General features: G+C 43.8%; 2 protein-coding genes across 8 annotated transcripts; both read left to right on the forward strand.

Annotated features, from left to right (window-relative positions):
• Positions 1 to 11,837: 11,837 nt before the first annotated feature.
• BAHD1 (bromo adjacent homology domain containing 1) lies at positions 11,838 to 116,304 on the forward strand. Of its 7 annotated transcripts, none has more exons than XM_072115310.1 (7): positions 11,838 to 11,860; positions 97,045 to 98,646; positions 103,614 to 103,990; positions 104,461 to 104,620; positions 104,749 to 104,843; positions 106,964 to 107,055; positions 108,830 to 116,304. In XM_072115310.1, exons 2-7 carry the CDS (start codon positions 97,146 to 97,148, stop codon positions 109,017 to 109,019), a joined length of 2,415 nt encoding a protein of 804 aa, XP_071971411.1. In that variant the 5' UTR covers positions 11,838 to 11,860; positions 97,045 to 97,145; the 3' UTR covers positions 109,020 to 116,304. The 7 variants fall into 7 exon arrangements, with proteins under 7 accessions (XP_071971411.1, XP_071971407.1, XP_071971406.1 ...); XM_072115306.1 differs by lacking the exon at positions 11,838 to 11,860 and adding an exon at positions 16,364 to 16,520; XM_072115305.1 differs by lacking the exon at positions 11,838 to 11,860 and adding an exon at positions 69,732 to 69,932.
• A 16,985-nt stretch (positions 116,305 to 133,289) lies between these two features.
• Positions 133,290 to 136,749, forward strand: CHST14 (carbohydrate sulfotransferase 14). Its single transcript, XM_072115312.1, has one exon. It carries the CDS (start codon positions 133,403 to 133,405, stop codon positions 134,507 to 134,509), a length of 1,107 nt encoding a protein of 368 aa, XP_071971413.1. The 5' UTR covers positions 133,290 to 133,402; the 3' UTR covers positions 134,510 to 136,749.
• The last annotated feature ends 7,430 nt before the right edge of the window (positions 136,750 to 144,179 follow it).

Genomic DNA, 144,179 nt, shown 5'->3' on the forward strand with positions numbered 1-144,179 from the left:
AAATATTTCAGAACTGTCTAGACAGATGCAACACCCCTGCCAATAGATGGGTAGAGGAGTAGTTGCGAATAAGGCCCTCAACCTGTTAGAACCATCTAGTGAGTCTGATCAACTCATAAAGAGGGAATGCAGTAAGTCTCAGGTAATCAGCAGCTGTAGATTCTGCCTGAACAGGGAAGGGTTAAGTGGATGTGATTCTGTCTACCAACTGTATTGCACCATGTACACTGGAGTGTGATTGGAGAGTAAGCCACCATCTGAGCAGGGTAATAAAACCCCTGGACAGGATGGGGCTAGGTCAGTCTCTTACCAGCCACCTATTACCAGAGAGGTCAGATCTTAGAGCACATGCTCCTACCATAGGCCTCTTAGGCCTCAACTCTCACAATAGAGCACATCCTGTCACAGAGGAGAGATATAGTGTCTGTGCACCATCAGCACTAACGCACAGCTAAACCCAGGATAAAAGCTGCAGCTTCCACAACTGGATACAGCTCCATCCCAGCCTGTCTCTGCTACCAGGCTGGTAAACCTATTCCTGAGGACCACTCTCCGTGACCACTCCAGTAATCCAGAATCTGTTTCTAAATCGTTCAGGCCGTTGTCTGCAGTTTTTCTAATAAAGTGAGTTATTTTGCACTACGTTGCCTCCATCTGTTACCTGGACACGGCTGTACCACCAAGGGCTCCCCATCCATCACCCAGGGACATATCTTGCAGACACTCAGGGGCTGCCCCAGGGAGAACCAGTACATCAGCTTTTCCGTCCATATTTCTTGCACACACCACCTGCTGGAGACCTGCCAGACTGTAGGACAGCCCTCTGGTCCCCATAACAAGCGCCGTGACCACAGCGGGCCTAGGCCGCAACCGCCAGCCACTCTGGTATTCTGGGCCCCGGTGGGGGATGTTGCACAGAGCAAGTCTATAAATGAAGGCTTGGTCTAGGATTCATGGCATCTGTCCTGACTTGCTGACCTGGCTCCTGATTCCTAAGGTACTTCTAAATTCCTACTCCACAATAGAATCACCACAGCCAACCAATCCACCGCCTTGTGTGTGCCTACAAGAAGGACCATCATCAGCCCTTTACCTGCTGCTGTGTGGACTGTGTGGTTTAAAGAGACTGTGAGTTATTTAAAGATTTCCATTGTCATTGTCACCTACCAGACACCAGGAGTAGCCCAAGGGGATCCCTTCTCTACATTGCTGCCTTATATATAGTCAATTTCCCCAATCTAGAAACCACAATTTATTATAACTTATCATATTGACACTAATAACCTTGGCATTGGTATATGTGCCTACAGGAAGGCAGGAGAATGTCTTAACATCGAGACAGATAGACTGGTGATAGCGTCATGATAAGCACCGATTCTTCAGTATAGTAGGTAGGACCAGGTCCAAGAAATGCTTCAGTATATCTCCCAACTTTTGGAGTGGCGAAAGAGGGACAAAAGCTGACGTGCGCTATGAGCCGCAGTAAATTTTATGTTCCATAAGCCACACCTTTTACACCACCCCTTACTCCACCTCCACACAGTTTAGTGTCGCTCATCTCTCTCATTGTGGCTCCCTTATATTCTGGTCCCCCTCAAATTATAGCGCTCGCAGCAGTGCCTCTTCATACCAGGGCCCCCAGCAGCTCCGCTTCATACTGTGCTCTCTATCAGCATGCCCCCCAGCAGCTCCCCCATCACAGTGCCCCCCCCCCAGTAGTAGCTATTCATAATGTGCACCCCCAACAGCAGCTCCCCTCACAGTGCCCCCAGCAGCAACTCCCGCTCACAGTGGACCCCCCCACCCCACCCCCAGCAGAAGCTCCCCTTAATAATGTGCCCGCCAGCAGCAGCTTCTCCTCATACAGTGCCCCCATCAGCAGCTCCCCTCACAATGCCCCGCAGCAGCAGCTACCCCTCACAGTGCCCCCCAGGCCTGGAATTGCTTCAGCACAGTATGTAGGCCCAGATCCAGGGAAAGCTTCAGTATAGTGTATAGACCAGGGGCCAGGAAAGCTTCTATATAGCATGGAGCAAGGGGAAGCTTTAGTTTAGCATGTAGGACCAGGACCAGAGGATGCGTCAGTATAGTATGTAGACCCGGGTCCTTGGGATGTTTCAGTATATTATGTAGGCCTGGGTACTGGGGATGTTGCAGTGTAGTATGTAGCCTCGGGTCCTGAGGATACGTGATTATAGTATGTAGGCCCGGGTCGAGGGTTTGTTTCATTATAGTATGTAGGCCTGGGTCCTAGGGATGTTTCAATGTAGTATGTATGCTTGTGTCCAGGGGATGCTTCAGTATAGTGTGTAGGCCTGGGTCCAGTTGATGTTTCAGAGTAGTATGTAGGCCCGGATCCAGGAGATGCTTCAGTGTAGTGTATAGGCCTGGGTCCGGGGGATGCTTCAGTGTAGTATGTAGGCCCGGATCCAGGAGATGCTTCAGTATAGTGTGTAGGCCCGGGTCTGGGGGATGCTTCAGTGTAGTGTGTAGGCCTGGGTCCGGGGGATGCTTCAGTATAGTATATAGGTATGGATCCAGGAGATGCTTGACCTGGATTCAGGGGGTGTTTTAGTATTGTAGATAGGCCCAGGTCCAGGTGAAGCTTCAGAATAGTATGTAGGCCCGGGTCCGGGGGATGCTTCAGTGTAGTGTGTACATAGCTCCCAACCGTCCCGATTTTGCTGGGAAAGTCCCGTTTTTCTTACCTCTGCCCCGCATCACGGGCAGCTATGAGATTGTCACGGATTTTCTCCCCAGGTCCCGCTGTGTCCCCATAGTAGATACTTTGAAAGCCAGAACTGATAGTACAGAATGGCTTCTACAGACATCGGGCAGGGAATCCTTTTCAGAGAAGTGTCGGCTTAGCGGAGAGAGCAGGGACCACGTCATCAGGTTCAGATCTCTATCCATATATGGTCACTGCATCTCCTAGGGTTCCCCAGAGCAGACATCAGGCAGGGAATCCTTTTCAGAGAAGTGTCGGCTTAGCTGGAGAGCAGGGACCACGTCATCAGGTTCAGATCAGCATCTGTCCATATATGGTCTCCAGGGCTTCCCCAGACACAAGCTCTTTATTTAATTAAATAATGTTTTGCCCAGGCTGAGATTCAATCCTGGGAGCCTCTGCACTGTAGACATGAGCCTTAACTAACTGAGCTATAAGCCCAGTGATACAGAGCTGAGGATTTCTGGTAACTAAGAAGTGTTATCTGCCACTGTTACACTGTGAAACAGACTTACTGCACTGATCTATAGAGAGGGATCTTCTCAGAGATTATTATTGTAATTATTGAGACTATTATTATTATTATTATTACAAATTTTATTATTTTTTATTATTATGGAGATGATTATTAATAATAGTCTCAATAATAATAATCATCTCAATAATAATAATAATAATAGTCTCAATAATTACAATAATTTCTGAGAAGATCCCTCTCTATATGCCAAGGCATTAAATCTGTGTCACAGTGTAACAGTAGTCATAGTTCTTAGTTACCAAAATTCTACACCTAGATAATCACAGAGGTTATAGCTCAGTTGGTTGAAGTGCTGTGTAATTATTGTACATGGACACTGCAGGCTCTGGGTTCAAATCCCAATGAGGATAATTTTTTTTTTTTTTATTGAGATGATTTTTATTATTATAATATGGCAAACATTTGGGGCGTGGCCAGGGAGTGATTGGGGGTGTGGCTTAGGGGGATCATTTTGTGGCTCTTTCCCTTTCACAGATGTTGGGAGGTATGGTGTAGGCCTGGGTCCTGGTGTTGCTTCAGTGTAGTATGTAGGCCTGGGTCCGGGGGATGCTTCAGTATAGTGTGAAGGCCTGGGTCCTGATGATGCTTCAGTATAGTGTGTAGGCCTGGGTCCTGGTGATGTTTCATTATAGTATGTAGGCCACAATTCCCACTAATCACTATTCTCACTGGTCACTAATCCTATTATTCTGTATATACAGAGCTAATGGAATTAGAAATCGTCCTGCAGGACTAGCACATATGGCATCTCCCGATCAGCAAACGCAAAATACTAACACTCCACCAGTCCTCCTTCTGGTGTTTTACGTCTTATTTAATCTTTAGCATTATTTGCGTCTTTGGTGACTATGAACAGTTGTGTGGTGTTTCCCTTCCCTCATAGAGCTACTTCTGATATATGTACATTATCTGTCTGTCAATGTCAGGATTTTCTTTGATTTCACTCATAGACTGAAACTTCTTCACTACAAGCAATTATTTTTTACGCACAGCACTATGACATAAACCTGAAAATGACATGCAGGCGGCCATAATTGTCCTCTAGGTATGATTTGTAAAGACAGTACAAGCAAGGTCTCAGGAGGACACACACAGTGTTGGATGCAATGGTGAAGCAGGGAGCCGTCGGCTCCCCACTCGACCAATAAGGCTCTGGCAGGTTTGATTGGATGAGAAGTGTTACTGTGGGATGTTAGGGGTAGCCACATGAATGAAACATTATGGAATGATGCCAATTGAAGTGGGCACTATACATAACTGAAGACTTCTAACAAAAATAACATGTTAAGCTGAACTCTGCTTTTTGTATTTTTCTACCCCTGGGTGTATGGGGAAGGCTCTAGTATCCTGATTCTCCTGCCTTTCCCTTTTCCGTACACATTGGTACATATATAGGTGCACATGCAGCACTAATCTCTTTTATACATGTGTTGCTATCAAGGTCCGCTCCAGGTTTCAGTAGGCCCCTGGGCAACAGAGCCTCAGTGGGCCCCTTTGCAGTGAATTCACAGTCTGTTGCCTCAAATATTCCCTAATTTATCATACCAAACAGCCCACTCATGGTTATTTTATATAACCCCCTCCTTCACCCCAACAGATTCCTCATGTACAGCCTTCTGTGGACCCCCCAGAAGCCCTGGGCCCTGGGACTTGCCCGGGTATGCCCAATGCTGGCGCAGACCCTGGTTGTTATGATTATTGTTCTGTTTATACCTATGCTATTTATTTCTTGTCTGTAAATATCATTGATAGCGTTTCTATTGACACATGCCGTCTATGGAGAGTTTGAGGAATTCCCCAGGTAATTACATTTCGGGTAATCTAATCCTTGTACAGTAATTCACCCGCTATGATGATTCATAGAGAAACAAGTTCAGGATCTACTAAATATCATGGGTCTAACCAGGAGTATAACAAAGTATACTCCATAGATGCAAGTCATTATACTGGGAGCGAGTACATAGTCATGTGCGTTGTATGAAGCATTGTACATCATGTGGATGATACTTCAATTTAATGGGTTTTTCCATTTTAGCAAACATACAAACAATCACAGTAGATTAGACAGCACTCATATGGCACATGCTATGGAAATACTATCCTGCGCCATAAATAAATTATACTCCATATATAATGAGCTGATTAACCCCTTAACGCCGCAGCCCTTTTTCGTTTTTGCGTTTTCATTTTTCACAAAAACTGTAACTTTTTTATTTTTCCATGTACTGTCAGAGCTGTGTGACGGCTTATTTTCTGCGTAACAAATTACACTTCAAAATGTTGGTATTTAATATTCCATGCCATGTACTGGGAAGCGGGAAAAAAAATTCCAAATGCAGTGAAATTAGTAAAAAAACGCATTTGTGCCGTATTCTTGTGGGCTTGGATTTTACGGATTTCACTGTACGCCCCAAATGACACGTCTACTTTATTCTTTAGGTCGGTACAATTACGGGGATAACAAATTTATATAGTTTTTATAATGTTTTCATACAACCTCCTGTACAAAAATTTTGGAGGGGATTTGGCCGTCTTCTGCCGCTAATAACTTTTTTATACTTTGGTATATGGAGCTGTGGGTGGTGTAGTTTTTTTGTGGATTTTCATGACGTTTATAATGTAATGTTATCATTTTTAGGACTGTTCGACCTTTTGATCACTTTTTATAGAATTTTGATTTTTTTTTTAAACGGCAAAAAAGACTTTGGGCGCGATTTTCCGTTACGGGGTTAAACGCAGTGAAAAAACATTATATTTTGATAGATCGGGCATTTTCGGACACAGCGACACCTAATGTGTATATGATTTTTACTGGTTATTTATATCAGTTCTAGGGAAAGGGGGGTGATTTGAGTTTTTAGGTTTTTTTCATTATATATATTTTTTAAACTTTTTCAAACTCCCTAGGGTACATTAACCCTAGGTTGTCTGTAAGATCCTATCATATACTGCCATACTACAGTATGGCAGTATATGGGGATTTTACTCCTCCTACATTACAATGTGCTGATAGCACATTGTAATGCATGGGTTAACCCGAAGTATCCTCAGGTCTTCGTGAGACCCGAAGCTACCATGGCGACGGATCGGCGCTCCCCGATGACATCACGTGGAGCGACTATCCTCAGAAATATGCCGGCGCCCATGCGCTGCCATCTTTTTGAAGCCGCCGGCAGCTTTGCCGGTGGCGATCAGCAGGAAAGCACCTGCGATCGGTGCTGGCACTGATCGCGGGTGTTACCGGTAAGCCTTTGCTGCAATATGCAGCAAAGACTTACCGGCTATGGAGAGGGCTCGGCCCGCGAGCCCTCTCCAGGCTATGGAGAGGGCTCGGCCCGCGAGCCCTCTCCATGCATCAGGACCCGACATGTGAAGTAAAGGGAAGCTGTCATCAGCTATATGCTCTCCAAACCACAGGCAGATTCATACAGAACGTGCACCAGAAATCCAAATGTGCTAAAACGGCTTGCACAGGTATTTAAGAAATGTCTGCTGCTCGCCGCCATGCGACACAAATTAGGGGACGTGCTGTCGGTCAGTCCCACTAATTCGGACTGAGCGCCGTATTAAACTTGCAAATTGTGTTGCATGTCCTATGTTAAAGATGCAGCACAAGTGAGATGGTGAACTCTGTTGGGCACAGGGAGGGGTCTCTTCTGGTTCCCCACCCCTTTGGCTTCAGGTCTTTTCCTATAAGAAATTAGGCAGAGACCTCTCAGTCAAGCTGAAGGAAGCAAAGAGAAGCCAGAGGGGATCCATTCAGTGGACTGTGGGAAGATTGAAATAAAAAATTAAACTTTTTAGTGGTTTCAATAATTTTATTTAACTTAAATGGTCGTTAACTTCACAACAAACAAACAAACTTTGCATAAAAAATATTAGAAGAAATTCTGTAATATATGTCATAAGAGGTCCAGACAGAATGTTATATAGCAGGAGGAGCTGAGCAAATAGGACATAGTGTCCTATCTGCAGGCAGCATGTTATAGAGCAGGAGGAGCTGAGCAAATAGGACATAGTGTCCTATCTGCAGGCAGCATGTTATAGAGCAGGAGGGGCTGAGCACATTGTACATAGTGTCCTATCTGCAGGCAGCATGTTATAGAGCAGGAGGAGCTGAGCAAATAGGACATAGTGTCCTATCTGCAGGCAGCATGTTATAGAGCAGGAGGGGCTGAGCACATTGTACATAGTGGGGCACATTTACTAAGGGTCCACAGCCGCGAATCCGTCGGGTTTTTCCCGAATATTTCCTCTTTGCGCTGTATTTCACGGGATTGTGGCGCACGCGATCGATTTTTGGCGCTATCGCGCCGACTTTCGCGCGACAGAAATCGGGGGGCGTGGCCACCGGACAACCCGAAGGATTCGGAAAAACCGCAGAATTTAAAAAGCCATTTGTGTCGCAAGATCAAGCACTCACATACACCAGAAAAAAGCAGGTGAATCCCGGCAGAACCCGAATCAGCGTCGGAGAACCCGCCGCTGGATCGCGACTGGACCGGGTAAGTAAATGTGCCCCAGTGTGTTTTCTGCAGGCAGAATGTTATAGAGCAGGAGGAGCTGAGCAGCTTGTACATAGTGTCCTATCTGCAGGCAGCATGTTATAGAGCAGGAGGAGCCGAGCACATTGTACATAGTGCCCTATCTGCAGGCAGCATGTTAAATAGCAAGAGGGGCCGAGCACATTGTACATAGTGTCCTATCTGCAGGCAGCATGTTATAGAGAAGGAGGAGCTGAGCAGCTTGTACATAGTGTCCTTTCTGCAGGCAGAATGTTATAGAGCAGGAGGAGCTGAGCAGATTGTACATAGTGTCCTATCTACAGGTAGCAAGTTATAGAGCAGGAGGAGCTGAGCACATTGCACATAGTGCCCTATCTGCAAGCAGCATGTTATAGAGCAGGAGCAGATGAGCAGCTTGTACATAGTGGCCTATCTGCAGGCAGAATGTTATAGAGCAGGAGAAGCTGAACAGCTTGTACTGTACTTTGTGTCCTATCTGCAGGCAGCATATTATGCAGCAGATGGAGCTGTGCAGATTGTACTGTACATAGTGTCCTATCTGCAGGCAGCATATTTTGCAGCAGAAGGAGCTTTGCAGATTGTACATAGTGTCCGATATCCAGGCAGGAGGATCTCGAGCTATTAGATTCTTTTGCATTATAGATTAAAGTCAGTATTTGGATCCACGTGCCCTCATGGCTCAGTAGTATATTTTGGGAATTCTTCCCTCTGGAAAAGTAGATGCTGTTACTTACTAACTCCGGGGACAGGAATCAAATAACCACAATGGACACATAGATGTGATATTCTGGGCTAGGGCCCAAGTGTATAACGTGACCATAGGAATGGGATCGAGACCTGCAGTCCACAGAGATAGTATATAGTGTATAGTATATAGTGTATAGTATAGAAGAGCAGAGGACGCAATAGTCCTGTAGTTAGAGCTGGGTGAACATGTAGCTGACGCTCTAATTGCTGCACTTTGCATTTATAGATGATAACACGATAAAGCTCATTATTTTCACTCATTAGTGCAGATCTAGCAGAACCCTGAACCGGGGAAGAGGATTTAAGCTGAAGACCTGAATGTCCCTCCTCCAAAGGAAAGAGATTAGAAGTAGCTAAATAGAGATTTATATTGAAGGGGAATTTTAGTAAAATTAAAAGTCTGAAAATTAAAAACTCTATTCTCAGCACATAGACACTCCCACTTGTCTGTACTTGATGCTGCCCAATCACAGGACACTCTGTACTCTACAATGATGATCAATCACGAGCTATAATGTGATGGGCTACAATGATTGGCTGCAAAGAATACACGCCCATGTGTCGGGAATTCACACCCCTATATCAGATTGTATAGGGAATGGAATGAATCAGGGGGTCCCTAAGTGTGGATATTTAAGGTTTGTAGTTTTTTTTATAATTTTTAACTAGAAAACGTAATGATCAGTATGTAGACTGTGTTGATCTTCCTAATTTAGGAGAGACTGGTAAACCTATGAATATGTACAGAGAGTCCTTATTTCCCTTCAGTGGCAGAGCCCTCTTCATACAGCCGCCATCTTGGTACACCTCTAATTGTCTATAACAGAACAGGGAACTTATTGTTCCCTCGTTCTGCCATAAATTGTCTATGGGGGTACAAATTATTTTGGGTACCGCCCAGGGAGCCAGACCCAAATATACTTTGGGTGATTCTGGCGGTCATGCAACCACCTGAATCTCCCACATTTGGTGAAGGACCCTTTAAGGGCAAGGTGGGCCCCAGGTGCCCCAGATATAATCCATCCCTGGTTGAAAAGAGTCATATTTTCCTGATTTTTGGGGACATTTTTATAGGTAAACATGTGAGATGTCACATAAAAGAGACAATACTAGAAAGGACATTTCATCCTCTACCTGAGGGGACTAGTAGTTTTGTGGGGTATAAGGTTTTGTTGTTCTTTAAAGAGTTAAATGACCAATGGTCTGTGAGATACTATAAGTTATAGCGGTAGTCAATCTGGCAGTCTCACATCTCACCTCCCCCAGCTAATAAATTAGCTTGATTGGTCATATAAGCCTCATACAACAGCAAATATTGACACAGTTCAGGGCTACCTGTTCAGAAGCAATGACACAATGTGACATGTCTGTATGTGGAATATTACAATACAAGCATAGTAATTAAGTGCAAAGTAAAGGGGAAGTATCATCTATAATTTTACTAACTGAAACAAGGTATTAATACATATCCTTTTATTCTGTTTTTAGAGCAGCTCCATGTACCTGTAACTGTTATACATATAGGGGCACATTTACTTACCCGTTCCTGCATGATCCCCGATCCAGGGATGCACATCTGCCGTGATACAAGAAGATCTCTAGAAAACTGGAAGCATCAGTCTTTTATGAAACTGATTTGCCAAGCTCTATGCAGCGCTGCGTAGTCTGCTTGCATTTTAGTGTTTTTTTAATATAAATAATGACATGTAGGTTACTGCTGATAAGTGATCTCTACAAAACAGGAAGTATCAGTCTATTATGATACCCCAGTGAGAAAACTACAAGATTTCTGTAAAATAAATGACAGCTGAAAATGGATCTCTACAAAACAGAAAGTTTCAGTCTATTATGACACTTTGTAGTGAAAACTCAAATATTGCACTGTTTTTTTAATCTACGTAAAGATCCAAAAATGTATAATAAATACACATTAAACATATCTGTATAAAAAGTCATTTTCCCATGACACATTCCCTGGAAAGTGCACAATCATTGCTCAGTGTGGATAAATTACCTAAAAAATAATTTGTCATTGAAAGGACTGCTGAAAAAGGGATCTATGCAAAACAGGAATATCAGTCCATCAGGAGTCTCCAGAGTGAAAACTGCAAGATTATGTGTTTTTCATATAAATAATGACATTGTGATTACTGTTGAAAAGTGATCTCTACAAAACTGCAGGATCCAAAGTTCAACTACAAAGTTTTGGTGCTTTTTTATTTACATAATAATATTGAGGTTACTGCTGATTAGTGTTCAGTGCATATCAGTCTTTTATGAGATTCTGGTGTGAAATATTCAAGATTTCAGTGTTTTATTTTAAATAAATAATGACATTGAGAGGACTGCTGAAAAGGGATCTCTACAAAACTGGAAGTATCAGATTATTATGAGACTCCAAAGTAATACCTACAAGATTTTGGTGTTTTTTTTAAATAAATAATGCATTGAAGTGTCAGCCGAAACAATCAATCTCAGTCTTTTAGAAGACTTTAAAGTGAAAATTACAAGTTTTACAAGTTGTTTTTTTTTACATAAATAATGGCATTGAAGTGACTGTTGAAAAGTGAGCTAAACAAAACAGGACATCTCAATCTGCTTTGAGACTCCAGTGTGACAAGTACAAGATTTCACTGTTTTTTAAAAAATAAATAATGACATTGAGGTGACTGCTGAAAAGTGATCTCTACAAAACATGCAGTTTCAGACTATTATGAGACTTTGTAGTAAAAACAACAATATTTTAGTGTTTTTTTTGTAATGAATAATGAATTAAAAGGACAAGAAAAGGGATCACTACAAAACAAGCAGTATTAGACTTTGGAGTGAAATCTACAAGTTTTAGTGGTTTTTTTTCACATAATTAATGTAATTGAGGTTTCTTCTGAAGAGTGATCTGTACAGAACAGGACATTTCAGTGTATTATGAAACTCCAGCGTAAAAACTGCAAGATTTTAGTGGGGTTTTTTTACATAAAAAATAAACATTGAGATGACGACTGAAAAGTGATCTCTACAAAACATGAAGTATTAGTCTATTATGAGACTTTGTAGTGAAAAATACAAAATTTCAGTGTTTTTTTTTATCTAAATAAGGACATTTAAAATGGAAAACAGGTTAAAAATATCTGTATACAAATGTTAGGTCATTTTCTTATGACACATTCCCTGGAAAGTGCACAATCATTGCTCAGAGTGGATGAATCACTTATAAAATCATTCGTCATGTGACGTGTTTATCAGGACTGGATTTTACTTTGCTCATGAGACGTCCCCTGGTGAGACTCTCCTGCATCCTCATCACGCGTTGCCCTCTAGGAGGTAAGTACTGCCTGTATATAGCAGCGCAGTCCTGCCATTGAGTGTATACTGTGTATATTTGCTTTGTGAAGTTTGATTCCTCCTGTGCACACATGAGGCAGCCGCCACGCACGATGTGAACGCTCTGATGATTTGGCAGAGATTCAGTATTTTCCTGTTACGGGAATCATTGTGACTGTGATATCTGACTTTTATATAGGCAATTGATCAATGTGTGAGCGGAAACATATAGAGGGAGATTAATCATCAAGTTTCTGAGGTAAAACTGTTGTAGTTGCCCATGGAAACCAATCAGAGTTCAGCTTTCATTTTATAAACAGCTGTGGGGAAATGAAAGCTGAGCTCTGATTGGTTGCTATGGGAAACTAGAACAGTTCTGCTCTAAGAGACTTATGATAAATCTCCCCCATGGTCTCAGACACAATTGAGGAGATTTATCAAAAGTCTCTCAAAGCAGAACATGAGAACGAATCAGAGCTCAGCTTTCATTTTCCCCACAGATGTTTATAAAATGAAAGCTGAGCTCTGATTGGATTTCAGTTTTACCTCAGAAACTCAAGATAAATTTCTCCCAAATTGTTCTGAAAACAAATTCTACTACAATACCGTGACATAAGATTATTCTCATTTACATTATTTTCTTGCGCTCATACAGGAAAATGTAGAATTATACGTAAAGGGAGGAGCCAGGTGTCTGGCATAAAAAACGCTGTAATAACCTCACTGCAAGAAACTGTGATTATATTTGCAACTAAGCCACTTCCACTCCAAATGGCCACAGAGGGGGCGTATTGGGGGACGCCAGCCGACGTAGGAGTTGCGTACTTTCAGAAAAACCTCTGAACCCGTGTTTGCAGGTTTTTACGCCGAGTTTTGCGTGGTCACCCACTGATTGATCATATTTTTAAAGGGATACTCCAAGCTAAAAATATTGATGGCATATCCTTTGAATAGATCCTCTATTTCGTATTCCCGGAGGTCCAAGACACTCAGCGCCCACACAAATCAGCAGCTGATGATGGTGGTCAGATCAGGTTACTGCAGGTCAGCTCTCATTCATATGAGTAGGAGCTAAGTTGCAGAAACTCTGTTCAGCCACTACACAGAGAATGGAGCTGTATTCTTCATGTTCAATTCCTTCTTTTGTGTTGGGTCTGGGTGTCAAACTCCCACCCATTCCATATTTAGGGCCTATTATGTTATTAGTATTTTAACTCACAATACATCATTTAAGGATCAGTGTACAATGTTATTCCTATTTTATGCTTTAAGCCCCTGACTTCAGGGTTGATAGGTGATTTACCTGGCGTCAAAATGAATGGGTTATGTCCAGTATTGTGACTAAATAAAAATGAACTGCAGTACCACACATTGAACAGATGCTGTGCTGTTTTAGGAAAACAATAAAATATTCATTTCCTTTAAGGAAAGCCTGTCAGCAGGTTTTCCCCCCACCTCTCAGGTAGGGAATGAAATGTCCTTTCTAGAATTCCCTCTTTTATGTGAGACAAAAAAGGTAACAATTGACTCTTCAAGTCCATAATCATACCTGAATACCTCTATATAAATTGTTTCCCGCAGATAGGACACTATTTACAATCAGCTTGGCTCCTTTTGCTCTATAACATGCTGCCTACAAATAGGGCACTCTTTATAGGACACTGTTTATAATCTGCTCAGCTCCTCCTGCTCTATAACATGCTTCCTGCAGATAGGACACTATGTACAATCTGCTCAGCTCCTCCTGCTCTATAATATGCTGCCTCGAAATTGGGACAGTATGTACAATCAGCTCAGCTCCTCCTGCTCTATAACATGCTGCGTGCAGATCCCGAAAGTGCATTATCCGAAGACAGTGCACTGTGCCGCAATTCAATAAGATCGTGCAACCGATTTCCTGCATGTGTCGCTTCCCCGCTCAGGTCTGCCGAAGTTCACCTTCTTCTTCCTCCCGGTGCATGTAAGTGCATGGCTTGCGACACAATTTTTAAGTTAAATCCTGCAGTTTGTCCGAATGCGTCGGATCGTCCAGCGGCCCGCCCCCTGATTTCTGTTGCGTGAAAGTCGTGGCGATTGCGACTAAATCCGATCCCGTGCGACACAATCGCCTTCTAAATACCTGTCCCAGCGGCGCGATCCACGAAAACGTTGCAAAACCCAACGGAAATGCGGCCGCGGGACAATTTGTAAATAAGCCCCACTGTTTATAATCTGCCCAGCTCCTCCCGCTCTGTAACATGCTGCCTGCAGATAGGACACTATGTACAATATGCTCAGCTCCTCCTGCTCTATAATATACTGCTTGCAGATAGGACACTATGTACAATCTGCTCAGCTCCTCCTGCTCTATAACATGCTACCTGTATATATGACAATATGTACAATCTCCTCAGCTCCGCCTACTTTATAACATTGTGTCTGCAGATAGAACACTATGGGGCTTATTTACTAAGGGTCTGAACGCCGCACTCTCGTCGGGTTTCCCGAATATTTCCAATTTGTGCCGAATTGCCCCGGGATTTTGGGGCACGCGATCGCATTGTGTCGCATCGGCGACGGTTTTCATGCGACAGAAATCGGGGGGCGTGGCCATAGGACAACCCGACGGATTTGAAAAAAACGCGAAATTTTACAAAAAATTGTGTCGCAAGATCAGCACTCGCATTCACCGGGAAGAAGAAGGTGAACTGCGGCCGACCTCAGAGCAGTAGCGACACCTGCTGGATATCGGGCGCAGGATCTTAGTGAATCCCGGCAGACCCAAATCAGCGTCGGACAACGCGCCACGGGATCATGACTGGACCAGGTAAGTAAATGTGCCCCATTTGGAATACAATTAAACATCCATATCACATATAAATATATATATACATCCATATAGTAATGTTCCTTATGTGTCAGGCATGGTGATATATAACATTCTTCCATGGTTGGCTTCTGTGCCTCAATCTTTTTAAGAAAATTGGGGAAAGGGAATGGAAGAGGGGGGGACACTTCAAGACAGTTGGAAAGATGCCTTAATCTGACATTCACGTCTGTGTTTGACTTTGCTTGGCAAATGGGGTTGTATTTGGCCTTTAGGTCCTGTGTAGGGTCTTAGGCCCTTTTCACACTTGCGTTGCAGATCACGTCAGAGTTTGATCAGGGTGCGATCAGGGTTTGGTCAGTGAAAAACTGACATTTTGTATCAGAGTGCAATTAGTTTTCAGTCAGAGTTTGTTCAGTGTCTCAGTTTTTCTTGCGCGTTTTCAATGCAATTTCAATGCATTTTTCATGTGCAGAAAATGTGCGTGAAAGGACTCAGGGCTGAGCTCTATCTTTTCTATGGCAATTGATGGGTGAAAAACACATTGCACTTGCATTGGACTTGCATTTGTCTCAGAGTGCAATGCGTTTTTGATGTGTCTCCATAGACTTGTATGGTGCGTTTTTCACGCGCGTGACTTGCAAAAGTAGAGCATGTCGAGATTTAAATGCACGTTAAAAAAAAATGCAAGTCTGAAAAGACCCATTGATTACAATGGGTCAGAGTGCAATGCAAGTTCTGTGCGTCAAAAGGAATAAAGGAAATAAAGAATACATGTAAAGCAGAATCCCAAATAATAGCATCACATAACTCTCCTCCATGGTCTGCGTAGCTAACCTGGCGGATCATCTGATAGGACACTATGTACAATCTGCTCAGCTCCTCCTGCTCTATAACATGCTGCCTGCAGATAGGACACTATGTACAATCTGCTCAGCTCCTCCTGCTCTATAACATGCTGCCTGCAGATAGGACACTATGTACAATCTGCTCAGCTCCTCCTGCTCTATAACATGCTGCCTGCAGATAGGACACTATGTACAATCTGCTCAGCTCCCCTGCTCTATAACATTCTGCCTACAGATAGGACACTATGTACAATCTGCTCACCTCCCCCTGCTCTATAGCATGCTGCCTGCAGATAAGACACTATGTACAATATGCTCAGCTCCTCCTGCTCTATAACATTCTGTCTGCAGATAGGATACTATGTACAATCTGCTCAGATCCTCCTGCCCTATAACATGTTGCCTCAGGGTGCAGGAGGGGGATCAGCATCAATCAACTTTTGACATGTTACAGTAAGTGTCCTTTATACATTGTAACAATCCCGCCCTCCTATAGTTGTTGTTTGTTTCCTTCATACATGAGGCCAGTAATAGTATCACTCAGCACAGTCCTCTGTGTCCCATCGATCAGTGGCAGCTCCGGGACTCTCTGAGTGCTCTTCATCTGTACCGTCCAATACTAAGGAATATGTATGTTAAAGGGATGTGATAGAGTGTAATTCATCACATTATATATCATTCCTCGTCTTTCCACGTGTATATGTGAGGACGCATGCGACGAAGAATTTTTTGGGAATGTCCACAATTCTCCGCTGTCCTTTCCTTTTAGTAGACTGGAGCTGTCATTCCTTTCCGTATGTCCCCTCCCCTCGCCTGTAGCCACGGTCTCTCACTCCTCCTCCCCACAGATGGCTGCTGCTGCTGCTGCTGCTCTTCTCCTCCTCCTCTGCTCTTCCTATGTTTTCTTTTAATGCAAATTAAGACTCTGGAAAATCCAGGATCCCTGGAATTATGGCGCAAAGAGGCTGCCCCCCGGGATACGCTCCTGCCTCAGCCCCTGTGCCAGGTAAGAGCCTGGTGTTTTCTGCTGTGCTCATGTCTGTAGACTCCCCCCCTTCTCCTCTTCACCCTGGCACGTCGATGGCAGCTATGTAATATGTGGAATGTGAGGCTATGCTGGCGTGTTGTTATAAAGTGCATTTATCTTGTAATGGGTGCCTATTATTAGCTACGTTCCTGTTGGGTGGCTTCTTGTCACTCGGCGTGACCAAAGTGCCTCCTACATGATGGATGTGTCCTCCTTGGGTGCTGCACACCTGTTTGACATGATATGTGAATGTCTTCTTCTGCGTTATACCAGCTGGCTACCCATGAGATGGCATGGAGTAGCTTCACCCGTTACTTGGGCTTCTACTGCTTGGCACTGTACGCTACAGTCTTCGTAGAGCTCCCATCGGATACAGACATTACAATTATGAAGCTATTAGTGAAGTATATTTGATAGTCAGGGTGCCAATGTGGCTGGTATCATGGTAGTTGTGTCCGTAGAGGCTGGTATCAGGATGTACATATTAATAAATAGGTCAAGCCGAGCTTTTACTATGAAGGTTTTCAGGCCTGGGGCTTCCAGATATGAGTTTTGTAGAAAGTATCTGTTAAGGTCATGTTATGGGCTCCAATTAAGTGACCACACAAGTCCTCAGGTGGCACCAGGATGGAGGGAGAACATGATGACGTATAGGTTGGCACGACTCCTGAGGTCCATTCATACGCCGCCGCTGAGGTGATGCCTCCTGTCATTAAGGTGTGACAGGATCCATCCTTAGGACTTAGTCATCAAATTATTCTGCGCTCTTTGATGTCTATCCGAGATCTGAATGATGTCAAAGCAGTGGGAGAAGACATCATCCACATGCGGTGGATAGTCGGTGTAGTACAGATGCGTTTGTCATTTGTTAACCCCTTAAGAGTCAAATTCTGCGCTGATACATCTGTGTACAAAATTGTCACTGTATATGACCAGGGAGCAGAGCAATTCTCTGGTGGTGTACCCTCCTCACCATCTCATCATCTTCCACCACATGCTCCCGAATAGTTTAATCAGTACGGACGACTTGAGACAGTGCCAGCATCTGCTCTGGACACCAGCCGTTCATGTCTCTCCCAACCTTGATTAGCCGTTTACTTGTATTCCCCTGATTATAGGCCCCCAGAGCTGTGGGGCCTGATGGAGGTTCTCCCTTATGTTCTATTATCTGACCTTCACGAGATGAACAAGGGGTTAATAAGCATAAAGGAACATGTCAACGTATAGATCACAAACCAGATGTGATCACCTATTGTTTCCAGGGAACACTTCGAAATAGAGATTTTACACCCCACACAGACAGATGTAATTGGATTAGATTAGAATTATGTAACTTCTGCTAAGAGTTAGGAAATCTGATATCAATCATACAAATTATAGGCAATCCACCCAACAAGGGCACTCTACTTCTTCATCAGAGAACCTGCTCATGGAAGACCCCAAGGATTATCCTCAGTCCATTGGTAGAAAATTAAAGGAAAGAAAGATGGGACAGCTAATCAATACCTTGTAGATCCACCTGGCTCAGACCTTACCAGTCTTTCAATATCGTTTTGGACACTCTTCTGTATAACGTCTCCTCAGGTCGTTGAGGTTTGGGGGCTTTGGTTTCTGCACAACTCTCTATTTCAATTAGTTTGAGTTCTGGTTTATGACTGGAACATTGGAACGTCTTGATTCTTCTCTATTTCAGCAATTCTCCTGTAGATTTGCTGCTGTGTTTGGGATAATTGTCCTGTTTTTTGATCCAGTTTCGGCCAAGCTTTGGCAGTCGGATAGATGCCTCACATTCAACTCTAGAACACTTTGGTACATAGAGGAATTCTTGTGAAGAAGTCTTGTGGATTAACATGTTCTTTCTAGAAAGTAAAGGCTTTCTCTTGGTGGCCATTCCATCAAGTCTTTTGCAAATTGTTCTGTCATGAACTTGAACATGTATCATACCAACTGAGTTCTTTAAAATTTGTCATTTCTCTGACCATTGCACGTTCTAATCTTTGGGTAACTTAGTTGTTTCCTCCACTACCTGGACAATTGTCAGTTGTCTTGAAGGTTATTCACTTGTAAATATTCATTCTTACTCTAGAATGATGGACTTCAGATAGTATGCAAATGACCCTTTTAGAGTTGTGGGCAGCAACAATTGCTTCTCTATGATGATTGCTGATGTCTTTCCTCCTTGACATTGTATTAACACAAAATGCTCTAGTCTAAACTTCTGCTTTTATAGAGGCGGTCAGACTTGCTGATGATCAATTAATCAAAAGTATATGATTAGCAGCATCTAGAAATCACCAAAGGGGTCAGACTTGCTGATGATCAACTAATCGTGTGTTGTATGCAAATTACCCTTCTAGAGTTGTGGGCAGCAACAATTGCTTCTCTAAGATGATTGTTGATGTGTTTCCTCCTTGACATTGTATTAATACAAAATGCTCTAGTCTAAACTTCTGCTTTTATAGAGGCGGCCAGACTTGCTGATGATCAATTAATCAAAAGTATATGATTAGTAGCATCTAGAAATGACCAACGGGGTCAGACTTGCTGATGATCAACTAATCGTGTGTTGTATGCAAATTACCCTTTTAGAGTTGTGGGCAGCAACAACTGCTTCTCTATGATGATTGCTGATGTCTTTCCTCCTTGGCATTGTATTAACACAAAATGCTCTAGTCTAAACTTCTGCTTTTATGGAGGCGGTCAGACTTGCTGATGATCAATTAATCAGAAGTATATGATTAGTAGCATCTAGAAATGACCAAAGGGGTCAGACTTACTGATGATCAACTAATCGTGTGTTGTATGCAAATGACCCTTTTAGAGTTGTGGGCAGCAACAATTGCTTCTCTAAGATGATTGTTGATGTGTTTCCTCCTTGACAATGTATTAACACAAAATGCTCTAGTCTAAACTTCTGCTCTTATGGAGACGGTCAGACTTGCTGATGATCAATTAATCAAAAGTATATGATAAGCAGCATCTAGAAATGACCAAAGGGGTCAGACTTGCTGATGATCAACTAATCAAAACTATATGATTATCATCAGCATCTAGAAATGACCAAAGGGGCAAAAAACAGTGAGAGTATCAAATAAAGCCAATGCCAAATGCTGTTTTGGAGATGGAAATCGCTGCTGAAACCGAGAAGGATTCTGTTGTGCCATGGTCCAGGTTCGTCATCAAGGTCAGGGCTCCTCCTTACCTCTCTAATCCTTTATTAGAGGACCCACCAAGGCAGATAACAGTTGGACCTGTTAACACAAGATGTAATGCTGCATCGAATTTATTAAATAAGTTCACCATTTGTGCGCTTTGTATCTGACTGTCTGTTTCTATGACAGTCTCATGTTCCTAATCGATTAAATTAAAGGGGCTCTCTGGAGTTCATGAATGGAGCTCAGTTAACAGAGCACAAGACATGCTCTAATTTTCTTAATATACTCTGTTACCATTTGAGTCCCTGAGAGCTCATCCTAGTAATCAGCCACAGGGGGAACATGCGTATTTAGTCTTCATCTTGCCGATTGACATGAGATACATATATCCTGTAATCTGCATGCACAAGTGATGCCTATAGGCAGCCTAGCAGGGGTGCAGGGGTTACGGCTGGATCTAGGCTTTGACACCTGAGGGACTCCACAACTCCATCCTTTCCATAGATGAAATACATCAGGCCAGCGGTGCTCCGCAAATCTATGGCGTCGGATTGATTTTAACTATTGAGTGACATCTTCGCCGTACAAGATTGTATATAACACAAAGCATCCAATCGGCTGCTGTAGCTCAATAATCATGATCAACCTGCAGCGCTAGTCTAATATCCACATGAAAAAAGACAGACATCCGGTGTTGGTCCAGAAATAGGCAAAAAGCGAACAAACTCCAAATAAAACAGAATAATCTGTGGATCCATTACCCCATCACTAGAAATCTAGTAGCAGGATTTTGTTCTAGTTTAGGGGTGTTTTACAGATATCACATGAATACCCATAAGCTTCAAGTTTTATGGTTCTGAGGGCAAAAGTTATGTTCTACATAACTTTTATGTTCCTGCTCTACAGCTGAACTTATATGATGCTTTAAAGGAAATCTACCACCAGGATGAAGGATTGTAAACCACGCACACTGACATACTGGTGTGTGCCCCATCTAATAGGATCTGCTTTTCGTTTAGCTTCTTATGTCCTGGTTTTTATTAAAAAAGGCTTTTAAAATTATGCAAATGAGCCTCAGGGGCTCCCCTCAGGCTCATTGGCCTGATATTTAAAGCCCTTTTTTTCTTAAAAACAAATGCATAAAAGGCTAAAAGAAGAGCAGATCCTATTAGATGGGGCACACACCAGTATGCCAGTGTGCGTGGTTTACAATCCTTCATCCTGGTGGTAGATGTCCTTTAAGGGGTAATGGGATATGGCGGAATTTGGGAGTCAGTCTATCTCCATGTACATAAATTGTAGGAGATTGATGCAGTAGAGACACAGATTATGACTCCTCTGTATGTTCCTGGCATCACAGGGGATCCTATGACCTCACAGGTTTCTACAGTAACACCTTGAATGGGGAAATACATAGGCCGTGACCTCACTGCTCTGTACCACAGGTTTGTTTCCTCAGCTTCTTCCTCTTTGTTTCTGTTGCTATGATTCTACATAGAATGATTCAAGTTTCTTCTTAATATACCTTATTTCTATAAAGAAATTAATTATGTATAGGCTGGTGCTGTTACATAGAAATAAATAAAAAAAAACAGGTCCGACACGATAAATTTGCATAAATATAAAAATCTTCTATTCTCTGGAATTTTTTTTCATCATTTTTGCTTGTCTGTCAAATTTTGATGTACTGTGACATCACTGTGTGTATTATCCCTGGACTGTGACATCACTGTGTGTATTATCCCTGGACTGTGACATCACTGTGTGTATTATCCCTGTACTGTGACATCACTGTGTGTATTATCCCTGTACTGTGACATCACTGTGTGTATTATCTCTGTACTGTGACATCACTGTGTGTATTATCTCTGTACTGTGACATCACTGTGTGTATTATCCCTGTACTGTGACATCACTGTGTGTATTATCTCTGTACTGTGAACTCACTGGGGCAGATTTACTTACCCGGTCCATTCGCGATCCAGCGGCGCGTTCTCTGCTCTGGATTCGGGTCCGGCCGGGATTTATGAAGGTAGTTCTTCCGCCGTCCACCAGGTGGCGCTGCTGCGCTGAAAGTCATCTCATCGCGCCGGAATGCACCACCTCGGACCAGGTGAAGGTAAGCGCTCCCCAAGCGACACTTTTTCGGTTTTTAAATGCGACGGTTTTTCCGAATACGTCGGGTTTTCGTTCGGCCACGCCCCCCGATTTCCGGCGCCGATGCGCCACAATCCGATCGCGTGCGCCACAATCCCGGGGCGATTAAGGTACAATCGGCGCAAATTGGAAATATTCGGGTAACACGTCGGGAAAACGCGAATCGGGCCCTTAGTAAATGACCCCCACTGTGTGTATTATCCCTGTACTGTGACATCACTGTGTATTATCCATGTACTGTGACATCACTGTGTGTATTATCACAGTACTGTGACATCACTGTGTGTATTATCCCTGTGCTGTGACATCACTGTGTGTATTATCCCTGTACTGTGACATCACTGTGTGTATTATCCATGTACTGTGACATCACTGTGTATATTATCGGGGTACTGTGACATCACTGTGTGTATTATCCCTGTACTGTGACATCACTGTGTGTATTATGTCTGTACTGAGACATCACTGTGTGTATTATCCCTGTACTGTGATATCACTGTATGTATTATCCTTGTACTGTGACATCAATGTGTGTATTATCCTTGTACTGTGACATCACTGTGTGTATTATCCATGTACTGAGACATCACTGTGTGTATTATCACAGTACTGTGACATCACTGTGTGTATTATCCCTGTACTGTGACATCACTGTGTGTATTATCCCTGTACTGTGACATCACTGTGTGTATTATCCTGTACTGTGACATCACTGTGTGTATTATCCCTGTACTGTGACATCACTGTGTGTATTATCCCTGTGCTGTGACATCACTGTGTTTATTATCCCTGTACTGTGACATCACTGTGTGTATTATCCATGTACTGTGACATCACTGTGTATATTATCCCGGTACTGTGACATCACTGTGTGTATTATCCCTGTACTGTGACATCACTGTGTGTATTATGTCTGTACTGTGACATCACTGTGTGTATTATCCCTTTCCTGTGATATCACTGTATGTATTATCCTTGTACTGTGACATCAATGTGTGTATTATCCTTGTACTGTGACATCACTGTGTGTATTATCCCTGCACTGTGACATCACTGTGTGTATTATCCCTGTACTGTGACATCACTGTGTGTATTATCTCTGTACTGTGAACTCACTGTGTGTATTATCCCTGTACTGTGACATCACTGTGTGTATTATCCATGTACTGTGACATCACTGTGTGTATTATCACAGTACTGTGACATCACTGTGTGTATTATCCCTGTACTGTGACATCACTGTGTGTATTATCCCTGTACTGTGACATCACTGTGTGTATTATCCATGTACTGTGACATCACTGTGTATATTATCCCGGTACTGTGACATCACTGTGTGTATTATCCCTGTACTGTGACATCACTGTGTGTATTATGTCTGTACTGTGACATCACTGTGTGTATTATCCCTGTACTGTGATATCACTGTATGTATTATACTTGTACTGTGACATCAATGTGTGTATTATCCTTGTACTGTGACATCACTGTGTGTATTATCCCTGCACTGTGACATCACTGTGTGTATTATCCCTGTACTGTGACATCACTGTGTGTATTATCACTGTACTGTGACATTGCTGTGTGTATTATCCCTGTACTGTGACATCACTGTGTGTATTATCCCTGTACTGTGACATCACTGTGTGTATTATCTCTGTACTGTGACATCACTGTGTGTACTGTCCCTGTTCTGTGACATCACTGTGTGTATTATCCCTGTACTGTAACATCACTGTGTGTATTATTCCTGTACTGTGATATCACTGTGTGTATTATCCCTGTACTCTGACATCACTGTGTGTATTATCCATGTACTGTGACATCACTTTGTGTATTATCCTGTACTGTGACATCACTGTGTGTATTACCCCTGTACTGTGACATCACTGTGTGTATTATCCCTGTACTGTGACATCACTGTGTGTATTACCCCTGTACTGTGACATCACTGTGTGTATCATCTCTGTACTGTGACATCACTATGTGTATTATCTCTGTACTGTCACATCACTATGTGTATTATCTCTGTACTGTGACATCACTGTGTGTATTATCCTGTACTGTGACATCACTGTGTGTATTATCCCTGTACTGTGACATCACTGTGTGTATTACCCCTGTACTGTGACATCACTGTGTGTATTATCTCTGTACTGTGACATCACTGTGTGTATTATCCCTGTTCTGTGACATCACTGTGTGTATTATCCCTGTACTGTGACATCACTGTGTGTATTATCATGTACTGTGACATCACTGTGTGTATTATCCCTGTACTGTGACATCACTGTGTGTATTATCCCTGTACTGTGACATCACTGTGTGTATTATCCTTGTACTGTGACATCACTGTGTGTATTACCCCTGTACTGTGACATCACTGTGTGTATTATGCCTGTACTGTGACATCACTGTGTGTATTATCCCTGTACTGTGACATCACTGTGTGCATTATCCCTGTACTGTGACATCACTGTGTGCATTATCCCTGTACTGTGACATCACTGTGTGTATTATCCCTGTACTGTGACATCACTGTGTGTATTATCCCTGTACTGTGACATCACTGTGTGTATTATCTCTGTACTGTGACATCACTGTGTTTATTATCTCTGTACTGTGACATCACTGTGTGTATTATCCCTGTACTGTGACATCACTGTGTGTATTATCTCTGTACTGTGACATCACTGTGTGTATTATCCCTGTACTGTGACATCGCTGTGTGTATTATCCCTGTACTGTGACATCACTGTGTGTATTATCCCTGTACTGTGACATCACTGTGTGTATTATCTCTGTACTGTGACATCACTGTGTGTATTATCCATGTACTGTGACATCACTGTGTGTATTATCCCTGTACTGTGACATCACTGTGTGTATTATCCATGTACTGTGACATCACTGTGTATTATCCCTGTACTGTGACATCACTGTGTGTATTATCCCTGTACTGTGACATCACTGTGTGTATTATCCCTGTACTGTGACATCACTGTGTGTATTATCCCTGTACTGTGACATCACTGTGTGTATTATCCCTGTACTGTGACATCACTGTGTGTATTATCCCTGTACTGTGACATCGCTGTGTGTATTATCCCTGTACTGTGACATCACTGTGTGTATTATCCCTGTACTGTGACATCACTGTGTGTATTATCCCTGTACTGTGACATCACTGTGTGTATTATCCCTGTACTGTGACATCGCTGTGTGTATTATCCCTGTACTGTGACATCACTGTGTGTATTACCCCTGTACTGTGACATCACTGTGTGTATTATCTCTATGTGTGTATAATCTGAAGCTTCTTAGCAGCCTATTTCTCGGGGTAGTCTTGCCTTGATGGAGCAGGTTCTGCTATGGATCTCTATGATAACTTTCTACATGGAAGGATTCCCCTCGTCTCCTCTCAGTGTTACACTTTCCCAGGCTGTGGATAGAAGGTGTCCGTGTTGTTCCTGCAGGATATTAGTCTGTGAAATGTTTTATACATTCCTCTTCTTCACGAAAAATCAGTTTGGTATCTCTGGAAATGCGTCTGTTCCCTCCGTCCCTTGGTGACTCAGTGATTGGTGGTGCCACCATGCCACCTAAACCACCAGGCAGCTGTTCTCCTGCGTGCATGGGCTGCGCACACCACGACTATTATGTATCTAGGTATTGTTCCATTAATGACTGTGTTTTACGCTGTCAGGAGGAGGAAGTGATGAGTGTAGCAGGAGCAGAGTGTGCATCCAGTCATTATGGCACCGGGGAGTCATGGCGGGGTGCACACATAAGCCTCGCTCCCCTCCCCCCGCAGACAGACACATGAGATCATTGCCAGTGTAAATTGTGTAGTAGTGAGGGCGCTGAAAACAGTCTGGGTACATTGCAATCCTGTAGACGATACGACCGAGCTCCTGGATCGATGCGCTCTCTCCGCTCAACACTTCCTCTTTTCACCATGCAAAAGGAAACCTGTAGGATAAATGGCAGCGTGCCTACATCAAAGTACAGGATGCCGGAGCTTTAAAGAGGACCTAGTAAAAGTGGTCAATAGGGGGATCTCTGGGCATGCCACCCAGTAGCAGATTATAATTTGTATGGTTTGGGCGGCTGCCTGGGGCCCAAGGCTTCTCGGGGCCCGTGACCACCTGAACCAATCGCCAAGTTTGATACTGCCCTGTAGATATAATATATCGAAGGACCTCCAGCCATGAATCCTCAATCTCAAATCACATCTATATACATATACAAGGATCCTTCCAGGTCCTCCAAAGGTCCTCAAACTGCACAAGTAAAAGTGGACAGAAGAGACCCAAGTACCTTGAATTAAATGCCATCAAGTAATTAGACTTGTAATGACCCACAATTTTCATACAACTCCAGGCCTGTGGCCATTCGCCGCTGATCCAACCTCTAGGACCCCCAGAGGTCCTAGGGGTTGGATGGAAATGGGACGCCTAAAGTGGGGCACCGCGTTGCATGTGTGAATGGGTCTGTTTACCATATAAAGAGATCAGTACAGGCGGTCCCCTACTTAAGAACACCCGACTTACAGACGACCCCTAGTTACACACGGATCTCTGGATTTTGATAATTACTGTTCTTTTGCCTTAGGCTATAATAAACAGCTATAACAGTTATCACAGGTGTCTGTAATAAAGCTTTATTGGTAATTCTGATTCTTGTGACAACCCAACATTTTTAAAATACAATTGTCACAGAGACCAAAACATTTGGGCTGGAGTTACAATTATAAAGTATACAGTTCCGACTTACATACAAATTCAACTTAAGAACAAGCCTACAGAACCTATCCTGTATGTAACCCGGGGACTGCCTGTACACATTATAGTGTGGAGCCTGGTGCAGCTTTGGGTCCATACACCATACACCTTGCACCTTGCACTGAGCTCCATTCCCATTTTTGGGACTTTACAAACAGCTTTAGTATCTCCTGCATTACCATAGAAGTGAATGCAGTGTAGGTTGGACATGCACTTCTGGTATTTTTGGGTGAGTGGGGTTTTTTTTTTTGTTGACAAGTCGAATATTTATTCCCTATCTTGTGTATAGTAGATTAGCATCATAAGATTTTGAACCCCCTAGGTGTCCAAGCACTTTTTGTTTTTTAGATTTTTTAGATTTTATCAATAACTGTAGCTTCATATTTCCATTTTCAGTCATCTTAGCTGTAAGAGGGCTTGTTTCTTGCAGGTTGAGTTGATTTTTTTCATGTCACCTTTATGGAACTCATAGAATTTATTAATAATTTTTTTAATTGATTCTTAACTTGGGGGGGGGGGGGGATTGAAAAAAAATGCAATTTTGACTTTTTTTTTTTTTAGTTTTTAATTAATGCTATTCATCATTTGGTAAAAATAACACAATCGGGGATATTTATCAGGGCTTGTCCACCAGTTTCCTAGCATACAAACCATAAAAATATCACAAACTGCCAGTGCTAGTGCACTCGCTATAGCCTGCAGGGCCTGGCGTACAATTGTACGGTAGGTCAGTCCATTCTGAAAACACCAAAAATACTGTACAAAAAAGTTATAAAATTCATAAAATAATAATTTTATTTTTCTATCTATGGGGCTGTGTTTGGGTCTTATTTTTTGCATGACCAGATGTAGTTTAGTATTGGAACCATTTTGCGGTTTATTTTTTTTATACTTTCATTTCATTATTTGCACGGTGGATAATCAAAAATCAGTAATATGGCTGAAAGGGCTAAAATTCTCTGCTCATGTAACAGGAGACAAGGTAAAGAATGTGATCAATAAAAAAAAAGTGTAACAAAATCTGAACATACAATCAACTAGTATAAATATTATTGCATTAACATTAAAGGAAACCTGTCACCAGGGACCTAATTTTCACTAAAGACAGTTGTATAAGCTCAATACACCTGCAGTGCAAATCTGCCTTTCTGCTTTAAGTATTTGCATTACAATATAATTGTGTGCTATAACTTACCTTGCATCCTGACAGAATTCTCTGTGTAGTCCCAGGGGTTGGCTTTTTTGGATGCATTTCAAAAAACAACACGTGACTTGTCTGTGCTGCTCACTCCCAGTTCTCAGTCCTCCTGTACAGCTCCTCCCTCCCCCACTGATGTCAGGTCACCAGGCTCCTCTCTCTCTGACTGATGTCAGCTCACCAGGCTGTGAGCTCTGTGTGGGAGCAGGAGGAAGGAGCTGTACAGATGGACAAAGGTGGGGGCTGAGAGCTGAGGAATGAGCAGAACAGACAAGTCACCGTTTTTTTTTAAATAGATCCAAACCAAAGCCAAACCCCTGGGACTACACAGAAGATTCTGTCAGGGTGCAAGGTAAGTTACAACACACAATTATATTGTAATGCAAATGCTTAGAAAAGGCAGATGTGCACTGCAGCTGTTATGGACTTCTGCAACCTGTCTTTAGTGAAAATGAGGTCCCTGGTGACAGGTTCCCTTTAAATGAAACCTTATATCTTATCTTCACCTCTTACCTGGTGTTATAATCCTCTTGCCTTCTTAATCTGTTTTTTTACTGAAATTTCTGATGAATTACACAGAAGTCTATGGTGCACGGAGGGGGAGGAATGAGTCACATCAGCTCGGTCCCTTCCAGAAATTTAAAGTGGACTAAGAATTCACAGAAAATGTACAAAATGAAGCTTACATGTCACACAGTGACCAGAAATAGAGTTACTTATCATGTATACTCAAGGTTTGTTGAAAAGTGAGGTATGCTTTAACAGGCTTATATCAGGATAAGAAGAACACATCTTCCAGTAATAGCGCCCCCTGCCCCATAATAGTCAGTGTCTGGTATTGCAGGACAAGTCCATTAATTTCAGTAGAGCTGCAATACCAGACACAGCTCATAGACAGGAGTGGGGCTGTGCATTTGATTAAGCAGACATATTTCATTGGAAATCACTGATCTAGAAACGTACATATGACGTGTCAGGGTCTCTTGTCTGCTATTCCCACAGGTTTCTTTTGCTTACATAGGCTGATCTGGAAATGTGGGTTGGTTAGGGTCATTCTTTTTGGAGATGTCATCGTAGCAGCCATGTGTGAGACGACCCTAAATACATATTGTATGTACATAACGCTAGTTATCTTGGATATAGTAATCCTTATACACAGTACATAGCATCAGTATTCACCGAAGACAAATACTGCCCCCTGCTGGCCATCTTTTGCTCCTATTAGAATGTGACTTACTGTTGTGGATACGGTTTAGTGTCATCTAATAGGATACAAGGTTCCTGGTGTTTGCGTTGGGGGTTGCAATGTTACTCCATGTCCTCTCTGTATTGTGTGTTGCTACCATCTGCTTTACATGGCACGAGCCATCTGGGAGCAGCTCCGCATACGGTTTTATGTTGGGAATATGTCATATATACATATGCCGTGTTGTCTTGTGTTTGTTTCAGTTCTCACCTTCAGGCTACATTGTAGCACATACATCTAGATGATAATCAGTGAGGCGGCAGGGATGTGTGTAGGGTAGTGCCATAGGATTCTTCAGACAACCATAGGATGATCATGGTATATACAGGGCGCTTACAAAATCAAGGGGCGCTTACACCAGAGCCTGTGCTGTAGCTTCACAAGCTGTTACACTGTGCACAAGCACTTTCTCCCTCTCACTGTGTGCTGAAGCTTCCTCCGCTACAGATTATATTCGAGGGGGGGATGTGCTGAGGGAGCAGAAGGTGAGAAAGAACCCCCCCTGTAACCCTTCAAGCTCATTAGCATAATTTTGATATAAAAACCTTACACATAGATCCAGGCACTGTGACTGTAGTCATCTTCTTATATTTGTTATCCATGGTCTATTTCCTTTTCAAATTCTCAAATCAACTTTTACAATTATGCTAATGCATCTCGAGGGCTCCTGGGGTTGTTACCAGAGACCCTCCATGCTACAGTTTCAATGCTACTAATGGAATCTGACACATTGTGAAGAGGGAAGTGCTCCTGCACAGTGTAACAGTCTGTGAAGCTACAGCACAGAGGGCCGCAGGTAAGACTTCCAAGGACCCTCAAGCATAATATCATCATTTAAAGCTGATTTTAGAAGGAAGGAGGCCACTGATAACAAATATAAGAAGATTATAACAGTCCTGGGGCCACATTTATCACTCGTTTTTTTCTGTTGTTTTTGCGCCTTTTCATTCAGGCGCACCGTTTTTGTGCCATTTTTGCGATTAAACGCCAAACTAGCCGCGCAGCAAAAATAAGCAGCTTTCCCTCATCTATCTTACCAATCCAGATGTTTTGCTGCGCCTAATGATATTCATCACTTGCAACGTTTTCATTTAGGCGCAAAAACAGGCGCAAAAACACTCCAGCCCGAAGGTGGCGTTATCTGAGAAGAAAGCACTGAGCCCCTTTGCAGAAGAGCTCATTTCTAGCAGCAAAGCTCAGCCAGACACTAGAACATATAATAGATACATGAGATACACTGCAGACACTGGAACATATAATAGATACATTAGATACATTACAGACAGGAGCTGCAGACTCTATTTACAGTTCATCACCTTCTATTTACAAAATATTCTGCAAAACCTGAGCTCACAGCAAGAGCAAGAGAAGTTTGCACAAGTTTGCAGAAGCTTGCAAATACTACAAACAAGTGTCCCCCATGTAATTCTGCACAGTGTCTGAGGGGGATACTGTGCAGAATTACAGGGGTGCAGCAGGAGACCAGCACTGGGGGATCCCCTCCAGGAGAAGCCCCTGCTGAGGAGGTCACTGGGTGCAGGGTGTCACACACCTGGGTGCTGCTGTGAGTGTTATCTCCATTCTGGGCTATGGGAGAAGCAGAGAGGAGCTTGCAGCAGGATCACATGTAAGTGCCCGAATCTAACATTACGCCGAAACTGTGTTAAAGTAAAGTGATTAAAAAGAGGCATAAAATATACTTATCACAGATGGTTGTAGCTTGTGATAATTCTGGAAAACAGTGCGCCAGAATTTAGGCGCAACTACTACACTTAGGCGCACAAAAGTGATAAATGTGGCCCCTGGTGCCTGGATCTATGAGTAATGTCCCGGGTTTATCATGGTGGATTGTGATGGTAGATTTCCTTTATAGAGGTTATTTCACTGATCTTGGAAATGGCATAAATGTCTGATCTCTGGGGATCTGACATCAATAACCTTCACTGATTACGGTATCAAGAGTGGGTATTATCATGGCCTATAAGCCTGAATACTGGCATACAAGCCGTGATTTAGTCGCAATTCCTGGCGCAGAGCTCCCGTCCTCATTGTTGGTTGGGCATGAAGGGCGGTTTTGGGTCGTGCAGTGGGACAGGTTTGGGCACAGGTTATAGTTCATTTCTACTCCAGGAAGAACCTGGTACACGGCTTTGTATTTTGTACTTGCATTTGTTCTTGTTTTTATGTAATGTATGTAAACCCCTTACTGATTGTAGAGCACCATGGAATTAATGCTGCTCTATAAAGAAATAATAACAATGCAAGTAAAAAGTCACTTAAATACCGTACATGCATCACACCATAGTCTCATAGTCCTTTTGTGATCATAGATAGATAGATACGAGATATTGCAAGAGTATTTTGTAGTGCGTTTCTTTTACTTAGTTAGATAGATGATAGATAGATAAATATACATACCGTATACAGGCCCTACTTAAGAACACCCAACTTACAGACGACCCCTAGTTACAGCCGGACCTCTGGATGTTAGTAATTTATTGTACTTTATCCTTGGGCTACAATAATCAGCTGTAACAGTTATCACAGGCGTCTGTAATGAAGATTTATTGTTATTCCTGGTTCTTATGACAACCCAACATTTTTAAAATCCAATTGTCACAGAGACCAAAAAAATTTTGTCTGGAGTTACAGACAATCTTGTATGTAACCCGGGGACTGCCTGTATATGAGTGAGATATGAGGCAAATAGATAGACATAGATAAATAAATAGATACTGTAAAAAGATATATATGAGATATACAGATATGTAAGAAGAAGACAGGTAAGAGATAGATAGAAAGATAGATAATAGGTAGATGATTGATAGATAGATAGATAGATAGATAGATAGATAGATAGATAGATAGATAGATAGATAGATAGATAGATAGATAGATATGAGATAGATAGAAAGATAGATAATAGGTAGATGATAGATAGATAGATAGATAGATAGATAGATAGATAGATAGATAGATAGATAGATAGATAGATATGAGATAGATAGATAGATAGATAGATAGAAAGATAGATAATAGGTAGATGATAGATAGATAGATAGATAGATAGATAGAAAGATAGATAATAGGTAGATGATAGATAGATAGATAGATAGATAGATAGATAGATATTAGATAGATAGATAGATAGATAGATAGATAGATAGATAGATAGATAGATAGATAGATATTAGATAGATAGATAGATAGATATAATAGATGGAATATATAAACACATATATATGAGATAGATAGATGATAGAGATTGCTTAAACGTTACATATGAAGTAAAATAAAACCTTTGTTTTTCTACATGGGAGAGCTGCCTTTTTTCGATAGATACACGATAGATAGACAGATAGATAGATGATAGATAGATAGATAGATAATTGGCGCTTACATGTATATTTGTATATATGTACATTTATTTATTGGGGTTTATATGCCTGAAATCTGCCCCATTGTATAGAGCAGGTGCTGTGCTCTCCTGCCCCCTAGTGTTTGGGGCTTACAGTAGACGGTGGAGCGCTCCTGTCACACTGATATGGTTTTAAGCTCTGCTTCATAAACTGCGGAAAGTCAGTTTATGTGGTGAGTCAGTCATAATGACGGCTCGTGCAGTAATTACACGAGCTCCTCTCCACCTTCTCACAGGAGCGCGTACATCCGGCAGAGGAGCAGCCCCCCCAGCAGCGCTCTCACTCCCCAGGCCATGTCATTGTTTCCTTTGTGACTGTCTCTTCTGCTATAGTATGCAGCTCCGATGCTCTGTACATCTGTACATGTCACTCCTAGAAGGATATTTTAGCCAATTTCTTTTTGAGGACTCCTGGGGTCTTAGAATGGCCTCATAGGTAATGTTTTGTGAAGTTTACACATTTTTAATGAAATACCATAAATTCCTCCTTATTGCTATGTAGCTCATTTTGAAATACATGTAAGTATCATTCACACGAACCTATGCTCACGGCGGTAGTGAATTTTAACATAAAAAAATCTGGTATAAATACATTGATAAACCCACCATATTAAGTAAACATTGCCTGCATGCAGCCACCACTAGAGGGAGCTCCATTTGTAGGAACGGATACAGCTTCCAATGAACTCAGTGGAAGTGTTGAAAATCTCTTCTCATTGAGCTCCCCTATTGGCGGCTACCTGAATATATGGCAAGTAAGGTCGGAAAGCAGGATAAGCAGGATCATGGCCGGGTCCACTTTTTATATTGTAGGTATGTTGCATTTTTATTGCTTTAGATATTTGAGGAAATATTAAAAATGAAATCATTCAATGCACACAAAACACAGTCTGCGTAAGAGAGAAGGAGCATGAGACAACCCTATCTACCATGAACAAGACCTGTGATGAGATCATGATGGGGGGAAGCTAGAGCCATGTCCATACAAAGCTCAGTCTGCACTATAACAGGCATTATCTATAGTGATGAACACATCAGCCCAATATCATTTTCAGTTTCCTCTGTTCTAGATTTGATAGCCCGTAGGTGTCTAGAAGAGATTTCTCCGCCCTCTACGCCAAACAGGCAGGGAGGGGAGGTGCTGCGCTGGCGTGGGCCATTACTGCCCTGCACCTTCTATAGCCTATTCCGATTCATACTCAGGCTAAGGCGCAATTCTATACCAGGTCCAACCTGGCGTAGTACAGTTCCAGTGGTGCACACATCGATGATTTACCTGATGTGTACGATGATAAATGTGCTCCTTGTCAACCGCCAGGTATGTGCGATTATTATCCCCTTTACGCCACCTTCATGCCAAGTGGATATGAGGGGCCACCAGATACATCAAGAGCCCCAAGCCTCGCAGCACCGGCGACACCCGGAGTCTCCTGATGTTTCTGGTGGCACCCGGAGCCTCCTGATGTATCTGGCAGCACCCGGAGACTCCTGATGTATCTGGCGGCACCCGGAGCCTCCTGATGTATCTGGCAGCACCCGGAGCCTCCTGATGTATCTGGTGCCAACCAGAGCCTCCTGATGTATCTGGCGACACCCGGAGCCTCCTGATGTATCTGGCAGCACCCAGAGCCTCCTGATGTATCTGGCAGCACCCGGAGCCTCCTGATGTATCTGGCGGCACCTGGAGCCTCCTGATGTATCTGGCGCCAACCAGAGCCTCCTGATGTATCTGGCGACACCCGGAGCCTCCTGATGAATCTGGCGCCAACCAGAGCCTCCTGATGTATCTGGCAGCACCCAGAGCCTCCTGATGTATCTGGCAGCACCCAGAGCCTTCTGATGTATCTGGCGGCACCCGGAGCCTCCTGATGTATCTGGCACCAACCAGAGCCTCCTGATGTATCTGGCACCAACCAGAGCCTCCTGATGTATCTGGCGCCAACCAGAGCCTCCTGATGTATTTGGCGGCACCCGGAGCCTCCTGATGTATCTGGCGACACCCGGAGCCTCCTGATGTATCTGGCGCCAACCAGAGCCTCCTGATGTATCTGGCGGCACCCGAAGCCTCCTGATGTATCTGGCAGCACCCGGAGCCTCCTGATGTATCTGGCAGCACCCAGAGCCTCCTGATGTATCTGGCAGCACCCGGAGCCTCCTGATGTATCTGGCGGCACCCGGAGCCTCCTGATGTATCTGGCGCCAACCAGAGCCTCCTGATGTATCTGGCGGCACCCGGAGCCTCCTGATGTATCTGGCAGCACCCGGAGCCTCCTGATGTATCTGGCAGCACCCGGAGCCTCCTGATGTATCTGGCGGCACCCGGAGCCTCCGGAAGTATCTGGCGCCAACCAGAGCCTCCTGATGTATCTGGCGACACCCGGAGCCTCCTGATGTATCTGGCAGCACCCCAGGGGTGAGGACCTCCAGTGATTTCATTGATCATTGAATAAATCTTGTTTGTATCTGGGGTTCTCGGAAATGTTTATGAAAAACTATGCAAATTAGCTCTCCTCCAGAAAAACACAAACCCTCTTATATTAGTGTATAAATTATAAAAGTGTGTAATGTGACATAAGATTCCTTCCTTATGGAAATGTCTGTGTGTAGATTTGCTTTGCAGAAATACCATCATCGTTCCGGTAGTTCATGCAGTAATTAAAGGGTAAGTGATGTTCGGTCTTAAGGGAGTTGTGTTCAATAACCATAATAACCCTGATGTGTTCAAGACGTCTTGTTAAGAAGAAAGGTCATGTAAACATGTGATGATTAGGGATCGACACACAGCAGGGGCTTCCATGGTGACCTTGTCTCTGGACCATTGTCTTCTTCTGCTGGTTATCCAATCTAATGTATAGATGTGTATACGTTCAGGTTAATCTATTATTAATGGGGTTTATATTTTTTTGCGTGGGTGCATCCATCTTCCCAGCTGCTGTTCAGAATATAGAGGGGTTTTTTAACATTTGCTTTTTGATTCACTCTATTTTCTGACCCTGACAGGAAGTTGATGATTTCCCTGTATAAACCTGACTTAGGGCAGATGAATTATTCCTGTGGTGTTTAGCTCAAATCCTTCTGACCAACTTATTTGTCCATCAATGCCTTCTACAAGCTACAATTTTCTTTCACTATAACTGTATGGGGTCTTGTTTTTTGCTGGACAAATTGATTTGGAAAGCACTACGGAATAGGATGGAATATGGATATATGAATAAAGATTTTTAAGTAGCCCAATTCTGGGTTTCGTTTAGAGATGCCGATTTATTAACCCTTTCTGTATGGCTTATTTAAAAAAGAATGTAAATCTGAGGGGTTTTTTCCCAATCAAATTTTCTGCTAACTTAATTAAGATACGGTCAATATGAATACAGCAATGCCATGAAACATATTGGTTTTTTTTTATATGATCTACATTAGCACAATAACTTTTCAATGTTTTGTCAATGGAATTGTGTGAGGGCTTGTCTTTTGCATAAAGACCTGTAGTTTTCATGTATACATAAAACTACTTCATAACTTTTAAAAATGGATGATTTAAAATGGGAATTTTGGACATTGTTTTTCCTTTATTTTTTTAAAGTTTTTTTGTCATACTGAATACATACTATTATACTTTTATAGACTGGGTTGATACAGGTGTGGAAGTTCCAAAATGTGTGTGTTTTTCCATTTTTTGAAAGGGATAGGTGTTTTATGTGTATGGGCGACTTTATTTCCTTTTTTTCTACTTAAAATACCGAAATTTTTTGTGTAATTACTTTGTCCGACTGGCATGTGATCACTTGATCGCTTGTGTAATAATTATAATGTTACAACTGACCAATACAGGGCCTAATAGAAAGATACTTATTGTTCTTCAGAGGTGACATCTTCGGCAAACGGGGAGCACTTCGGCAGCCTCTTTCCCAGAGTGAGTCCATATTTGACCACATTATCTAAATGGTTAAAAATCTTGAGATTGGAGGTTTTCTGATCCAGGTGCCAGCCAAGCACCTGCAGCAGTAGGACACCATGGGGCACATTTACTTACCTGGTCCAGTCATGATCCCGTGGCGCGTTGTCCAACGCTGATTCGGGTCTGCCTGGATTCACTAAGGTCGTGAGCCCGAAATCCAGCAGGTGTCGCTACTGCGCTGAGGTCCGCCGGAGTTCACCTTCTTCTTCCTGGTGCATGTAAGTGCTGGTCTTGCGACATAAATTCTTTTTTAAATTCCGCGTTTTTCTAAATTCGTCGGGTTGTCCGATGGCAACGCCCCCAATTTCTGTTGCGTGAAAGCCGGCGCCGATGCACCACAATCCGATCGCGGGTGCCAGAGTCTCGTGGCAATTCGGCGTAAATTGGAAATATTCGGGAAACTGACGAAAGTGTGGCGTTCGGACCCTTAGTAAATGAGCCCCCATGTCCTGCAATCTTACAGATTTTAAGGCAGTGTACCTTAAGAAGTAGCTGTAAAAACTGGATAGGCTGCCACAAGTTAACTGGAACCAGGATGATCTTGTCCACCAAATCCAACCACTATCTTAGTAAGTTTTTAGGCCCATACCCCTTCCAATATACTAAGTACTGGAGTCAGGCCCGGTGCCAACACCAGGCTTACCCGGGCAAGTACCAGGGCCCAAGGGTGATAGCGGGGCCCATTCAAAAAAATTTCAGCCCCAGATCATTCCTACCAGTGTTGCTTTAAGACATCTGCAACATCCCCCACCGGGGCCTAGCCTTTTCTTGGGGCCTGGAGACAGCCGGGCCCGCAGTACCTGAGTGGCTGGCGGTTGCGGCCTAGGCACGCTAGTGTCACAGTGCTTGGTATGGGGAACCGGAGGGCTGTCCTACAGCCTGGCAAGTCTCCAGCAGGGTGGTATTGGCAAGATATGATGAGGGAGAGGCTGCTATAGGGGTTCTCCCTGGGGCAACCCTTTGGTGTCTAGAGTATGAGTCTCTGTGTGGTGGACAGGGTGCCTGTGATGGTGGCAGCCGTAGTAGCAGGGACCAGACGGAGGAAGACGTTGAACAAAAACAACTTACAGTTCTTTATTGGAACCGACAGGAACAGTAGCAACGTGCCTTAACAGGATGGTGGAATGCTGGAGATGTAGTTGGAGGGAGCCACAGGATGTAGATCATCAGCCTGGATGCAATGGCAGGCTGGGAGATAGCTGTGTCCTGGAAGGATGCTTCAGCTTGTTCTGGGTTGCTTCAGGTATCACCCTTGAAGGTAGGATAATACCTCTTTCCTCTCACTATCTAACTCACTACACTCAGGCAGGGAGCTGGGCTCACCTGCTTTGGTCTGGTGTGCTGGCTGCACTGACTTGCATAGCTGTACTGAGCTGTGTCAGCTCTAGCCTAAGACTGACTTCTTCTTCTGAACGCTAGAAGTTTCCTGACCAGGGGTTTTGTTACTCCCCACTGGTCAGGTGGTGGCTACTCCTCCAATTACATCTCAGCTCACAGAAACAGAGTGTAACACGTGATTGGCTGCTGGAATTGCATCATATAAAACAATTAACTCCTGCCTTCCCAGGCAGACTCCACCGCTGCAGTGTTCCCCTGTGCTTATGTAGTGACTATGTAGTGACATGCTGTGGGGCCGATCAGACCCTACACAGGCTGCAAGCTACATGATGGAACGTATTCGCAACAACCACTCTGCCTTGCATCGGCGAGGGTGTTGCACATCACATTCTGGATCTTGTTTTCTAAAACTTTTTTTTCTCATTTTGGGTGAATGAGGACACTGTGGCTACCGGGGCAGGGCTTATAAGGACACCGTGGCCACCGGGGCAGGACTTATGAGGACACTGTGGCCACTGGGGGGAGGGGGTAGGAATAATGGAAAATGTGGCAACAGGGTTGGAGGAGGAATGAGGACACTGTGACTTATGGGAGGCTTATGAGGGCACTGTTGCAATGGGGGGGGGGGGGTGAGGACACTATGGCTACTGGGGAAAGGGGGTTTAGGACAGTGTGACTTATGTAGGGGGGCCGAGTGGCTTATGGGGGGTGGTGAAGACAGTGTGGCTACTGGAGAAGGGGGACAGTGTGGCTATGGATGGGGGGGGGGGGCAGTGTGGACCAGAATGTCAGTTTACTGAAAAGGAGCCCACTAAGGCTATGTCGCCCAGGTCCTACTCAAACCTGGAGCTGGTCCTGACTGGAGTCTTCCTCTAACCATTCTAGAATCCTCTTCCAACTTAAGAGGCCGAGAAGGATTCTTAAGTTGTAGATTCTTCGTTAAGAGACTGAAATACTCTTAAAGGAAAACAGAAGGCACAAATGTATAGTCGGAGAACAATATTGGGCGAAATTTATCAAAAGTGACTGAGAGCAGAATTGGTCTGGTTGCCTGTGGTAAATTGAAAGCTGAGCTGTGATTGGTTGCCAACTAGAACAGTTCTGCTCTCAGAAACCTCTGATAAATATCCCCTAATGTATCTAGGACACAGTGTATGAGATGGTTTAGACTACATCTGATTTTACTTCTGCTTCTGGGTTTCCTGTAGTGGAAAAAAAAACATAATGGGGCACATTGAGTATAAAGCCCATTATAATAGTAAAATACAGTATTCATTAAATTAACAGAGGATTCAGTTTATGGAAGATACGGCAGGTTCCCTATTCTGAACACCATGTCATTTTTGTCTGGGGCTCTGTAATATTTATTACCTGGTCCAGTGCCTATATTTATTGTGTCTGGGGACTGTATTATTATTTATTGCCTTGTCTATAGATCTGTATTATTTATTATCTTGTCTTTGGTCTATATTATTTATTGTCAGGGTGGGGTCTCCATTATATATGGTCTGGGGTATGCATTATCTATAGTCTGGTGTTTGTATTATTATTTTCTTGCCTGGGGTCTGTAATATTATCTATAATCAGGCCTGGGGTCTGTATTATTATTTATAATGAGGTCCGGCTTATATATTATTTATAGACTGGTGTTTGTATTATCATTTTCTTGTCTGGGGTCTGTAATATTATCTATAATCAGGCCTGGGGTCTGTATTACCGTATTATTTATAATCAGGCCTGGGGTCTGTATTACCGTATTATTTATAATCAGGCCTGGGGTCTGTATTATTATTTATAATGAGGTCTGGGTTATGTAGTATTTATAGTCTGGTGTTTGTTTTATTATTGTATTGTCTTTGGTCTGTATTATTATTAATTAACTAAGACAAGACTATTTTTGTAGATGCGATTCCTGGATGACCTCATAAAACAGAATCAGGAAACTCACTCAACCTTCTGACCCCAACTTGAAGGGGAAGATATAATTTCTAGCAGAAGTGATCTTTCATTTTTTATTTAGCAAAGCAAGGCCAAAATAGAGAAGCAGTAAGTACGCCGTAGATTTAGGCGGGATATTTGACACGAAGTGTACAGCATTTTTCTGGCGTACAAGCCCTGATATAATTGCAATTCCTTGTGAACCGCCAGTTTTGATTATTTTCTTCATTGCGCCACCTTCACGCTAAGTGGGATTAGAGGGGTGTGAAGTCAGGTGGAACAAACGCAAGTAATAACGCAATTCTACGCCGGGCCAGTGCCGGACATATCAGGAGCTAGATTTCCTTTAATAAACGGGGAGCAAGGCATTTTAAAAAGTTATTTTGGTACAAATTAAAACAGAATTCTGTCCCATAATATGCAATGAGGGATAAGCATAAACCAAGGTCCACAAACCGAAGGGGGCACATTTACTAAGGACTTTGTGCCACTTTTCTGTCTGACTTTGCATGTTCTTTTAGTTGTAAACTGCTTGCACAGGTATGCAAAAAGTGTCTGCACCACATGTGTCGCACGTAACCTTTTGTGGCTGCACAAATTATGGACCGTGCACCGGATTTAACATGCAAAGTCTGTTGCATGCCCTATGTTAATAATAATAATAATAATTCCTTTATTTATATATCGCGCACACAGATTACACAGTGCAGTAAATCAGTCCCTGTCCCCACGGGGCTCACAATCGAATCAACCTACCAGTATGTTTCGGAGTGTGGGATGAAACCGGAGGACCCGGAGGAAACCCACGCAAACACGGAGAGAACATACAAACTCTTTGCAGAGGTTGACCTGGATGGGACTTGAACCCAGGTCCTCAGCACTGCAAGGCTGTAGTGCTAACAACACCGAGCCATTGTGCTACCCATAGGATTATGCTATGCACCACAGAAAAGTTGGTGAAATCCGTTGGGCCAGTGCGGGGCAGTGACACATTCATGATTTCTGGCGCACGTTCTTAATAAATCTGGCGCACCAAGCATTATACACGGGCAGAGCACCTTTAGCGCAGCTTCTCACAGTCTTAGTAAATGTCTCCCAATGTTGTAATGAAGAGCGTCCAATACAATCTGATACAGTCCTCAAGGAGTGGCAGCGGATCAATAAGGAATGTATGACTCCTTTAATACTTTCCACACTCAGTAGTGTATTTCAATTCTGGAAGATCCCTTTTAACCCAGTCCCCAATACATGACCTGTAAAGAGCTACATTAGGGTCAGAGTTGGTAAGCGCTGCCCTGTGTGAGTAACACATCTACCTATGTACCTGTACACCTATAGATTTAGTCTGCCCTGAGTCAGGCAGCAGCACAGCCCTCTGTGCGGAGGAGTTCTGCAGGTGTGCGATACACGACGCATGTCTTCGCAGATCCCCCGCGACACGAGGATGGCACTGAGCTTTGTACTTTGACCTACCTCACTGCTGGCGGGTGTAGTTCAATCTGGATTTACCAGGAAGTAGGAAAGCAATGAAAGGGGATGTAGCACAGAGAGCAGCTTCCATAGTGACGCAGGATTACGTGTGGAAATGCAATGAAAGCGTCATTTACAGCTTCTTTTTAACCCTATAATTGCAACCAGAGCACTGTACAATAGAATCTTATACATATTTGTACGGTTTTGATATCTCACACAAACACATATAATATGTAATGTACTTTTTGACTGTTTTCTGCCATCAGAGTGAGATGTTAAAGGGTTTATCTGGCAGATATGTAAATGATCAATACAGGACACTCTGTAATATATCTTATCAGAGGAAAGTGCTTCCTTCTCCAGTAACTTTGGCTCTTATCATTCTACTTTCTTTGCTCGTCATCTAGTTATTACTCTTAAGGGACATCTACCACCAGGATGAAGGATTGTAAACCAAGCACACGGACATACTGCAGTGTGACCCCTCTGGCAGGATGAGCTTTGAGCTTCTTATGCCATTGTCTTTAAGAAAAAAAGGTTTTAAAAATTACACAAAAGGGCCTGAGGGGGACCTGGAGCCCCTGAGGCTCTTTTCCATCATTTTAAATTTTTTTGGTAAAAACCAGGGGATAAAAACTAATAGAAGAGCAGTTGATGCCAGAGGGGACACACACCAGTATGTCAGTGTGCTTGGTTTACAATTCTTCAATGTCCTTTAAATCTCTGCAGAATACAGACAGAAAGAAGCTGACTGAGATGTTAGTTTACATAAGAAGCTCTATGGAGAGGGGAGGGGGAACCGTGAGTCACAGCAGCTAGATTTACACTCTTTCAAAAGACTGCAGTGAAAAAAGCTGTGGGAATTTTAAAATCTATTACATGTAAATGCTTTGTGCAGAATTGTAATGTAGCTTTTCATCTATTCTAATAAGAGGTGTCAAATTCACAGCAGCAATCTGTGTAAGATCAACAAGCGGATTGCTGTACTTTTAAGGATTTTGATGCAGATTTTCAGCAAAGAAAATACTGCGAAGCCCTTGGAGGGATTATCCACAATTTTCTTACTGATGGCCTAACCTCAGGGTATCTGGCATGGCCTAGCATACTGCAAAGCATAGAGTTGGAAGTAGATACAATGGGAACAAGGCATGCAAGTTGGTATCCATTCTCTATGTTATGCTGGTCAGTGGTGGATTAAGGCTTCCATGGGCCCTGGGCTGTATGAATATTATAGCCCCTACAAGTCTGGAATCACTTCCTACATCTGGTACTAGAATCAGCTTCTTGTGGAATGGAGGATGTGTCCCTTCTGCATTCTTTCAATATGTTTTTTCAGGACCTTTGGAGGACCTTCAGAGGTCCTGAATGGCTCTTGTGTACTTGTGTATTGAAGCAGGAACAGATGGGCAAAGATTTCACTGAGAAGGTCCTTCTCAATATAAAATTTGGTGAGTGGTTTGGGTGGCCATAGACCCCCTAGAAGGGCTGCTACTTATGCTGGTGACAGGTCAATTATAATTATATAAGTATATATATATTATATACTTGAGTATAAGCCTAGTTTTTCAGCACAAAAAAATGTGCTGAAACCCCAAACTCGGCTTATACTCGAGTAAAAAAAATATTGGTTTTATCAGGTTTTTGTGGTAAAATTCGGGGCCTCGGCTTATACTTGGGTTGGCTTATACTCGAGTATATACGGTATATATTGATGACCTGTCCTGACTGAGCACTACTTTTTCTGTATTGTTCTTTTTTAGTATCAGACCATTCTCCACTTTCTGTGTGCAGTATATGGGAGACCACATTGCAACCTGCGCTGAAGGAAACTGCTAAAAACGCAGATACGAGTTGTATAATAGCCAGAAATAATATTATAATTGTAAAGTAAAAATAGGAATATCTCCAAACTATCCGTGGTAGACTCCCTTCCCCTCTGAACCCAGACCTGGATATGGGGTAATAAAACCGGCATATCCAAGTCTAAGTAGGAACTGGTCATTATTTTGTGATTCCTAGTGGATAGATTGATCCCTTACTTCTGCTTCCCCAGGCACCGGACATACATCATCACACAATATATTAAATTATGGTTTTATCCCTTTTATTTTACCAAACTGTTAATTTTTTTGCATTGTATCATCAGCCTTATTTTTGATGAGTGATGGCAGCTAAAATCCACTCTGGCTCTAGAGGACCGAGACCTGGCCCAGCGTGACCCGATAGACCCCATTCCTGAACAGGGCCTCCTGGGGCTCAAGCCCGGGGCCCCCACCACTTTCACTTTTTAAGGGGACCCCACCAGTTTCCAACAGTCAGCTCAGCTGAGTCGCTGACGGTCTCTGTGTGCAATGCGCAGTGGCCCGTGGCCGCCCGCAACGCACATAGGAGTCTAGGATGTCAGCTGTGTCAGTAAGACACAGCTGCCTTCGCTGGGGGAGATCGCCGAGATCACCATTTTCTACAGGGGACTGACAAGCTACATACTACAGGGGGCTGTCAGGCTATATACTACAGGGGGCTGGCAGGCTATATACCTCCAAAAACATTGTTAGAAGGGCCCCCACCAGTTTGCGCCCAGGGGCCCCCACCACCCTTAATCTGACCCTGTTCCTGAACCTAAGGCCGTGATCTTGAACAATTACGTGAGTTTATCATAAAATTTATCCAAAAGTTTAGGCACTTTATAGTGCGAGGGTACAGGCGGCAGTAAGGGAAGGGTTAAGCGCTCATACCTGGTATGCTCATAAATGTAAGAATGTGATGAATTGATAGGTATAAAAAATCCTGTGGGTGGTGAAGTCTTTTCCGCGTTGTTGTATATACTGGACTCCATGTATATGTATGGCTTATTAGTAACAGCACTAGAGTGATATGAAGGTGGAATATTTCCTTTAACCTTCTTTCTATCAATGATGTAGAAGTAAAATAACATTTACACAGGAAGTCAAAGGATATTTTTCTTTTCCCTATATACAGGCAGCCTCCGGGTTACATACAAGATCAGTTCCATAGGTTTGTTCTTAAGTTTCATTACAGACACCTTACAGCTGATCATTGCACCCTGGGACTATAGTAACATCCAGAGACTTCACCAGAGGTCAGAGGGGGCATCTGTAAGTCGAGTGTCCTTAAGTAGGGGACCGCCTGTACTTGGATTATGGATCTAGCTGGCAGCATAGGACATGGCAGATGGATTGTATTGTTGCTGGATGTACAGTAAAGAACTTATATCATATATAAAACAGGATAACATTTGGATAATAGAACAAGAGAAAGACTCGGGTGTTCTGGTCATACAAAGTGCGCCTCAAGGTCAGGCTGCAGCTGCAAAAGCAAGTCGGATTTCATCATAAATGATGGCGATTTCTTATTATTTCAGGGGAGAACTAACCGGTCATGTCAGGAGAGGCGATGGCTTCTCCATAAGCTTTATATAGATGAATGGAAGGGAAATCCAGGATTGCCACGGCTATGCTTGTGGACCGCAGCTACGATACAGCTATGTTTGTACATGTTTGTAATCTCTGTGTACGTAGCTGACCACAAGTATGGATGCAACTTTGTACACAAACACCCTCTTGGCTACAAATGCTTACTCTATACAGTGTAATCCCAGCCATAAACATCTTTAAAGCGAACCTGTCATCAGGAATATCATTTTTAGCTGGTTACAAGTTCCAATAAATTATGCTGATTTTTCAAATTCCTTTGTCAGAATTCTAAATCATTTCAGTATTTTATAAAAGTTTATTTCACAGTACCTGGCTTCCTGAACAGCAGCATTTTTCACTTTAAATGTAGGTTTGACGTTGAATCTAGGTTTGATTCTGATCAATTTGAGTTCAATTGGGTTCAATGATGACATGTCCATTCATCAAGTGGCCTAAGTAGAGCTTATTCATATTAAAAGTGAATAAGGCCGAGCTGCCGGACCAAGCACAGCCGCCATACTAAGTGACCGTAACACTCATCCAAGATCACATCCTATTTATATATAGTATCTATCTATAGTCAACCCTACACCCGGCTCCAATATTCAGTCCCTCTTACTATATAGAGGTATGTTGAAGTAAATCTATGCCTGTACGCTGAAACACCATCCTGTATCAATGACCAAACGTCTTCACCCTAATTTATAGCCCTGTGCTTCTCCCGTCCACAGGAGTGGGAAAACAAAGGCTAATGGATGATGTCACCGTACTACGGCTAAAGAAACAATAATCCTTTGGGTCCTTTGGTCCAGGGATACAATATTAATGTTTACCAATAGTCCCAACCTTGATAAAACTGTTTCAGGAAAGAGACAATTTGGGAAAAATTTGGTCTGAAAAGGGGCAACGTTTGTGCAATACTCGCCCAAGGACTGATCAATCCCAACGGAATTGGAGTTAATAGTCTTTAACTTGTCCATAAAACTTTACATAAATGAATAGTATCTGTAGTGGATCATAATATGTAATTATAATAGACGGGGGTAAAGGTAGGGTTTGTGAGATTGATTTCAGTGCAGACTCTGTAGCAATATCCAAGTCCGTTCCAATGATATCGGATCCATGAGAATGGAGTTTTGTTCCTTCATAGAGTAAAAATTCACAAAGAATTTTGCATTCAATGAGAAAAAAAATAAATCTGTGAGTAGATAAGAAAGCATAAATATGCTGGAATAATCCCACATTATTAGAACTATTTAATGAGGCTAATCCAAATGCGGATCCACAGAACATCAAAAAACATATCTGCAGCAGATTCCCAGATGTGTAGCAATACAGGGAATCTGACTTAAGTATAATTCTCAACTGGCATCTATAAAGGGAAAGCTACTATTACATGGCGGCCATTCTGGCGGAAATCTGCAATCAATCATAATAAACCAGGGGAACTTACTAATAGATCCAGGCTCCATTAATGTGGTGATCTTCTTATATATGTTATCCATGGCCTCCTTCCTTCTACAATCAACTTTTAAATTTACGCTAATGACCCATAAGGGTTCTGGGGGTGTTACCAGAGCTCCTCTGTGCTGTTGCTTCACAGGAACACTTCCACCCTCCTCACTGTGAGCTAAAACTCCCTGCTGCCATGAGATTAAGCCTGTGAAGCTACGGCACAAGGGAGCTCTGGTAATGCCCCCCAGTGCCCGTCAGGCTCAATAGCATAATTTTAAAAGTTGAAAAGTTTTAGAAGGGAGTAGGCCATGGTTAACACATATAAGAAGATACCACAGTCAAGGTGTCTGGATCTATGAGTAATGTCCCAGGTTTATCATGATGGATTTTCATGGTAGATTTCCATTACACTATTTTAGATAGTGGTCTGCTACAGATTACAGATAACTTGAGTGGAACTGTAAATCCCCCGTGAATGGAGGACTAGTGCCCACGTGTGACCAGATCCTATTCAATTCTGTGTCTTTCCGGGACATTGGGGCACATTTACTTACCCGGTCCAGTCGCGAACCAGCGGAGCGTTCTCTGACACTGATTCGGGTTCTGCCGGGATTCACTAAGGTCGTGCGCCCGATGTCCACTAGGTGTCGCTGCTGTGCTGAAGTCCGCCGTATTTCACCTCCCCCTTGTCGCGGTGTATGTGAGTGCTATTTTTGCGTCACAAATATTTTTTTCAATTCCACGGTTTTTTCGAATCCGTCCAGGCCCCCCTGATTTATGTTGCGTGAAAGCCGATCACGTGTGCCAAAATCCCGGGGACAATTCGGCGCAAATCGAAAAAATTCTGGAAACCCGACGGAAAAAACGCAATTCGGACCCTTAGTAAATGTGCCCCAGTGTCCTGCACGGTGCCATTAAAGTGAATACACCACATGAACTCCGATGCTTCGCTCAAAGATGGTCTTTGTATATTGTGGATTGGGGATCAGTTACAATAGCTGGACAACACCTCTGCAGCCTCTAAATAATACTCAGGCGTCTTCCATGGTATACAAGACGCTGTCCTAGAGCAAGGACAATGCTCCAAGTGCATCCGCAGAAGTGAAATATGAAAGACCTATGGTATATGTTATCTGAATATTGTCATTTTTTTGTTTTTTGACCCACATATAAATCGAATCTATAAGAACCGCAGATCACCTATGTTACACATATTTACTGAACAGGTGGGGCCTGGGGATAAGGAGCTGCTAGATGAAGGTATATCAGAGGAGTAATGGTCGTCCTATGTATTTACAATCTCAGTCCAGGAATGTTGTCAGGAATGCGCCGAGTATCAGCATCTCCTACTTTACTGACTCTCAGATAACAACCGCTGATGGAATATACAGAGTTGTCCGGATTTTACCATTACAATCTCTTCTGTGGTCTCACGGACAGCGTACACATTGAGACGTAATGGCGCGCAGGTCAGGTGATGAGCGGGGGGTGATAGTGAGACTGCACTATTGTATACATCAGTGATGGCAAACCTTTTTGACACCAAGTGCCCAAACTACAACCAAAACCCATGTATTTTTTGCAAAGTGCCAATGCGACAATTTAAGCAGTAACTTATTAATACCTGCTCTTAAATTGTATAGGCACCTGAGGACACCAATACAGTAGAAAGGAGGAGAAGAAGTTTGGATTATCATTGTAGCTTCCTTCTGGGGTCCTGGACTTCCTGGGACTGCAAGAGGCCTGGAGTCCTGTCTGGCAAACTGTACCCTGGGGTGATGGCACGGATGCCCATATAGAGGGCTCTGAGTGCCACCTCTGGCACCCGTGCCATAGGTTCGCCACCACTGGTATAGACCATGGTAGGTTCATCACAAATGATCATCTTTATCTCACCCTAAAACTAATAAAAATACACATCTAAACTAATATAGACGACATGTAAACTAATACAGACCCCCTCAACATATACAGACCACATGTAATACGCCCTAAGCAAATGCAGACCACAATCCAGACCCCTAAACTAATGTCATTACATATATCAGCCCCAGTCAACTAATAAAGACCACACACACACACACTAGACCCCTAAACAAATACAAACCACACACCAGACCAGGTAAACTAATACAGACCATACACCAGAATGTATTATAAGCTGCTGGGCACCAATGAAAATCTCTTCCAGGCCCCAATTATCACGTATCATTAATAGTACTTATCTCCTAATACGTTGAAAAAAACGTATACCATTTCCCATCTATTACTGCACCCACCGCAAGACAATGGAAAACCACTTTGGGGCCAGGGCCACGGTAAAGAAAGCACATACTGAATTCATACCTGGTACCTTGTACATATGTTTTAAGGACACGTCGGGAGTTACAGACATATCCTCCTATATACTCATAGAGTGGAATATGTCACTATTGCCTCCTCCTCCCCCCAAATGCAGGGTGTTTCCTCAGTGATGTCAGTGTCATTTTATGGAAAGTGACGTCACTGGGGTTATCCCTCCTGTATATACACTCAGCAGAGGCCGGTGGATGCAGTACTGCTGCATCTATCCCCCTGTCCTGCTAGACTTCAGTGGCTTCCGCTGAACGTATATGTCACTCAGCAGGAGGCAGCAACATATATATCGGGAGATTTACTGGCGTATACGCTCAGCCTAAATGTGATATGGACCCAGCCTCTGGTTGCTCCTGTGTTGCACTTTTTTTTTTTTTTTGCACCGTTTTTGGACCTGTGTGTGCCTAAAAAGGTCTTGAGTGTCAAAGACAGTAGTGGATTATAAAATAGGCGGTTTGTGAGGACCTTCTCAGTGAAATCTTTTCCCATCTGTTCCTGCTTTCAATACACAAGTACACAAGAGCCATTCAGGACCTTTGAAGGTCCTACAATGGTCCTGAAACCACAGATTGAAAGCAGCAGAAGGGACACATCCTCCATTCCACAAGAAGCTGATTCTTGTACCAGATGTATGAAGTGACTCCACGTTATAATATTCATACAGCCAAGGGATCATGGCAGTCTTCATCCGCCCGGTCTAAGAACCTGATTTTTCCAGGGGAGTTCCCTTCTGTTGGTTTCCCATGTTCCGAGGAGGTCACTCATTGGATGAAGTGGGTCCTGTGTCCCTCTTAAACACCCCATTGGATGCAGCTTCTAGCTCCCTGGGGTTATTCCATATAATAATGGAAAATCTCTTTCACTTTTCTGTTTCTAAATTATTACAGGCCGCACACGAGGCCCCCTTAAAGGGGTTTTCCCACAGGATAGGGCCGAACTTGCTCATCAGTGGAGGCCTCAGCGCGCCACACGGTAATTTCCCTCAGCTCCATAAAGATGAATGGAGAAGAACTGTCATGCGCGGCTGTCTGCTCCATTCATCTCCCAGAGCGACGAGGGGTCCGACTGAGGTACCTGGGACCCCATCAGACCCCTCATTCTTGTGGTCTGTGATCATTGAGACCCCCACCGATCAGCAAGTTAGGCCCTATACTTCAATTAACTCACTGTAAACTGTGGCTGGCATTAGCGACGCACCTACTACTGGCACCTTACACTCTTAGGGCCAACTTTGGCAAGGGGTTATCTGTGTCTGACACTAAGGGGCGCATTTACTTACCTGTCCGGAGGAATTCCCGAAAGTGCATTGTCCAAAGATTCACTAAGGTCGTTCACTGTGCCGATATCCTGCATGTGTCACTTCCCGGCTCAGATCCGCCGGAGTTCACCTTCTTCTTCCCGGTGCATGTAAGTGCATTGGTTGCGACACAATTTTAATTTTAAATCCTGTGCTCAGTCTGAATCAGTCAGATCGTCTGATGGCCCACCCCCCGATTTTTGTCGCATGAAAGCCGGCGCCGATGCGGCAGCATCCGATCCCGTGCGACACAATCCTCTTCTAAATACCTGTCACAGCAGCAGAAATCCCGAAAAGTCGGGAAGTATGACGTAAATGTGATCCAGGGATCCTTAGTAAATAAGCCCCTAAACGGGCATCTGTAGGCAGTGTTATACTTTGGGATTCTGCAAAATGAAACAAAATTCTCTGCCCATCTAAAACAATGTAAATAAAAGTAACATTGTTACGAAATAAGCCATCGGTGATACATGTGGGGCCATATATCCGTGAAGATACAGTGGGGGAGGGGGCGGGGGTAAAGGATTTAGTCAGCCACCAATTGGGCACTTTCTCCCACTTATGGGAGAAGAGAGACCTATAAGTGACATCATAGGGAGAACCTCAACTATGAGAGACAAAAAGAGAAGACGAATCCGGAAAATCACATTGTCTGATTTTTTAATAATTTATTAGCCAATTATGGTGGGAAAAAAGTATTTGGTCAATAACAAAAGTTCATCTCAATACTTTGTTATTTTATTTCTTTGAGTTGAGCTCTTCCTCGGAGTGATCACATCACAGCTTGTCCTGCCTTCTGATCTTGATGATGTTTTTCCACTGATATGTATATAGATACAACATGTGAACCACGTCATTGTGCTATAGTGATACTGGTTTCCATTGAGGAACTTCTACAAACATTCCCTACACTTTCCTCAATAAGACAAACAAACAGGTTGCAGCATGCGGAAAATCCTCCTGAATGTTACATTCACTGTCACTCTTGGAGTTTTTTGGGGCAACAGTGATGAAACCTCCTTCTACCATGTTTATCCTTCATTTGCAGTTAAAGGGAACCTACCACCACAAATCTACCTATAAAGGTAGATCGGGTGGTAGGTGGATCAATGGGACGTGAGGATAGCGCTTTTAAGGGCTAATCCTCACGTCCCCGCACTCACGTCCCCGTCCCCGCACGGTCACTGCTCCGAAGCCGGGGCTGCACAGGCGCGGGCCTGCTGTTCTGCGCATGCGCAGACTGCAGGATCGTCGGATGAGGGCGCGCAGCTACGAGCAGCTGCGCGCCGAAGATGGTGAGTAGGAGGAGAAAAGAGGCTACCGGGGCGTGGAGTAGCCGCGCCATGTAACCTCAGATGCGGCTACTCCACGCCCCAGTAGCCGCATAATAAAAGTTTAATAAAAGTTAGTTTAAAAGTGTGGGGACGTGAGGATTAGCCCTTAAAAGGGCTATCCTCATGTCCCATTGATCCACCTACCACCCGATCTACCTTTATAGGTAGATTTGTGGTGGTAGGTTCCCTTTAAAGGAATCCACCATCACAATCCATCATGATAAACCAGGGACATTACTCGTAGATCCAGGCACCGGGACTGTGGTCATCTTCTTATATTTATTATCCATGGCCTCCTTCCTTCTAAAATCAACTTTTAGAATTATGCTAATGAGTCATACGAGCTCTGGGGGGCCTTATCAGAGCCCCTCCTTGCTGTAGCTTCACAGGCTGTTACACTTCCTCCCACTGTGTGAGATTACAGCAGGCATAGGGAGTGGGAATGTCTTAAGGAGACTGGTGGGAGAGTGTTAGTTTAACAGCCTGGGAAGACATAGCATGGAGGGGATGTGGTAACACCCTACAGAGACCTTCTGGCTCATTAGCATCATTTTAAGAGAATGGTATGGTATCCTGGTTTCTGGATCTATGAGTAAGGCCGCACAGTAACGCACAGGGGGCGCAAGTGTCCCTGGTTTATCATGATGGATTTGAATGTTAGATTCCCATTACACTATTTTAGATAGTTGTCTGCTGTGCTAGCTGTCTCCTATAAACACATGCACACTCAGCTTTACTGAGGGAGATGCAGTGAAATCGGTAGCTGCCTGGTTATTATTATACCTCCAGATGCCCAACCCACCAAATATGGCAGGTCACGCAGATACTTATCTGACATATATGGCTACGTTTATTGCAGATTTAATTGCTGAAGTTTTATTAATCTGAATAAAACTGGTTTGGAAGCTGCAGAAAATGTTTACCTGTGAATAGGGGGATACAATCTGATCAGAGAATGGGGGTCCCGTTCCCACTAATTGACGGATCGTAAGGTCAAGCAAGCATCCTCCCTCTATGACTATGCTGATTAGATTGCAATCCCCTTTAAAGAAAATCCCATGTAGGTTCTTATTCAGTGACAGCAAGCAGATCTCCTGAAAAGTACACAGACTAAATGTATATTTGCTTCCTCATCTCTGAGCAGTGACGATGACAAGTCACCGAAATAAATGCAAATTTGTAATAATAGACGACATCATTTCCAGTGGAAGCTGTGGTGAAGAAAGCTGTTACTGGCACTGAAAGAAATTTGCATCAGTGCACAACACTTCTCATTCACTTCTCATTCACTTCTCATTCACTTCTCATTATGGATTGTTTTTAACTAGTTAGTAGCTTTTATGTTATTATGAACACAGTTGTCCTATAGGGTGCAGTATTTGGTGCAGAGTGTAGGTCACCCTATGCCAGCCTGTAGTCTGGTGCTGACCCAATATGCACTCAAAGACATGTATCCCTAATTGACCACCATAACCACGTGACCACTGACACTTCTGCCAAAACTGGTAGTGTCAACAAAGTGACTAGAGTTCATATAATGGAAACAGGGACACAAAGCAAAGTAGGTCCATTTTATCTTTCCCCCCCATTCCCTTTCAACTGGAAGGACCTTGGGAAAGCTGGGTGCTCCTGGCTGCCGTTCATAAACACAGTACATGGAGCTTCCTGATCTTTCCAGACAGGACTAATCAACCTGAGCTTATGACTCATACACAGCAGCTGGGGGATGATGCAGCGATTGATTAATTCTGCCTGTCAGGGACAACACAGTGAATGCAGCGTTCTCTGAAGCAGTGCATAATTAGGGTGAGGAGAAGCGCCCGGGCAACCACTGGAGAGACAGAGTATAATTTGTATAATCTTATAATCAATTTTTTGCAGAGAACGCTTACTTAAAGTACAAGCCAAGATCAGTCCCTGCATCATACTAAGCCCCATACTAAGTGGTAGATTTCCTTTAATCCTATTTATATGTTGGGTAGGAGGTAGGAGAAACTGTAAGGTAGGAGAAACTGGACGAGTACTTTTTTCTGATACTGCCTTTTATAGCGAAGCTGTCACTAGGAATGTAATTTTTAGCTGGTGACAGGTTCCAATAGCCTATGCTATGCTGATTATAAAAATGCCTTTGTCTGTATTCTGAATCATTTCAGTACTTTATAATAGTTTATTTCACATTACCTTGTTTAGTGGCGTGTGATGAGTCTCGGGGAAAGGGAGCAGCTGCAGCCTGTGTGTGCCTGTGTCTCAGTCTCCTCATGCATTCTTCATCCCCTCCACAGCTGGATGAGTGTGGAGGAGAAGGGACTGACATAGGCTGCAGCTGCATAATGCACAAACTTTCCAGCCTAGGAGAGAGCCCCATCAGCCCTCTTACTCCAATTCGCCATGTATGTCTCTATTAGTGATGTCTCATTCCGGAACGAGCCGGCTATAAGAGTTCATGAACGACGGGAGCCGGCTCCCCTCAGTGAGCCGATGCCTCACTTAACCCCGTACTGTACTCCTCAGCCCGCCACCAGAATTTTAAAAGTGGACAACCCCTTTAATAGAGATGCTGGTTTTGTTTGCCTTGCTGAAGAGAATTCCTGAGGAAGGGGGGAATGAGGGAGCTGAGCCGAGTTACACAGTGACCTGTTGAAGAGAAAACACGACCCTTGTGACCAGGTGAGCGTCTTAGGGAGGAGCCAGCAACTTTTATCTATGGATTTTTATTGAAAAAGAAATCATGGGGCACGGTATGAAGACTTCTATGGGAAACTGTGATTAAGTTTAATGGGGAAAACCTGATGACAGGTTCCCTTTAAGCTTTGCAGCTTTCAACCTTTGCACGGCATAGTTGCATAGAGTCATCGTAGTCATCTACAGACTTAACCACCTCCTACATAATGACTCTAGTTAGTCACTTGTGATATAGTAGAATATTCTGGCAGCCTTTCTACACCAGCTTGTATGTCGGCATTATGTTTGTGTATCTTCCCACAATCCTCCTCCGTTATATTCTCTAAGCAACAACAAAGATTAGAATTCAGAATTTTGATGTGTCCTGCCATAAACCTCCGAAAAATAGTATTTTCGATTTTGTAATTTTATGCAAGGTTTTATGTAACTTTATGATTTTTATGGATACATCCAAGGTATGTAAAATGTATATTTTACATATACATTTCCTTGTTTTAGCAAATGTCCACATTTTCTTAAATATCAGTAGGGGCTGTTGTAGGTCCACAGGTAAGTACCCTCATGGGTGCTATAGAGTGGGCTGGGGGATGACATTAAGAAATAATGTGGGGGCAACAAGAATTGGGCAAAAGTTTTTGGACTGTGTCAAGTTGTGGAGGATTTGGACTGTGGAGGTGTCAAGTTATCTTTTTGTGGTGGCCCTAAAGTGGATTTTCATTTGGCTAAAATTACATATGAAGGGACCATATAGCGGACCACTGAATTAAAAAAATAGTTACTCACTACTTAATGCTCTCCCAACACTCTGGTACCACTTGTCCCACTTTTTTCATATCCTCTGACCACAGTAGTGATGTGTCGTTTGCAAACGAGCTGGCTCTAAGAGCTGGCTTTTGTAGATGAACAATGTGAGCCGGCTCACCTCAGTGAGCTGATGGCTCACTTAACCCCGCCCCTAACTGGCTCAACATGCCCCCTTTGACCCGATACAATCGGGTTAAAAGTGGAGTGGTGTGGGGTGATTGACTGGTCTGTGGCTCCCTATTATATATTTAATAGGGAGCCGTTCAGGAGCCAGAAGAGCCGGCTCTTCATAGTGAGCGAAGCCTAATTAGCCAGATCACTAAGAAGAGCCGGAATTCCCATCACTAGACGACAGGAAGTCCTAGAAGAGGCCAGGCAGCCAATCAGTGACTGTGCAATGCTCTCCGCTTACTAAACCTTTTTTGTATTTTCATTGCAAAGTTACAAACTTGTCCTGGGCTTGACAAATAATTTTTTGTAATTTATTTATCCATTCTTTTACATTATTATGGGAAGTGACCATCTTAACTTCTTCTGTTACGGTAACTGCATTACAGCTACCACATGGACTATGGGAACCTGTAGTCTGAGATGACTCACTCATTTCTATGGGAGAAAGTTGTGGGCATGCTCTGTGACCTGTGCAGAGGTCATAGTGGAGGCGGTGAGATGTGATCAGACTAATACCAGTCTTAGTCTGGGCGACTTCTGTTCCTTTTTTTCATATGGAATATATAAACACAGAAAATATAAAAATAAAACTCTCTAAAATTGTCTAAAAATACACAAAACTCAATGAATACATTGGCCTGTTCTCTGACAGCGCATTCCTTTTGAGGAATATTACCACATCCGGAATCTTTGATGGTTTGAAGAACCTGTTTGGTCCAGATCCATCATCCCCTGGGTGTGGTTGACAAGCGGCTTATTAAATGAAGAGCTAATTAACGGTTAAATAAAGGTTATCTGGGTGGATTGTTATGTTAAGATGTCTTCAAGGATGCTCCAAAGTGTTAAGCTGGGATGTTCTTAAAAGTGGCACCAACCTGCCCTCCTGCCTTTATAATGGAGTTAGGGAATATGTATGAGTTCTGATTGGCTTTGCCAGGTTGGTTAAATAATCTTTGGCTGCTCCTAGAATGAACCCAAAAGTTTAAAGGGGTCTTCCTACAAAACAAGCCTTATCCACAGGGTAGATAGTGTCTCTCCTTCAACAATTGGATCCAATAATTAAATTGTCATAAGAAAGATATAATAAACCATAAGATTACAATCAGGTAATAGCCATATATGCAATAAGGTAAAAAAAAAAAACATAGATAAGGCGGAGTTAATAATTAATAAGAGGGTAACTTAATAATGTATTCACCCTGTATGGAGTCTCAATAATATAGATTTGTAGGGATTGTGTGTATCAATACAGGTGTATGGGATATGAGCCCTGAATAGGCGCAGGACTCAGGGACCTTTTTCTATATAGGGTGAACCGTAATTGGGTGCCCTGGTACTGATTTTGCAATAGGACCCAACAGACCCAAGTTATGCCTCAGCGTTAAAGGGTGTGTCTTACTCAAACGCAAAAGAAATATATCTGACCACATTTTTTCTAGCACTAATGACTCAGTAACGACTACTTAATGGGGTTGGCACTCTTTTACGCGAGTTCTCCATGTGCCTTTATGGCATTAATAATAAATCCTGAATGCTCATCAAGTGATTCAGCATTCCTGCTATTTAGTTTAGTGCTGTCTGCAAACTCTCCATGGATCCTTGTTTACATGTCTGTGCACTGATGAATAGGAGGAGCTGCAACAGCAGAGTTATGACTCATCCTGCTTTCCCCTCTCCCTGTGTCTGTCAGTGAGAGAAAGAGGCACAGTGGCTGACGCAATTAGGATGGATTGAAGGAAACAGGAACCTGTGTATATATGCAGAGGGCATTATGCAGAGACATGTGTAATGGAAGAGATTTATTGAAGAGTTTCCAACCCCTTTAAGCTCCTACTTGGCAGTTTTCATGTGCTAGGACCTGGGAGGTCAGCATTATAGCTAATGACTCCCTGCAGAGGTCAATCGCATTGGCAGTTTAACTCGCATAATAAGGGGGAATTTAGAATCATATAGGGCGGCACGGTGGCCGAGTGGGTAGCATTTCTGCCTTGCAGCGCTGGGGTCCTGGGTTCTAATCCCACCCAGGTCAACATCTGCAAAGTTTGTGCTTGTGTGGGTTTCCTCCGGGTCCTCCAGTTTCCTCCCACACTCCAAAAACATACTGGTAGGCTGATTAGATTGTGAGCTCCATGGGGACTGGGACCAATTTGCCATGCTTTGTGCAGCGCTGCGTAATCTGTAGGTGCTATATAAATAAAGAATTATTATTATTTATTATAAGAATTGTTCAAATACTACCAAAATTTCCTATGCCCGGTTGTGTTAAAATCCTGAACCTGGAGTCTTTTGTGGAGGTGTTATGTATTAGAGGAGAATTCCGGATAATTGCTATGACTCCAAGGAGGAATGTTTTCCTCAAAAGTAACTTTCACACTCTTTTAGTTGAGAAGACGTCTTAGAAAATGCAATAGTAATGGTAACAGTAACCCAAGACAGGATTTTCACGTCTTTACTATGTGTCACCCCGGATAAGTGTGAAGGCTGATGTGATACGGAGGAGAGGAGGGAACTCGTCTCACACTAGATCTTTCGATAATTGGGCTACTTAACACAAGCTGAATTAATAACCAGATCAGAGCCGGCATTCCCGCGGAAGTCACGCAACCCTTCGCTCTCCAGACCGTGACCTCCTTCTACTACGAGAACCCGGCAATTAAAGCAAGTCGTGCGCCAGACAACACCGTTCCAGGCAGATTTTTTTTATTTTTTTTTTATAACATAATTCGAACCATCAGGCCATGAAGAACAAATGTGAGGAATCCAATATTTGTGATTGTAACGCTGAAGGAATAATGACACTGAGAAGATACTTAGGGAGTCAATGAAGTGCGCAGAGGAAATGAGCAGCAGCTTCATTAGTGTTCGGGGTTTGTAGGACTATCCCTAATGCGCTCCTGTTGTGGGATGCTGTTCCCATAATGTGCTCACGTGGATTGTCTGAGTGTGGAAATCGTCTGAAGTCATTGGGGGGTTCTTTACAGTAAAGGCGGTGATGCTGTGACAAGTTCTTAGTCAAAATAGAGGCAAAGAAATTCACTGGGAGAACTAAATGATCAGAACTAATGACGTCTGCGGTTATGGGGCTGGAAATATTTTTCAGCGATGTACCATATATACTCAAGTATAAGCCTAGTTTTTCAGCACACAAAAAATGTGCTCAAAACCCAAACTCGGCTTATACTCGAGTAAAATATCAAAACTCACCTTTCTGGCTTCCCCCGCTGCTGGCTATATACTGGGGCAGGGGGCTGGCTATATACTGGGGGATATGGGCTGTCAGGCTATATACTGGGGGGCAGGTGCTGACTATATACTATGGGCCAGGGTCCGGCAGGCTACATAATGGGGAGGCTGTGACCAATGCATTTCCCACCCTCGGCTTATACTCGAGTCAATAGGTTTTCCCAGGTTTTGTGGTAAAATTAGGGGCCTCAGCTTATACTTGGGTCGGCTTATACTCAAGTATATAGGGATAAAGATGAAAAAGATTATTACCAAGATCTGAGCGAGATTGGATGCGAATGCGGATCAGTCATAACAGTGAAATACTCCGACCACCCTTGATTTAACCCCTTATATTCTACAGTCATCTTATGACAATGGCATTTAAGAGGTTTAAGCAGAGGGCAGGAGCGCTTCCCTCTTAGCTCATCCCATAACAGGAGTGCAGTGTATTATACAAGCAATCATATCACATTTCTTAGTATAATAATCTCATAATGGTTTTAAAAAGATAAAGAATGAAAATTAACCCCTCAAATTTTCTTTAATCTCTAAAACCTGACCCTATAGCCTATCCTTCTTACATTATTTTTTAGGCAGACCCTGCTGGTGTCTTATTCATTTTTAATGGCCTACAAGGAGCTGAGATATCTTATATTTTCTCTTGGCTCATTATGTTGTGATTTTATGATTTATTATTTTCATTAATTTATTGGTTTTAAATGGAACCTGTCACTAGGGACCTCATTTTCACTAAAGACATGTTGTAGAAGCCCCTCACACCTGGAGTAGAAATATGCCTTTCTGCTTTCTCTAAGCATTTGCATTACAATATAATTGTGTGTTATAACTTACCTTGTAGCCTGTCAGAATCCTCTGTGTAGTCCCAGGAGTTGGGTTTTGGTTTAGATACATTTAAAAAAACATGTGATTTGTCTGTGCTGCAGACTCCTCAGCTCTCAGCTCTTCCTCCTTCTCCTTCACAGAGCTCACAGCCTGGTGAGCTATTATCTATTTATACACACAAAGAATTGCACCATTGAAAACTATAAAACAGTGACAATTGAGATTTTTGTGCAGGGTGTCATAGAAGTAACTAGTTGTCATTGTGAAACACAGAAAATCAGCCACTGCCAGTCTTCGGGCTGCCAAAGATTGTACACTATGCAGAATGCTGCTTAAAAGCAATATTTAGTGATATTGAGAGGAGTTCTGCTCTTTGTACAGTTCTTATGTATTGGAAGGGTCATGTAAATTTAGATAAGGCAGTTCTCGGGTTACGTACAAGATGGGTTCTGTAGGTTTGTTCTTAAGTTGAATTAGTATGTAAGTCGGAACTGTATATTTTATAATTGTAACCCAGGAAAAATCTTTTTTGGTCTCTGTGACCAAAAATGTTGGATTGTCATAAGAACCAGGATTAATAATAAATCTTCATTACAGACGCCTGTGATAACTGTTACAGCTGATTATTGTAGCCTAGGTCTAAAGTACAGTAATTACTAACATCCAGAGGTCCGTTTGTAACTAGGGGTCGTCTGTAAGTCAGGTGTTCTTAAGTAGGGGACCGCTTGTATCCTTCTTCTAGCAATTAGTTGTAATCTGTGGGGAAACTGGTAGTAAGTGTTGAATTTACCTGCAGCACCTCCACTGGAGTAATGAAGGTGTAATGTAAGTGCAGCATCTCGACTTCAGCAATGAAATTTTATGTATCTTGAGCACTTCCACTGGAGAAATGAAAGTCTAATTAACTTGCAGCATCTACACTGGAAAAAAAAAAACTTTAACAACAGTACAGGTGATAAATGTAATATACTTTATTCGAGAAATCTGTGGCCTTCTTTTTGTGTATTTAAAGTACACCTGTCATCAGGTCTGTGTCACTTGTCCTGTCACCTCTACCTGTTGGAGCAGCTCACAAGGATCCATCCGAGCCTTTATCTAGTTATTTCATACATTATTCATTGTAAAATCATCTATTCTTTATTATGTAAATGAGGCTGGTCACATGGTCAGAGGCAGTGATGTCACCCCTGTTATCCCTCCCCTCTCCTCCCCCTGCTCATGTCTGTGTGTAATGTATAGTAAAGCATTGCTGGTGTCTGTGCCTTATCTGCTGACATGCTGCATCCTCCTAATACACATGTGTGAGACACAGACATCAGCTACACAAGTACCTGACATGTTCTGCTATAACATGGCTGCCTGGAGCTGTTGTATCTCTCCTATACACACACAGGCTGTCGGGGGCGCCAGCACAAGGGAAGCACATGGAGGAGCCATTACGCCATTATACAGGCTGTCAGTCATGCACTGGGGGGTGTGGCTGTGCCTCCCACTCATGAATAAGCAGGACAGCTCGAATATGCTAATGACTCATTGGACATCTCAAAGGTCATTTCCATACAGCTTTAGGACCTCATTGCTTAAGTTTACAGGCATGTAGAGGGACAATGAAGGGATAGAGGCAATGCTCTCTAATAGCAGTTTATGAAAATATATTTAGTTTAGGGGGTTAATTTGCCTGACGGGTTCTCTTTAAGCAGTGTGTATAAATCAGCTTTGTGTTCTGTTCTCCACTGACAGCTGAGAGATAAAGGAATCTGATAAAGTATGTAATGACTTAAATCCTTACAGACAGATGATCTAATCTCATAAAAGAGATACCGTATATACTCGTTTATAAGCCAAGTTTTTCAGCACAAAAAATGTGCTGAAAAAACTCCCCTCGGCTTATACACGAGTCAAGTAAAAAATAAAAAACTTAATACTCACCCTCCGGTGTCCGGATCGTTGGCGCGGGTCCCGATGTTCAGCGCGAGGCTCCCGATCTTCGGCGCGGGTCCCGGCGGCTCTTCTTCTTCTTTCTTCTCTGTTCTACCGCCGGCAGAGTCGCGTCCATGCGATCTGCGGCGGGTGCACACTATGTTGCGGCGGTGTCGCCGCTGATGACGTAATCAGCGGCGACACCGCCGTATCATAGTGTGCGCCCGCCGCAGATCGCATGGAAGTGACTCTGCCGGCGAGAGAGCAGAGACAAAAGAAGAGAGAAGAGGAGACGCCGGGAGCCTCGCGTTGAACATCGGGACCCGCGCCAACGATCCGGACACCGTAGGGTGAGTATTAAGTTTTTTATTTTTTTTGGCAGGGGGCTGCCTGTATACTACATTGGGGGGGGGGGGCTGCCTGGCTGTATACTATATTGGGGGGGTGGCTGCCTGTCTGTATAGTACATTGGGGGGGCTGCCTGGCGTATACTACATTGGGGGGCTGCCTGGCTGTATACTACATTGGGGGGGCTGCCTGGCTGTATACTACATTGGGGGGGCTGCCTGGCTGTATACTACATTGGGGGGGGGGCTGGCTGTATGCTACATGGGGCTGGCTGGCTGTATGCTACATGGGGCTGGCTGTATACTACAAGGGGGGGGGGGTGGCTGTATACTACACCCACAGCTTATACTCGAGTCAATAGGTTTTCCCAGTTTTTGGTGGTAAAATTAGGGGTCTCGGCTTATACTCGGGTCGGCTTATACTCGAGTATATACGGTACGTCAAGGTAAGTGATCTCTAGGTAAAGAACAAGGTGATCTTTAGCCTCCTTTCCTTATCTATGTGCTGTATATGGTACTTTATATACACTGCTCACTGCAGGAGAAAGAAGGACCAAAAAACAGACACAGAGAGGCTGTTTTCCTTAAGTTTAGCTTTGCTTTCAACATTACATATTGTCTATTCAAATAAAAAATACAAAATAAATTCACTCAAGACTTTCCTTTTATTCACGCCACATACAGGATTTTACAGTCAAGAATATCACCTATATCAATGTCAGATCAATAAATACATCCTATATTCTCATCCCTCGCTATAAGTAGCAATGATGATAAAAATGTAATAACAGCTTCTCCAAAAATGGCTCAGATTTTGGCAAAGATTTGACACTTTCTGAGGTGTTGATTAATACAGCAGGAGTCAAAAGCATCCTGGGGAATATTCCATATCTACATGAACCCGTTTATAAAGTGTTCACCCGGATGCCATCTTTCTTTGCTAAAAATATGTTTTTGTAATTTTTTTTTTTTTTTTTTGGGGGGGGGGGGTCATTTTGATTAAATTAGTATCAGGTCCCAGAGTGCCCTGTGTTAATGGACTGGTAGTTCAAAACCTCAACATATCTTGTTTAATCCCTGAGCTGAGGGGTTTTGCTGAAAAAACTATTATAAAATTTGCATAATGAAGCTCTGTTGCTTCTGTGCCTGGGCTCTGGGCTTTTTCTTTTACATTAAAGTGAACCTACCACCACGATTCTACCTATAAAGGTAGAAGGGGTGGTAGGTGGATGAATGGGACGTGAGTATAGCCCTTTTTAGAGCTAATCCTCACATCCCGGCTATCTTTTAGAAAACTTTATTAGGCTAATGTGTAAATTTTGTTAAGTGGCTACTGGGGCGTGGAGTAGCCGCACATGAGGCTACACGTCGCGGCTACTCCACTCCCCAGTAGCCTCTTTTCTCCTCCTACCCTAACATCTTTGTCGTGCAGCTCCTCATAGCTGTGCCCCCTTGTCCAAAAGGCCGGTGTTCTGTGCACGCGCAGGACTCCGGCTTTTCGGACAAGGGCGCGCAGATACGAGGAGCTGCGCGCCGAAGATGTAGGGTTAGGACGAGAAAAGAGGCTACTGGGGTGTGGACACGGAGCTGGGACAACCCCATCCAGTGCGGGACCTTGAAGGAATATCCGGGACAACTCCCAGCTGCCCGTGACAGCGGGACAGAGTTGAACAAAACTGGACTGTTTCACCAAATCTGGGACGGTTGGGAGCTATGCTTTATTTTACATTAACAAGCTCCTGAGTCCCGGGAGGGAGGATGGTTGCAGCCTGTGTGTTCCTGATTCAGCCTCCTCTCCTTCACACTCATGCATCTCACTCCCCCCTCCCCTCTTCCTGCCATGTGCATTGAGCAGGCAGGGGAGGGAGGGTAATCTGAATGCATGAGAAGACACAGGCTGCAGCTGACCTCCTTTGGGACTCACACCATGCTGCTGGAAGTAGTATTTATGCAAAATAAAGATTTATAAAGTACTGAAATGATTCAGAATGCTGATAAATAGTTAAGTTGGCGGCAACAACGGGAACCGGCTCCCTGAAGGGAGTCGACAGTTTACTTAACCCCACCCCTAAGTGGCTCACCACGCCCCCTTTAACCCAATAAAATTATGGTAAAAGTAGAGTGAAGGAGGTGACTGCTTGGACTGAGGCTCCCTATTATATATTTAGTAGGGAGTCGTTCAGGAACCAGAACAGCCGGCTCTGCTTAGTGACCGGAGCTTAATGATCCAGCTCACTAAGAAGAGGCGGACTTCCCATCACTAATGACAAAGGCATTTTTTAAATCAGCACTCTAAAAGTGACATTCCTGATGACAGGTTCCCTTTAATGTTGTTTGCTCTTTTATGGTAATACATTGTAATCCTATTTAAAAAAAAACATGTTGAAAACCTTCTACAATAGAAATCACAGATCCGCAGATTTTTGCTGTGGAACGTTGGTTACATTCTCACATCTCCTGCGCCTCTAAAACATCTCCAAAATATGCCCTTATCTCCGTCTAGACACATCCAAACCTCTCATTGTGGCCCTGATTCATTATCACCTGGGGCAGCCAGGCTAATCTATCTGTGCACCCATTGTCCATTGTGTTCGCACAATGTGGAGCAGAGCAGTGCATTAATCACGCCACAAGTGCCAGATCAAAAAGTTGAAGAATTGTTTGCAAAAAAAAATCTTTATTTTTACATTTCTGCTCGAATTTCGGAACATTTCACTTTCAGAGAGCCAGTGTGGTCAGAAAGACGAGCCAAAGGTATCAGACGCAACTTTGCCAAAATGTTGCAAAACTTGTCAAAACCCGCGCCAGTGGCGTGTTGTAGACACTAGAGGATGGTGGAAGGAGAGGGCTATTGTCTTGTATAGACTTAAAGGTGCTACAAATTTATGCTTGATACATTTGATACAAAATACTGGAATGTACAGGACTCCAATAAAGCTAAAGCTGCCCCTCATGATAAGTCCTACCCCCCCACAAGTGAGGGAATATGGTTTGTCACAGACGTCGGCCACGCCTGGGCTCCCTTACTGTTTTGCTTTTTGTTCTTTATGTTTTCGGAGAAGTGATCCTACTATCGCTTCTAAGGAAAACCACAGATTGTCTGTACACAACGTATTTCCCCCAGATATGTCTGTGCGGGAATAAGATCATGTCACACAGACCTGCGCTGGATCACTAGGATCCTTCTTTATAACACATATGGACACTGATCATAAAAGAGTGGGGTGAAGCAGGAGGAGCTGGATGAACACTTTCCCTGGGGTGCAGTGAGGTAGTGATGTAGTGGAAGGAGCCACAGTCTGAAAAAAGTTAGAAAACGTTCCTGATACAAGCAATGTAAAAGATGTAAAATATCTGAGATACCAAAAATCCTTTAAGTTACAGCAGTCAACGCTTCATGACAGCTGCAGTAACCTGATATGAGCTTCACTGTGGGAACATAGAGGGGGATTTTGTCAGCGCGTCTACGTTTCTGCAAGAAATTGTAATTATATTTGCAGCTACGCCACCTCTACGCCATGTGGGCATGGGAGCACGCCTGCCAGTGATGTGGGTGGGCTCCGGGCATCCCTGCCCCGTGCATGTGTAATTCCACAAAACCTGCCCGCCTGGTGTAGTTTAGCCCGACAGATACATCAAGAGTCCTGTGACCTCTAGTGGGCGTGACCTCTACTATACGCAGGTGCACGAGTATAAAATGTAGAGTGTGTGTAGTGTGTAGAGTGTGTGTAATGTGTAGAGTGTGTGTAGTGTGTAGAGTGTGTGTAATGTGTAGTGTGTGTGTAATGTGTAGGGTGTGTGTAATGTGTAGGGTGTGTGTAATGTGTAGTGTGTGTGTAATGTGTAGAGTGTGTGTAGTGTGTGTGTAACGTGTAGAGTGTGTGTAATGTGTAGTGTGTGTGTAATGTGTAGAGTGTGTGTAATGTGTAGTGTGTGTGTAATGTGTAGAGTGTGTGTAATGTGTAGTGTGTGTGTAATGTGTAGAGTGTGTGTAATGTGTAGGGTGTGTGTAATGTGTAGAGTGTGTGTAATGTGTAGAGTGTGTGTAATGTGTAGGGTCTGTGTAATGTGTAGGGTGTGTGTAATGTGTAGGGTCTGTGTAATGTGTAGGGTCTGTGTAATGTGTAGGGTCTGTGTAATGTGTAGGGTGTGTGTAATGTGTAGGGTGTGTGTAATGTGTAGGGTGTGTGTAATGTGTAGAGTGTGTGTAATGTGTAGGGTGTGTGTAATGTGTAGGGTGTGTGTAATGTGTAGGGTGTGTGTAATGTGTAGGGTGTGTGTAATGTGTAGGGTGTGTGTAATGTGTAGGGTGTGTGTAATGTGTAGGGTGTGTGTAATGTGTAGGGTGTGTGTAATGTGTAGGGTGTGTGTAATGTGTAGGGTGTGTGTAATGTGTAGGGTCTGTGTAATGTGTAGTGTGTGTGTAATGTGTAGAGTGTGTGTAGTGTGTGTGTAACGTGTAGAGTGTGTGTAATGTGTAGTGTGTGTGTAATGTGTAGAGTGTGTGTAATGTGTAGTGTGTGTGTAATGTGTAGAGTGTGTGTAATGTGTAGTGTGTGTGTAATGTGTAGAGTGTGTGTAATGTGTAGGGTGTGTGTAATGTGTAGAGTGTGTGTAATGTGTAGAGTGTGTGTAATGTGTAGGGTCTGTGTAATGTGTAGGGTGTGTGTAATGTGTAGGGTGTGTGTAATGTGTAGGGTCTGTGTAATGTGTAGGGTCTGTGTAATGTGTAGGGTCTGTGTAATGTGTAGGGTGTGTGTAATGTGTAGGGTGTGTGTAATGTGTAGGGTGTGTGTAATGTGTAGAGTGTGTGTAATGTGTAGAGTGTGTGTAATGTGTAGGGTGTGTGTAATGTGTAGGGTGTGTGTAATGTGTAGGGTGTGTGTAATGTGTAGGGTGTGTGTAATGTGTAGGGTGTGTGTAATGTGTAGGGTGTGTGTAATGTGTAGGGTGTGTGTAATGTGTAGGGTCTGTGTAATGTGTAGGGCAGTGATGGCGAACCTTTTAGAGACCGAGTGCCCAAACTACAACCAAGACCCACTTATTTATCGAAAAGTGCCAACACAGAAATTTTATTTGTGATTTATTCTCCCTTCTCTGTCACAGCTTTCATTGATACCAGCCCCTGAGGACACCAGTAAAGTAACAAATAGAAGAAATTTGGATGATCGTTGTAGCTTCCCTCCAGGGTCCCATAAAAAGGAAGAATTGTCGGGGCCGGAGCAGGAGCTACAATGATAATCCAGATCTGTCCACACCTTCCCACTCCTCCAGTAGTCCCAGGTAACACTGTCGCTTTATAATAGCTTTGTACACAGCAAGTCCTTAGCGGTCTGGGACTGCAGGAAGATACCTGGTTTCCTCTCTGGTGATGGCCTGAGTGCCCACAGGAAGGGCTCTGAGTGCCACCTCTGGCACCAGTGCCATAGGTTAGCCATCACTGCACTAAGAATTAACTACAAAGGGTTCAGTCTTTGTCTCATCAGACCAGAGAATCTTATTTCTCATAGTCCGGGAGTCCTTCATGTGTTTTGCACACTGTATGCAGCTTTAATAAGTCTTGCACTGAGGAGAGGCTTCCATCGGCAGACTCTGTTATAAAGCTTTGACTGGTGGAGGCTAAAGTGATAAGTGACTTTGTGGAGCTTTCTCCCATCTCCTTACTGCATATCTTCCCCCGCAATTGCTTAGTTTGGCCGGATGGTCAGGTTGAGGAAGATTTGTGGTTGTTCCAAACTTCTTCCATTTAAGGATTATAGAGGCCACTGTGCTCTTAGGAACCTTGAGTGCTGCAGAAATTCTTTTGTAACATTGGCCAGATCTGTGCCTTGCATCAATTCTGTCTCTGACATTGGGCAGTTCCTTAGATCTCATGATTCTGACATGTACTGTGAGTTATGAGGTCTTATATAAACAGGTGTTTACCTTTTCTAATAAAGTCCAATCAGTTTACTTAAACACAGTTGGACTCTAATGAAGGAGTAGAACCACATCAAGGAGGATCAGAAGGAAATGGACAGCGTATGAGTTAAATATGAGTGTCATAGCAAAGGTTCTGAATACTTATGACCAGATGATATTTAAGTTTTTCTTGCTTAATAAATTAGCATAATATCTACATTTCTGTAGGGTACATTAATGAGCAAAAAATAATACTTTCTTGATGTTATGAATTGACTGCAATGAAACAAAGAGCGGAAATTTTAAAGGGGGTCTAAATACCTTTAGTACCCACTGTATGTAATGTGTATGTGTGCAATTTGTGTGCAGTGGGTATGTTAGTAATGTATATGTATAATGAGTGTGTATATGTATATATATATATATATGTATATATATATATATATATATATGTGTGTGTGTGTGTGCAATGGGTATAAGTAATGTTCAGGTGTGTAACCTACATACAATTGTGTTGTGGGTATGTGAGTGTGATGTATATACAGTATGTGCAATGTGTATGTAATGTGCATACATGTGTGTGGTGGGTATGTGTAATATTCATGTGTGTAGTGGGTATGTGTGAGTAATGTATATGTATGCAATGTGCATATTTGTATAGTATAAATATATATATAATATATATAGTTTGTAATGAGTCTATAAAGTGTATACATTTGTGTAGTGGATATGTGTAAGGAACATACATGTGTGTAATGTGCATAAATTTGTGTAGTGGGTATGTGTAATGTACATGTGTGTAATGTGCATATATGTGTGTAGTGGGTAGGTGTGTAATGTATTTATGTGCAATGTATATAATGTACAAAATTCAACTTGACAGCTTATGGTTTAAGTGTAAAAATGTTTAAGCCAAATTGCAGAAATAAACAGTGCAGATGAAAATAGTAAACTTCGTAATATACTTGTACATTATTAAAGGAAAATATGTATTTGTCCTGTTTTACACTCCTGGCCTTAGCAGTGTGTATAATCAGCTTTCCTCCTGTACCCCACTGACAGCTGATAGATAAGGGGAGGTTTCTAATGTCTCCTTACACTCACAACTCCTTACAGACAGTCACTGAATGGTCTAATCTCCTTACAGAGCTGAATAATCAAGTGAAATATTATTTAGGTATGTAAGGAGTTAAAGGGAAGTTCCCATTTCAGGAAATAAATGTTATTGTTTGAATAATGAAAAGTTATAGAATTTTCCAATATACTTTCTGTATCAATTCCTTGTGGTTTTCTAGACCTCTGCTTGCTGTCATTCTATAGGAAGCTTCTATGTTTACTTCCAGTGGATAGAAATCTGAGCATGGTCACACAGGTGCACAGCTCGTTATATCACACAGCTCTGATTACTCTCTGTGATATAACTGTGTATAACTCTGGGTATATTGGAAAACTGTATAATTTTTCATCATACAAAAAATAACATTAATTTGCTGAAATGGGAACAGCCCTTTCACCTTTAGTCTCCTCACTTTAACTACAAACTTTGTACAGACAGCTACACTGCTCACTGCAGGAGAAGAAAGGAGCAAAAAAAATGGGATAGAGAAGCTTTTTTCCTAAATGAAGTATATTTAAAAGTTTACTATTATCACTGCAAAATAAATTTCTGAAATTTAGAACTATTACAGGCTGTCCCCTACTTAAGAACATCCGACTTACAGACGACCCCTAGTTAAAACCGGTCCTCTGGATGTTGGTAATTTCCTGTACTTTAGTCTTAGGCTACAATAATCAGCTGTAACAGTTATCACAGGTGTCTGTAATGAAGATTTATTGATAATCCTGGTTCTTATGACAACCCAACATTTTTTAAATCCAATTGTCACAGAGACCAAAAAAATTCTGTCTGGAGTTACAATTATAAAATATACAGTTCCGACTTACATACAAATTCAACTTAAGAACAAACCTACAGAACCTATCCTGTACGTAACCCGGGGACTGCTTGTATCTTCAAAGCCTTATTTATGGATGTAGTAGGTCTACATTTGTATAAAGTGTATATGATGTATATGTAGTGGATGTGAACATTTTAATGTTTTTTCAGTATTTTCTGTATTATATATATATTACCACAGAGCTGTACTTTTGCTGATTTTAGCTGTGTTTTCGGTTTGTGAGGGGTATTGCAATGAATTTCTGAAGTGTCTACAGCTCTGGCAGGGGCATAACTTCCCAGGGTCCTATGAAGAGTCCATTATTAATACAATACAGTATAACTGGGGGTCCTTGTGTTACTCCTGGTATTATAGGTATGTGCACTATAGGGCGGGATATTAGTGGTGTATGAGCACTGTATGGCAGCATTATTACACGTGCTGTATCCCTGGGCTAGCTCTCTGGTGACACTCCCATCACTCCATGGGACCCTGGTACCAGTGTGGTACGTGCACGCCCGGCTGCCAGGAGTGGAGGGGCACCGTGTGTCCTATGTGATGCCATGAAGGACGGTGGGTATCAGTGTGAAGCAGCGCACTCCCCGTCCCCATCTCCTGGGTGTGTGTGAGGCAGAGCCCCGCGTGTTATTGGAGCGCTATCACCCTCCGCTGCCCTCACAATTGGCCCTCCACCACTGTCCGCTCTGTCATTGGCTTCGGCGGACCGTTCTTTTCTGTGATTGGTCAGTAGGCAGCAGCCCGTTCTTCGGTGATTGGGCGGCGGGGTGAGACGAGCGCTGGCGCCGGATTGGTCAGCGCCGCTCGGAGCTCAGCCATTGGCCGCGGGGGGCGTAGCAGGAAGACGGAGTCAGCGCGAGCTGCGGCGTAGCGGATCCCGGAGGCTTGGAAGCGCCCTCCCTCCGCTGTCACCCGGAGCCCCTCCCACCAGCAGCAGCAGCCGCGCGTCACCGCGGACACCCGCCCCCTCCGGAGCTGCGCCCTGTGGAGTGCCCCCGGGTGACAGGTAAAAAGCGGGTGACAGCCGCGTGTGGGCGGGAATGCGGTGACAACACGAGGGGCCCACGGAGCGGGTGTCACTTACCCCTGATGATGATGATGGTGGTGATGTGCGTCATGTACCTGCACTCACAGCTGCTGGAAAGTTCTGGGGGGCAGGGACGTGACATGATGGGGGTGGTAGTGCTGCAGGTGGATGCTGCCCCACCTGTATAGCATCACGATGGCCACTACTCACAAATGCCTGAGCATGATGGGAGTTGTAGTCATCACCACTCTCTGACCCCTGTGCCCTAGAAATGCTCCTTCTTGGAGGAATTGTCTACTTTGTACCCCCAATGGTTTTTTTTCCCTAACTTTTAAGGTTGTTTTGCGATAAAGAGAGTGATAATTTTAATCATTGGCCACTAAATGGCTGAATATTTGGGGTTGTGCTCGCACTTTACAGGTTAGATCTGAGCTGGGAGTAGGGGATGGGTGAAGCTTCAGCGTCCATCACAGCAGGGTAAGGACACGCCTGGTAACGCCCTCTTGGCAATTTATCCCTAGGTTTCCAGGAGAAATAACAGAGGAATGGCACAGCTTGTGAGGAGAGGGGATAGTGACAGGTGACATGGGGATCATCCGTCCTGGAGAGGGGAAAGCTCCTCTGTATTTGGGAGTCTCCACGGGAGCAGCCTCCTGTAAAGGACAGATGTTCATGACACTATTGTACATTGCTATGGAATATGTGGGTGCCTTATAGTTAGAATGAGCAGGGGCTCGGGAGAAGTGACAGCCAGGTATGTACGGATGCTTATCCCAGGAATGAATAGAACTGGATAGTTTCTATCTAAGCTGTCCAGTCACCATGGCGATCTGCGGGCTTATATCTATGGCCCAGTTTATATGTTACTTTATCTTTTCACAGGTATCTTATATTTATATATACTGCTCTATACCATACTGGATATATGGTATATAGCGATGGGCTGAGGGCTCTATATGGCTGTTCGCTGTATGTGGCGATCTGCTGAGGGCTGTATATAGCGATCTGCTGAGGGCTGTATATAGCGATCTGCTGAGGGCTGTATATAGCGATCTGCTGAGGGCTGTATATAGCGATCTGCTGAGGGCTGTATATAGCGATCTGCTGAGGGCTGTATATAGCGATCTGCTGAGGGCTGTATATAGCGATCTGCTGAGGGCTGTATATAGCGATCTGCTGAGGGCTGTATATAGCGATCTGCTGTATATAGTGTTGGGCTTAGGGCTCTCTATACCACCGATGGGCTGAGAGCTCTCTATACTGTTGTGCTGTATATATACCGCTGGCCTGAGGGCTGTATATACCGATGGCTTGGGGCTCTATACACTGAGGGCTTTGTATACTCTTTAGAATGATCGCTTGGAGACTGTATATACTGTTGGGCTAAGGGCTTTATACACTGATGGCTTGGGGACTGTATATGCTCTATACACTGATGGCTTGGGGACGGTATATGCTCTATACACTGATGGCTTGGGGACGGTATATACTCTATACACTGATGGCTTGGAGACTGTATATACTCTTTACACTGAGGTTTTTCAGTGCGTTTCTTACATGTCAGTGGATGATTTGATCTAATATTCAGAGTCCTGGGGACGGCTGTCATTATACCGGAATCCTGCAGGTTACATCATTGTTACCTTGTTGTGTTGATGGATGAGTTAAGTAACAATGTATCACCCCGTCCTGTACATCCTCCAGGTTACTCCGGGAGATTGTGCGTCTCCTCCTAATTGACAGCTTATTGCTGATGATTTCCTGTGGTTTGTCTTGTACTGTAAGTCACACGGGGGTATATTGGAGAAATGTCAGACACACGTCCCCCTCCCCCATTGTGTAGCATTATATAGAGAGGTTATGTTAATCTTGGCTGTGGATAGTGACCCATGGGGTGCAATTATTTTATTTTTAGGATACATTATAATATTCTCTCGGTCAACTAAATCCATATATAACAGAGTCCAAAATGGGTTTAATCTTCAGCCCTGGGAGAGATACTCAGATATATCCTCCATGGAGTTTCATGTATACAATATCATGACTATCCTGGTCTAGTTTTGTATGTTGTGTGCTGTGTAATTTGGACCCTGGTTCCCTGGCTGTTGTGACACTATAGCTCCAAGCATGCTGGGATTTGGACCCTGGTTCCCTGGCTGTTGTGACACTACAGCTCCAAGCATGCTGGGATTTGGACCCTGGTTCACTGGCTGTTGTGACACTACAGCTCCAAGCATGCTGGGATTTGGACCCTGGTTCACTGGCTGTTGTGACACTACAGCTCCAAGCATGCTGGGATTTGGACCCTGGTTCACTGGCTGTTGTGGAACTATAGCTCCAAGCATGCTGGGATTTGGACCCTGGTTCCCTGGCTGTTGTGATACCACAGCTCCAAGCATGCTGTGTTTGGACCCTTGTTCTCTGGCTGTTGTGACACTACAGCTACGAGCATGCTGGGATTTGGACCCTGGTTCCCTGGCTGTTGTGATACCACAGCTCCAAGCATGCTGGGTTTGGACCCTTGTTCTCTGGCTGTTGTGACACTACAGCTCCAAGCATGCTGGGATTTGGACCCTGGTTCTCTGGCTGTTGTGATACCACAGCTCCAAGCATGCTGGGTTTGGACCATGGTTCTCTGGCTGTTGTGACACTACAGCTCCAAGCATGCTGGGATTTGGACCCTGGTTCCCTGGCTGTTGTGATACCACAGCTCCAAGCATGCTGGGTTTGGACCCTGGTTCTCTGGCTGTTGTGACACTACAGCTCCAAGCATGCTGGGATTTGGACCCTGGTTCTCTGGCTGTTGTGACACTATAGCTCCAAGCATGCTGGGATTTGGACCCTGGTTCTGTGACTGTTGTGGCACTACAGCTCCGAAAATGCTGGGAGTTGATGTCACTCCATTGATTTCCATGGTTTTGGATTTTGTCCCCAATACCCAGTGTTCCCAAGCATTGAGTTCCATTAATTTTTGCACCAGATATGGTTTTAGGTTCTCTAGTGTCAGGTAGGTAGTACCAGTATGTCTTCTCCTGTTCAGTACCGCCCACCTGACAGTAGATGACAAATTTTACATATCTGATACACATTTGCATATCTGGCACTGGTTGCTCGGAAATGGTGTGGGCTACAGAAAAAATCCCAACCATGCTGGAATCCGTGCAGTGAAACCTATCAAAGGAGGGAAAGAATTGGTGACAGTAGGTGAAAGGTTCTCTAAATTGTTTGAATGTAAAAAGTCAGTTTTTGATCTAGGTATCTGAAACATAGTCTGTAGCGCTGTACATGTGAATATCGCACGGCAGAAATGGGTCAGCTCTAGTATAGTTCTCCAAGGTCTGTCTGCGTGAAGATCTCAAAGATAGAACATTGATGTCATTCAGTGTCAGCAAGCAGAGGATTCTAAGAATTTATATGGGATAATACTATGTAGTTCAGTGGTATCTTATTACAGTTATTGTGTAACAGTGTAGTAAGGTAATGGAGATCCCTTTCCCTTTATTTTTAGGACAAATTGTAATATTTGGCTGATTCTGTCATTAGATAAGTTTTTGTGCTCCACAATATTCCCATTGTCATTAATCTGTATGGCTAGAATCACTTTGTTACATTATCCACAGGATAGGGGATAAGGGATTAGTGAGGGTCGGACTGCTTGGACCTGTAGTGATCACTAGATTGGGGGTCCCCTGTTTGGTAATAAGCATACACCCTCCGATATTACAGAGCAGTATTGGATTGTGTGTGGTCACCAGATGAATGGACAAGTGTTGTCTCCCAAAACTCCGGAATGTCCCAGGATTCCCCAATCAGTAAAGTCGCCTTCAGGTTTCATGATCTGGCAGTTTCCGTGCTGAAAGCAGATTATCAGATGCTGGATTATAGGATCTTCACAGCACTAGATGGATCTTGTGATTTGGCTCTTATCTGCGGGACATGAAGTACAATGGAAAGTCTAGTAAAAAGGAATGTTCTCATTTTGCTTTATTTTATTAGATATGTTTATTTTCTTGCATTTTGTTTACTATTAGGTTGATACAGTTTTTAGTTGTTTACAATAAAACATGCAACATGGTAATTAAATGTAGAGAAACTGCACAGTGTGTGCATATGTGTGTGTGAATGGAGTCTTATACTGCATGTAAAGGATTATGTATAAGCTAAAATGCATTGGAAGATTGTTTTTGGCCAGGTGCTGTGCGTTTTTGTTTTTTTGTTGTTGAAGACAAGCTGACATATTAAAGGAAATCTACCATTTGTTTTTATACATTGTTAACCAAACATACTCTACAAATGCTGTAGTGAAACTGATGCAGAAACATTTCTTGTTTATCCCTGATCCGAGTGTTTTTTTTTTTTTTTAAATAACAATTAGAAAAATCAGGAACTTAGGAAAGCTGGGTTGCATGCTGGCTGCCATTCATAAACACTTTACACAGAGCTTCCTGAACTGTCCAGACAGGACTAATCAACCTGAGCTGGATGACTCATACACAGCAGCTGGGGGATGGAGCAGCGATTGATTACTTCTGGCTGTCAGAGACAACACAGTGAATATATTGTTCTCTAAAGCAGTTCATAATTAGGGGAAGAGGAGAAGTGCCGAGCCACAGGAACTACAGAGCCTCATTATCATAAGTGTTTTTGCAGCAAAACCACTGAATTCAGGGATTAAACAAGATATGTTTCTGTATCAAAATCCAGCATGATAAAACAGAGACACTTACTCCTAGATCCAGGCACCATGACTGTGATAATCTTCTTATATGTGTTATCCATGGCCTCCTTCCGTCTAACATCAACTTTTAAAATTATGCTAATGAGTCAGAAGGGCTCTGGGGGTCCTTCTGTGCTGCAGCTTCACCAGCTGTCAAATTGTTTCCCCTGCTCCCTCTGTACTCCCCCTTCCAGGCAGAGGGAAGTTGAGACAGTATAACAACCTGTGAAGCCAGAGCACGGAGGGGCTCTGGTAACACCTGCAGAGCCTTCCTGGCTCATTAGCATAATTTAAAAATCGGTTTTTAGTAAATATAAGATGATTACCACAGTCAGGGTGCCTGGATCTATGAGTAAGTGTCCTGGCTTGATTTTGATGTTAGATTTATTTTCTTTTCAATCTACTCAATATTTGAATACAATTTGTGGTGACTGTAGAAATCTATTCCTGCCTGTGTTTGTAACTTCCAGGGAACAATGGCTTTAATAGGTTTAGGTTTGACCACCCCAGCTCTCTGTAGTGTGAGGCATCAGCTGGACTCATGGTTTTGGCTCAGTCGGAGCCCCTGCCTTGAGTCTGCGGAGCTGCGACATCTCATAAATACACGTGCGGTGTTATTCTCCGCTCCCATGATTCTCACTTTAGTGCAGTACATTAGTGGTGTTAGCGAAGCTGCTATAATCTAAAAGCTGACAAGATCCGCTGACACGTTGCGACGCACTAGAGGCGCTGAGCTGCGCTCATTTATCTCTAGCACTCTCCAGTGTAGGGGGGCAGGCAGACAGGTTACACCCTGTAGTACGTGCAACATTGGCTTGAAATTCACATTTTCATTGACTGTAAGTGAGAGAATTTCTCTGACCCCATTGAGCATCCGCAGCAGAAATTTTGACACATTTCTGATACAAAAATCGGTGCAGTTTTTGTAAATTTCTATGCGGAAAAGCTGAGTATTGTGAAGAGATTCCTAAAATTATATAGAAGACCCGAGTATTGTAATTCATGTATAAAACTAAGGGATTAACTTTACTGTCACATCCTAAGAGCCGGTGATATCAGGTCTTATCCCGTATCATCAACATTTCTAGAAAATGTGAGAAGTTCTTTGGTTCCTACTCAACCCTCCTAGGGTTATTATCACCCAGATAATAGAAAAATCAGGGCTTTGTTCCCCTCTGGTGTAATAAGAGGATGACCCCTCCCAATATTGGGCTAAATTATCCCAGTTCCTCAGAAGAGGAGATGAAAGGAGAGGGAGGATATGACTGTATAGTAACACTGCCCTGGTGAGCTTGTGTATCCCTGGTTTACAGTCACATAAAATATAACTTTTATTAGATAGTTGGGACTAACTCTAAATCTCCTTTCTTGCATGTCGAGGTCCCATCCCTTTAAATGTGATCCCATTATTCGTATGTGTCCGGGGTCTTTCAGTGTATTCTTTGAGTGAATACACTTAAATCTGTGAGCCAGAGCACCCTTCCTTAAAGGGATCATACTTAAAGGGATAAGACCCCAGCTTGCAAGAAGGGACATTTGCTCTGTGTTTTTTTTTTTTTTTTGGTGTGTGTGTGTGTGGGGGGGTTTCTTGTTATCAAGGAATGAGTGTCCTGGCCAGCCCTAAACTGTATGTGATGGTGACACCTATGTGTGTATCACAACTTATCCAGTGGATCCCAGTGAGCAATCTGCCGGTTCGTCCGATGGGTGTTGTATGTGTCATCACTTGTACTGTGTCGTGTCATCCCTTTAATCCGGTATTCGCTAATCTGAAAAGCAGGAAGAATTTCTTATCAGGCTTCTCTGATGTAGAAAAGTAACTACCGCCATATAGTCCTGTAACTCCAGCGTGCTGTCATCATTTATACGGATGCAGAGAGGCCATGGAAAGGATCCGCAGGCGTCTCCTTGTATCTGCGCTATGGAAGCCTTTACCTTTGACCTCCGTTATGTCACTCACTTTTTATGATGACGTTGGATCCTATGGCAGTGAAATAGATTTGGAGCAATGGGAAGCGGGTATGGGACAGACACTATAAGCAGTGAAAGAATAGAGCTCCAGTGCCATTACTGATTGTATCAGAGCCGCACCTGACCCCACGCTCTGCAGCTGTGCTCCGGGGGCCCAACATAGTCTGTAGGTGTCCATATCCCAGGGGAGTCAGACAAGCGACATGTGCAGTATGGGAGGGCTCTTATATAGGAGGGATACTGTAATATAGGTAATATATAGGAGGGATACTATAATATTGGGTATTTATAGGAACAATATAGCTCTTATATAGGAGGGATACTATAATATAGGGAATATATAGGAACAATAGAGCTCTTATATAGGAGGGATACTATAATATAGGGAATATATAGGAACAATATAGCTCTTATATAGGAGGGATACTATAATATAGGATATTTATAGGAACAATATAGCTCTTATATAGGAGGGATACTATAGTATAGGGTATTTATAGGAACAATATAGCTCTTATATAGGAAGGATACTGTAATATAGGGAATATATAGGAACAATATAGCTCTTATATAGGAGGGATACTGTAATATAGGGAATATATAGGAGGGATACTATAATATTGGGTATTTATAGGAACAATATAGCTCTTATATAGGAGGGATACTATAATATAGGGAATATATAGGAACAATATAGCTCTTATATAGGAGGCATACTATAATATAGGATATTTATAGGAACAATATAGCTCTTATATAGGAGGGATACTGTAATATAGGGAATATATAGGAACAATATAGCTCTTATATAGGAGGGATACTATAATATAGGGAATATATAGGAACAATAGAGCTCTTATATAGGAGGGATACTATAATATAGGGTATTTATAGGAACAATATAGCTCTTATATAGGAGGGATACTGTAATATAGGGAATATATAGGAACAATACAGCTCTTCTAAAGGAGGGATATTATAATATAGGGAATATATAGGAACAATACAGCTCTTCTATAGGAGGGATGCTATAATATAGGGAATATATAGGAGGGATACTATAATATTGGGTATTTATAGGAACAATATAGCTCTTATATAGGAGGGATACTATAATATAGGGAATATATAGGAACAATAGAGCTCTTATATAGGAGGGATACTATAATATAGGATATTTATAGGAACAATATAGCTCTTATATAGGAGGGATACTATAATATAGGGTATTTATAGGAACAATATAGCTCTTATATAGGAGGGATACTATAATATAGGGTATTTATAGGAACAATATAGCTCTTATATAGGAGGGATACTGTAATATAGGGAATATATAGGAACAATACAGCTCTTCTATAGGAGGGATACTATAATATAGGGAATATATAGGAACAATACAGCTCTTATATAGGAGGGATACTATAATATAGGGAATATATAGGAACAATGCAGCTCTTATATAGGAGGGATACTATAATATAGGGAATATATAGGAACAATACAGCTCTTCCATAGGAGGGATGCTATAATATAGGGAATATATAGGAACAATACAGCTCTTATATAGGAGGGATACTATAATATAGGGAATATATAGGAACAATAGAGCTCTTATATAGGAGGGATACTATAATTAAGTACTGGCCATATGTACAAACATTTCTATAGTAATGCGGGTATTTATAGGAACAGTACAACACTCAAATAGGAGGGATACTATAATATATGGTATATATAGGAACAATACTGGCCATATATACGAACATTTCTATAGTAATGGGATCTACATATAAACCTTCATTAAATAGTAAGCATGCAATTAATTGTGTGATTCCATAATATGTGGTTTGTATAGAAATATATATATTAGAACATTGCTATAGTAATATGATATTTACTATAAAACTCATCATGTATAGGAAGTATTCTATTAATTAAGGAATTATATAGACTGTACAGTATAACTAGGCATAAATAGTAATACTGGAAATTTATATGAACTAAAGAGTCAAAGAAACAATAATGTAACAACATGTGTAAATATAGAGGCCATACAGTATCATAGAATGAAACAAATGTTTTTTCTCCATAACCTGTGATTATTTTTTCTCTCCATAGGAGCTATACTGTATTACTGTATGTGTGTATACTGGTCATATATAATAAATGTACATTTACTGGATTTATATAGGATCTTCCCAGTATTACTGGGCATATGGGATTTATATGTATAAATTCTATACAGTATTACTGGACTTGTATGGGATCTGTGCTATATTACTGGACTTGAGTATAGGATCTGTATGGTATCACTGGGCATATATAAGATGTGTACAGTATTGCTGTTTATATACATAAGGATCTATACAGTATTACTGGACTTGTATAGGATCTGTACGGTATTACTCGTCATATATAGGACCTATACAGGATCGCTGGTATTGCTGGTTATATATATAGGATATATACAGTATTTCTGGGCCTATAATATGGTTATGTCAATGAAGTGTATAGTAATACTATGGATATATAGAAACCTTATGGTAACACATATATAGGAGACATACGGTATTATGGGTAATACTGGTCATGTATATAAGATGAATACTGTATTACGGTGCACATAGAGGATCTATACCTTATTGCTGGGTCACCTATAGGCTGCATAGTTTGTCATTCTCATGTATGGGGAGGATTTCCTAAGCCGACTCTCCTTGTTATCTTCTTATCTGTGAATTTCCAATTGTGAAAATAGAAACCTGGCTGATGTTACCCGAGGAGGAAACACAACTGAAAGGAATGGAGAAGTGTATGGCCCCTCACAGCTGATAACTGCATGCCCTCTCCCATGTCCGCCAGACAGAAAGAAGACTTTACCATTAGTTTATTGTATCAGAAGTGGATGCATTAGAGGTTCACATGGAGCCTATAGGATGTGATTGGTGGGTGTCCATATGTGTAGCAGCGCCACTATTACCTCGCTGGCTCACACCAGGAAGGAGTTAATTCTTGACTGAGGAGGATTGGGCCTTGGAGGCAGAAGGTTTCGGACTTTCCTTTGGATGTTTTTGTGTTGCTATTAGTCATATGTGATCTCCCAGGGCCCGAGCTGTGATACTGGATGACATTGTCACTTGTGGTCTGTTTACTCCGGGATTTTGGACACTTGGATCACTATGTCATCCCCTTACTACCACATAATGTATAATGCAGGCGTATTGATCTGCTCTATGGTTGATGGGCCATCACGAACACTCACAGACATCACCATTACATGCGTATTCACGAGAGGCAGCACTGTGGCTACAGCCGTGTTCTGCATTGTATACAGTGCGATTATATCATGTTCTGCAGGTGGACTCGTAATCTGAGCTGCATGTAAAGATCCAGTACCTTCCCATTTCTCTAACTACCTCTCTCTCTGATCCTGTAGCTCACAGAATCACAAGGCTGATGTGATCTGAATATGACACCAGAAGCATTTTTCTAGGTGCTATAAAACCGTAGATAGGGGCGTCGGATATCACTCTACCCCTGCAACCACTAAACTTTTTGCCCCAGCCCTTACTTCACCCAACACAGTATAAGTGCCGTTATGCTTCTGTTGGCTCACCCTAACATTGTGTCCCCCTCTGATATCCCCCCCCAGCAGTTCCCCCTTGCGCCCTCAGCAGCTCCCCCTCTTATTAGTCCCCTCAGCAGCTCCCCCTCTTATTAGTCCCCTCAGGAGCTCCCTTTCTTATTAGTCCCCTCATCAGTTCCCCCTCTTATTAGTCCCCTCAGCAGCTCCCCCTCTTATTAGTCCCCTCAGGAGCTCCCTTTCTTATTAGTCCCCTCATCAGTTCCCCCTCTTATTAGTCCCCTCAGCAGTTCCCCCTCTTATTAGTCCCCTCAGCAGTTCCCCCTCTTATTAGTCCCCTCAGCAGTTCCCCCTCTTATTAGTCCCCTCAGCAGTTCCCCCTCTTATTAGTCCCCTCAGCAGTTCCCCCTCTTATTAGTCCCCTCAGCAGTTCCCCCTCTTATTAGTCCCCTCAGCAGTTCCCCCTCTTATTAGTCCCCTCAGCAGTTCCCCCTCTTATTAGTCCCCTCAGCAGTTCCCCCTCTTATTAGTCCCCTCAGCAGTTCCCCCTCTTATTAGTCCCCTCAGCAGTTCCCCCTCTTATTAGTCCCCTCAGCAGTTCCCCCTCTTATTAGTCCCCTCAGCAGTTCCCCCTCTTATTAGTCCCCTCATCAGTTCCCCCTCTTATTAGTCCCCTCAGCAGTTCCCCCTCTTATTAGTCCCCTCATCAGTTCCCCCTCTTATTAGTCCCCTCATCAGTTCCCCCTCTTATTAGTCCCCTCATCAGTTCCCCCTCTTATTAGTCCCCTCATCAGTTCCCCCTCTTATTAGTCCCCTCAGCAGTTCCCCCTCTTATTAGTCCCCTCAGCAGTTCCCCCTCTTATTAGTCCCCTCAGCAGTTCCCCCTCTTATTAGTCCCCTCACCAGTTCCCCCTCTTATTAGTCCCCTCAGGAGCTCCCCCTCTTATTAGTCCCCTCAGGAGCGCCCCCTCTTATTAGTCCCCTCAGGAGCGCCCCCTCTTATTAGTCCCCTCAGGAGCGCCCCCTCTTATTAGTCCCCTCAGGAGCTCCCCCTCTTATTAGTCCCCTCAGGAGCTCCCCCTCTTATTAGTCCCCTCAGGAGCTCCCCCTCTTATTAGTCCCCTCAGGAGCTCCCCCTCTTATTAGTCCCCTCAGGAGCTCCCCCTCTTATTAGTCCCCTCAGGAGCTCCCCCTCTTATTAGTCCCCTCAGGAGCTCCCCCTCTTATTAGTCCCCTCAGGAGCTCCCCCTATTATTAGTCCCCTCAGAAGCTCCCTTTCTTATTAGTCCCCTCAGAAGATCCCTTTCTTATTAGTCCCCTCATCAGTTCCCCCTCTTATTAGTCCCCTCATCAGTTCCCCCTCTTATTAGTCCCCTCATCAGTTCCCCCTCTTATTAGTCCCCTCATCAGTTCCCCCTCTTATTAGTCCCCTCATCAGTTCCCCCTCTTATTAGTCCCCTCATCAGTTCCCCCTCTTATTAGTCCCCTCATCAGTTCCCCCTCTTATTAGTCCCCTCATCAGTTCCCCCTCTTATTAGTCCCCTCATCAGTTCCCCCTCTTATTAGTCCCCTCATCAGTTCCCCCTCTTATTAGTCCCCTCATCAGTTCCCCCTCTTATTAGTCCCCTCATCAGTTCCCCCTCTTATTAGTCCCCTCATCAGTTCCCCCTCTTATTAGTCCCCTCATCAGTTCCCCCTCTTATTAGTCCCCTCATCAGTTCCCCCTCTTATTAGTCCCCTCATCAGTTCCCCCTCTTATTAGTCCCCTCATCAGTTCCCCCTCTTATTAGTCCCCTCAGAAGTTCCCCCTCTTATTAGTCCCCTCACCATTTCCCCCTCTTATTAGTTCCCCCTCATATTAGTTCCCCTCAGCAGTTCCCCCTCATATTAGTTCCCCTCAGCAGTTCCCCCTCATATTAGTTCCCCTCAGCAGCTCCCCCTTATATTAGTTCCCCTCGGCAGCTCCCCCTCATATTACTGGTAGTCCCCTCAGCAGCTGCCTCTCTTATTGGTCCCCTCAGCAGCTCCCCTTCTTCTTAGTCTGCCCCCCCCCCCCCCCCCCGGCTACCAGCTCCTCCTTTTATTAGTAGGCACAGATAATCTCTCCTGCTGTGTACAGCTCTGAAGCTGGCAGGTGGAATGACATCTTCAGATCACGCCTGTCGGTCTCTGCTACACACAGCAGCAGCAGAGGCACAGTAATAGTGCAGGGAGCTGACGGCTCTCTTGTCTTGGGACATACTTCCCCACCGGTCGGGGCAGAGCACGAAATCTAGGACTGAACCGCTGGACCCTGACTGTTGGGAAGTACCTACATTATTGGACATTGTATTCATCCATTCACAGAGCAGATCAGTGATACCCCGCGATTACTAGGGGTCCCGTCGCCTCTCTGTTCCTCCTCACTGTAGGACCTGTATGGATGTGTAATGGATAGAGGTTCTTCTTGGACAAGTAATGTGGGTTGCAGCTATCAGCCATGTATCACTTATCCCAGTGGTGGCGAACCTATGGCACGGGTGCCAGTGGTGGCACTCAGAGCCATTTCTGTGGGCACTCAGACCATCACCCCAGGACAAAGTTCACCAAATAGGACCAAATCCACCAAATCTTCCTGCAGTCCAAGGCAACTTAAGAGATGCTTTAAATATAAAGATATTTTAAAGCGACACTTCATTGGCTGTTTGGAACTGCAGAAAAAGTGAGAAGGTGTGGACAGGGCTGCATTATCTTTGGAGGTCCTCCTGCTGGACCCTTCATTCTTCCTCTACAGAGAGACCCTGGACCCTACAATTATGTTATTTCAACTGTATTGGTGGCCTCAGGGGGTCGATATGATTGAAACATGTGGAAGAACAGGTAGCAATAAGTTACTGCTTAAAATCCCATGTTGGCCCCTTATGGTAAATAAGTGGATTTTGGTTGTGGCTTGGGAACTCTGTCTCCAAAAGGTTTGCCATCACTGACTTATCCTATGCATTATGTACCTATTATCCTATGCATATGTATGACACCGATAAGGAACTTTGGATTTTTGCTAGGATCCCCCTTTTTGCCACTTTGTCTTGTGAGTGACACATATAACGTCTTCTCCCTCTTATCTCGGGGAGATTTACAACTAAGGTCTATTTTTGGTTTCGCTTTGTGCCGTGGTGTTGTGGATTCTTGGAGAGTGAGTATACACGCGGGCGGTTATGTAATATGTCTGTGTATTATCCTAGGTATTACATATTACATCTCAGTGCCAAGACGTGTGCAGCCTGTTTTCTAGCAATGTCTTGAAGTTTTCGACAAGTAGAAGGTGCAGGAGGCGGATGTTCCTCCATAGCGATACACTCAGCACCTGCTCCTTCATGTCTTTCCTTAGCCTCCGTTCTTGTGTTTTATATTCTCTTTTGCGTCTCCACACTTGATGTTATGTTGTTGATGTAGAAAGCAAAGTTCAGTCTTGTAGGAATCGGCTGCTGTGTACTTTATTTTAAGCAGATTGTTACCACCGGGAGACATGTTTTTCCTGTGCCTCCCTTTGTTTGCACTCTCTCAGCCATAGCTTTATGGATGCCGAGGCGGACGCTGTCACACGAGCCTCTAGTACTGTCCTACGATGATACTATGGGATGTGACCTGTATGAGGCAGAGACGGTCTGCACATAGGGAGATGATATGTAATGATACAAGGTATAAAGGCTCAATAAGATGGAAAAAGAGAATTTCAGAAGTATATAAAATGTAATAAATATACCACATGTACATGTTCCCCCTCTTATCTCTTTATGCCCTCTCCTCTGTGTTGCCCCCTCTTTATGCCCTCTCCTCTGTGTTGCCCTCTCCTCTGTGTTCCCCCCTCCTATCTCTTTATGCCCTCTCCTCTGTGTTCCCCCCTCCTATCTCTTTATCCCCCCTCTGTGTTGCCCCCTCCTATCTCTTTATGCCCTCTCCTCTGTGTTGCCTCCTCTTATCTCTTTATGCCCTCTCCTCTGTGTTGCCTCCTCTTATCTCTTTATGCCCTCTCCTCTGTGTTGCCTCTTTATGCCCTCTCCTCTGTGTTGCCCCCTCCTATCTCTCTATCCCCCCTCTGTGTTGCCTCCTCTCATCTGTTAATGCTCTCCTCTGTGTTGCCTCTTTATGCCCTCTCCTCTGTGTTGCCTCTTTATGCCCTCTCCTCTGTGTTGCCTCTTTATGCCCTCTCCTCTGTGTTGCCTCTTTATGCCCTCTCCTCTGTGTTGCCCCCTCCTATCTCTCTATCCCCCCTCTGTGTTGCCTCCTCTCATCTGTTTATGCCCTCTCCTGTGTTGCCTCCTCTTTATCTGTTTATGCCCTCTCTTCTTTGTTGCCCCCAACTATCTCTCTATCCCCCCTCTGTGTTGCCTCCTCTTACCTGTTTATGCCCTCTCCTCTGTGTTGCCTCCTCTTTATCTCTTTATGCCCTCTCCTCTGTGTTGCCTCCTCTTTATCTCTTTATGCCCTCTCCTCTGTGTTGCCTCTTTATGCCCTCTCCTCTGTGTTGCCTCTTTATGCCCTCTCCTCTGTGTTGCCTCTTTATGCCCTCTCCTCTGTGTTGCCCCCTCCTATCTCTTTATCCCCCCTCTGTGTTGCCTCCTCTTACCTGTTTATGCCCTCTCCTCTGTGTTGCCTCCTCTTACCTGTTTATGCCCTCTCCTCTGTGTTGCCTCCTCTTTATCTGTTTATGCCCTCTCTTCTGTGTTGCCCCCTCCTATCTCTCTATCCCCCCTCTGTGTTGCCTCCTCTTACCTGTTTATGCCCTCTCCTCTGTGTTGCCTCCTCTTTATCTGTTTATGCCCTCTCTTCTGTGTTGCCCCCTCCTATCTCTCTATCCCCCCTCTGTGTTGCCTCCTCTTACCTGTTTATGCCCTCTCCTCTGTGTTGCCTCCTCTTTACCTGTTTATGCCCTCTCCTCTGTGTTGCCTCCTCTTACCTGTTTATGCCCTCTCCTCTGTGTTGCCTCCTCTTTACCTGTTTATGCCCTCTCCTCTGTGTTGCCTCCTCTTATCTCTTTATGCCCTCTCCTCTGTGTAGCCCCCTCCTATCTCTCTATCCCCCCCCCCCCTGTGTTGCCTCCTCTTCCCTGTTTATGCCCTCTCTTTTTCCATTATTGCTATACAGACGGGGGAGAGCGGCAGCGGCTCCCTGGCTTTGGGGATCCTCCGCAGGGAAGGCTTTCCAGGCAGGAGCAGGGGATGTAGTATCCGGCTGCTGGAGGAAGCCTCCTGAGCCTGGCAATCATTCCGGAGCGCAGCTTGTATCTGGGAAGATAAGGCAGCGCAGTGACCTGGGAAATGTTCAGAGAAGCCACAAGCAATCAGTGGGGTATCTGTCCTGACAGCATCCTAGTGTCTCCAGAATTGTATCTCCAGCGCTGCCTCTCATTCATCTGCTCTCACATAAAGTGTCACATAGAAAGCGAAGCCCCATGCGTCTCACAGCGCAAGAACTGCCCATTATCCTCAATTATTACCTCCTAGTGTACAGGGGGGCGGCCTGATGCATGGCCTCAGCTCATTCATAAACCTTAGCATTTTTTTTTTCCCCTTATTTTTTTTTTATTTTTCAGCATTTATTATTTTATTCATTCATTTTCTTATGTGTTTTAATGTTTTATTTATTTTTATATTTTGTGCTTGATCATGATACACCAACCTTTCATTCAGTTTTACTTCATTTTATTCACTTATTCCTTTATGATTTATTACATTTTTCTGTATTAATGTGGGTACATTTGTTATTTATCTTTTTTTATGAATTCTACAACATCCAAACAAAACTTCAACCCCGTTTTTATTATTTTATTTACTTTGTATTTTGTGCCTGATCGTTTCTTGGCAGTTTATTCGCAAACTCTTTATTCGGTTTTATTTTATTTGATTCATGATGTATTCATTTTTTTCTGTATTTATTTATTAATTCATTTGTTGTTTATTTTTTTTTGGGGTCAAATATTGTTTATATTAATATTTTGTTATGAATACTAAAACATCCAAACAAAACTCCAACCCCATTTTTCTTATTTTATTTCTTTTTTTTTTTTTCTTTTATTTATGATAATTTCGTGGCTGTTCATTCGCGAACCCTTTTATTTGGTTTTTATTTCTGGTATTTTATTTTGCTTAAAAGTATAGCTGACTCAATCTTTATAATAAATAGCGCCATCATATTCCGCAGCGTTGTACAGATCATGGGGGACGTATACAATTAAAATAAGACATTGCAGAGTAATAACATAGTCAGCTACAACAGTAGAAGGAAGTTCCCTACTTCTATTCTATGAGAATTATTTCCTTAATTTTTTATTTATTTCTCTGTATTTATTATTTTAATTATTCATTTATTTAGCAATTTAATATACAGGCAGTCCCCGGGTTACGTACAAGATCGGTTCCATAGGTTTTTTTCTTAAGTCGAATTTGTATGTAAGTCGAAACTGTATAATTTATAATTGTAGTTCTAGACAAATTTTTTTTTTGTCCCAGTGACAATTGGAGTTTCAAAATTTTTTTGCTGTAATTGGACCAAGGATTATCAATAAAGCTTCATTACAGACACCTTACAGCTGATCATTGCAGTCTGGGACAATAGTAAAGCATTCAGAAAGCTTCACCAGAGGTCACAGTGGTCAGAGGGGCCCGTCTGTAACTAGGGGTCGTCTGTACGTCGGGTGTCCTTAAGTAGGAGACCACCTGTATTGTGCTTGATGTCATTTCTTAATTCAGTTTTATTTCTAGCATTTTAAAAATAAATAATAAAACTTATATAGCGCCACCATATTCCGCAGCACTGTACAGATAATAAATATATACCGTATATATTTAGCCCTTACAGAGTAATCTGTAATAATCAGATGAAACCATAGAAAAGAGTGCGCCGCTGCTTGCGAGAGCTTACATTGTATGACATTATTTATTTTGTTCATTTAGTTATTTTATTATTATTTTATTGCTTTTTTTTGTTATTTTTCATATTTTATGTTTAGATTATTATTATAGTATTTCTTTTAGTTCTGCATGAATTGATTTAGTTTTTAGTTTATTTTATTCAAGCTTGTTAATATTTAGATTCAGCGCGTTGACATCCATCCTCCTATTTCTGCAACTTTATTCATTTATTTTTTTGTTTATTTTATATGTTTCAATCATTATTTATGATAGAGAACTTGGAGGAGAACTTGGTCATCACAACAATGGGGACCGATTTACACAAATTAATGTAGCGGCAGGTTGAACATGTGTACGAGCTTTTACTTGTATACAATTGGTGATTGCCGAACACAGTGCTCAGGTATCTCCTACATTCTGTGGAGGGGCAAGAGCGCTGACTAATGATGGAAGCCCTGCCCCTCCAGCACAGCCAAGAGGCTTGGACCTCCGGATGTATCTAGTTGTCCGATCTGCCACAGGCCACGCCCCCTTCACGCCTCACCACACCTCCTTAGCATGGAGCTGATGTAATGGTGATAATAATTGCAATGCCTGGGGGTTATTTCAGGGCATGCATGCCAGTTTTCAGTCGTGGAAGCCCTAATAACTGCCCCCCAATGTCTATATGAGTGCCAGAGATACCTGAGCGCTGTGCTCCACATTTATGTGACACTCCTATCCTATACTCACCTACTGCTCCATCATTCAGTGAATATGGGACCCCTGTTAAACAGCTTGCTGGGGGTCCATTCTGATAATCTGCAGTTGGATTCCCACAAATGAGATTGTTATTATTCATTATGCAAATTTGTTGCAACCCCTTTAAGACAAGATAAAATTGAAATCTCTTTCGCTTTTAGTAAATATCTGCATTTTCTGTGGAACAATAACCCATCTTTTCCCATAACTCTGCACTCAATTATTTCTCCTCCAACTGTATAAATAAATTGACAAATGGGTGTTGCCATTCCTTATGTCAAAGGGGCGGGACTTCACAGTCTGGTAATGTCAGTCTATCGATTCCTAGGAGGGATAAGAGAGTAACAGCACAACAAAGCAATATTAAGGGGCCGCAGGTCTTTCATATAACAGACTTGTCAGACGACCGGTCATCCTTAAAATTAAAGCTGAGGCTTTGTGGCGACGTTTTTCAGCGCTAAAAATTGATTTTTGAGTTATTACGCTTGTAATCCCGAGGAATATATTTTGTGTCATAATATTGTTGCTGTCACTCAGTCATTAACCTCTTCAAGCCCCATGACGTACCGCTATGCCATGGATGCCAAGGCACCAGGACTTGACGGTGACTGACAGCCAATGGTGGCTTTTTAACCCTTAAGAGGCCACAGTGGCATCTTAAGAGCTGTACAGCAGAGGGCTCATTCTGTCTGCTAGTTAGTCTGAATAAGCCCTGCTATTAGTGGACTGCTTATACCGACTATTGGGGTTAAAAAAAATGTATTAATCCTTTTTCTGCCCCTTTTTAAAAGAATTAAAGCACAATAAAAAAAAAAAAAGCTAGGGATATAGAAGAACTTTGCCTATTACCTTGATAACTTATATGCAACCGTTTCTTTGCTATCCTCCTCAGTTTAGCCTGGTCTGCAGCAGCTGTGTTTCCTGGCTGTGCTGATTTCTCTTATGATCCATAAAGTTGTTAGAGATACGGACTCACAAAGGAGGAAGGAGGTCACGCGTGTGTGTGTGTGTCTCTGAGACGAGTAGCAAAGCTGAATTTGTGTTGCTCTGTGGATGCAGAAGTCTCATACAGAATAGTGAGGTACAAATCTTCCCTAAATCAGTCCTTCCATCCTAGTCTGTCGTTTTACAATCCACCCCCCCCCCCTTCTACTCTCAGCACAGTGCAGAGAAGCTATTAACCTTTAGTACTCCCGCAGCGCACATACTATTCACTTCATGTTACTGTATCACTGCTGGTTTCTACTATTTGTAACATGGTCAATGCTCCTCCATGTGATGGAAGCTGTCACCCAAGTCACCATATGGATCCTGTATGTACAATATGCAGAGTTCAGTGGATTTACTTGAAGGGATGTCACTGGATTAAATCCTGAATGAGAGTACACAAGTCGTTGTTGGAGTAAGGGCAACCTCAATTTGTCCCCAACTTCAGGGCAGATACAGGAAGAGGTTAGTCTCCGCCCACTGCTGGAGAGAGAGATTTTTGACATGTATCTTCAGAATAGAAAATGCCAAGGAAAAGGAGCGAGGAACACACTATGGGCATGGTTCTGTGTGTTGTCATATGACAATGTGGTAAAAATCATTATAACAGCGAAGTTACACTTAAACAGTATTCAGCAAATGTTATGTACCTTAAAGCAATAAGCTACTGTACTCCCGGAGATGAGCTGATCCGAACTTTAGGTTTGGTTCCTCCATTTGGCTTCTTTGCTGCTTCTTGATGCTAATCGGGCAGCTTTATGCTCCTAGAAACTAGACGTCGCTGTGATTGGCCAAGGGCTTGCACAAGTTTCTTTTTTTTTTGGTATGTTAATAATCATTTTAAAAAAATAAGTAAAATATATTCTGGAAATATTATATATTTAATATATAAACTGTGATAAAAAAGATGTTCTGCAGGAAGTGATTTTTTTTTCACTAAACCAGACAAGTTTGGGGTTTGAGGATGTATCATTTTCGCTATGTCTGTAGCGTAGTCATTGGGTGACAGTGGTCATTGGAGAGGAAATACCAAGATAAAAACTTCATTCCCGCAGACGGAGCGGCAACAATGTCAGCAACATCCTGTCACCAGTGTCCCTCCTCGTGTCACCAAATTCTAGAGCACAGCAGGTGGGTAAGTAGGCGACCAGGAAGCCGCACAGTACTACAACTCCTCCTCTGGCCATAGTGATGCACTACATCCCCTACAATGAGGATACAATGTAACCAAAAGAAGGGAAGTGCCTGTCACATTGTATCTGCATTGTGGCAGCTCTGCCTGACTGTACGCTGCAGGGGTTACTCCTGCTTTAGGCTCCGCAGTCAGGTAGGTGTTAGCTGGGATGGCCTCAGAAGCCGTATAATTACAGGTTACAGGGGAATAATAGGTCAGGGAACTCGTCTAACTGGGTCTAGAGTCAGGATCACTCGTCGCTGAAGCTCAGGGATGACACGGCGTCCTGGTATCCGGTGTGAGAACGTGCCATGCTTCCATCCAGACTCTGATCTTGTTTGTACTGGAACCTGCCAAAGGCCAGGAGGTCAGTGGCGCTTTCCCAAGAATATTTGCAGAGCGCGCAGCTCCTGGAGGGTTACAGACGCCTGAAGTATCATCCGTTATTTGTTATGGATCATATGCCGCTGCTCCGGTCTTTAAGCTGGCACCAGCACTGATCAGCAGGGTGAAGGAGTATACTGTAGGATAGACAGGACACGTAAATGGACATCTGTAGTCTAGAGTCGTCCAGTAGGCCAGGAGGACATGTCAGTATGGGGGCGACTTTTTTAATACCGGATGGGTTTCCCTGTACCTGCATGTTACTGGTCACCAGAAGGAGAGGGATATATTGTCATCGATAGATCAGACCATGGATAAAATGAGAGCTTAAATTTCGGATTTTCTAAAATTTGGCGTTATGTTATTTTCACTCCTTACTTGATAGAACCTGCCTGTAGATTTTGGGCCCCTAAACCACAAGCTGGGATATAGGGTCCTAAATCTGCTTAATTTACTTGTGGCTGGGTTTTCTAGTTATGGCAGTGAAGCAATGTTGGGGGTCCGGACGCTAAACCCCTATAAATTCTATTAACGTCTATTAAAAGATTAAGGCACATGAGTCTTTTCTCCGTGAAAACCAGACCATGCACTGGTGGGGGTTCCAGGAACTAATGCTGTCCCGCTGTCAAGTCAGCATGATAGCAGAGACTGCTAGTATCATATATCACTATGATGCAAGGAGTCTCAGCTTCTCCACTGTCATTACAAGTCAGCAGGATAGCAAGGACTGCTAGTATCATATATCACTATGATGCAAGGAGTCTCTGCTTCTCCACTGTTATTATAAGTCAGCAGGATAGCAGGCACTGCTAGTATCATATATCACTATGATGCAAGGAGTCCCGACACTGCTTGGGCTGTGATTTGGGGACCAAGGACTCATGTGCCTCTGGCCTTCGTGGAGATGATGAGAGTTCTTCTTTAACTGAAGTATTGCTTTATTCCATGTCAATTCTGCACTGTCATTTTATGAGGGTCCGCGAAAAGTAACTAAATAGTCAAGTAGGTTGGGTTATGCTACAAGTGAATGAGGACAGTGTAGGGATCTGTAATTCAGTGTTACTGTCCTTCCCATCTCCCCCTTATGGGAGATACAGGGAGGGTACAGCACCACCCGCTCATTGGTTTCTGTTATTCCTGTCCCCTGGGGCTGCACATTCAGATGCATATTCATTATCATCTTCACTGTCACTGACAATGGGAATATCCCTTTAAAATCCATCCTGATAAACCAAGGACACTTGCTCATAGATCCAGGCACCAGGACTGTGGTAATCTTCTTATATGTGTTATCCATGGCCTCTTCCTTCTAAAATCATCTTTTATAATTATGATAATTAGCCAGAAGGGGTATTGGGGGTGTTACCAGAGCCCCTTTGTGCTGTAGCTTCACAGGCTGTTACACTGTCAATGAGTGTGCATCTTGTGACAGTGTATTATGCTACAATATCCATGGTGCCCCTTCACTCATCACTTTTGTGACATGGCCGGGATAGTGCCCGTCTCTTCTTGATCCAAGTTGTTGGTTTTTAGATGGCCAATGTTTCCTTTATTTTCAGGAAAGTTTCATTATTTTTGCTACTTCAGATGTTAGAATAACTGGTCTGTAGTTACCAGCTTCTCTTTTACTTCCCTACTTGAGGAGTTGTGCTGTGTTTAGCGAAGAAATCCCACACATCAGTGCACTCCAAGTCTAACCCTGGAATAAATATTTTTCACAGTCCTACTAACCGCACAAACAGAGCTAAGATTACACATACCTCACTAATTGGTCCCATTCTTACTATTTGATGGTAGTGTCGGAAATAGCTGAACACAATGCTCAGGTATCTCTGGCACTCGTATTCATTGACTACAAGAGTAACGCATACCTGAGCCCTGTGTTCAGCAACTTTTGACCCTTTTAGATTTTAATGAAGCAACAGATTCATGATCAACCTGCCGCTCTATTAGTGATAAGGGAAGTGTTGACAATCTCGTTGATAGGGGATAACAATCAAGCTTGGTACAACCCCTTTAACTAACACAGACGTATCAGGAGAGGTGAAAAGGTAATTTTTGAGAGATATATTTTAATTTCTTCTGATATTATACTTTGTATTATTCAAATGTTCCTATTACTGCGTTATATATAATCTAGTCAGCTACACTGCTGTATCTATATTATACTTTTCACAGCAGACATGTTTTATAATAACACTTTACTGGAAACCACTGCGGTTTCTTCTGCTTTTTACTTTTATTACCAATCAGCTGTGACATCAGCATCACCGACAAGTGAAGTCATTTATTATCTCATGGCAATGGCTGCTGTCAGTGTGCGGGATATGTCAGACAGCAAGTGATCTGTCATTTCTTGATGCGTAAGATGCAGGAAAAATGTACAAAAATAGGGATACTGCTGTGCTGTGAGATTGTGCATTGAACTGCTCCCCTCTATTCTGAGTGGCTGCTTGTTAAAGGGGTTGGCCATTCTTACATAAGTTGCCCATGTGCCTTCACTGTCTTGGGGGTAATCCCTGAATGTCATCAAGTGATTCAGCAGTCCTTCTACTCACTTTGTACTGTATGCAGACACTCTGTGATTCTTTGTTTGTTTAACTGAGCTCTGAAGAATAGGGAGGAGCTGTAGCAGGGGAGTTATGACTCATCCCCTTCCTGCCTCTGTCAGGGAGGATAGACTGTGAGAAGAAAGACACAGCGGGAGACGCCATGAGGTCGGCCTAGAGCAGTGAGAGAGCGGAAGCTGTGTGTGTATGCAGAGGGCAGCAGGGTGAGAACAGGGAAAGGCTTAAACTTTTAAAAAAGGCAAAGACAAAGCTACATATACATGCAGAGCCATTAAAAGTGGCCAACCCCTTTAAACATGATACAGTTTTTACTTAGTGCAGGGGGGCTGGGCATAAAGAAGAGAGCTAAGAGCACAGCAGTGTGAGGCACTGCCTCAGTACTACAATCCTTAAATATACATCTTTTTTCACAGTGCTGCTGCTACTAACAATACACATAAGTATGGTTCCACAGGACTCCAGGGCCAATGCCTAACGCTGTCTGCAGCTTTACAGGCCGGGATTTCTAGTAATGTGAATGTCACGGTCTCTTTCCGTCCATGTACATAGATCGGCCTCTCTGTACATGTTGGTGAGGGTTCACAAGCCGGCGTCCTCCGTCATGAAATATTTAATGCGCAGCATCAGGCGGACGGGTTACTGCTGGTGTCTCTCCCGGAGCTGCACATCATTAGGTCTAATGTGTCCTCTGCAGACATCATTATGGAGCGCACTGCCATCTGTAATGTACCCGCGCCATTTATATCTGATGTGTGATGGGGTGTAGTAGTGTGCGGATGTACTGCGTCTAGTACGTGCGGTAACATTCCCTCCCCCCATCGTGGAGCAGCAGGTAATGTAACACAGCGGGGCTGCTGCCTGTATTACTGACTGTACATATCACATCACATAGCCCTGGCACGACGCATCCGATATAGTGCACCACTGCTTATATGCCGCATGTCCATTCCCAGCAACTATCCCAAATCTGGTCCGAAAATAAAAAAAAAAAAAAAATTTAATCCTACACAAAAATTCCCCCTTTTTTCTATGCGTGGGGTGTGTTAAAGGGGCAAGGTCCAGGGTAAAACGAAAAAAGGCACTTATACTTATCCCACTCCAGTTCCCGGATCCTGCATTGCTCCAGTATTTCCGCTTTTTGCCCTTTGACCTACCAGAAGTTCTAGTAGATTAGTCATTGGAAGAACTGGGTCTTGTTACCCCCAGGAAGTGCTGCCCAGTTGCAAAGCCCAAAACCAGAAATTCTGGAGTCAGGGTTCTTTTTTTTTTAACCCTCTTTAAAGGAGTTTTCCAGTCCATAATTGATGACTTTTCCTAGGGATAGGTCAGTAATATGTGATTGGTGGGGTCAAAACATCTTGACCCCCCCCCCCCCCATACACACACAGATGAGTAGTTGGTACACAGAGAATGGGACAGGAAGCAGAAAGCTCCATTCTCTGTGTAGTGGCTAAATATGGTCACTACAGTTTTAGCTTTTATTCAAATGAATGGGAGCTGAATTGCAGTATCTTGGTCTGACCTCTATACTGAGGATGGAGCTGTTTGTTATCAGTGCCGTTGTTGAGAACAGTCCTTCTGAGGGGACGGGGGTAACTGCTTTTTATTTCTCAAATCTTGGTGCTTTGCTGCTAGTTTTTAGCTCGGTTCCAAAATGGTGAAGCAATGATCTGTGACTTCTACTTGATAAAGCGTCTGTAGGGGTCTGAGGTAGTCCGAGACACACCCCCTGTTTTATCATAGCTCAAATATCGGATCAGATGAGGAAGCCGAGAACGTGATCTTTCCTTACGGTTTAAGGCCATCTCATACAAATTTAAAGGGGGTGAACACTATATTTCATGTCTTTTCTGTATAAAGTGGGGGGGATAGGATATGGAAATACCAATATACATCTAGTAATAGTTCTGCTCCGCTTTCCTGATATGTGAAGTGACGCCTCCTGTCTGTTACCTCATCAGCCAGAGATTCCTGCCTATAACATGGCCGCAGATGGAGGGTCATGTGATCCCTGTCCATGGACAATCACCAGGGCAGGGTGATTGCTCATGGACACATAGAGATCACATGACCCTCAATCTGTGGCCATTTTATGGTCAGGAATCTCTGGCTGATGAGGTAAAAGACAGAGCAGAACTAATACTAGATGTGTATTGGTAAATTCCCTCATATCCTGCACCCCCCCCCCCCCCCCACACACATTACAAAATTCATGAGGTAAAGTGACCAACCCCTTTAATCTGTAAAATTACTCAGACTGGTCAGGAATCTGTGTGCAGTCCTAGCTTTAGCCATTGACAGAAATGTTTAATGGATTGTGAATGATAGGAGAAGCACGGCTGCTTCCTTTGTAAAACAGCGCCACACCTGTCTGTGTCTGGTATTGCAGCTTATCAGTAAAGTATTTTGGGCTGATGTGCAGCAGCGCACACATGTATTTTATTATCAAGGACTATCCCTTTAATTTTCCTAGCGTCTGGATTTCTCCTGCTGATTCGTCTGCATCATCACTTACTACTATCTCCGTATCAGATTGTAGGAAGACGTCTCATTCATGGGGTTGAGGACAGACAGGGCTTTCTGGGTATTAGAGGATGACGGGCACTAGTTCCTGGAACAAGGGCACACAATGGCAGGACTAGCACTTCTTCTTATAAGCTGCGGACAGATGTTGGGCTGTGAATCCTGCCGGGTATGTGCAGAAAGCCCGTGCTGCTCCGATTAGTCACAGCAGATTTCCAGGGAAGTCACAACATAGGAAAAGGGAGGGCAGGGGATCGGACCGGAGGCTGCAGAGGATTGATTCATGTTCAGCACCAGAGCAGCTGCCAGAGCCCCGCGTGCTGTACCCCTGCTCCATGCTGTACCTAGTGCTTAGTCCCAGGATTTTCATTTTTGTTATTACTGAAACAATTGTTGTTTTTATTTTTGCCTTTGAAAAAAAAAAAAAATTCTAAAATTTTAATTTTGGTGTCTCACTTTGGTTGCTTAGTAGTAGGGCCGAGGAGTCGGTAAGCCAGGCTTTCGACTCAAAGGGTGCATTCGCCTGCCAAATGCAGGTGTTGATCGTAATGGGTCATAATATATGAGATCATAAAATTGAGAGGTGCTACTACTCCTTTTTTTTTCACTCCACTCCTGGTTTGGATATCCGAAAAGACATCTAAAAAACTGAACGTGTGAATGCACCCATACTCGGACCCCACAGCCCTGCCTCAGGTCACACTACATCTCACAAGCTTCAGATCCCCCTGTATGATGGACTGTACCAAACAGACTCTCCACAAGGGTCAGCTACTAATAATAACAGGACAGGCTCCTGTCGCACAGCTAGGCCTCATGCACGCAGCCCTGTGCTGAAAAGGGGACACAAACAGCGGGAGGTGTGCGTCCCATTTTGGCCGGGCAAAGATGGGCGGGGTGAGCGATCACCACAACGTGGCCGTACATAATAGACATCATTGGCGGCTGTGAGTTAGCCATTGATTTTGTTCTTAGATCATGGCCACTATACACAGTCGTATACATGAAGCCTTATAAATAAGAGGCTCACAGCTGGGCCTCCCTGACTGTATTCTTATGCTATCTAGGCTCATTTAGGAGAATTCAGTTGGGAAGTATAATCAAAGTGAACTCTCTAAATCAGGAGAGATGGTTTTGTCTATTACTGGTTATGTGATAATGCGCTGAGGCATCATGGGACTGTTAGCGAAAAACAGAATAGGAGAAAAAGTAGGTAGTCCTTTTTTTTTTTTAAACAAAAAACAAGTATTTGCTGTAAATATATAATAAATGTACAGTGCGATAAACAATCAGGTGTGGGGCAATGATAGAAAGTAGTGTTTCCAACTGAGGTGTTTTTTTTAAGGGTTTACTAGCATCAGGTGTCCAAAACCAGCGGTTTAAGAGAAGACTGTGGTATAGTGCGGTACTGAAGGGCAAGGCAGTGATTGTTGTAAATTTGTAGATCCCTACAAATTAGTCTTTTCATTGTTATATTTAAAAGAAAAATTAATTTTTGTGTTGTTTATATGATCTATTATAGATGCACTTACCGGTTTCTTCTCTCCACAGGTACTCAAAATGATGACCACGTTTGAAGAGGATCATCTTCTCTGCTGAACAAGTCACCATAACTCAGTTTCCATCGACCCAAGTGTCATGCGGCAGACTTTATGATGGATACTACCCAAACGAGCTACACCGGCCAGATTTTTTTCAAGGACTTAACTTGTCATGGACGGGCTCCCAATAGGGTAACGACAAACAAGGACATGAGAAAACCCTACCAAATGCGTGGACTCCTCTCACCAAATATGAACGAGAAGACGTGCACCGTTGTTCTCACGCGACTGGAAGATGTCACCGGGTCCCGCATTCTCGAAGGTCAGGGCAGGACATCGTCCAATATCTCTTGTTGGGTAGATGAATTTGGGACTCTGAAAGTTCATACCGGGCTTCCTTCCGAACCGAGAAGAATGAGTTCAAAAGGACAACTTTATCCAGGGGCTTCTAACGGAGACGGCTCTATAAAGGAGTTACCCGAACCCCGAAAGCGGAGACTAGCTTCTCTAAATGCTGAAGCGGTAAATAATTTACTCTTCGAGAGGGACGATGGTTGTTCTTCCAGGAAACTTAAAGATTTAAGCAAAGTCGGTGAAAACCGCAAATCAGTCGTAGACTGGACTTCCTTAAAAAGGCTGGATGGCCAACCTGCCAGCAAAAAAAGCAAGCAGAGGTGCATAGCCCAGCAAAGGTCACCTTCAGATGATGTATTCGACAACGGCTTAAAGAGAGATTCTAGTGAAGTGTCTTATCCTCCGGCTCCAAAGAGGTTGGCAAGTTTGAATGCTGTGGCGTTTCTGAAGCTCACCAACGAAAAGGGCCATTCTCTGAAACAAAGGAGCAAATCCACCGGTGACGGAGGGCGCTCTGTCAACGCTTGCTCCAAATCCAAACTAAAAGTAACAAAATCACACAAAAAGAACTGCATAAAACCTAAAAAAGACTTCCTTCTTCAGAAAAACCAGGACCACCACAGCTGGCACGGAGGTTCCGACGTTGGGTTTTTACAACCAGAACGTCGCGAGCCAGCTAAGTCTTTGGGTAAAGTGGAAGGTGTTTATGTGGAGCAGTCTTCCAAGAGACACAATGGCTCCCAACCTTTATACCACAGACTGCCTTTGTTAATGGGAGGGCAGGCTTCTATGAAGCCGGAGTATGGGAGACCAGGGGAAAAGTCTCCCACCCCCAAGCAAGACTTCCAACAGCCTTCATTTCCAGTACAACAGCTTCATCACTTACCTGTTCCGGGGAGTCACAAGGATTGTACCTGTGCGTGTGACTCCTCGAACCTAGCGCCTCTGGATGGTAGCTACATTTCTTATGGCCAAAGTGGATTATCATGTAATGGGTATTCGGATTACTCGGCGTATTCGAAGGAAGAAGGGTTTTCACAGCCGGTGCGCTGTCAGGAACTTCTAGTATCACAGAGCTCTTTACATCCTAGTGCAATGTGTGAGCATCTTCCATGGTGCGCGTCTCGCTATGCCTATGGAGAAGACACAGGCACTAACACAGATAGTCTTTGTGGACTGATACGGCTGCCGCTTGGCAGGGTTAGCGGCACTCACATGGGACCTAATACTTATCCATATAAAAAGCCTTTAACAACAGGTACGTTACAGATGATTCAACCATTAACCTAGAATACGCCTTCATAGATGGAACGGAGAATAAATCCATAAGCAGCGCCAATTTAGTGTAGTGGCTGAGCTGAGTTACTACAGGATAGTTCCTATGCAAATGAATGGGAGCTGATATGTAGTAGCCTGTTCTGACCACTACACAGAGAACGGAGCTGTCTGCTTTTCAGCTACTGAGGACAACTGATCTGTGGCTGCAGTTGGACCCCAGCAATCTTAATATTGAGGACATATTGTATGTTAATTCTGGTATATCTTTTCTTAGAACTCTTAAAGCGCACCTGCAACCAGGAATGTGATTTTTAGCTGGTGACAGCCTATGCTATACTGATTATAAAATGCATTTGTCAGCATTCTGAATCATTTCAGTACTTTATATAAGTTTAATTCACATTACCTGGCTCCCTGCCAGCAGCATGTGGTGAGTCCCATGGGTGGGGGAAACAGCTGCAATCTGTGTGTGTCCTATTTCTCCTCATGCATTTTTCCTCTCCCCCACACCACCCCTTCCCTCCTTTCCCTGCTCAATGCACATGACAGGAGTGGGGAGGGAGCTGCATGAGTGTGGAGGAGAGGAGACTGACACAGGCTGAAGCTGCCCCTCCCCGGAGACTCGCCACATGCTGCTGGCAGGGAGCCAGGTAATGTGAATTTATATAAAGTACTGAAATGATTCAGAATGCTGACAGGGTTACATGTCCAGCACTGATTGGACAGTGTCGGACTGTGAAGGAGGGCAGACACAAAGCTGTCCATTGATTCCTAAATTTCTAGGCGGAATAAGAAAAGATGCAGCAGAATTGTTATGGCTCATTATAATAGTCATCACCGGAAGGGGAGAGCAGGTCACCTTTTAAAATATTCTGAATGGTGTATTCTCCCCTTGTATTAAAGGTTCTCCTGTGACTATAGAGGTGTGGTCCTTAAAGGTTATGACTCAAAATGCGTAATGGATCTTACATGTCATTCTCTCCATAAGAAAGGAAGTGTAGCCTATAGACAATGAGAACTGTGTGGTTATCCCCTGGGGCTTAGCATCTCCTCTGCCGTCCAGACTCAAAACTTGTGGTCAAACCTGTGGCCGTACCCATAAGTAAGTGAGATAATGAACTGGGAAATTCCTAAGCGGGAGGAACTTTCCTTCACGGTAGACATATAGGTGTCCTAGTGGAGGTCCTAGAGAAGACGACTATTTCACCAGATAGGAAGTGTCAGAGCCAAGTGATAAGCCGAGGTAAGCAATTTGGGAAGACAAACGGATGGGATGGTCTGAAGATGTCACCTAGGGGAATGTGGGACAAGGATCTGAAGGTCAACTTGGAATGGAAAAACTGAGTAGTCTGTCTGTTTGTCTATATACTCTGAGATAGGCTACATTCACACTGCCGCAAGGGATACGGCCGATAGACGGCAATGGGCGCACGGCGGCACATGTGCGGCACCGTACCGCTCTGTACCCGGAAAAAAGATAGGACATGTCCTATCTTTTCCCGTATTACAGCGCCGTGCGCCATACATCCCTAAGGAGAGGGGCAGGGGTGAGGCGAGATGTTGTAGACAGCAAGTCCTATATGCAAATAATTTCGATTGTAATCAGATTAATCGTTATGCCCCATTATCCATAGAGGATCCTGACGGATAAAAACATGAGGTAACATCATAACTTTACCCTCCTCATCATCCCCGTGTCCTGGCACTATCCTCCATTAGGTGATGCTGTTTATAGCATTGCCCTGTTGCCATGGCAGCACAGGCTCCGGCCTAGTTGGGGACAGCAGGAGATATCAGTCACATCGCTGGTCGGGTCAATGAAACCGAAGGATTTCCAACTTTTTCCTGCCACCCAATATTTTACAGAACCATTCATTCATCAACAATTAAAAAATCCCTTGACCCCTTAAAGGCCAGGCCATTTTATCTTTTTTGCGTATCTGTTTTTACCTTCCATCTTATAAAAAATCCATATTCTTTTTCTGTTTACTTCCTAGTATTCCATGCCATGTACCGGAAAGCTGGAAACAAATTCCAAATGCAATTGGCTAAAACTTACCGTATGCCATGTTATTACTGGCCCTGCTGTTATTTCTATCACTGTGCGCTCCAAATCACACTCCCCCTTTACTCTTTGGGTCAGTACTATCACAATGTCACGTGATACCAAATTTATAAACCATATTTTTTTGGACTATAAGACACTTATTATTATAAGACGCACAGCAGATTTAGTCATTAAGAAAAGGAAAAATATATTTAAAATCTCAGCAGTGCTGCATATACATATACACACAGCGATGTTACATCTATTCACTCACACATACAGCTCTGCTACATCCATCCTCTTACACACACAGTGCTGCTACATCCATCCTCTCACACTCAAAGCTCTGCTATATCCATCCACTCACACACACAGCAATGCTAGATCTATTCACTCACACGAACAGCTCTGCTACAGCCATCCTCTTACACACAGTGCTGCTACATCCATCCTCTCACACACACATCTCTGCTATATCCATCCACTCACACACATCTCTGCTACATCCATCCACTCACACACAGCTCTGCTACATCCATCCACTCACACACAGCTCTGCTACATCCATCCCCTAACACACACACACAGCTCTTCTGCATCCATCCCCTAACACACACACACAGCTCTTCTACATCCATCCCCTAACACAAACACAGCTCTGCTACATCCATCCCCTAACACACACACACAGCTCTGCTACATCCATCCCCTAACACACACACACAGATTTGCTACATCCATTCACTCACACACAAACAGTTCTGCTACATCAATTCACTCACACACAAACAGTTCTGCTACATCCATTCACTCACACACAAACAGTTCTGCTACATCCATTCACTCACACACAAACAGTTCTGCTACATCCATCCACTCGCACACAAACAGTTCTGCTACATCCATCCACACACATAGAGCACTTCCTCATCCACCCACTCACACACATTGCACTGCTAGATCTATCCTCCTGGCCTTCAGACTATAAGACGCAGGTACTTTTCAGCCTGCACTTTTTAGGCTTTTTTTTTTTTTTTTTTGCTAACAAGTGCGCCTTATAGTCTGAAAAATACAGTAGGTTTTGTTTACGTTTACATAACTTTTTAAAATGTAAATCTTCTGCCAAAAATTTTTTTCACTGTATTGTCATATCCACCTGTGTTAGGTGTATTTTTTTTCTAGAAAGAGATGACTTTTTCATTGATATCATTTTAGAATTCTTACAACTTTTTCAACACAATTCAAATTTGGCGAAGTGGCGAAAAAGTGTTGCAACAGTTGCATGTTTTTTTTTTTCTGCTATGGGGCTCACTACATAGAATAATCATTTTTACATATCATTTTAATATTTTGGGATGCAGTGATACTTGTTTTATGATTGTTGTTTTTGTTTACATTTTTCAGGCCCCTAAGGTACTTAAACCCTAGGGCAGTGATGGCGAACCTTTTGGAGACCGAGTGCCCAAATTACAACCAAAATCCACTTATTTTCCTGTGAAGTGCCAACATGGCATTTTAAGCAGTAACTTATTGCTGCCTGTTCTTCCACCTCTCTCAATTGTATCGCCCCCCTGAGGCCACCAGCACAGTTTAAACAAGGACTCTCACTGTAGCTTCTCTCCAGGGTCTCTCTGTAGAGCAAAAATGGTTGGTCAAGCAGGATGACCTCAAAAGATAATGCAGTTAATTTCAACACCTTCTCACTTTTCCCGCAGTTCCTAACAGCCAATGAAGTGTTGCTTTAAAATAGCGCTGAGAGCAGCATCTCATAAGTTGCCTGGGACTTAGCGGATTTGGTCCTATTTGGTGAACTTTGTCCTGGGGTGATGGTCTGAGTGCCCACAGAAATGGCTCCGAGTGCCACCTCTGGCACCCGTGCCATAGGTTCGCCACCACTGCTGATCACTAAAACAGTATACATTAGTACAATACTTTTGCAGTACAGGCAGTCCCCTACTTAAGGACACCCGACTTACAGACAACCCATAGTTACAGACAGACCCCTCTGCCTACTGTGACCTCTGGGAAAGCTCTCTGGAAGCTTTACTTTAGTCCCAGACTGCAATGATCAGCTGTAAGGTGTCTGTAATGAAGCTTTATTGATAATCCTTGGTCCAATTACAGCAAAAATTTTGAAACTCCAATTGTCACTGGGACAAAAGAAAAAAATTGGTCTAGAACTTCAATTATAAAATATACAGTTTCGACTTACATACAAATTCAACTTAAGAACAAACCTCCGGACCCTATCTTGTACGTAACCCGGGGACTGCCTGTATATCAATCGATCAGCGCCCCACAAAGATGTCCATCCGACTCATAATGACGTTTATTAAGTGTTTTGCGTTAACTGGTTAAAGTGAGACCTGTTTTAATACCCACATTTCCTATCTGGTAACAATTCAGGAACGTCTTTTCTTAAAACTCTGTGCTGTGCTGTTCCTCTGTTATTCCTCCTAGAAATATATGAGAGTTATCACTATTCCGCCATGTGAAAGAGGTATTACAGTCTGGACATGAGGGCCCTGATTGGATAGTGTCAAGGACACGCCTCAGACTGGTAACGCCTTGTTGTTAATTTTATGTATAAATTTCTAAGAGGAATAACAGAGGAACATGCCAAGCCTTGTACATTTGGGCCTATATTATATATTTTGTGATAATCAAACCACCCTCTTAAAGGACATCTTCCACCAGGATAAAAGACTGCATGCAAAAGAGCCTGAGGGGCTCCATGCTCCATTAACACCTGTGGAGTCTGGAGCCCCTCAGGCTCATTTGCATACAGTCCTTCACCCTGGTGGTAGCTGCTATGGTAGTACTGCCTACATATTGGTATCCAGTAAGTATCTTGTACTCCTAAATGTTACATTTTGTTTCCTCCCCCCCCCCCCCCTCAGATGGATACAAATCACTCGACCAGCTGAGTTTAGCAATCCCAACAGCAGGTCACCCCGTGTCTCCTGCTCACCCACTCTCAGGATGCCCAGTTCCAAGTGTCCCACCTGCTGCTGAGCCTGTCCCCTACCTACAGACACCCAACTCAGAACCTCAGACAATGGCCATGCTGAAAACCGCACGCGAATGCCCGCAGGGCTCGAAACCCCCAAGTGGCTCCAAGTCAGGGGTCAGGAACACGTCGGGGTGCGTCCACGCAGCAGACAGCAAAACAAGCAAAGGTCACAGTCATCCCAAGCAACAAAGAATCAGTAGAAGAAGAGCCACAAACGGATGGATGCCTCTAGGGACAGCGTGTGAGAAGGCCGTGTATGTGGTGGTAAGTGTCAGAGGAAAACGCCTCTTTCTCTACTTATCTGGCTCTCTCTACTGTCACTCTAACATTTCTAATCCATAATCTGTTTTACAAGACAGGATAGTAATTCACAGAGGGGACAGATTACAGCTCTCCATAGAAGTCTATGGAGAGGGGTTAAGAGAGAGAGAACGACACAGGCCTAGGAGCCTCTGCAGATAATATGATCATATCGAGTTATATATATATATATACATTATAATATATAATGTTCTGTACATTCCCTCTCCTGTAGATTTAGGGAATAGAATCTGAATTAAAGCACTGACAGGTAGTAATATCTGTCATCTTATAACTTCTGTGGAAGTAGCTCAGCACTATAACTCCAATACAATGGTAAAAGGGAAAAAAAATAGAACATCAAGGGTTAATGTTCTAGAACGTGAATTAATGAGCGATCAATACTAAAATTTTACAAATTTGTCTTTCCACAGAACGAGCCGGAACCTGCCCTCCGAAGGAGTTACCAAGCGGTGGAGAGGAACGGAGAGATCATCCGGGTCCGAGATACTGTCCTTCTTAAGTCTGGTCCTAGGAAAAAGTCCATGCCATACGTGGCCAAAATATCCGCTCTGTGGGAGGAGCCCAAAACTGGTACGGGGCTTTTCTTTGTGAGCGTTTTACATGATGTATTTTGTGTGTGACTGTAGATCCTGCCCGTCATGTAAGGTGTTGATATGATATTGTATGAGTGATGGACATGTCCATTCATTTTCCGCTAGGTGAGCTGATGATGAGTCTCTTCTGGTACTACCGGCCAGAGCACACTCAGGGAGGACGAAATCCCAGTATGCACCAGGTCAGTGGCGAGAAGAAGGTAGGAAGAATGGAACTTCTCATGTCTCAGGGTCTTGGGTCCCATTTTTGAATAGAGTCGAGCAGCTACCACTTGTTTAAATCTAGCATAACCGCACATAAGATATGAACTGGGCTAAGGCAAACAAAGCAAAGCAGATTTATCCAGCTGTCTAAAAGTCAGAATATTCTTAGTTGCCCATGGCAACCAATCACAGCTCCCCATGAGCAATGGTAGAATGAAAGCTGAGTTGTACTTGGTTGCCATGGACAACTAAGAATATTCTGACTTTTAGACAGCTTGATAAATCTGCCCCAGCAGGTGCTGCCTCCTGTAGAGTTTTGGATCGGAGCCAAATTCTAACCCTTCAGATGCCATGGACCCACCTCACAGCTAGTGGGCCGAAATCTAGCTTCTGCGACTCACTGCTGCTTTGTATTCTGACACCTTGGCGGCTTCAGTCCCCACTGCTGGAAGTTCAGCAGAGATTTCATAGTGAAAAGCAGATTAGGAAGGATGGGGGGGGGGATGATAAGAGCCAAAGTAAGCGGAGAAGGAAGCACTTTCCTCCGATAAGATAAATTACAGAGTTTCTTGTAGTCATTTGTGCAACTGATTTATGCAAAGTTGGTGGAAAGTTACTATTTCACAATAAAGGAACTTTCAGAGGTAAAACATTTGACTAAATTAGTCAGTAACTTTTCAAGATACTTTGCATAAAGCGGTAGTACTGGCCAATATAGAAAACATTGTAATATATGTTAACAGCAGAATATTTATTCTCCACTTGTGTGATTTATTCCCCTGTTCCCTACACTCTCTACTTACTTTGTCTCCTGCGATGGATTTTCGCCTCACAGAGAGATCAGATGACATATGCCTATAGAAGTCTGTATAGGAGAAACCCATTGGGGGGAGTTTATCATTGCAGTTGCAGCATTTATATATGTGACTTTTGTGACTTTTCCTAACCTGCTCCACTTTTCCCTTCTGACTACTAATCCCAGATTAATCCAGGTAATCCAGATGTGCATGTCAGATTTATGATGTGACACTTTTTAAAAAAAGTTACCAATTTTTGTAAAAAAAGAAAGAAAAGTCCCCATCCTGGCGTAGGAAATTAGTTCAGAACTGTTTGCTCAAAACTGTTTTTCACATAAAAAGTTGCAACTACAATGCAAACCCTAACACCTCATATGCCAAATGTATCAAGTAATCTAGGCCACTATGATAAACCTGATGTGCACATGACTAAAACCTGGGAAAAACAGTGGGGCAGATTTACTTACCCGGTCCATTCACGATCCAGCGGCGCGTTCTCTGCGGTGGATTCGGGTCTTCCGGTGATAAACTAAGGCAGTTCCTCCGACGTCCACCAGGTGTCGCTGCTGCGCTGAATGCACTGAAGTTCCCCAAGCCGGGCTGAGTGAAGGTAAGCGTGTGTCCAGCGACACTTTTTTAAAAAAAAAATGCGGCTGTTTTTCCGAATCCGTCAGGTTTTTTTTTTACGGCCACGCCCCCCGACTTATGTCGCGTGCATGTCGGCGCCGATGCGCCACAATCCGCTCGCGTGCGCCAAAATCCCGGGGAAAAATTGGCGCAAATCGGTAACATGTCGGGAAACCGCAAATCGGGCCCTTAGTAAATGACCCCCAATGTCTCCTTAATGTTAAATACCCTCCCTCCCCATGAAAAAGAGAGCAGCAGAACACACAGTAAACTAATGCCACAGCTAATAGTAAGTTATCTATCTAACCATAAGAGATTTAGTTACATTAATACTAGTCACCACATGGAGATCTCCTGACTGACCATGTGTGGTCTATAGGAAACCTCGTAGGAGCTACTTTTAAACTACTAGACAGATTATTAAAGATAATTATTATTATTATTATTAGGGATGGAGCCTTTAGAGGGGAAGACTGCTAAAATCTGCAGAATTCATGTAAATGTAATGGCCTGAAATACTGTAAATCCGTGATATAAACACACAACTTCTTAGCCTGATGATCGTGTATAGACACCTGAGTATATTGTGCGTGTTCTGCAGTTGTGTTGATGACGCAGGGTCTGGTACGTCAGTCTTATATGGTTTTCTTATATATCACAGTAAATAATATCCTCCTATTATCTCCTTGCAGAACGAGATATTTGCATCCCGTCATCAGGATGAGAACAGTATTGCCTGCATTGAGGAAAAGTGCTACGTCTTGACATTTGCAGAGTACTGCAGGTAGGGGGCAGTCTTGTACCGCACAAGTTTTGTGTATCTTGTAAGTAAAATGGTATAATAGGAGATGTCATACATTACACAGTACCTGGTGCTGTAGTGTGTGCAGTGTCCTGCCTGTCTGTATAGCCATGTACTGGTTTGATGGACTTTTAATGCAGCTGCCGTGTTTGTATGACCGGGGGGTTTCTCATTACCAGTTGGGGTCTAGTAGATACTCATCGCCTATAACAGAGGTGGAGTGCCCAGACTACTACAAATTATAACCCACTTATTTATCACAGAGCCCCAACACAGTGATTTAAGAAGTTATTTACCGTTGTTAGTTATCATTGAGAAATTTGGACTGTCATTATAGCTTCCCTTTAGGGCAGTTCTCAACCTTCTCAACCTGTGGGTCATGACCTCTTTGGAGCTCAAATGGCAGTTTCACACGAGTCGCTTAAGACCATCGGAAATATGTAGGGAAACATCCCTACAGTTACTACTGGGGGCAACCCTGCTGTGACTAAAGGGGGGCATCCCTGCTGTGCCTGCTACCTACTGAGGGCATCCCTGCTGTGACTAAAGGGGGCATCCCTGCTGTGCCTGCTACCTACTGGGGGCATCCCTGCTGTGCCTGCTACCTACTGGGGGCATCCCTGCTGTGGCTGCTACCTACTGGGGGCATCCCTGCTGTGGCTGCTGCCTACTAGGGGCATCCCAGCTGTGGCTGCTACCTACTGGGGGCATCCCTGCTGTGACTAAAGGGGGCATCCCTGCTGTGCCTGCTACCTACTGGGGGCATCCCTGCTGTGCCTGCTACCTACTGGGGGCATCCCTGCTGTGGCTGCTGCCTACTGGGGGCATCCCTGCTGTGGCTGCTGCCTACTGGGGGCATCGCTGCTGTGGCTGCTGCCTACTGGGGGCATCGCTGCTGTGGCTGCTGCCTACTGGGGGCATCGCTGCTGTGGCTGCTGCCTACTGGGGGCATCGCTGCTGTGGCTGCTGCCTACTGGGGGCATCGCTGCTTTGGCTGCTGCCTACTGGGGGCATCGCTGCTTTGGCTGCTGCCTACTGGGGGCATCCCTGCTTTGGCTGCTGCCTACTGGGGGCATCCCTGCTGTGGCTGCTGCCTACTGGGGGCATCCCTGCTGTGGCTGCTGCCTACTGGGGGCATCCCTGCTGTGGCTGCTGCCTACTGGGGGCATCCCTGCTGTGGCTGCTGCCTACTGGGGGCATCCCTGCTGTGGCTGCTGCCTACTGGGGGCATCCCTGCTGTGGCTGCTGCCTACTGGGGGCATCCCTGCTGTGGCTGCTGCCTACTGGGGGCATCCCTGCTGTGGTTGCTGGTTACTGAGGGAAACCCTGCTGTGACTAGTGGCTACTGGAGGCATCGCTGCTGTGGTTGCTGCCTACTGGGGGCATCGCTGCTGTGGTTGCTGGTTACTGGGGGAACCCTGCTGTGACTAGTGGCCACTAGGGGGCTTCCCTTCTGTGGCTGCTGGGGGCATCCCTGCTGACTACTGGAGGACTCTTAGTGCCAACTCTGGTACCAGTGCCATAGATCCACCACCACTTACCTGTGTATGGAGCTCTATTCACTTCAACACCCTTCAGAGCCTCCTAGAAGTAAATGAAGCGGCTGTAATATGCTTATTGTGCCGTTCTTTCCATCACCCAGCATAGGGGATAAGTTACATTGATGGGAAAACTCCTTCCATGTGGTTTATGATTACAGTATCAGAGGATTAGGATATGTCTTCCACTTTTTAATCTGACTTTTATTTCTTTGTAGATTTTGTGCCTTGGTAAAGCGTCGGAAGGAGGGCTGTCCAAACAGGAAAGCCTTGATCGTCCCTCCCTCAGAAGAGTATTGCACCCCTTTACATCGCAGGGTTCCGGACAGCACCGACCCAGAACTAGTATTCCTGTGCCGGCACGTGTACGATTTCAGACACGGCCGCATCCTAAAGAACCCGCAGTAGTAGACGCTTCTGAAGGAGACATCCACGTGACAAGTCGGTGTCCGATTTCAAGGCCTTGGCAGCCTAAGACTGCTTCAGACATCTTCCCAGCGGCGCCCCCTGGAGAGGAGAGTTGGGAACTTCTTGTAGTAGCCACTCGGCTCTGGATTCAGGAACAGACACTGGTTACAGTACTCAGCAGATGAAAGCACAGCACTTCGTTAGAGATGAGCAGTAATTAAAAGAGAAAAAAAAAAGAAAAAATCACAAAAAAAGCAAATGAGAAAAAATATAACATATAAATATATATATAAATATAATAAAGTATATATATATATTATATATATATTGGGGAAGCATAAGCCAGTACATCAGGTCCAGAACCGTGCTTGTAAGGTGGTGTAGGGATGTGTTGAATGCCTTAATATGTCACACAGGTCCCTGTCATACCCACACACAGTAAGTCCTTCTGGAAGTTCAGGCGAGTTTTGTTTCCCCCACCCCCCTTTATTTTTGGTTTTGCATAGAGCGTACCTCGTTCTCTTCTTTTCATTAACTTATTGTGTAGCCCAGCGATGACGTGATCAGATTTGGGGTAGATGTTACTCATATCTGCTCCTCTTATTGGTTCTATCCAGTTTATTTTTTTCCCTATGAAATCCTTATTTTCGGAACATTGAGAAAGAGACATGGTTTCTCCTTCGTTGTATAGAGGGGGCGAGATTTTGTGTTTTAGCCCCAGGGTAACTTTCAGAGTGTCTGTGAGTGAATGAAGTGTAGTGAGGTATATATTCCCCTATTCTGGATTCTATATATACACAGGGGCTCGGAGACGGTATTGATCCTTGTGTTTACCCCTGGATATTCAAAACAGATCTGTCATCACAGTATCAAGGGGTATCCCTATAAAAACCTCCGGGACCCCAAAGAAAACATTTGCTACCACCATCCTAAAATTATACCTATTTTTTGCATTACTTAAAGGGATCCTGTAACCCCATTAATCTAGCAGCCCCGCTCAGCTAGGGTATGAAATGTCCTTTCTAGAATTCTAAAATTCCTCCAAATACATGTTCTGCCTGGGATGAGTCAAGGTTAGAGGCTGCAGAGGGAGGGTCACCTCATATCCCCCTTTCTTCAGATCTTTAGGACGTAGAAATAAGCTTTTGCCGTCCTAGTAAAGATAAGAATCTCATCTTTCAGAACCAGAGATCCAGGCAGTGATTATAAGTTGTTTCCCTGATCTCCTGAAAAATTGACCACTTTCAAACACTTTCTCCTCCAAAATAATGTAAAATTGAGCAGAGAGGAGTCAGATTTTACCTTAGATGAGTCCAGTATTAAGAATGCGCAGGGAGATCGTCACTATGGTACCAAGAAACAGATGAACTGTAGACAAAAAATACAATTCCTGCCTTTATTGAACTGTCTCTCCAGTTCTGTATCTCCAGTTTTGTAGAATTCAGAGCCACAACCTTTGATCATATCTGAAAGATGAGATTCTTATCTTTAATTTGACACCAGCAGCATGGTTCTAGGTAAAAAGAACCAAAGATAGGGGTGTGTGAAGTTACACTCCCCTGAAGCCTCTAAATTTGACTGGCAAAATATGACTCTTCTCTGCTTCAATTCTCTTTGCATATGACTTTGGGGGAGATCTTCTTTTTAGGTTAACAGGTGAGATGTCACATAAAAGATGGAATCTCTTGAAAGGACATGTAATACCCTACCTGAGGGGGCTGATGGTATAATGCAGTAAAATCTGGTGACAAAGTCCCTTTAAATAATGTCCCCTGAGTAGTGGTCTGGACATTCTCCGTGACTGGGATACTTCATCCCAAATCGGCTTTAAGCATATGCACCCGATGTCATCAGAGATGGGACATCAGTCAAGTCAGAAAGCAAACAGTCTGACCAGTGGGACCACCCCCATGACTCTTCAGGGATAATGTGACACCTTCTGTGTTGTGAGAACTAATCCCTATGAAAGGCTCTCCTTATTACTAGAAATATATACTACCTATTTACAGCAAACCACTAAAAATGGCCCCTCTCTTACTACAAGGCCAGCAGTGGGGCATATTATTTTTGCTATATCCTCCTACACAAAGCTTCAATTCTACAAAAAAACGAAGCAATTGTCCAGCCATAATTCATGATAGAAATAATTAACTTTATTAGTACATTTCCGAAATATTACAAAATGTATCCGTTGAATAGAGACCTATCCCTAAAAATATATTAAAAATATATTACCTTTTATATTTTCTTACCTTTTGCAGCTCCGCCAGATGACTTCTCAGATACCCCTTTAAATATGGCGACATATTGTGATGACAGATCTGCTTTAAAGGGGCGGTCAGCTTTAGATATACCCTTTCGTATTGGAGGAGGGCACATGGGTGTCATGGGGGAGGTTCTCTGATTCGAGGCCCTTCTACCAGATGCTGTGTGCCTTGCAATACCTCCATTGTCCTACAGGGGAAGTGAAGACTAGCTGGTCACAAGAATCCTGGTAGAAGGTTATAGGGTTGCCCCAACCCTAATTAGTTTTTTAGCATTTTGATGACAGATGCTCTTTAATATATAGGTAGCATTTTACAGTAGTTTACTAATTTGCCCCTCAAAAAATAAAATTACAAAAAAAAAACCTCCTGTGATACAGCTACCCAATTGCTCAATATATATGCCATTTGCCTTATGTGTATACAATCTAGATACACTATTGTCTATCAGAAATCTAGCTGTCGGTTTTTTTTTTTCCTAGTAAGAAAATAACACTTAAAAAAAAAAAAAACTTAAAAAAAAACTACAAAAACAACACAAAAACCAAAGGACATTTGTACCAGAATATATGACATGGAATCTGAACAACCGCTAGGTGATCTCTGTAGCTTGCACTAATCCATGATCACACTTGTATCCATACATTTGAGTCTGTAATCACAGAGTTAAATCGAAATCCAGAATTTTTAGTTTTTTTTTTTTTTTTTAACCCAAGAACATATAGGCCCGGTTCCGTAATATTTCTGACCAGGGGTGGGTGGGATCGGATACTTTATTAATGATACCAAAGAGGTGTTCTTCAGTTATAAAGAATTGCAGTGGACCAGATATTGGTGTAAATGTGAAGATTTAGAAGATTTTAAGTTTGACTTTTTGGTGTTTTTGTTTTTTTTTAATCAGTTTTTTTAATAAGTACAATGCCGACCCCTCACAAATTGTGATTAGAAGCAGTTGAGGTACAATAGATCATGATATTGGCCGATACAGATAGAAGTTCACCACCTTTCGACCCTCAGGTTGTTGTACAAATTATACAAAGCTGTAGTAGATGGTAACTAGAAGAAGGGTTAGAGACGGCCATGGAGTAGGATTAGATACGTACAATCTAAATTGTTTTCCATGTTTCCCCTAACAATAGACCAAGGACTAGAGTTGATAACCTGTCTGTGATCTCCACACTGGATGGCTCTGCCTCTAATTTTAAAGGAAATCGGAAAATTTCCACTTCATGGCTGCCCTATGCCACCGCTATTTCAACCTTTCTGTTGCAAAGAGTTAAAACCGTGGTTAAAGCATGTGGCATAAATTGTACTTCCATCAAGAAAAGAGGGAATAAAAACTTCTCTCTTTGAAGTCATCCTTGGTTTTTTCCCGCTTTCTTGATATGTAAAGTCTTTTACCTCCTCAGCCATAAAATGGACGCAGTTGGAGGGTCATGTGATCTCTATCTCTCCATGAACAATCGCCCTGCCAGGACTTTGATCCTATATTCATGAATACTATCACAAGGTTCTGGCAGGGCGATTGATCACATGAACCTCTACCAGCGGCCATTTTATGGACTGGAATGTTTGGCTGATGAGGTAAAATACTGGCAACCCCTTTAAGAATATTGACCTCTATGTTGGATCCCCCTGCCCAGTATGCAGAACAGTTGCGACATAATGGGATTTACACAAAATTTTTAGCCAGATTAGCCAATGTTTTTCCATTTGAATTTGGCCTACTTTCATTTATTGAAGCCCATGGGGACCTACTGCAAATCTATCACCAGACTTGCAAATTTTCTTGGTTCCTTCATAAGGTTTTTAGTCATGGAGGTGGAACAGTGGAAAGAAAGATATTTCTCTGGGGTCCTGTGAAATTAGGGAGCTGATGAGAAGGAGGTTCTTCTTTCCAATGTTCTACCTCCTTGACTTGTATTGAGGTCCTTCCACAAATGTAAGACAATAGTTGACTGAACATTTAGATTTTGGTGGAATTGGACAACTATCCTATGTGTTTTTGGGCCTACATCCCTGTCTGAAGCCTGGCAGGGAGTAACTCCCCTCTTCCCGTTAGGAAGACATTCATACACAAGGCTGGTGACAAATTCAATACATGGAGACAGTCACATATTCTGAATGATACGGCAAAGTGACCTCAATTGGTTAAAAAAAAATTTTTACCTCATAGTATTAGATTTTTTTTATAGTAAAGTTTTTATTTCTGATTATGAATTGATTTCACAAGGGGTTAATTTTCATGGCAGATGTACTGGTCTGAGCAGGAGATAACTCCGGTCTGCACATGTCCCATAGACATGAATGAAATGTACATATGGGTTGGCACAAGCAATATTTAAGAATTTTTGGGTTTTTCCTTCTCCAATCAGCGGATCTACTGAATCCATTGCGTCTTAGGAATTATCCTTCAGTTTGATATGCATTGAACGTTTGAGTTTACATGTTCTTGGAATGAAGTCTTTGTTTATTGGGTCCAAAACTGTTTTTAGTATTTTTGTATCAGAATCTTCCCTTTAAGAGATGGAATAAGTATTGTAAGCAGTGGCGTCATAGGGGTCTTCCTCAAAAATACATATTGGTTGCTTTGGCACTACAATTTCTTAAAAAGAAAGCTGTCACCAGGTTCTATTCTACTAAACTACTAGTCTCCTCAGGGTATGAAAAGCCCTTTCTAAATTCCCTCTTTTATGTGAAATCTCCCCCAAAGTCAGACAAATATGACTCTTCTCACCTCACAAATGAGTCAAGTTTATTGGTTGCAGGGGGAGTGCCACTTCATAAGCCCCTATCTTTGGTTCTTTAGCACCTAGAAACAAGATTTTTGTGTCATATTAAAGATAAGAATTATTTTTCAGATCCCATCTAAGCGTATGGTTCTGTGAGCTACAGAACAGGATATACAGGTAGATAAAAAAAATAGGCGGGAACTGGATCTTAATCTGCAGCTTGCATTTCCAACTATGTCTTCAGCTGCCTATATCTCTGGTTCTGTAGCTCACAAAGATATGGATTTGTGAACTACAGAACCGGATATACAGGCCAATAACTACATGTTGGAAATGTAAGCTGCAGATAAAGATCCAGTTCCCACCTCATTGCCTGTATGCCCAGTTCTGTGGTTCATAGAATGATAAGCTTGATCTAAAAGATGAAATTCTTTAATATGACACAAAAGGCGTGTTTTTGGGTCTCCAGAACCAAAGATAAGGGCTTCTGAATTGATCCAAATTCCCCAGCCCTCAACCAATAAACTTGACTCAAGTTTATTAAAATCCTATTTTTGAGATTTTTTTTAAAAATAGGTAAACGGGTGAAATTTCACATAAGAGGGAATTCTAGAAAGGACATTACATGCCTTAGGTAGGGGGTAGATTAGTGGGGTAAACCTTGGTGAAAGGTTCTCTTTAAAGGAGTTGACTACTTTACCTCATGTTTTTTGTATAGTGGGGCGGGGGCAGGCTATTGGGTAATTTACTACATCTGTTAATACCCTGTTTCCCTGAAAATAAGACAGTGTCTTATATTAATTTTTGCTCCTTAAGAGGCACTAGGTCTTATTTTCAGGGGATGTCTTATTTTTCCATGTTCAAGAATTCACATTTATTGGTGAACAAAAAAAAATAAACTTCTAAAACATCCTTATTACTCTCCAAACTCTGAACTATTGGAATTTTTGGCCCCAATCTCTCATGTTTAGCAATAGAACTTTCCTTAAATGAGCACTTCATGTCCATGTAGCAGCTTGTAGCGTATTTGTCCTGCAACAGTCAGTGATTTTATTCTGTAATTCTTCCTGCATGTCACAACCTCTTGCAGCATCTAAAAAATCAACTAATACTAATGCATGACATGGGGGTCCGCTGCAATGGCGGCCGCTAGGTCTTATTTTCAGGGGAGGCCTTATATTTTTAAGATTGAACAAAATTGTACTAGGTCTTATTTTCGGGGGATGTCCTATTTTAGGGGAAACAGGGTAGTTCTGCTCCGCTTTCTTGCTATGTAGATAGAAGTTTTCTGTATTTTACCTCATCAACCAGAGATTCTTGATCATAAAATGTGATGTCTGTCTGTCCATGAACAATCGCCCTGCCAGGACCCTATAATAATATTCATGATTATAACATAATGGTTCTAGCAGGGGGATTGCTCATGGACAGATAGAGATCACATGACCATCTGCGGCCATTTTATGGTCAGGAATCAATGTCTGATGAGGTAAAAGACAGGAGGCTTCACTTTACATATCAAGAAAGCGGAGTAGAACTATTAATAGATGTAAATGACCTCATATCCTGCCCCCCCCCCCCCCACACTCATTACAAAAACATGAGGTAAAGTGGCCAACCCCTTTTAGCCCTTACCTATAGCACCACCTGAGCTGCCTATTGGAGGTTGTGGCCCTATTTTTGGATATACCATAATTTAGTAGATCAAAAAGGAAGTGGCTCCAGGAAATGGCGTTCCTCGAGGACAGATGGTCATTAATAATTGGCCAATAAGAGATGAGGTGGACGACTTTTCTAGGGCCTGTAGCCTTTCACGTATTAGGACATATACCATACTGCTGAATAGACACTACTTCTTCCATCTCCTGTGAACTTATCCCAGTTTCTTCCAAAAAAAAAAAATGAAATTGGTTATGTATTCCTGTTGTATGTCTGTTATGTCACCTAGAGAATTTCACATCCCCTTACGAGCCAGCGAGGAGGGAAGGCGTATGTAAACGTGACTTACCACACTTACCTGATGAACTATTATGAAGTGAAATGTACCTGAGTTTGACGCTAAGCTTTAAGTGATGTACTATGTTACCTGTTTATATTCTGTTACGATGACTAGTTTGGAAAACTTTAGCGACTACGAGATTTGCAGGATTTGTCAAATTTGATTATTTGTTTTTTTTTTCTTTCTTCTGGATAGTTTTCAATGTGTAGCACTTAGTTTGATTTCTTAATGATGAAAAGATTCTTGACCTCCCCTCTCCCCCCATTAAAAGAAAAAAGATTTGGAATAGTTTTATTTTTGCAAGCCATGCATGTTGTACAACTCTCATTTATTTTAGCAGTCGCCCCCCCCCCCCTCCCCTCCCCTACCCCTGAAATATTCATTTACTGAAGAAATTGAAATGATCTGTGTGTTTAGTTCTGAAAACACTTGAAGGAGTAAATCAGTCTGTAGTAAACCACGCAAAGAGTTAATGCTTCTCATTTCAGCTCCTGACTTTATACTAGAGGGTTAATGGGTAATTTTGTTTTTTTAAAGGAAATCTCCAAACATACCTTGAGAATGCTGTAGCTACACTGATGCAGAAACATATCTTGTTTTATCCCTGATCCAAGTGGTTTTGCTCAACAAACAATTATAAAATTCAGGACGTTGGGAAAGCTGGGTTGCACACAGGGCTGAGCTTCCTGAAGTGTCCAGACAGGACTAATCAACCTGAGCTGGATGACTCATACACAGCAGCTGGAGCATGGTGCAGTGATGGATTACTTCTGCCTGTCAGGCACAATGATTACATAATTCTCTGGAGCAGTGCATACTTGATGTGAGAGGAGAAGAGCTGAGCAGCCATAAGAGCGACAGAGCCTCATTATCATAATTTTTAAATATTTTTTTCAGCAAAACCACTCTGATCAGAGGTTAAACAAGATATGTTTCTCCATCAGTGTAGCTACAGCATTCTCAAGGTATGTTTGGTTTCTAATAAATGAAATCAAATGGTAGATTTCCTTTAACGGGGGTGTCTGGATCAATTATTTTAATTTATAGAGCTAATACTTATCTCAGTTCTTATGTCTGGTCCAACACGGCTCCTCCTGTTAGTGCTGGCCTTTGTTATATACATTAATGCCATGTCTACAGTACAGCGCCGTACACTTCTCTATAGGGCTGTGATGGGAGCTCTCCAAGACGGGAGAAGCCAGAAGTAAGGAATGGTTATTTTGTTTTCTTACACTACCCAAAGCTACTAATAAAAAAAATCCCTTTAAAGGGATTCTCTCACCAGATTTAACCCCTTAACGACACAATGTATTTTTACAAATGAGCACAGAAGAGTCATATTTTGCCTGACATTTGTCAAGTTTAGAGGCTGCAGGAGGCCCCTGTCTACGGTTCCATAGCACCTATATTAAAGATAAGATTCTTCTCTTAGATCATATCAGTCTTGCGGTTCTGTGAGCTACAGGCAACAATTAGATCTTTATCTGCAGCTCATAATTGCAATTATGTCTTAAACTGTCTATCTCTGGTTCTGTAGATCACAGAACCACAATCCACAATGCTGAAAGATGTGATTCTTATGTTTAACTTGATATCATGTTTCTAAGTGGTATAGTAATATAGCATCTGATGTGACTCTCTCTGCAGCCTCTAAACTTGACTCATCTCAGGCAAAATATGACTATTCTCTGTTCATTTTCACATGACTTTGGAGGAGATTGTTTTGTTTGTTTTTTTTTTTTAATAGGTAAACCGGTGATAATTCACATAGAAAAGGAAATTCTAGAAAGGACATACATATTATACCCTAGCTGAGGGGCCTGGTAGTTTAATGTGGTCACATCTGGTGACAGAAAGTCTTAAAGTAAGGTCTGTCAGAAAAGTCAGGGCCTTGATCTATAAGGGAAAGACCTGCCGGCCTGGAAAGGATGGAAGTGCGATACCTTTTCCAGCAGGTATGGACCCCCAGCGTTACAGCCAATCCCTTGGATTTGTCTATACTGGAAGCACAGGCTGAGCAGTACGTGACAAGGCAGAGAATGAGGTTCATGCCCTGAGCTTCCCTCAGCCCCTGTCCCCCAACCAGCGGGCGGAAACTGGTCCACATTCCCTACTATGATTAATTGTTCAAAACAGAAGACAAAATAACAGAGAGAGACGGCAAGCACAAGCGTGGTCAGGATATCTGAGTGAAAAACCAAGATGGCGGCAAAGTACAAAATTGTGAGGCAAAGAGTAGTCCAAAATACAGAAGTTGCAGAATATAGAAGATATAATCATGATGATCAAGGGAGTAGTATAATCAGCCACAGGGTGGATGGTGGGACATTTTGAGGAGTTCCTGGACTCCCCAACCCCCCACTCCCCCCCCCCCCCCCCAACAACGAGTTGGCTCAGCCATCATTCACTCAACCCACAGAATAGAGCAAGAACAGACGGATATCCTGACCACGCTAGTTTCTGAATCAAAAACCAAGATGGCGGCAAAGTACAGAATTGTGAGGCATAGAGTACCGTAGTTTAAAATATAGAAATTGCAGAATATAGAAGATATAATCACAATGATCTAGAGACGAGTATATTTTAGTAGTTCCAGTCGCCCAGCCCCATCAAGCCCCCCGATACCCCAGAAGTGAGCTGGCTCGGCCGTCAATCATTCAACCGACACCTGAAACACGTTAGTCCCATGATGAGTCCACCCATCTCGGCCAAGACAAGTGACTCTTCAAAACAAGTTGCGAATCACAGCTCCAAGCAACACAGTCCTCCGTGTGGTTCAGAAGCCCAGAACTCAGCAGCCAGAACCCATTCTGAGAGTTCTGACTCAACGATGATGTGTAGTCTGTAGCCTTGGAGACATATGCTGCTTGTATGCAGTACACCCCCAACCTAAAAAAAAAGACTACACTACTCACACTACAATATCTGCTATTTACATCTGTAGCAAAAGTCCATCATAATTAGAGGAGGTCCCCTTCTTCAGGACTCCCGACTTACAGACGACCCCTAGTTAAAGATCTCTCTGCCCACTGTGACCTCTGGTGAAGCTCTATGGATGTTACAATGATCAGCTGTAAAGTGTCTGTAATGAAGCTTTATTGATAATCCTTGGTCCAATTACAGCAAAAAATTTTGAAACTCCAATTGTCACTGGGGCAAAAAAAATTTTTTGCCTGGAACTTTAATTATAAAATATACAGTTTCGACTTACATACAAATCAACAATATAGAACATACCTATGGAACCCATCTTGTATGTAACCCGGGGACTGCCTGTACTGTAAAATGATTTGTTATACAGGCAAGATATTTGGAAAGTCTACTTTTTTGGTTGATTTATTAAAGAAAATACATTCACATGTTAAAAAAAGACACTGTTCCCAGTATAACAAATGTGATATCTTCAGCATTAAAGGGGTTGTCTACTAATCACAAACTTTAACAGGCTTAGGGTTCTAGGTGTGTTTTTAAACGCTTGCTGTGTACTACGTGTTTGGCTGGTTTGAATCCGTTTCACAGCTGCTTACACTTCCAGAAATGAAGAAAAACAGATTCAAACCAGCCAAACGCAAGGTAAACATACAAAAACCCATGTACTTTCAGTGCGTTTAAAAATACACCAAGAACGCACTGTGTGACAGCACCCTTAGTAAATGGGTCATATATTTTATACTCTGGTAACATTTACTGTTCGCCACCGGGAGCCAAGGGTCACATGACCCATTGGCAGCAGGACTCAGGACTTCCTGTGACTTCCCTTGGAGAGGGCTGAACAGTCATTACTGTCTGATCAAAACCACTTCCTTATCCGTAATTGGAGGGGCTTTCCAACCATGGATGTGGGAGTGGTGATGAGATCAGTGCAGACAGTAATAACTGTTGAGCCCCCTCCATGTGCCCAGGTGTGAATCAACTATGAGGCAAGTTGAGCCACTTGCCTTAGGAAGCACCGCCTGCCGCATTGGAAGTAAATTTATCTGTTACAAAGCAGGACCTGCCATTTAAAAATAGTGTCTCTTCACACCTGATGTTATCATGGGTGTGAGACACTGCATGGAGAACCCACATACTATAAAGATAACCTGATACATTCAAAGGGGTAGGGAGGGCGCCGTTCCATAGCTCGCCTCAGGCAGCGGAGAGTTTAGGTTCACCCCTACATGTGCCAGAAGTCAGCAGGACCCGGGACGTCACAGCAAGTCCCAATTCCTACTGCCAACAGGTCAAGTCAGGTCCTGGCAGCGAACTGCAAATGTTAATAAGGTAAGTACAATATGGATAACCAAATATGGGTCTTCTAGGTACCTAATATGTAAAAGTTTGGAATCAGTGGACAAACCCTTTAAGTATGAGATGATAATGAGGAGGGAATAATGAAGGAAAGTAAATAAGTATAATTCATTAATATTTGATAGTTCTGGGTCTGATCTCTGCTCGCATAACTTGGCCAATAACAGACTATTATCTCTGACCACCCGGACTTCCTGCACTGCTCAGCTCTCATTCACGAGACTAATAACATCCGCAATCAATGGAATAGAATCTTTTTTTTTTTTCCAGTTTTTAGTAATTACTGATCTTGCAGATGCACATATTTTATTTATTGCCCAAATGTATTCATTCCTTCTCACTAGCAGGTCTGGAGGTGGTGCGTTCAGAAGTCGTCTGAGGGGAGGACGGGATTGTAGAGTCAATACTGAGACTTCTTTCCACAACTTGGTTAATCTGGGCTAGTTCCAGAATATATGGTAAAGATTTGCTGGTTGGTTATAGTCTTGTCAACATATGTTTGAAATCTCTGCTCAAGCTCAGAGCTCCCCTGCTGCTGGCACTTCACCGACAGCCAATCTGAGCCACTGTGCATGCGCAGAAGCCCCCCAGCATCAGGTGCGTCTCTACTACAGATACTACTGTACTTGTGCATAGCTTGTCTGCTGCCGGAGACGCACAGCGGAGTGGACTTCACGAGCGGGTATTCAGGAGCAACTGCGGTGTGGAGTAGCCTTTGCCCCCGGAGCTTTCTGAGGCTACTCCACGCTCCCCGGTAGCCTCTGAAATTAATTTGCATAAATAACAAATTGCTGGATGCGGCAGATCTACTTCGGGAACTACTTTAGAAAAAGGAACGCACGCGACCCCATCTTTTTGGCACAGCTGCGCGGGCTTCCATGCGGCAGAAATTGGGGCACGTGCCGTCGGAGGGTCCGACTGATTCAGAATGAATCAATTTAACTTTCAAATTGTGTCACAAGCCCAAGCACTAAGATGCACCATTAAAAAGATGGTGAAGTCTATCGGACCTAAGCGGTCCAATATGTATTGTATTGGGCAGACAGGGCGACTATGGTGATGTTGTTTATAGTGTAGAGGAGAATTTTGTGGTGCATTTCTTTTATTTTTTTCTTCTTATTTTAATATGTCCCCCATGAGGTCATAAAAGACCTTAAAAGTTACAGGTAGAAATGACCCCCCGGATCAAGGGTCTATGGGGTCTGACCAGCAGCTCTGATTAACTCCTTCAGACCCGGCGCCGGCTTGTGTGTTCACTGAAGCTACTTCAGCTCTATGTAGTTGAGAAAGGAGACGGCAGATGGGGTAATAAACCTTCTTCTACCTTCTCCCCAGGGTCTCTGACTGACAGCTGGAGACATTGGTCCCGCTCCAGCAATCAGAGCAAGAGAAATTGTGGTGATGACAAAAGACGCTGCTGCAGACTCGGGACTCGCACCTGCCGTGCATAAGACGATGGGCGGTCAGGATAGAGGTTAGTAATAACTTCCAAAATTATTGACGTAGTTCAATAAATGAGTTATAAACCGAACTGCTTGTCATTCAATAAACCATCTCTTTTGCGCAATATTATTTTTTTTATAATTTGTTAGATAAATTCTTCCTTCCATTGTATTACTTCCGGTTTCTTTGTCCCTGCTCATTTTATAGGGACATTCTCATCTTGGACACCTACGGTACTATCACACGAAATGCCAGAATAGTGAACTTGAGATACCGAGATGTTTGAGGAGTCCACTTTTCGTTGCTTTTATCGATCCTTTCACCATATTAAATAGCTTTTAATACATATATATAAATAGGAGGTTAAATCTCTGCACAATAAATGAGGGCTTTGACAAAGAAAGGGGGCCAGGGGGATGGGGAGAGAGCCGAAGAGGTCTAGCAGTCTGGGAAGAAGGAACTTTTTAAATGCCGACTCCCTGCCTAACCATGAAATTTCTATCTTCTGAATTCTCCTCTCTAACTTTGGATAAAATAGGGACATGGTTAGTGCGGTATAAATGTTTAATGGACAGGGGTAACAATAATCTCTAAATATTGTATCTGGTCCTTCCTCCAATCGAAAGGGTATTTGTGCTCAAAGGGGATTTCCCATGAACATAAGCAAGGCCCTATCCACAGGATAAGGCATAACTTGCTGTTCGCAGGGGGTCTTCGTGATGAGACCAACGCAGATCATGAAAACATGGGGTCGCATGTACCTTTGTCAGAATAATGAAGCAGAAGCCCGCGCATGACCGTTCTGCTCCATTAATCTCTATGTAGCTGACGGAGATTGCCGTGCATGACGCTCTGCAATATCCATTGAGATGTATGTGCAGCCGTCTGCTCCATTACTCTCATGCAGCGACGAGGGAGCTGTTCTGTATGTTCAGCAGTAGAACTTTTGTGTATTTATTTTGTAGTAATAGAACCTAATGAATGTGTCTATGGCCTGTAAAATTCATTTTTTGGGGTCGCTAAGGGAGAGAATAATGTCATCTGCATATAATGAGATGGTCTGGGTGTTCTTGCCTGTATGGATCTTTTTTTAACAGAGGATTTTCTTGGATGGATTTGACCATGGGTTCTAAGGATCTGGGGTTCTGCTGCCATTTGTAATAAAAATAATTATCAGATAGGGAGCCATTGCTAAAAACTTTAGCCAATGGGTTGGAGTATAATGCTTTTATAGCTAGAAGGATGAGACCCCAAAGCCCATGTGCTCTAGAGCTGAGAAGGTGTACGAGCTCGTAGTATTATGTGTCCGGTCTCCTGTAGTCATGCTTCTTTCCAGTCTTTTGTCACCCTGTTTTCCCATACATAAAACATACTTTTTAAAACTGAAAATACACATGTTATGTGAGACTTTGCTGCCCTCCAAATCTGGGAGCACCCCCAGGTACGGATATGCAGCGCTCCTCAGTTGTCTTATTGTCATGCTGGCTTTTGACCTTCTGGGTAAGATTCTCCATTGTTAGCAGAAAGAGGCTGTTTATACAGTAGATCCCGATCAGACGGCTGGAGAGACCCTCGTATTGTCTGAAGTTATAAAATCCTGGGCTGCAGTGATAGTGGTTATTGCTGATTATCTAAAACCACTAAGGCTCCATTTTTTTCAAAATGGATTTTTAGATGGATGACTGCCCCTAAATTAGACCTGTGAAACACTTGTCTGATTTTAACCATGGATCCTGCAGCAGAATTACCCAAGTCTGTACCAAGATAAAATCTAACTTTTCAACCCAAATTTTTTCCGTTTTCAGTCTTCTGTTTTTTACCATGTAAAGCAATGAGGCAGTAATGTGGGCATTGCTACATGTAGATCCTCAAAATGCACTGAGATCCAGATCCATGTCAGTACAGTCATGGCCATAAGTTTTGATAAGGACACAAATATTATATTGTCACATGATGTGTTGCCCTCTGGTTTGTCAGATGTTTTTATCACATACAGAAATACAAGTGCAATCATATTATGAGGAACAAAAGCTTTTATGGACAGGTAGAAGGAGTTACTGCAGCAAGTCAGTATTTGCAGTGTTGCCCCTTCTTCTTCAGGACCTCTGCAATTCTCCCTGGCAGCTCTCACTCACCTTCTGGACCAAATCCTGACTGATAGCCGTCCATTCCTGCACAATCACTGCTGCATTGTGTCACAATTTGTTGGTTTTTGTTTGTCCACCCGTCTCTTGATGATTGACCACAAGTTCTCAATGGGATTAAGATCTGGGGAGTTTTCAGTCCATGGACCCAAAATCTCTATGTTGTGTTCCCTGAGCCATTTAGTTATCACCTTTGCTTTATGGCAGGTGCTCCATCATGCTGGAAAAGGCATTGTTCATCATCAAACTGCTCTTGGAGAGTTGGGAGAACTTGCTCTTGGAGGACATTCTGGTCCCATTCTTTATTCATGGATGTGTTTTTAGGTAAGACTGTGAGAGAGCCGATTCCCTTGGCTGAGAAGCCGCCCCACACATGAATGGCTGCAGGAGGCTTTACAGGTGACATGAGACAAGACTGGAGGTATCGCTCACCTTGTCTTCTCCCAACAAGATGTTCTCCAGATGTTCCAAACAATCGGAAAGGGGATTCATCAGAGAAAATGACTTTACCCCAGTCCTCAGCAGTCCACTTCCTGTACCTCCTGCAGAATATCACTCTGTCCCTGATGGTTTTCTGGAGAGAAGTGGCTTCTTTGCTTCCCTCCCTGACACCAGGCCTTTCTCCAAGAGTCTCCGCAGTCTCACAGTGCGTGCAGATGCCTCACACCTGCCTGCTGCCATTCCTGAGCGAGCTCTGCACTGCTGGTAGCTCAATCCCCAAGCTGAAACACTTCTAAGAGACGGTCCTGGCGCTTGCTGGTCCTTCTTGGGCGCCCTGGAGCCTTTTTGGCAACAATGGACCCTCTCTCCTTGAATTCCTTGATGACGCGATAGATTGGTGACTGAGGTGCAATCTTTCTAGCTGCGATACTCTTTCTGTTCGGCCAGTTTTGTGCAGTGCAATGATGACTGCACGTGTTTCTTTAGAGATAACCATGGTTAACAGAGGAGAAACAATGATGCCAAGCACCAGCCTCCTTGTAAAGTGTCCAGTGGTGTGATTGTTACTTAATCATGACTGACTGATCTCCAGCCCTGTCCTCACAACACCCACACCTGTGTTACTGGAGCAATCACTGACACCATGTTAGCTGCTCCTTTTAAGGCGCCTGCAATGAAGTTGAAAAATAGTTTTGGGGGAAAAAGTTTATTTTCTAGGCAAATATTGACTTTGCAATGAATTTCTGTTAAGCTGATCACTCTTTATAACATTCTGGAGTATATGCAAATTGCCGTTATAAAACCTGATGCAGTAGACTTTGTACAAATTGACATTTGTATCATTCTCAAAACTATTGGCCATGTAAGTAGAATTGCAGCATGAGCATTCCCTAAGGCCGCGTTCACATGTTGCGTTTTGCGGTCTACAAAGTGTTTGTGCTTTTCGTTTCTAGCTAGAATATAATACTGAGAAACCCGGATCATGGCGAAGGGATGAGGGAGAGGCTCGGAGCACTTGGAGGCTGACTGTATAGATTTGGGGGTGCAGCCACTTCGATGACCCCTCATTTTTCCCCCCAGGATGTTGTGAGACATGAGATGTTACTGTGCTATACTATACTGTAACATTTACTCTTCTTATAACTTTTATTTCATTTGTATCCACCACTTGTATTTTTATTTAGTCACAAAACTCTCCTCCACATGATGAGACTGATATTGGAGCGGGCTGGGGCAGTTTATCAGATAGGACCGGGGCAGTTTATTAGATAGGACCGAGGCAGTTTATCAGATAGGACCGGGGCAGTTTATCAGATAGGACCGGGGCAGTTTATCAGATAGGACCGGGGTAATTTATCAGATAGGACCGAGGCAGTTTATCAGATAGGACCGGGGCAGTTTATCAGATAGGACCGGGGCAGTTTATCAGATAGGACCGGGGCAGTTTATTAGATAGGACCGAGGCAGTTTATCAGATAGGACCGGGGCAGTTTATCAGATAGGACCGGGGCAGTTTATCAGATAGGACCGGGGTAATTTATCAGATAGGACCGAGGCAGTTTATCAGATAGGACCGGGGCAGTTTATCAGATAGGACCGGGGCAGTTTATCAGATAGAACCGGGGCAGTTTATCAGATAGGACCGGGGCAGTATATCAGATAGGACCGGGGCAGTTTATCAGATAGGGCTGGGGCAGTTTATCAGATAGGGCTGGGGCAGTTTATCAGATAGGACCGGGGCAGTTTATCAGATAGGGCTGGGGCAGTTTATCAGATAGGACCGGGGCAGTTTATCAGATAGGACCGGGGCAGTTTATCAGATAGGACCGGGGTAATTTATCAGATAGGACCGAGGCAGTTTATCAGATAGGACCGGGGCAGTTTATCAGATAGGACCGGGGCAGTTTATCAGATAGGACCGGGGCAGTTTATCAGATAGGACCGGGGCAGTATATCAGATAGGACCGGGGCAGTTTATCAGATAGGGCTGGGGCAGTTTATCAGATAGGGCTGGGGCAGTTTATCAGATAGGACCGGGGCAGTTTATCAGATAGGGCTGGGGCAGTTTATCAGATAGGGCTGGGGCAGTTTATCAGATAGGGCTGGGGCAGTTTATCAGATAGGGCTGGGGCAGTTTATTAGAAAGAACTGGGGCAGTTTATCAGATAGGACTGGGGCAGTTATTATCAGACAGGGCTGGGGCAGTTTATCAGATAGGACTGGGGCAGTTTATCAGATAGGACTGGGGCAGTTTATCACATAGGACTGGGGCAGTGTATTGGATAGGACTGGGGCAATTTGTTAGATAGGACTGGGGCAGTTTGTTAGATAGGACCGGGGCAGTTTATCGGATAGGACTGGGGCAGTTTATTGGATAGGACCAGGGCAGTTTATTGGATAGGACTGGGGCAGTGTATTGGATAGGACTGGGGCAGTTTATCAGACAGGGCTGGGGCAGTTTATTAGATAGGACTGGGGCAGTTTATCAGACAGGGCTGGGGTAGTTTATCAGATAGAACTGGGGCAGTTTGTTAGATAGGAGTTGGGGCAGTTTATCAGACAGGGATGGGGCAGTTTATTAGAAAGAACTGGGGCAGTTTATCAGATAGGACTGGGGCAGTTTGTTAGATAGGACTGGGGCAGTTTGTTAGATAGATAGGACCGGGGCAGTTTATCGGATAGGACCGGGGCAGTTTATCGGATAGGACCGGGGCAGTTTATCGGATAGGACCGGGGCAGTTTATCGGATAGGACCGGGGCAGTTTATTGGATAGGACCGGGGCAGTGTATTGGATACGACTAGGGCAGATTATCAGACAGCACTGGGGCAGTTTATTAGACAGGACTGGGGCAGTTATTATTGGATAGGACTGGGGCAGTGTATTAGATAAGATCGGGACAGTTTATTGTATAGGACTGGGGCAGTGTATTGGATAGGACTGGGGTAGTTTATCAGATAGGACTGGGGCAGTTTATTAGACAGGACTGGGGCAGTTTATCAGATAGGACTGGGGTAGTTTATCAGATAGGACTGTGGCAGTTTGTTACATAGGACCGGGGAAGTTTATCAGACAGCGCTGGGGCAGTTTGTTAGATAGGACTGGGGCAGTGTATTGTATAGGACTGGGGCAGTGTATTGTATAGGACTGGGGCAGTGTATTGTATAGGACTGGGGCAGTGTATTGTATAGGACTGGGGCAGTTTATTAGATAAGATTGGGGCAGTTTGTTAGATATGACTGCGACAGTGTATTGTATAGGACTGGGGCAGTGTATTGTATAGGACTGGGGCAGTGTATTGTATAGGACTGGGGCAGTTTATTGTATAGGACTGGGGCAGTTTATTAGATAGTACTGGGGCAGTGTATTGTATAGGATTGGGGCAGTGTATTGTATAGGACTGGGGCAGTGTATTGTATAGGGCTGGGTCAGTGTATTGTATAGGGCTGGGTCAGTGTATTGTATAGGGCTGGGGCAGTGTATTGTATAGGGCTGGGGTAGTGTATTGTATAGGACTGGGGCAGTGTATTGTATAGGACTGGGGCAGTGTATTGTATAGTGCTGGGGCAGTGTATTGTATAGTGCTGGGGCAGTGTATTGTATAGGACTGGGGCAGTGTATTGTATAGGACTGGGGCAGTTTATCACATAGGGATGGTGCAGTGTATTGTATAGGACTGGGGCAGTTTATTGTATAGGACTGGGCAGTTTATTGTATAGGACTGGGGCAGTGTATTAGATATGACTGGGGCAGTGTATTGTATAGGACTGGGGCAGTGTATTGTATAGGACTGGGGCAGTGTATTGTATAGTGCTGGGGCAGTGTATTGTATAGGACTGGGGCAGTGTATTAGATATGACTGGGGCAGTGTATTGTATAGGACTGGGGCAGTGTATTAGATAGGACTGGGGCAGTGTATTAGATATGACTGGGGCAGTGTATTGTATAGGACTGGGGCAGTGTATTAGATAGGACTGGGGCAGTGTATTAGATATGACTGGGGCAGTGTATTGTATAGGACTGGGGCAGTGTATTGTATAGGACTGGGGCAGTGTATTGTATAGGACTGGGGCAGTGTATTGTATAGTGCTGGGGCAGTGTATTGTATAGGATTGGGGCAGTGTATTAGATAGGACTGGGGCAGTGTATTAGATATGACTGGGGCAGTGTATTGTATAGGACTGGGGCAGTGTATTGTATAGGACTGGGGCAGTGTATTGTATAGGACTGGGGCAGTTTATCAGATAGGGATGGTGCAGTGTATTGTATAGGACTGGGGCAGTTTATTGTATAGGACTGGGCAGTTTATTGTATAGGACTGGGGCAGTGTATTAGATATGACTGGGGCAGTGTATTGTATAGGACTGGGGCAGTGTATTGTATAGTGCTGGGGCAGTGTATTGTATAGGACTGGGGCAGTGTATTAGATATGACTGGGGCAGTGTATTGTATAGGACTGGGGCAGTGTATTAGATAGGACTGGGGCAGTGTATTAGATATGACTGGGGCAGTGTATTGTATAGGACTGGGGCAGTGTATTAGATAGGACTGGGGCAGTGTATTAGATATGACTGGGGCAGTGTATTGTATAGGACTGGGGCAGTGTATTGTATAGGACTGGGGCAGTGTATTGTATAGGACTGGGGCAGTGTATTAGATAGGACTGGGGCAGTGTATTGTATAGGACTGGGGCAGTGTATTAGATAGGACTGGGGCAGTGTATTGTATAGGACTGGGGCAGTGTATTGTATAGGGCTGGGGCAGTGTATTGTATAGGACTGGGGCAGTGTATTGTATAGGACTGGGGCAGTGTATTGTATAGTGCTGGGGCAGTTTATCAGATAGGGATGGTGCAGTGTATTGTATAGGACTGGGGCAGTTTATTGTATAGGACTGGGCAGTTTATTGTATAGGACTGGGGCAGTGTATTGTATAGGACTGGGGCAGTGTATTGTATAGGACTGGGGCAGTGTATTGTATAGGACTGGGGCAGTGTATTGTATAGGACTGGGGCAGTGTATTGTATAGTGCTGGGGCAGTGTATTGTATAGGACTGGGGCAGTGTATTGTATAGGACTGGGGCAGTGTATTAGATATGACTGGGGCAGTGTATTGTATAGGACTGGGGCAGTGTATTAGATAGGACTGGGGCAGTGTATTAGATATGACTGGGGCAGTGTATTGTATAGGACTGGGGCAGTGTATTGTATAGGACTGGGGCAGTGTATTGTATAGGACTGGGGCAGTGTATTGTATAGGACTGGGGCAGTGTATTGTATAGGACTGGGGCAGTGTATTGTATAGGACTGGGGCAGTGTATTGTATAGGACTGGGGCAGTGTATTGTATAGTGCTGGGGCAGTGTATTAGATATGACTGGGGCAGTGTATTGTATAGGACTGGGGCAGTGTATTGTATAGTGCTGGGGCAGTGTATTGTATAGGACTGGGGCAGTGTATTAGATAGGACTGGGGCAGTGTATTGTATAGGACTGGGGCAGTGTATTAGATATGACTGGGGCAGTGTATTGTATAGGACTGGGGCAGTGTATTGTATAGGACTGGGGCAGTGTATTGTATAGGACTGGGGCAGTGTATTGTATAGGATTGGGGCAGTTTATTAGATAAGATTGGGGCAGTGTATTGTATAGGACTGGGGCAGTGTATTAGATAGGACTGGGGCAGTGTATTGTATAGTGCTGGGGCAGTGTATTGTATAGGACTGGGGCAGTGTATTAGATATGACTGGGGCAGTGTATTGTATAGGACTGGGGCAGTGTATTGTATAGGACTGGGGCAGTGTATTAGATATGACTGGGGCAGTGTATTGTATAGGACTGGGGCAGTGTATTGTATAGGACTGGGGCAGTGTATTGTATAGGACTGGGGCAGTGTATTGTATAGGACTGGGGCAGTGTATTGTATAGTGCTGGGGCAGTGTATTAGATATGACTGGGGCAGTGTATTGTATAGGACTGGGGCAGTGTATTGTATAGTGCTGGGGCAGTGTATTGTATAGGACTGGGGCAGTGTATTAGATATGACTGGGGCAGTGTATTGTATAGGACTGGGGCAGTGTATTAGATAGGACTGGGGCAGTGTATTAGATATGACTGGGGCAGTGTATTAGATAGGACTGGGGCAGTGTATTAGATAGGACTGGGGCAGTGTATTAGATATGACTGGGGCAGTGTATTGTATAGGACTGGGGCAGTGTATTGTATAGGACTGGGGCAGTGTATTGTATAGGACTGGGGCAGTGTATTGTATAGTGCTGGGGCAGTGTATTGTATAGGATTGGGGCAGTGTATTAGATAGGACTGGGGCAGTGTATTAGATATGACTGGGGCAGTGTATTGTATAGTGCTGGGGCAGTGTATTGTATAGGACTGGGGCAGTGTATTGTATAGGACTGGGGCAGTGTATTGTATAGGACTGGGGCAGTTTATCAGATAGGGATGGTGCAGTGTATTGTATAGGACTGGGCAGTTTATTGTATAGGACTGGGCAGTTTATTGTATAGGACTGGGCAGTTTATTGTATAGGACTGGGGCAGTGTATTAGATATGACTGGGGCAGTGTATTGTATAGGACTGGGGCAGTGTATTGTATAGGACTGGGGCAGTGTATTGTATAGTGCTGGGGCAGTGTATTGTATAGTGCTGGGGCAGTGTATTGTATAGGACTGGGGCAGTGTATTGTATAGGACTGGGGCAGTGTATTGTATAGGACTGGGGCAGTGTATTGTATAGGACTGGGGCAGTGTATTGTATAGGACTGGGGCAGTGTATTGTATAGGACTGGGGCAGTGCATTGTATAGGGCTGGGGCAGTGTATTGTATAGGACTGGGGCAGTGTATTGTATAGGACTGGGGCAGTGCATTGTATAGGGCTGGGGCAGTGTATTGTATAGGACTGGGGCAGTGTATTGTATAGGGCTGGGGCAGTGTATTGTATAGGACTGGGGCAGTGTATTGTATAGGACTGGGGCAGTGTATTGTATAGTGCTGGGGCAGTGTATTGTATAGGGCTGGGGCAGTGTATTGTATAGGACTGGGGCAGTGTATTGTATAGGGCCGGGGCAGTGTATTGTATAGGGCCGGGGCAGTGTATTGTATAGGGCCGGGGCAGTGTATTGTATAGGGCCGGGGCAGTGTATTGTATAGGGCCGGGGCAGTGTATTGTATAGGGCCGGGGCAGTGTATTGTATAGGGCCGGGGCAGTGTATTGTATAGTGCCGGGGCAGTGTATTGTATAGTGCCGGAGCAGTGTATTGTATAGTGCCGGGGCAGTGTATTGTATAGTGCCGGGGCAGTGTATTAGATAAGATTGGGGCAGTGTATTAGATAAGATTGGGGCAGTGTATTGTATAGTGCTGGGGCAGTGTATTGTACAGGACTGGGGCAGTGTATTGTATATGACTGGGGCAGTGTATTGTATAGTACTGGGGCAGTGTATTGTATAGGGCTGGGGCAGTGTATTGTATAGGACTGGGGCAGTGTATTGTATAGGGCTGGGTCAGTGTATTGTATAGGGCTGGGGCAGTGTATTGTATAGGGCTGGGGCAGTGTATTGTATAGGACTGGGGCAGTGTATTGTATAGTGCTGGGGCAGTGTATTGTATAGTGCTGGGGCAGTGTATTGTATAGTGCTGGGGCAGTGTATTGTATAGTGCTGGGGCAGTGTATTGTATAGGACTGGGGCAGTGTATTGTATAGGGCTGGGGCAGTGTATTTTATAGGGCTGGGGCAGTGTATTGTATAGGGCTGGGGCAGTGTATTGTATAGGGCTGGGGCAGTGTATTGTATAGTGCTGGGGCAGTGTATTGTATAGGGCTGGGGCAGTGTATTGTATAGTGCTGGGGCAGTGTATTGTATAGTGCTGGGGCAGTGTATTGTATAGGGCTGGGGCAGTGTATTGTATAGGACTGGGGCAGTGTATTGTATAGGACTGGGGCAGTGTATTGTATAGTGCTGGGGCAGTGTATTGTATAGGACTGGGGCAGTGTATTGTATAGGGCTGGGGCAGTGTATTGTATAGTACTGGGGCAGTGTATTGTATAGTGCTGGGGCAGTGTATTGTATAGGACTGGGGCAGTGTATTGTATAGGACTGGGGCAGTGTATTGTATAGGACCGGGGCAGTGTATTGTATAGGGCCGGGGCAGTGTATTGTATAGGGCCGGGGCAGTGTACTGTATAGGACTGGGGCAGTGTATTGTATAGGACTGGGGCAGTGTACTGTATAGGACTGGGGCAGTGTATTGTATAGTGCCGGGGCAGTGTATTGTATAGTGCTGGGGCAGTGTATTGTATAGTGCCGGGGCAGTGTATTGTATAGTGCCGGGGCAGTGTATTGTATAGTGCCGGGGCAGTGTATTGTATAGGGCCGGGGCAGTGTATTGTATAGGACCGGGGCAGTGTATTGTATAGGACCGGGGCAGTGCATTGTATAGGACCGGGGCAGTGCATTGTATAGGACCGGGGCAGTGCATTGTATAGGACCGGGGCAGTGCATTGTATAGGACCGGGGCAGTGCATTGTATAGGACCGGGGCAGTGCACTGTATAGGACCGGGGCAGTGCACTGTATAGGACCGGGGCAGTGTACTGTATAGGACCGGGGCAGTGTATTGTATAGGACTGGGGCAGTGTACTGTATAGGACTGGGGCAGTGTATTGTATAGTGCTGGGGCAGTGTATTGTATAGTACTGGGGCAGTGTATTGTATAGTGCTGGGGCAGTGTATTGTATAGTGCTGGGGCAGTGTATTGTATAGTGCTGGGGCAGTGTATTGTATAGTGCTGGGGCAGTGTATTGTATAGTACTGGGGCAGTGTATTGTATAGTGCTGGGGCAGTGTATTGTATAGGACTGGGGCAGTGTATTGTATAGTGCTGATGCACATTCCTGTCAGAGACTACACTGTGAGGCAGCGGTGCCACATCTGTACACGGAGGAGCCGCCGCTGCTGCATCACGTGACGTGTGACGCGCTTCCCGAGCTGAGCCCAGTCCGTGCCGGGGAGGATGGAGGCAGCAGAGCTGTGAGCCCCGGCCCCGGTGTGTGTGTGCACCATGTTCCCGCGGCCGCTGTACCGGCTTCCCGAGGGCTTCCAGATGGAGGGTCACAGGGCGCCCCCCACCCTGCGGCGCATCCCGGCGCACCCGCTGTCCCGGCCCCGGGGGCACAGCGCCCTGCTGCCCTCCATGCTGATGTTCGGGGTGATCGTGGCGTCCAGCGGGCTGCTGCTGATGATAGAGCGGGGGATCCTGGCCGAGGTGAAGACCCCTCCTCCCCGCGGGGACGTGGCGTGGAGGACGGTGCGGCCGGAGGGGGAAGACGAGCTGGAGCTGCAGATCCTGCGGGACGTCCGGAACCGCACGCTGAGGCGGGTGTGCGGGCACCAGAGCATGCCCCATAGTGTGTGGGCCCTGCCCCCGGGCCAGCGCCGGACCCTGCTCAAGCACATCATCGTCAATGACAAGTACAAGTTCCTGTACTGCTATGTGCCCAAGGTGGCGTGCTCCAACTGGAAGCGGGTGCTCAAGGTCCTGGACGGGCACCTGGACAGCGTGGACGCCAAGCTCAAGATGGACCACAAGAGCGACCTGGTCTTCCTGGCCGACCTGTCCGCCGAGCAGATCCGCTACCGCATGCGCCATTACTACAAGTTCCTCTTTGTGCGGGAGCCCATGGAGCGCCTGCTGTCCGCCTACCGGAACAAGTTTGGTGAGATCCGCGAGTACCAGCAGCGATACGGTATGGAGATCGTACGCCGCTACCGCAAGAAAACCGCAGCTGCCGCCTCGAAGGGCGACGACGTTACCTTCTCCGAATTCCTCCAGTATCTCCTGGACGAGGATGTGGAGAAGATGGACGAGCACTGGATGCCCATCTACAACCTGTGCCAGCCCTGCGTTGTGCCCTACGACTATATAGGCTCCTACGAGAGGCTGCGGGAGGATGCCAACCACATCCTGGAGGCCATCAATGCCCCCACATACATCCAGTTCCCCGAGAGACAATCCTGGTACAAGCCGGTCACCAAAGAGACCTTCCATTACTTCCTATGTAACACCCCGCAGGGGCTCATCCGGGAGCTGCTGCCCAAATACATCATGGACTACTCCTTGTTTGCTTACTCGCTGCCTAATATCACCAAGGACCACTGCAGGCAGTAAGCTAACATTGCTTGCACTACAGACTTGCAATAGGCAGTAAGGTCTTGCTCCTCACCTCGGGGAGTGGGGCTTGCTCCTCGCTGTGGGCAGTAGGGTCTTGCTCCTCGCTGTGGGCAGTAGGGTCTCGCTCCTCGCAGCGGGCAGTGGGGTCTTGCTCCTCGCAGCGGGCAGTGGGGTCTCGCTCCTCGCAGCGGGCAGTGGGGTCTCGCTCCTCGCAGCGGGCAGTGGGGTCTTGCTCCTCACCTCGGGGAGTGGGGCTTGCTCCTCGCTGCGGGCAGTAGGGTCTTGCTCCTCGCTGCGGGCAGTAGGGTCTTGCTCCTCGCTGCGGGCAGTAGGGTCTTGCTCCTCGCTGCGGGCAGTGGGGTCTCGCTCCTTGGAGCGGGCAGTGGGGTCTCGCTCCTTGGAGCGGGCAGTGGGGTCTCGCTCCTCGCCGCGGGCAGTAGGGTCTCGCTCCTCGCCGCGGGCAGTGGGGTCTCGCTTCTCGCAGCGTGAAGTGGGGTCTCGCTCCTCGCCGCGGGCAGTGGGGTCTCGCTCCTCGCCGCGGGCAGTGGGGTCTCGCTCCTCGCCGCGGGCAGTGGGGTCTCGCTCCTCGCCGCGGGCAGTGGGGTCTCGCTCCTCGCCGCGGGCAGTGGGGTCTCGCTCCTCGCCGCGGGCAGTGGGGTCTCGCTCCTCGCCGCGGGCAGTGGGGTCTCGCTCCTCGCCGCGGACAGTGGGGTCTCGCTCCTCGCCGCGGACAGTGGGGTCTCGCTCCTCGCCGCGGGCGTTTTTCATGCGTTTTTTTGAGTTCTTTTATACATATATGATACATAGTTGTGCATTAATAATGTTACAGTGTACCCCGCAGAGGCCGCCCGTACACTAGGAGGCGTTCTGCATCCTAATCTATGCAAAAGGGAACACGGGCACTTTTACCAATCATTTTATAGATTTTATATAGTTTTTAATGTGTCACAGAAGTCCTTCATTCTGTGTGGTTATACTTCTCCTGACGTCTAATTTAGTGAAAAACAAAATGAATGCTGGATAATCTTTCCTATATTGCGGGGTGTCGCTCCTCTATTATTCCTCCTGGAAATGCATTAATGGTCGGAATAACAGGAATGGGAAGCAGGAGAGAAGACAATGTCCCTGGGGTCAGTACTCGGGACATTACTATGTGTCTAACTTTCTAATACTTTGGGTTTCATTTTTCACAATCTCCAGTCCTCTGCTTGCTTTCAGTGAATGGGAAATACATACTGAGGCTGGGGGTTCATTGTGAATATTTGACACCTGGAGTTCATTTAGTCATTTTTAGGATTTTAGTATACGGTGACTGTGTTATTTATATGGGAAGACCCCTGTCCCTCAGCACTTACCTTATGTCATGAATTGGCCGTGAACGTGTTGTCAGGTCTCTATAGGTGGCAGGGATTAAAGGGCTATTCCCATTGTGTAATGTCACTTTATAACTGATGGGGGGGTCCGTTGCAGATGCTGGGAATTAAGGGGCAGTGGACATTGTCCCCCTAATAGAGGGGTGACCCAGCACCTTCCTATGAGGTGAATGGGACATGACTTTGCAGGGACCACAATCTGCTGCCTCCGGATCCATGAAGGTCCCAGCAGTTATAAGGTTGATGTTATATCCTATCAATAAATTATCCCTTTATGACATGAGAAAACTTCCCCAAAATCAGTGAGAGACCCATCAGCCAGGCCTCCACCATTAGTATTTTATCTCTTTGCACCACATCACATTGATGTTTTATGGTTTTTTATAGGATACCCCTCTAAGGGAGTGGCAGGGGCACGTGTGTAATCATTAGCTTCCCTGCACAATGACCAGAACCAGAGGTACAATCTGCCCCGGTCACACCGCTCCCCGCGCCCCACACTGTTTACATGGCAATGAGGTGACACTTTATAGGAGAAGCTTCTTTCTATTTGGTCCTATTGCACTTTCAATGTAAGCAAAGATTTTTGTACTAATGACTAAACCCGAATTTTTAGTGCATTTTCTATAGTGGAGTATTTTTGTATTGTACAGCGATCACTCCTTGTATGTGGCTTATCTGATGGGGGGATATGCTGGACAAGCCGGTGCCTGTCGTCCTGGAGGGGAAGACGTGGGATGAATTGCTGTTAACTTATTCCTCTCCAGGACGCAGAATACTGAGCCATTGTTACAGGTATCTGACGGGGGATTTTTAGCATTTTCTATGAGCGTCTCAAACAGTATTAAAAGATTTTATCCCAAATATGTGTCACGCCTTTGATTTAGAAAATGTGGTAGGAGAGGGGTAAGGGATATGTTGTGTCTAATAAAAGATTCTTAGGCTAAGGCTCAAAAAATGTTAAAATTTTAACAACTGCTATAGAGCTATACATGTCCTGATTGTACATACACTGTGCATAGAGCACATGTATAGACAACCTGATATATATCTTCATACCACAGTTCTGATGTCATTTTAAAGAGGGTTGTGTTTCTGGATGCTACAGAACCAGAGATATCCACTTCAAGAGATAAACCAGGGACATTACTCATAGATCAAGGCAACGGGACTGTGGAAATCTTCTTATATGTGTTATCCATGGCCTCCTTCCTTCTAATATTAACTTTTAAAATTCCACTTATGAGCTGGAGGGGCTCTACCATTACCAGAGCCCCTCAATGCTGTTTACAGGCTGTTACACTGTACAGGAGCACTTCCACTGTGTTAGATTACAGCAGGTAGGGGAGTGGTGGAGCCCTGGTTTATCATGTGGATTCTGATGGCAGATTTTTATACAAAGAGCCCACTCCTTGCAGTAACTTTAACACTGGATATCTCCTGTTTTGCACAGTTCAGAAGGTATAGCTATGTGCTGTGCGCCCCACTCTGCAGGGAGACAGAGCTGACAGTCTACAGAAGTACATGCACCCTCTGTAGCTGCACCTTGGGAAGGGGGGTGGATTGACATTGGACATATTTTAAAAAGTAAAGGTTTATTCAATTTTAATGCTTATGGAAAAAAAACCTTACTGGGAAAAATAACCAAGCATATTTTCACAATTCTTTAAAGGAAACCTACCACTTCGGGACAGGGCTTATAAGCAGGACATGCACCAGCTCAGGGCTCACGGCGGCGGTCGCGTTCCGATTCATGGAGAGGGCTCGCGGGCCGAGCCCTCTCCATAGCCGGTAAGTCTCTGCTGCATATTGCAGTAACACCCGGGATCGGTGCCTGCATGGGCGCCGCCATCTTTCCGAGGATCGCCGCTCCCCGTGATGTCATCGGGGAGCGGCGATCCGTCGCCATGGTAGCTTCGGGTCTCCCGAAGACCCGAAGCTACTTCGGGTTAACCCATTCATTACAATGTGCTATCAGCACATTGTAATGTATGAGGAGTAAAATTCCCATATACTGCCATACTGTAGTATGGCAGTATATGATAGGATCGATCAGACAACCTAGGGTTAAAGTACCCTAGGGGGCCTGAAAAATAGTAAAAATAAAAAAAAAAAGTAAAAAAAAAATTATAATAAAAAAACCTAAAAATTCATATTCATGATATAAATATAATTCATTGATATAAAAATAAATAAACAGTAAAAATCATAAACACATTAGGTATCGCCGCGTCCGAAAATGCCCGATCTATCAAAATATAATAATGGTTTTTCACTGCGTTTAACCCCGTAACGGAAAATTGCGTCCAAAGTCAAAACTGGCACTTTTTTGCCATTTAAAAAAAAATTAAAAATTCTATAAAAAGTGATCAAAAGGTCGTACAGTCCTAAAAATAATATCATTGAAAACATCATCAAAAGATGACACCACTCACAGCTCCGTACAACGAAGTATGGAAAAGTTATAAGCACAAGAAGACTGCAAAATAAAAAAAAATTTTGTTCATGAGGTTTTAATTTTTGTAAATGTATGAAAACATTATAAAACCTATACAAATTTGGTATCCCTGTAATCGTACTGACCCAAACAATAAATTAGATGCGTCATTTGTGGCGTGAAGTGAAAGCCGTAATATCCAAGCCCACAAGAATACGACACAAATGCGTTTTTTCACCATTTTCACTGCATTTGGAATTTTTTTCCCGCTTCCCAGTACATGGCATGGAATATTCAATGCGATCACTATGAAGTGCAATTTGTTACGCAAAAAACAAGCCGTCACAGAGCTTTTTACGTGTAAAAATAAAAAAGTTATAGATTTTTGAAGGTGGGGAGTGAAAAATGGAAATGAAAAAACTGGAAAGGGCCCGGTCCTTAACCGGTTAAAGAACTGCAAAATGTGTCCTGTGACATTTAGGTATCAATGACCCTTGACCATTATAGGGTTCAAAAAAAAAATTCTAAAAATATTTCCCAGTTCTTAATGATCTGAACTGCCCAACCAAAAGCACAGAAAACTGTGGCAAAACAGCAAAAAATTGCTAAGTTCTGATATTACTGTAGTCACATTTCTTTTTAACATGTTGTGATAAAGCAATATTCAGTAAAAAGTCAGTTACAGGCAGTCCCCTACTTAAGAGCACCCGACTTACAGACGACCCCTAGTTACAAACAGCCATAACAGTTATCACAGGTGTCTGTAATGAAGCTTTATTATTAATATTGATTCTTATAACAATCCAACATTTTAAAAATCCAATTGTCACAGAGACCAAAAAATTTTGACTGGGGTTACAATTATAAAATATACAGTTCCGACTTACATACAAATTCAACTTAAGAACAAACCTACAGAACCTATCTTGTATGTAACCCGGGGACTGTCTACATAAAATTGATATTTTTTTTATCCTGTTCCTTCTCAAAAAGTGTTAAAGGGGTTGTACCAGGTTAGGCACATGATGAGGGTCCAGCAGCTAGGATGAGTAAACAGAAACAGACCTCCTCAAATTATCATGAGAATGAGACCCTTTCCTGTGATAAGTGGTGGTCCCAGCAGTCAGATTATCACTTCTTAGCTTGTTAGGGGACACCATGGTACTACCATAGCTCCAGTTCTGTTTCATCCATTGCATCCTGCTGATTGCTGAAGTTGTAATCTGCCATTCTTTATTTGATTTTAGGGGGGGGGGGCATAGTGTCCATGCCGTAGTGTAAAGTAAATTCTCTTCTGTACATTCCTGAGAATATATATCCGGCCTCAGGGGCACGAGGCCACGGGATGAGATTATAAAGGTCTACAGGTCAAGAATCTCTAAGAATCATCACACTGGATTGTAAGATGGGCTCCTGTTCTCTTAAACCCCCTGGCTTCCATGTAAGGCTGCAGCACATCGCTCATATGATTTGGGGAGGGGGTCTAGTGTAGAAATTAGTTAATAATAATTCCATTATTTATATAGTGCACACAGATTACGCAGCACTGCACAGAACTTGCCAAATCGGTCCCTGTCCCCATGGGGCTCACAATCTAATCATTCTACCAGTATGTTTTGGAGTGTGGGAAGAAAACGGAGGACCCGGAGGAAACCCAAGCAAATACGGAGAGAACATACAAACTCTTTGCAGATGTTGACCCTGGGCGCTGCAAGGCTGTAATGCTAACCACTAAGCCGCCGTGCTGCTGACCATTTTGTTGCAAATAAAATCTACATACATCCCAGAAACAATTTACATCCCATATCTCTGTATAGAGCTTTTGTAAACCTCATTAAATCTTGGTTATGTAGTAGCTCCAGAGAGGTTTTCTAAAAAATCTCCAAAAAACAGACATACCCTGCACCAGCTCTAGGTTCCAGTGTAGTTGTGCCCATCATTTTGCCAATGTTCCATCTTCAACTGTTGGAAACATTGGAATCGCTGTGGCCAATCAGCTACTATAGGACACCAATAAGTAAAAAGTAACATCACAGGGGCCAACTGAGGCTACTGAATAGCTGCAGGGGGGGTCCAACAGGATCCAGTGCCGAAAAGCCCCAAATCTTAGAAAACTCCTTTAAGGCTGCAATCACACGATGCGTTGTGTTGTGTTGTGTTGTGTTTTTGAAGCTTCCCAAAGCCTTGAAACGCAGCAAAAAACGAGACGCAACGTATTGTGTGAATGCGCCCTGAGACTATGTTCACACATTGCAGATTTGACACAGATTCAGATCTTAACATTATTCTTTTATCTGTGCTTTGTCTTTTTTTGGCTTCCAAATACTGATACAAAAAGTCCTATGTAAAACTGACCTTAAAGGGCATCTACCACTAGGATGAAGGACTGTATGCAAATGAGCCTCCAGGCTCCAGTAACACCTATGAAGCCCCTCAGGCTCATTTGCATACAGTCCTTTATCCTGGTGGTAGATGCCCTTTAAAGGGGTTTTCCCACAAAACAATTTAGTCAGTTCGGCGCTCGGCATAGAGATGAATGGAGCAGAACGGACATGCACGAGCGGCTGCTCCGTTCATCTCGGGAAATGATAAGGGGTCTGATGGGGGTGCATGGGACCCACCTTTCTCATCTCATCACTAAGACCCTCCTGATCAGCAAGTCATGTGGATTGGGCCTAACTTGTTTTGTGGGAAAACCCCTTTAAGGTAGATTCATATGATTCGCTGTGTAGGCAATTTTCCAGCTGACTTTTCCTAATGGGGTTCAAGTCCTAGTGTTGCCGATTTTGCTGTGGGTTACTTGTGACTCCACTTTGAAATCTGTAGCTATGGATATTTGTTTAAAAATAGTTAAAACCCAGTCTATTCACATTTTCAGTCCTCCGGGGCTTCTAGTCCTCCACTGGCCTTCAGGCTGCGTTCACATACGTCTCAGCAGTCTTGTGTCTTCACCAGAGCTGGGAGTACAGAGAACAAGCGTTGCCACAGAAGTCCCTGGGTATTGCTAAGGGGAGTAAACAATGTTTTTTCACAACCGGGGCATTCATTACCAAATTACAATTCGGTGGGATTTACCACTTTGTTTAATCTGCAATCATAGGTGCAAATCTGTCCTTTGTGAACTTGCTCTTAAAGGGGTTTTCCAATGAATGAAAGTTAGGCCCTATCCACAAGATAACGCCTAACTTGCTGGTCAGTGGGGGTCTCTGAGACCGCCACAGATCATGAAAATGACGGGTCCTATGTACCTTCGTTGGTGAGCGTGGCGCTCAGCAATTTCCGTCAGCTCCATAGAGATTAATGGAGTAGAACAATCATGCACGGCTGTCTGCTTTATTAGTCTGACGGAGCGACGAGGGGTCAGACGGAGGTATTTGGGATCTGTGGGGGTTTTTGTGATCTGTGGGGGTCACATCACTGACACATGCCCACTGATCAGCAAGTTAGGCCCTATCCCGTGGATAGGGCCTAACTTGTGTTCGTGGGAAAACCCCTACATATTAGGTGACATTGCGTTTCCATGGCAATGTCTATTTTCTTCGCCGTTTCCTGCTTCTTGTACACTTTACATCCATAATATTCTATAGAAAAACCTCTTCCCCTTTCTTCTCTTTCCCTCCACCCTGCTCCGGCGCTGCCCTGTACATGAAGAAGTGAGTAATATTTCTATATAATACACCGCAATGAACATTTTCCTTTGAATCATTTGATGTCAGAAGCCAGCAGCCAGTGAAATCCAATTTTCACTCTTTCTCCCACTTTCAGGGGTGGAGGTGCTGAACCAGAATATGTATCACACTGTATGAGCATGCTCACAAGGTATAAGGGGCATAATATGGAAGGGGAGCAGAGAGGAGGCACAATAAGGGGGAGCAAACAAGAGGCATAATAATGAAGGGGATCAGAGAGGGGGAACAATAAGAGGGGGGAGCATATAAAGAGCATAATAAGGAAGGGGAGCAGATAAGGGGCATAATAAGAAAGGGAAGCAGAGAGGGGGACACAATAAGAGGGAGCGTACAAGAGGCATAATAATGAAGGGGATGCGAGAGGGGGAATAATAAGAGGGGCACACAATAAGGGGGAGCAAACAAGAGGCATAATAATGAAGGGATCAGAGAGGGGGAACAATAAGAGGGGGGAGCATATAAAGAGCATGATAAGGAAGGGGAGCAGATAAGGGGCATAATAAGGAAGGGAAGCAGAGAGGGGGACACAATAAGAGGGAGCGTACAAGAGGCATAATAATGAAGGGGATCCGAGAGGGGGAATAATAAGAGGGGCACACAATAAGGGGGAGCAAACAAGAGGCATAATAATGAAGGGATCAGAGAGGGGGCACAATAAGAGGGGGGAGCATACAAGGGGCATGATAAGGAAGAGGAGCATATAAGAGGCACAATAATGAAAGGATCAGAGAGGGGGCACAATAAGAGGGGGAGCATATAAGGGGCATGATAAGGAAGAGGAGCATATAAGAGGTATAATAATGAAGGGGATCAGAGAGGGGGCACAATAAGAGGGGGAGGATATAAAGGGCATAATAAGGAAGGGAAGCATAGAGGGGGCACAATAAGGAAGGAAGGTATGCAGGACTGATCAGAAGTAAGTGTGACACCTCCACCGCTACTGGAAGCAAAGGACTGGAGGAAAGTGATAAGGAGATGTAAAGGAGTGAGAGTTATACTATTTATTATCAGTTATTAGCAGTCTATGGGGCAGATTTACTTACCCGGTCCATTCGCGATCCAGCGGCGAATTCTCTGCGGTGGATACGGGTCTTCCAGCGATTCACAAAGGCAGTTTCTCCGACGTCCACCAGGTGTCGCTGCTGCGCTGAAGTCCGCTGAGGCCCGCCAGAGTTCACGATCCTATTCCTGGTGAAGGTAAGCGCGTGTCCAGCGACACTTTTTTTTTTTAAAATGCGGTGGTTTCTCCGAATCCGTCGGGTTTTTGTTCGGCCACGCCCCACGATTTCCGTCGTGTGCATGCTGGCGCCGATGCGCCACAATCCGACCGCATGCGCCAAAAACCTGGGGCAATACAGGGAAAATCGGCGCAAATCGGAAATATTCGGGTAACACGTCGGGAAAACGCGAATCGGGCCCTTAGTAAATGACCCCCTATGTCTACAATCAGTGACTAATTGTACCATAAGCTTCAAGTCATGTGAGCTTTGAAACATAGATACATGATTTGTATACCAATACTAATAATGCCACAAAGAAATAATCTACCACACACTAGCAGTAATAAAGTAATATATCTCTCTCCATATATCTCTCCTGACAGGTACAGTCCCCAGTACAAGAGCCCTGCACATGAATTCCATAGATGTGTTTTATTGTCGATTTTAGTTTATTTCCCTGTGGTTACATGTATTGTCAGTATAATAGGTTTATTTTTACATGCCAAGGTTAGATCAACAGTGGGGATTTAGGATATTTATTTTAGTTGTAGAAAATTGGAGGTTGAGGCCCAAAATCAATCATAATCATGTAAACTATAGAATAATATATACAAACTGTATGCTTGGGCAGGGAATAGGTGAAACAACCATGGCATTTTGGACATTTAGGCGCTATTTTCTATTAGAGAGCTCACTGCCAGAAAGAACCGTTATTATATATTGATAGATCAGAACTTTTGGAATGCGGTGATGCCCCCCTTCTCTGCTCCCCTTCTTATTGTGCCCCCTTCTCTGCTCCCCCCTCTTCTTGTGCCCCCTTCTCTGCTCTCCCTCTTCTTGTGCCCCCTTCTCTGCTCTCCTTCTTATTGTGCCCCCTTCTCTGCTCTCCCTCTTCTTGTGCCCCCTTCTCTGCTCTCCTTCTTATGGTGCCCCCTTCTCTGCTCTCCT

The sequence above is a fragment of the Engystomops pustulosus genome, chromosome 7 (assembly GCF_040894005.1).
Source record: "Engystomops pustulosus chromosome 7, aEngPut4.maternal, whole genome shotgun sequence".
NCBI lineage: Eukaryota > Metazoa > Chordata > Amphibia > Anura > Leptodactylidae > Engystomops > Engystomops pustulosus.

What these genes read in the sequence shown, in the direction of transcription:
- BAHD1 (XM_072115310.1), top strand. Translation starts at nt 97,146, where the DNA reads ATGATGGATACTACCCAAACGAGCTACACCGGCCAGATTTTTTTCAAG. An exon ending in TAAAAAGCCTTTAACAACAG is followed by an intron (nt 98,647 to 103,613) that starts GTACGTTACAGA and finishes CCCCCCCCTCAG; the next exon opens with ATGGATACAAATCACTCGAC. An exon ending in GTGGGAGGAGCCCAAAACTG is followed by an intron (nt 104,621 to 104,748) that starts GTACGGGGCTTT and finishes ATTTTCCGCTAG; the next exon opens with GTGAGCTGATGATGAGTCTC.
- CHST14 (XM_072115312.1), top strand. Translation starts at nt 133,403, where the DNA reads ATGTTCCCGCGGCCGCTGTACCGGCTTCCCGAGGGCTTCCAGATGGAG.